The following is a 141,233-nucleotide window of genomic DNA, read 5'->3' as shown; positions in this document are numbered from 1 at the left end:
CTGTCCCCAGCTGCCCGAGGCCGGCAGGATCGGAACTGGAGCCATTGACTCGTGAGCAGAAGGAAATACTGTTTTAAGCCTTGGGGGGTGGGGGCAGTTTGTTAGGCAGCGAGAGCTGAAGGACACGGGGTCGGCCACCCAGACCGCACAGACCGGGTGGGGGAGGGAGCTTCCTCTGCCAAGGGGGTGGGTGAACCGCAGGCTCCATGGCTGTGTGACCATCAATCCCTGTTTTGCAAGTAGAGAGAAAGGAATCTGCATCAACTGCACCTAGAGTATGAGGCCAGCAAAAAATATTAGGGCGTGGATCTTAATTCAACGACGCAGACACCTATGTTACTCTGCACCTGAGATGGCTTTGGCTGAGTTTCCTGGCGGCTAGGGTGAAAAAGGAAATGTGTTGAGCTGCACCAACCTCTGTACTTGATACTAAAGGATAAAAAAGGATCAGGAGGTGGCCGGTGCTGTGGCATAGTGGGATAAGCTGTTCTCTGCAGCGCCAGTCTCCCATATGGGCATCGGTTCAAGTCCTGGCTGTTCCACTTCCCATCCAGCTCCCTGCTAATGCGCCCAAGTGCTTGGGCCCCTGCACCCACGTGGGAGACCTGGCACAAACTCCTGGCTCCGGGCTTCAGCCTGGCCCAGCCCTGGCTGTTGTGGCCATTTGGAGAGTGAACCAGAGGCTGGAAGACTCTCTTTCTCCCTCTCTCTCTCTGTAATGCTGCCTTTGAAATAAATAAATCTTAAAAAAAGAAAAAAAGAAGAGAAAATATAAACAGTTTTTCTGGAGACAAATGTTTTTCTGACCTCAGGGACGGCAGTGACATCGCCTCCTAGAAGGAATCTAACAAAGAATTGGCTGTGGAGGGTCAGTGCTGTGGCGTAGTGGGTGAGGCCGCCAATTGCGACACCAGCATCCCACGTGGTCCCTGGTTCGAGTCCCGGCAGCTCCACTTCCCATCCAGCTCTGTGCTAATGGCCCGGGAAAGCAGTGGAGGATGGCTCAAGTGCTTGGGCCCTGCACCCACGTGGGAGACCCGGATGAAAGTCCTGGCTCCAGCATTGGCCTTTGTAGCCATCTGGGTAGTGAACCAGCAGATGGAAAACCTCTCTCTCTCTCCCTCTCTCTCTCTCTCTTCCTGCAACTCTTTCAAAAGTAATAAAATAAATCTTTAAAAAAACGAAAGAAAGAGACGGTTGTTGAGACGGGGCTCCTCGATTCACTCCCCATAAACACCGAAGGCAGCTATGGACTCACGAGTGTTTCTGGGAGGCGCTCAGATGATGAGGGCTGCTTCTTTTCCTTTCTTTGCTCCTCTGCCTGCTCTTCTCCTTTTTAAAGGACACGGAAGTTCACTGCGATCTAGACACCCAGTCCCAGGCTGGAGCGATGGCTCAGTCATCCCAAACATGCAGCCTCAGTCTCGGGGCACAAGGCAGCTGCTGCAGCTCCTGCCTCCAGATATGCCTCCCAGAAAGGAAAAAACAAATGAGAAAGAGCAAAAGTTTGCATTCGAGGGATCCTGCCTCGTTCCTGCAGGACGAGGGCTGACAGAGGCCACGGAACAGAGTGCATCACGATGGTGAGGCTGACAGTGGGAAGGCAGGCAGGACCCAAACCCTGGCACGGCCGATTTCTCGCTGTGTTACTTCCTGTGCGGCGGTCACAACTTGCCACACGCTGAGTGGCTTCAAACAACAGAAAGCCACTCTCTCGTAATTCTGCAGGGCAGCGTCAGTGTCACTGGGCTCACTCCCCACCTCCTGGGGGCTGCCAGCATTCCTTAGGCTGCAGCTGCATCCCCGTAGTCTGCGCCGGGTCCCCACCTGGCCTTGTCTCTGGGCCTCCCTCTGCCTGCCCTCCCTCTCCCGCGGATACCAATACACTGTTGCCGCTGACAGCCCAGCTCCCTAGACGGGCATGGTCTCCTGCTTTCAAAGCTCTGGGTCTGATGGCATCCATGGAGACTTTCCCTGTAGGTGACTCCCAGGCTGCAGGGTCAGGAGCGGCTATCTCGGAGGCCACCAGGCGGCCCACGCCACCAGCCGCGCTGCCCTGGGCAAGTACCTTAACCCCACGTCCTTCCTTCTCTGTGTGGCGACGTAATAACCTCAAGGAGTTGTTGCGAAGATTACATAAATGAATTGCAGGAAGCACCCAGAATAGAGGCGCCTGGGGAGTGGGAGCCTCTCATAGGATCCAGAGTCGAGTCTGTGCCTCGTTGGGCTGTTTGTCCCTGTCTTCCCGCACCTGGCACGGGGACTTGCACACAGTAGGTGCTCAGCCGTAACTGAACGCACGCCGCGGCGCGGCTGTGTGGCTCCAAGCAAGCTGCCGCTCCTCTCTGGTCCTCCGCGTCCCGCTCCCTTCCTGGGGAGCTGCAGGAGGGGGCGTCCATCCCTCCCTCCGCACGAGTGTGTCCCTGGCGGGGTCGAGGGCTGCAGGATCAGGAGCGAGGCGGCTGCTTGGCCTCTGAGTCACAGATTTCCCGACTTCAGGCGAAGCTCTAAATGGCATGAGTGAGCCAGCTGGAGATAAGGTGGGGACGCTGATTGGCCAAGGCGACGCAGCCGCAGCTCGGGGTGGACTCGGGACGTCTCAGCAGCATGAGCTGGCCCTCAGCACCTGCCAGGAACACAGGCTGCTGACCCGAGTCCAGATGGGGCCGTCTGCGGGCCGTCCGCTCCGCCCGGCTTGGACAGCTGCAGCCTGCTCCGGCCGTCCCTGTCCACCGAGCCGGCCCCTACTCAAATCCTCCTGGTTCAGGTGGAGAAGCTGAGGCCCAGGGTAGAGCGTATGTCCAAGGTCACATGGGAGACCACTGTCCAGGGAGGCTGACCCCTGAGGCCAGGCTTCCAGGCCAGCACCTGTGGGTGCCAGCCAGGCCAGAGAAAGGGAAGACATGTTGGGTGCCATAGGCGGGGAGTACGGCACGTGCAAATGCCCGGGGGTGAGAGAGACTGCGCATGCTCAATACCTAGAGTGTGTGAGAGAAAGCGGCTGTGAGCCAGGACTCCAGAGTCAAATCCAAGGGGAACAGGGACCCTCGGGTGGTTTGGGAGAGGAACAAAGGCTCTGACACTGTTCCTGGACCATCAGCATCAGAGTGGCTACGGTGGGGGCCACCATTCCAACAGCCCCACTCCGAGGGCTTCTGTGCCACACCCGCTGTTTTAGGGACCCCAGAGAGGCTGCTAACATTCCACTTACAGGGTCCGGGCTCCGCCACACCTGCTTTCAACCCCCGGCGTGCCACTTCCTTGCCATGGGCCTGGAAGTCCGTTCCCCTGCCTCTCTCCGCCTCATTCCCCCTCCCAAGAACGTAGACCATCTTGGTGTTCTAGGCATTATGCAAAAGGATGCACAGGTCACATCCACAAAGCCCCAGGCCCTGCTCGTGCGGGGGAGGAGCAAGAACAGAGGCAGGGAGGCCCCCAGGGCCCACTGGCGGTGGGGGCGGGGCGATGGGCACGCACAGGGGCCGCTGCACAAGACCATGTGTCCTGGCCTGGGCAGCAGAGGAGTGGGCAGGGTCCGTGGGAAGAGGCGCTGGGTCGGCGTCTGCCTGGCTGAGTGGCTCTGCCTGCCCGGCTCTGGGCCTGGGTCGGCTGCCTGGCCAGCAGCAGCCCGCGGTGAGGGTGTCGCTCTGTCCCCAGGTGTCTCACCTTCCACACGACGGCGACTTGTGCTGCAGAGTTCTTCCCTGTGCGCGTGCCCTGCGGCATCCCCGGCCTGCCCCTCTGTGTCCCCTTCCGGCCGTGACAGCCATTCTATAGGGGAGGGGTGGCGGCCCAGAGAGCCGGAGCGCCTTGCCCACCGTCACCGGCTGAGGAGCGGCAGGACTGGGGCTCAGGTCCGACTCAGAGCCCTGGATGTGACCCTACGCGGCACGGGCAAACCTATCCACCGCCAGCACCAAGCCTCCTCCAGGGCCACCGCCTGCTGCCCTGGATGGTGGAGCCAAGCAGGGACACGGGATTCTCAACTATGTTGTAAATGTGTTTATTTTCAAGGCAGAGACAGTGTGGGGGAGACAGGGATCCTCCACCTGCTGGTTCACCCCCCAAATGTCCAAAACAGCCAAGGCTTGGCCAGGCCGAAGTCAGGGGCCCAGAACTCAATCCGGGTCTCCCGTTTGGGTGGAAGGAACCCAGGCATTGATCCACCAGTGTCGCCTCACGGGGAGCGTATTAGGAGGAACTGGAGTCGGAGGCAGAGCTGGGACTTGAACCCGGGCACGCGGATACTTGACACTGGAGTCCGAGCAATAGCCCAACCCCTGGGCCAGATGGCCCCGGGCACAGGGACTCCTGCGGGCAGGGCGGGATGACCAAGATGGCGCCGTGGGGAGAAGCCGCGTGAGGTCAGCCGGGCCCGGATCCCGAGCCAGGAGCTTCTGCAGAACACTCCGCGAGCCCGCAGGCTAAATATTTACGCTGCGAGCGCTCTCCCTCCTGCGAGGCCAGATGGAGGCTCAGAGAGGGATCCAAGAATCCGGGAAATTAAATGCAAGGACAGGGAGAGGCGAGGCCAGGGGTCAGGGGCCAGGGGCCAGTTCTTGGGGGCCAGAAATAAACCTCCGTGCCCTCCGCTCGCCAGCAAGGCCTTCCAGGGTGGGGCTTAAGGCCCTCAGCCCCTTCAGGGAGGCATGGAATCCGAAGTGTGTTTTGTTTTCCTAAGACACAGGCCAAATAAAATGACATGTGTCTGTTGCCCAGTCTTGATCACTTTAAGCAGGGGAGCTGGAGGTGAGTGGACAATTGAGTCAAAAGGCCTCGCCCAGAGACGGAACCAGTATTCTGGACCCCAGAATACTTTGTTTATACAAATGGTTGCTGTGAAAGGCCTGACTCTGAGCTGAGAGCAAACGAGGGTTGATGAGGGAGGGGTCAAAATTGAGGTTCCCCAGGCTGCGTGGCAGTGGTGTGCACCGCCCTGCAGGGGGCGCCCGTCCCAGTGAGAGGGGCCTCACTTAGCTCTCGGCCAGGATGATGGCCCCCGCGCTTGCCAGTCCCGGTGCGGGGACCGCAGGGAATGCTGGGCTTGTCTGGGGAGGGAGTGACGCTGGTGAGAGCGGGACGCGCCTGGGAGCTGTCCGCTGGCGACTTCACCCTGCTGTGTGTGCCTGGGCGCCTGCTCACCTACCAACGCGTGTGTCCCGTCTCCTTCCCGTCCCTGTGCCGGAAGGGGCCCAGAGGCGGAATCAGCAGGGGCCGGCACTGGGCTCGCTCCCCGCCTGTGGGCTGAGCACGCACCTCGGGGTGATTCCAGCCTGAAGCTGCTGCTGCTTCGCAGTCCTCCAGGCGCGAGGCTCTCGCTGAGAGCGGGCTGCACGCGGCAGGTCGGCCAGCTTCTCTGCACACTCCCTCCCAGCACTGCTGGCCCGGGGACCACGAGACCACGGCTCGCCTTGTCCAGGACACAGGGCCTCTTCTCCCCCTGCACCCCGCCCACCTCGCCTCCTGCCCTGAGCGCACTCTGGGAGCCAGAACAGAGGGGAAGTGGCATTCATGGGCCTGGACGACTCTGAGATCAGCATCACAGGGCCCAGTAAGGGTCCTCCAAGCTCAGCACTCTCAGGCTTAAACTCTAACCATGAATCTACCATCCACCAATCCATCCATCCCTCCATCCACCCACCCCCCCCTCCACCCACCCACCCACCTACCCACCCACCTATCCATCCACCCCCCCACCTACCCACCCACCTATCCATCCACCCCCCCCCATCCACCCACCCACCCATCCATCTGGTGTGGGCCTGTGGTGCACCTGCTCCCGGGGCGGGGAGGGCCCGAGTGGGGACTAGACAGGCCTCGCTCAGCCGTCGCCCTCCCTCATCCTTCTCCTGACCCGGGAGCTCCACGGCGAGGGGCAGTGCCAGGCAGCGGTGAGGGATGGAAGAGTCGGGGCCTCCGTGACTGCTCTCGGCTGTGGCCGTGGCTCCTCCCACGTGGAAAAAGTGAAAAGCTGTGGTTTCCCTCCCAGGACTGCGGCCAGGGCGCCTGCGGCTGGGGCTGGGCTCCTGGAGCCTTAAGAAGCAGTTGCTGGGGAAACATTGCCTCCGAGCGCGCGTGCCAGGGAGGCGTGGGGGCGCAGGGCGTGGGCGTCTCTGTCAGGCACACAGAGAACTCCAGCCGCTTGTCAGAGACCGAGGAAGCTTGCTCAGATCCGGCCAGGAAGCCCTGCTCCTCCCGGGCTCGGCGGCTCCAGGCCCTGCTGTCCTGCCTCCCCGCTCCTTCCCTTCGTCCTGGAGCACTCGCCTGGGACCCCTCGGCCCGCTGGGTTCAGCCAGGGGCCAGAGGGCCCACACCGGCCCCAGTCTCCTCGTTCCAAGAGTCGGCCCGGGCTCCTCTGCGGAGGTGGAAAATCCCCACAGGCAGAGTCAGTTGTGAGTTCAAAACCCACTCCGGGTTGGTCCCGCGTCTCCCCTCTGCTGGTCTTCTGACCCGGCCCCTGGGGAACGGACGCTCCGTGGGCCACGCCGCCACGCTGCTCCTCCCGTCGGCAGAGTTCCCCTCTGATCCCAGCACCGATGGGCGCTCCCGCGTGTCTCGGCGGACTCACTCTGCCTCCTGATTCTCTTCCGCCCACCACCAGGGCCCCCATGTGCTGGACTCGCATGTGGAAGCTGACTCAGGGCTGTCCAAGGTCACGCGTGGGTGGCTCCCCGCATGTGACCGCCTCCTGCGCGGAGAATCAGCCACAAGAATTGGGTCCCCCTCCCCGTCCCTGCTGGCCCTGCTGCAGCCTCCGCCCCGCAGTGGGGGCCCTCACTTGGCCTGGCTCTGGGACTGCACCAGCCCCCTGAGCAGGACCTTGTCAGTGTGGTCAGAGGCCACAGCCAGCCCTGGCCACAGGGGATTCAGTGACTTGGTTTCTTTTTCAAAAACTTATTTGAGAGGCAGAGAGAGAGAGAGAGAGAGCACGCTCCCATCTCTTCCTCTCCCTTCCTCCAGATGCGGAGCCTAGGCTGGGCAGGAGCCAGAGCCAGGAGTCAGGAACTCAGTCCAGGGCTCCCATATGGATGGCAGGACCTCAACCACTTCAGTCATCACCACTGCCTCCCAGAATCTGTTTTGGTAGAAAGATGGAGTCAGAGCAGGCGCTGGAAGTTGAACCCAGGCACTGCCATGTGGGACACATCTGACATATGAGGCTCGCCGCAGGACATTTTCATCCAGGAACTTTTGGATGGAGTGTCAGTCATTGCAGCTCAGGTGCAACCCCCACCACTGGCTTTGAGACCCTGGCCCGGCCCGGCCCGGCCCTGAGCCCCTCTTCCAACATCCGTGCAATGGGCGTCGCCCGCTTATCTCCCAGGTCCTATGTGTGTCACACACACGAGGGATTTCTGCCACGGACAGGCGTGGCCACATGACATCAGCTGGAAGCTTGCGAGCTCACGCAGCCCAGAGCCAGGCGGGAGTTGGGAACGACCCCGTGGGCCGGGTGGGGTCTGCGGCGGCTGCCCACTCTCAGCGTGGTCACCAGCATGGCCCTATCTCCCAGTTTCCCAACGAGAGCTGGAAGTCTGGCGTCCTACCAGAGCTTTCTCCATTTCCGGGCTTTGGCAGCGAATTTAAAACATTCCATCGCGCCTGTGGGCAGGATGCGGCTGCAGGCTGTCTGACACCCTGCTTGTTCTAACCACTTGGGACACAGGTGGGGAGGCTGAGGCCCGGAGAGGCTGAGCCACCAGCCCTGGGTGACAGGGCACAGGAAGTGGGAAGGAGACGTCCAGCTCTGGGCAGATCTGGGTCTGCCGGATGCTCCCAGCCCGGCAGCTCTGGGGTGGGCCTGGACCAGGCCGTATCAGGCACTGGGATCACCAGGCTGATGCCAAGCCCCGGGCGGGCCTCGGGCGTGGGGCACAGCACCTCCTCCCCAGGCAGAGCTGGGAAAGTGCCTGTTCCAGGCCTGCTCCCCCGAGGCTGGGACCACCGCCCCAGCAGGCCCACCTCACTGGAGCTCATCCAAGGAGCTTAGACCAAGCTGAAGAGTGGGCGGACACTGCAGACGCCACCCAGCCCCCAGGGGGAAGTCACAGCCCCAGCCCCATCTCCCTCCAGGCGTCACACCAGCCCTGCTCCCACCTTTCGTCAGGCTCTTCCTTCTGCCAGGTTTTACTCCCCCTGGTGACGCACAAGCCTCGTACCCTCCCTCGCTGGGGCCTGTGCTCAAATGTCACCTCCTCCCTGAGGTCCGCCCTGCTTGCTCACCCTGTTACAAATCCCAGGCACCCCCACCCCGCACCACTCCTGTGCCCCGCAGCACGCACCACGCAGGGTGTCACGCTGGCCGGGCAGCTTCCTGTGGGGGCTGCAGCACGCAGTGCGGACGGATCGGCTTTCGTTTCTGGAGGGCAGAAGTCCAAAGTGGGGATCCCGGCGCTCACGTCTGGGGAGGGTGGGGCTGTGCTCCTTCCTGCAGCCTGCGAGGGAGAACCTGCTTTCTTGCCTTTGTAGGTCTAGAAGCTTCCAGCTTGCTCTCCGGCGCGTGACTCCTGTCCCGTCGGCAGAGGCAGCCGTGGCGAGTGGAGTCTCTCACGCCTGGCTCTGACTTCCTGTTCCCTGTCCGTGCTGGTAAGGACCCAGGCCGTGACCTTGGGTCCCTCCAGGGTGGTCCAGGGGCTCAGCAACCTGAATTCCACCTGCAGCCTCGGAGGCGGCCCGCCGGCTTCACGGGTGTCACGGACTGGGGGACCCTGAGTGGGGGCGCTAGTCTGCCCCGCCCTGGATCCAGACTGTCCCAGGAGGGCACTGCTTCCTGCTTGGGGCCTGGCGCCTGGTGCACTGGGGGCTCGGTGTGCAGTGGCTGCCGGGGCCGCACTGCCTGACGGGAGGCAGGGTCAGTGACTCGCACTCCCACCAGGCCCCCACGCCCCCCGTCATCCTGAGGGCAAGACAGGGGCTCAGAGAGACCACCCCCCTTCCCTCCACTGTGCCCACCGCCGCCCACTTCCTGCTGGTCACCATGCACCCGCACGCAGACGGTGGCCGGGGCACGCCGCTCAGTGCATCCCTGCAAGGCACCAAGCTTCTCACATCTCCCACAGGCCCCGGGCTGTGTCATAGAGACCCAGAGAACAGGCCCGCGGTCAGGGCCTTCAGAGGGGGTCATCCTGGTCCCCCGCCTCTCTCTGAGCACCCCCAGGCCACAGACAGCTGCCCAGGCCAGGCCCACCTTGGCAGGGGCTGCACAGGCAGGCAGGCAGGCGCGCCAGCAGGGCGGGCATTCGTCATGGAGCAGCTGTGCCGTCTCCCTCCAGCCCTCGCGGCTCCCCCTCCAAGGCAGACAGGCTCAGCGGCCAGGCTTTCTCACGGCTGAAGAATGTCCTCCCCCAAAATATAGGAGCCAGTGACGGCCGCCGAGGAGCCAAAAACGAACGCCCTCCGGTGTGGGAAGGAGGCCCGGCCGAGCCCAGCAGCTCACAGAGGTCTTGGGAGCGGGAGATCAGGGGAACAGAGCGAGAGCTGGCTGTCACTGAGAACAGCCATGCAGCCAGTAGCGCCGTGTGTTTGCCGGGATGCGTGCACCCCCAGGGACCCACGGCGGAGGAGAAAATAAAACAAAATGTGCGGGTGGGAGAGCATCTGGTCAGGACACTGCTCGGGACGCCTGCATCCCAGGTCAGAACGCCTCGTTCAAGTCCCACCTCGGCCTCGGACCCCAGCTTCCTGCTAATGCGCACCCTGGGAGGCAGCCGTGGTGATCAAGTACTTGGGTCCCTGCCAGCCACAGGGGAGACCTTGACGGAGCTCCTGGCTCCTGGCTTCAGCCTGGCCCAACTCAGCTCTCGTGGGCATCTGAGGAGGGAACCAGCAGACACAGGATCTCTCTGTCTTTGTCTTTCAAGAATTAGAGTTTTTAAAAGGTTTTATTTATTTATTTATTTATTTGAGAGGTAGAGTTACAGACAGTGAGAGGCAGACAGAGAGACGGGTTTCTTTTTTGTTTGTTTGTTTATTTATTTGAAAGAGTTACATGGAGAGGAGAGGCAGAGAAAGAGCGAGAGACAGAGAGAGGTCTCCCATCCACCAGCCCACCCCCTAATTGGCCACAACGGCCAGAGCTGCACCAATCCGAAGCCAGGAACCAGGAGCTTCTTCCAGGTCTCCCAGCGGGTGCAGGGGCCCAAGGTCGTGGCCCATCTTCCACTGCTTTCCCAGGCCATAGCAGAGAGCTGGATCAGAAGTGGAACAGCCGGGACTCGAACTGGCGCCCATGTGGGATGTCAGCACTGCAGGCGGTGACTTTACCTGCTACACCACAGTGCCAGCCCTTTGACTTCTTCTAAAACATTATGTCTAACTTTAAAAACCTGCTGTTATGTATTTGAAGGGTGGAGCAACAGAGATAGACGGGGGCTTGGCCAGATCAAAACTGAGACATGGGAACTCAGTCCGGGTCTCCCAGGTGGGTGCAGGGACCCAAGGACTTGAGCCCTCATCCTCTGCCTCGTAGGGTGCGCATTAACAGGAAGCTGGACTCAGGAGCGGAGCCAGGACCTGAACCCAGGCCCTCCCATAGCGACATGAGCGCCCCAAACAGCATCTCAACAGCGGCACTGAACACTTGTCCCGCAACAAGTTTTGCGTGGAAATAACCGTGTCGTTTCATTCCGTTTCCCATGAGCTTTAGGAAGTTCTCTCGAATGAGGCTGCTTGGACGGCGTCCTGGCCGGGGGCGGGGTGGGGAGGGGTGGGGGTCCCGGGCCTCGCGGTTGCCCCTGACTGCTGTATGCCCAGCCCCTGCCCAGACTCGGGGCTGGGCCACACTTGCCCAGTGCCCACACGGCTGGGGGTTAAAGGCCGGGTTCTGCTCTTGATCTCCACTCACCCCCACGGAAGGATCACGTCCACCCTCCAGGCCCCGCCTCCTTCCTCCACGTGCGGATATTCCTTCTTGTTTGTTTTTTTTTTTTTTAAAGCAACCTTTTATTATTATATTAAGAAATAAAACGGGAACAGAAATAAATGCACAAATAAATGTCTTAATGACTTTATTCTAAGGCAGCTAACCAGCCTGGGACACCCCCAGGTCAGGCAACCCCACTTTGCCCTCTGTCCCCCACTAGTCCCACGGGAGTCCTCTCATCTCACAGCCCCTCCCTCCTTCCAGAACTTACCACGACTTCGCCCCTGTGAGCTTCATCCCTGTTCCTCGTTGCTCCGTCCCCGCTGTATTTTGTCTTTGCCCACTTTTCAAAAACGTGATAGCTTTGGAGCCACCTTTGACATTTCTATTTGTGCTCCATCTCTTTCTACTTTTAAGAATGTAAAAAATTTATTTATTTGAGAGGGAGAGGGAGAGGGAGAGGGAGAGAGAGAGAGAGAGAGAGAGAGCACATCCATCTGCTGTTCATTTGCCAGACAGCTGCGATGGCCATGGCTGGGTCTGGGCTGGGCCAGGCCAAATCCAGGAGCCAAGAGTGTAGTCTGGGTCTCCCGCGTGGGAGGCAGGGGCGCAGTCGCTTGAGCCATCACTGCTGCCTTCCGGGGTCTGCACCTGCGGGAAGTTGGAGTTAGGAGCTCCGCAGAGCAGGAAACCGAGACCCCGGCCTCTAACCCCAACCCTAACCCCAACCCTAACCCTAACCTTAACCCCAACCCTAACCCTAACCCTAACCTTAACCCTAACCCTAACCCCAACCCTAACCCTAACCTTAACCCTAACCTTAACCCCAACCCTAACCTTAACCCTAACCCTAACCCCAACCCTAACCCCAACCCTAACCCTAACCTTAACCCTAACCCCAACCCTAACCCTAACCTTAACCCCAACCCTAACCCTAACCCTAACCCTAGCATGTGCAGACTCTCCTGGGGCCTGGGTGCGCCGAGTGGAGCGAGAGGTGGCATTGGTCCGCCCACTCTGTTCTTGGGATTGGATCCAGCAGGGGGCAGCTGGATCCAGAGGCCCCATCAGGCTGCTCTGAGCGCCCATCCTCACGGCTGCAGTGAGACAGGCTGGGCGAGGAGTGTTTGACCCTGGCGTGGGGGCAGCCCCCGCCCAACAGCCCAGCCTGTGGGCTGCTGCTGCCCACGTGGCCCAGCCATGCCGGCTCAGGGAGGCCTAGAGGGACACCGATCCATCCCTCCCGTCTCCTCTCCACCACTCAGACCCCACACCCAGGCTCCGGAAAGCGCCCGGGCCACAGCGGCTTGTCCCGGTGGGAGCTGGCAGCAGAATGGCCTGTAATTTTAGCTGCGCCTGTGCCCTAAAATTATTTCCCATCTGGAAACGGTTTCCAAACCCTGCCCAGGAAAGAGTTGGTGGCGCAGGGAACATTCTGCTACTAAAAACAAAACTAAACAGAACTCCAAAAAATAGAAGCAACCACCAAACGCTGAATTTCTGCACCCCAGCCTCTGGAGGTCTGAATGAGCGCCAACTGTATACCCTGCCTGGGACAAGCAGAAGGTGATATGGACCAGTCGGGCCTCTGTTCCCGGCATCCTCTACGCCACACAGTACATGGCCGAGGGGTCTGGATGCAGGCCCCGGGAGGGGCTGGCCAGGTGGGAAGCAGTGGACGGCCTGGCACGCAGGCACCTGCTCAGCCACTGGCGGGCGGGGACCGGGGTGGCGGAGGTGGTGCACGTGTCGCATTGCGGAGGGAGGGCCTTCCTCCGGGGCCCTGTTGCAGCTGCTCTGAGCGTCAGGGACAGACACTCCCTTGCTGCCTGCACCTGCCAGCTGTCACTCATCTCCCCTGGGGCGAGCCTCTGCCTTGGCAGGCCGTTCAGTGTGTTTATTTTCCTAATTGTCTGTGATAACAGATATCGATTTTCCATGCTGGCTTATGATGCAACGTTTCCTCAAGTCAGAAACAGATTTAGTTTAAGGAAGAAAAAAAATAAATAAATAAAGATGGCCGAGACAAGTCTGCCCGCAAAATCCACACACTCCGGAAGCTCAGAGCCCGCCGGAGCTGTGCAGCCCCAGGTGCGGGCCTGAGGGCCCAGCTTGAACTCTGAATCTGCCCCGCGTGGGCTGTGTGGTTTGGGCGAGTAGCTTGCCCTCTCTGAGCGTTCCCTCTCGCTCCGTAAAACAACAGCAAATGCATCACAGCAGCGCCCTCCTAGCCTGTCTCGGGGGTCACTCCGACACCCCAGGAAAGCACGCAGCCCAGAGGACTCCCCGGCCTCACACACCCGGCCGGGGTCCCGGACGTCTTCCCGACAGGCAGACAACACAGTGGGTGCCCAGGGTGCGCATCAAGACCAGCCCAGCCTCACTGGCTGTCGCACAAGTCCTTGGCGTCTCCGCCAGTGAAGGGGGACGCTGACCACCCTCGGAAGTCCCCACAACAGGGGGCATCTCCTGGGACCCCACGGCGCCCGTGTGGCCTGGTCATCCCCCTGCCGTCTCTCTGGCCCGTCCTGCCTTCCCCACCCCCTGCCCGTCACTTTAGCCACACTCAGCTATGGGGTTCCTTCCCCAGGGAATGCCCTCCTGCTTCCCCTGGGCCAGCTGGGGGCAGGCCTTGCACAGCGGGGAGACGCCCACCTCCCTCAGCAGCGTGCATGGCGGCAAGGTTGGGGGGGGGGGACTCCAGCTCTGCCTCCCACCCCAGCTTCCTGCTAATGTACTTGGAGGTGGCAGGTGATGGCTCAAGTCCTGGGGTCCCTGCCCCTGGAGCCTCTGGTGCCCGACTTCCACCTGGCCCAGCCCTGGCTGTTGGGTGCACGTGGGGAGTGAACCAGCGATGGAAGATTTTCTCTTTCTCTCCCTCTCTCCCTCTCTCCCTCTCTCCCTCTCTCTCCCTCTCTCTCTTTCTCTCTCTCCCTCTCTCCCTCTCTCCCTCCCTCTCTCCCAACTCCCTCTCTCCCAACTCCCTCTCTCCCTCCCTCTCTCTCTCTCTCCCTCCCCCCCCCTTTCAAATACCTTTTTCAGAAAAGGAAAAACTGGGTGGATTCGCTGCTCCCCGCTCCAGCAGGCGAGCCGAGGCTGAGCGCGGGTGTCCTCTCCAGCACCCCAGCTCCCCGATTCTTGGACATTCTCTGGTTGTCACCCTCGGGGAGCCGTGAGTGTCGTAACGTAAACAGGGCCAGATGGCCATGGACTTCCGCTTCCCTGTCTTTGGCCCGCAGCTGCACCCAGCGTTCCCGGGATGATGAGACACACACACTCCCCTGGACCCTGTGCCTGGCGCCCTCCCAGCACACAACCCCGAAGGCGTGAGCTCCACCTGCCCAGCCCCCGAAGGTGGGCAGCGCTGCCTTTGGCTCATGATTGCACCTGTCCAGCCTCAGTTATCACTTCTGAGTAATGGGGGCAACCACGGGCCTGCCCGTTTCTTACGGTGGAAGAACCACGCGAGCTAACACAAGCAGGAAGCCGGGGCTGTCGTAAGCACTCGAGGTGAGGCAGGAGCAAGGTGCTGTGGGTCCGACGGGCCCTCCACGTCAGGCCTGGACTCCCGCGAGACAAGCTGGACTCTGAAGGTGCAAACTCTGAGAGCCACAGAGACCCAGGCTCCGCTCGCCCCCTGCTGGTCACCCTGCAGGATGACAGCCGAGAGGGCTGGGGCTCTGAGGACGCCTCTGCCCGTCTGGGCTCCTGGGTTTCCTCGCCTGTGAACCGGCCCGGAGTGAACGCCCTTCGGTCTGCAGAGCACACAGGAGGTGCCCTCAGCGGCCGCCCCTCAATGCCACCACTTACTGAGCACCTACGCGTGCAATGGACTGAAGATGACCGAGAACTGAGCCTTGGCTTCAGGGGTTCGGGGGCAGAGAGTGGAGGGGGAGGCTGGGATGGCAATGGGGTTAGATATTCTCTCTCTCGGGCACTTGTCGTCTGTCCCCAGAGCAGTCAGAACCACTGCCTGTGCTCCGTCGCGTTCACTTCTGCGTCCCACAGTGCGGGGCCTGGGCTGAGCTTCGGGTCCCGTGAGCGATGCGTCCCACCTGTCAGAACACGAGGAGTGCACTGTTTCTGCTCCTGTTAGGACACTGAGGCCCAGAGAGGTTGACCAGCTTGTAGGTGGGGAGGTGGGCCTGGAACCCACCGAGTTCTAGTGTGAGGCTGGGTTTGTCCTCTCGAAGCATTGAGCTGCCGCTGTGCCTGCCATCCATCCACATATCCATCCACCATCCATCCATCCATCCGACCATGCATCTATCTGTCCATCCATCCATGCGTTCACCAGTCTCTCTGTCCACCCATCTGTCCACCCATCTATCCGTCTGTCCATCCACGTATCCACCTACTATCTGTCCACCTATGTGTCCGTCTGTCCATCCATCCATCTATGCATGCATGCATCCATCTAACAAGCATTTGTTGGGCACCTACTGTGTGCCGGGTGCAGGGCTGGGTGGGAAGATATCAGTGCCTGGCAGACTCAGCCCCACCCCCACCCCCACACCAGGAGCTGTTCACACAGAGGAGATGGGCGCTAAGCTGGGTAAGTAAAGCATCGGTCCTGGGTTCTTGCTGTGTATAGAAACAGAGCCCAGATGGGGGCTGGAGTGTGTTTCAGTGCTGAGCAGTGGGCCATTTAGGGACCTCCCCTGCAGATGAGGTAGGAGCCATGAGGGTTCTGAGCTGAGCAGGGACAAGCCTGACTCGGATTCTCTTGGATGCCGCGGGCGCCATGAGGGAGGCAGCCTGTTAGGGACAGGTGGGGGCTGGGAGCCCAGGGAGGAGGTGGCCAAGGCGGTGGGGATGGTGGGGCCTGGTGGGACGATGGGGCCTGATCCTCGATGTATCCTGAAGGTGGAAGGTTCGCTGGAGGGGGACACGGGGTGACAGGGCAAGGAGGTAGGGGCGACTCCTGGGGCATGGGGTGGGTGGAACTGCCGGGAGCCGGGGAAGCAGGTATCTGGACGCTGTGACTGACCACACGGGTGTCACCTCTACACCACCCACTGACTGACTGCAGGTTCACTGCTACAACACCCTGTGAACACACAGGAGTCTCTGCTACAACACCCTATGATGGTGAAACACAGGAGTCACCATTACAACACCCTGTGATGGTGAAACACAGGAGTCACTGCTACAGCACCCTGTGATGGTGAACACACAGGAGTCTGCTACAACACCCTGTGAACACACAGGAGTCACCACTACAACACCCTGTGAACACACAGGAGTCACCACTACAACACCCTGTGACTGTGAACACACGGGAGTCACTGCTACAATACCCTATGATGGTGAACACATAGGAGTCTCTGCTACAACACCCTGTGATGGTGAACACACAGGAGTCACCACTACAACACCCTATGATGGTGAACACGCAGGAGTCACTGCTACAACACCCTATGATGGTGAACACACAGGAGTCACTGCTACAACACCCTGTGACAGTGAACACACAGGTGTCACTGCTACAACACCCTGTGATGGTGAACACGCAGGAGTCACTGCTACAACACCCTGTATGAACACAGGTGTCACCACTACAACACCCTGTGACTGTGAACACACAGGTGTCACCGCTACAACACCCTGTGACTGTGAACACACAGGTGTCACCACTACAACACCCTGTGACTGTGAACACACAGGTGTCACTGCTACAACACCCTATGATGGTGAACACACAGGAGTCACAGCTACAACACCCTATGATGGTGAACACACAGGAGTCACTGCTACAACACGCGGCGACTGTGAACACACAGGTGTCACTGCTACAACACCTGGCGACTGTGACCATCACCACTACAACCATGCTGGAGGGATCATCTAACTCTCGGCTCCCCTGAGGGCTGCTGCCATGTTTTGTGCAGCCACAAGGTGGCGCCAGCTCACACCAGCAGCCCTCCTCTCCAGCACTCAGGACAGGGTCCTTCCTGGTGGCTGGACCGCGCCGGGCAGACACCTGGTACTGGCAGCAGCCCTGACCACCCCTCTCCTTATGTCAGTAGCAGCCTTCAACATTGCCAAGTACCCCCATGGGAGCCACGTGCGTTTCCTGAGCACCCATGAATGGGGCCATGGCTGCCCCGGGGGACTCCCTCCACGAGAGCCACAGGGACCACTCGCCAGGCAAGGCTGGCTCCAGGTGGCCGCCAGCAGCCCTCGGAGCAGCAGGTCACCAAGAGTCCAGCCCATCTGCCCGAGGGGGAGGGCCCAGTTCTGCCTTCTGTTAGCCAAGCACAGTGCTCGTGGGCAGGTGGCCGTGGCTCCCGGGTCCCGGGTCTCCCATGTTAGAGTGAAGAAGGGGTCTGGGATCTGTGACCACGAGGCCACTGACCCCTCCAGCCGCTCACAGGCCTGCACCAGTGACATCGGCAGCGAGGACGCTGTGAGAGCCGTGTGCACCTGAGCCCCAGAACTCCCTCCGCCTCCCATCCGCAGTCCCCACGCCAGCATCCCAACAGCCACGCCCATTTTCCTGGCTGCCTCTCAAGAACATGGCCTGCCTGAGGCCGACACTCCTGGCCAAATCCCCAGGGCCAGGACCAAGCCTGGCACACAGGGCGAATCTGTTCCCTGCTTCTGTCATCGCCACCAGACAGTCAGTGCTCCCCAGGCAGCCCAGGGGCCCCGTGGGAACCGTCAGCAGAGCAGGTCCCTAGGCACTCTCCCCACAGCCTGCTCCCTTCTCTCCTGACCTCTCCCCCACACCCTCTTCAGCAGACATGCCCAGCTCCCCACAGAGCCTCGCACATGGGGCATACGCCTGCCACAGGCCCTTTGCACTTGCTGAAGCTGGAACTCTCCCCCAGATCTCTGCATGGTTCCTTGCTGTCGCCCTGGTCACTGGTTAAATGTCACCAGCTCACAGCAGCCCCACTCAATCCATCCCCTGATTCTCTTCCTAGCCCACATCACCAGGAGTCAGAATCTTGTCGAGTGTCAGCTTTTTTATCGTTGGTCTCTCCCAAACGGCAAATAGTTGCCCTCTTCTAATAAAAAATTATTTATTTGAAAGGCAGAGTGACAGAGAGGGAGAAGGAGAGAGGGAGAGAGGGAGAGAGAGAGAATCTTCCATCTGCTGGTTCACTCCCCAAATGCCTAGAATGGTCGGGGCTGGGCCAGGCCAAAGCCAGGAGCCTGGAGCTTCATGCAGGTCTCCCATGGGGGTGGCAGGGGCCCAACACTCGGGCCGTCCTCTGCTGCTCCCCCAGGCGCATTAGCAGGGAGCTGGCTCGGGAGCAGAGCCCTGGGAACCACACGGAATGCTGGCATCACAGGCAGTGGCTTAGTCCACGGCACCACAACGCTGGCCTCAAGCCTCTGCCCTCTCGCAGCTGACCTGCAAGGCCAGGTGGCTGGGAGGGGCCTCTTTGGGGTGGTGACATCTGAGTGGCAGCTCAAGGGATAGACACTGCTCGTTGTGGGAGAAACTGAGGAGGGGGCTGCCCACTGGGTGCTGGGTTCCCAGCTGCACACAGCTGCTGGCCCAGAGTCCTGGAGCTGTCAGGAAGCCTTGTGGTTTGGCGGGGCTGGGCGAGACAAAGGCCCATTGATGGCCACATGGGAAGGGCCCGAGACAGCCCGAGCACGGGACTCCCTCCTGTCTGTTCCCAGGAAGCGCTGGGTGGGAGCCACAGGAGGGCTGGAGCCTCCCAGGGGACTCAGGTTTCCTGGGTGGGGGAGAGACACGCAGGGCAGCGGGAGAGGCCTCCGAGGCCCCACTGCCCGGTTCTAAATGCAGCCCCTCACGCCCCCTCTCCGACCCTCGGGCCCCTCTTCTCCAAAAAGGGGCAGAAACAAAACCAGTCTCACAGGGGTGCTGGAAGACTGTGTGGACAGCACCACCAGCAGGTGTGCAGTGGCTCAGCAGCTCCAGACTTGAACCCAGAGATCTTGAAAGCCCTAAAACGACGTCTGATTTTCCCAGCGATGTCACCCAGCAACTCAGGCCCGGCCCCCTCTCCAGTGGTCCCTCTGCCCTCGCTTTCCAGCCACACGCCTTTTGCTCCCAGTTCTGCGACAAGCAGGGTTCTTCCTTGCCCCAGGGCCTTTGCACTGGCTGTTTCTTGTATCTGTGACTCCCTGCCCCGCTTATTCCTCAGATAACTGGGTCTCTCTTCTTCATATTTATTTATTTATTTATTTGAAAGGCAGAGTTAAGAGGCAGAGAGAGAGAGAGAGAGAGAGAGAGAGGTCTTCCATCTGCTGGTTCACTCCCTGATTGGCTACCATGGCTGGAGCTGAGCTGATCTGAAGCCAGGAGCTTCTTCCGGGTCTCCCACGTGGGTGTAGGGGCCCAAGGACTTGGGCCAACTTCTACTACTTTCCCAGGCCACAGCAGAGAGCTGGGTCAGAAGTAGAGCAGCCGGGACTTGAACTGGCGCCCATGTGGGATGCTGGAGTCGCAGGATGCTTTACCTGCTACACTACAGCACCAGCAAAGCTGCTGCTTGTCAGCTTGTAAATGTCTTATAAGAACAGGAAGTTGGGCCGGCGCCACGGCTCACTAGGCTAATCCTTCACCTGCGGTGCTGGCACTCCGGGTTCTAGTCCCGGTCAGGGTGCCGGATTCTGTCCCAGTTGCCCCTCTTCCAGGCCAGCTCTCTGCTGTGGCCAGGGAGTGCAGTGGAGGATGGCCCAGGTGCTTGGGCCCTGCACCCGCATGGGAGACCAGGAGAAGCACCTGGCTCCTGGCTCCAGATCGCGCGGTGTGCCAGGCACAGTGCACCGGCCACGGCGGCCATTGGAGGGTGAACCAACGGCAAAGGAAGACCTTTCTCTCTGTCTCTCTCTCTCACTGTCCACTCTGCCTGTCAAAAAAAAAAAGAACAGGAGGTTGGAGAGAGAGGTAAGTGTGCTCTGTGTGGCAGAGGGATGTCCTTTTAGTGGGGTAACTGGAATTTGGGAAAGTTTCAGTATCAAAGTTAATACTAACCAACAACATAATTTATATCTGAATTAGATCCCGTGGACAGTACAAGACCGGTTAGTCCAGGGCTATGCCACAGCGCCGCCTCTCTCTGTTCTGAGCCCCGGCTTAGTCAGCACCTCCTCCTTTTCTAAGCAGGTGAAGGCCGCTGCCCCCTCGGCCTTCCCCACACCACTTCCCAGGAACCTTCGGTGCGCCGGGACTCCTCTGCCTGCTGGTTTGTTTGTGTCTACTCACTGCCCCTCCCCAGGAGGCTGGGTCCACGAAGACGGGCACCTGTGTCTGATTCCCAGCCGCGGAGGAAGTCAGGTCAGGGGCACAGCACGGTGCCTGCCAGAGTAAACACAGGATGGACACTTGCATGGGTGGGGGGTGATGGATGGGGAGGGGTGGGTGGATCAATGGATGGACACTTGCATGGGTGGGTGGATGGCTGGCTGGATGGTGGATGGGTGGGTGGATGGGTGATGGATGGATAGATGGACGGATGGACGGACAGACAGACAGATGGATGGACTGATTGATGGCTGGATGTCCAGCCAGAGAAATGCAGCTTTAACCACACCGTCCTCCTCCTCGAGCCCTGCTTGGAGAATGGACAGTGAGTTTTCTTTGGGTCATTTCCCAGACGTCCTAAACTGAGTGCAGATGGCGCTCAGTGTGCCTGCAGAGGGCTCTGGGAGCAGGAGGAAGTGGCGCCCCCAGCCCAGCCCTGACAGTCTGAGGGCGGGGCCACAGTCACCGCTGGCCGGGAACCCCAGGTGGGGAGGGTGAAGGTGGCCCCGCTGTGACCCAGGAAGCTGGCAGCAGAGGAGCGTCAGAAGCAGGAAGCTTCGCTGGGGAGAGTTGAACTTGGACGACAGCGTAGTTTCAGGTCACTGCCGCTGTCGTAGCGGGAGCTGGGAGGAGCGGATCTGAATGACGACGGTGCAATCCTGCAGTTGTAAGACACTCCCACCAAGGCCACCAAAGCCACCAAGGCCGCCACAGCCCGCCTTGGAGTCCCAGCCCTGCCAGCTCCCAGCTCCTGGCCCTTTCAAACTGTGTTTGCAGATGGGGCGGGAACAGAGCCGTCCTGGGGAGAAGCCCGGGTCACCCCGGCTCTGCCTGCGGCTCCGTGACCTTGGGCGGGTCCGATTCTGAGTCATCGTTTCTGGGATAAGGACCTGTCGCCCGGGGAGAGGCACGTCCTATTTGTACAGCACCTGGGTTGGGTTCTCCGGACAGCGAGCTGTGTGCGCAGAGGAGCACTGGGTGGCGGAGGGGCGCCCAGTGTCTCTGCAGGTCAGGGCTATGCAGGGCGCGAGAGGCCTCCGTGGAGCTCATTGCCACCGGGGCTTGAGGTTCCTGTGTCAGGGGGCCACTGGCCGGGGGCTGCCCCTGCAGAGGGGCCTGGTCCTCGGCGGCGGGGCGGTTCCCAGGGCGGAGGGGTGACTCCCTGGCACTACGGGGAGCCTGAGGCTCCTCCTGGGTGTGTCCGCTGCTACACTTGACCCTCTCCCAACCCAGGGGCCAGCATCCCTCCAGCAGCCTGAAGACAGAGTGGCTCTTGCAGTCCGTGCACGGCCTCCCAGGACAGGCAGTCTCAGAACAAAGTCCCCGCTCTCCACCACAGCCCACAGGCCCTGCGGGGTGAGTCCCGCCTCCATCCACCGCGTCTTCCTCTACCATACAGCAACCTTTTCTTTTCTCGCTCTCTTTTTCTTTTAAGAAAAGTAATTTTATTTGAGGGAGAGGGAGAGCGAGAGATCTCCCAACTGTTAGTTCACCGCAACAGTCGGGGCTGGTCTAGGTAGAAACCAGGAGCCAGGAACTCCACCCTGGTCTCCCGCGTGGGTGGCAAGGACTCAAGCTCCTGGGCCATGCTCTGCTCGACGGGAAATGGAGCAGCCGGGACTCAAACAGACACTCAGATCTGGGACGCGGGTGTCCCAAGCTTCGGCTTCACCGCTGCACCCAGCACCCTCCAGGATTTATCTTCCAGTGTTCCCTTTTCCATTTTATTTGTTATTTCTACTAATTTGTTTTCATTGCACCAATTGCAACATTTTTTTTACCCTTTTTATTTTTACACTATGTTTTCTATTGACTTAAATACTTAATCCATTAAAATGATAAATGTTTTTAAGACTATGAATTTTGGCCTCTGTGGGCAGCATTAGCTGTGTCTCATATGCTTTGGTGTGAACAGTATCTGCTTCCTATTACTCTTTTTTTTTTAAATTTTTTTTTTTGACAGGCAGAGTGGACAGTGAGAGAGAGAGACAGAGAGAAAGGTCTTTCTTTTGCCGTTGGTTCATCCTCCAATGGCCGCCGCGGCCAGCGCGCTGCTGCCGGCGCACCGCGCTGATCCAAAGCCAGGAGCCAGGTGCTTCTCCTGGTCTCCCATGGGGTGCAGGGCCCAAGGACTTGGGCCATCCTCCACTGCACTCCCTGGCCACAGCAGAGAGCTGGCCTGGAAGAGGGGTAACCGGGACAGAATCCGGCGCCCCGACCGGGACTAGAACCCGGTGTGCCGGCGCCGCAAGGCGGAGGATTAGCCTAGTGAGCTGCGGCGCCGGCCTCCTATTACTCTTTAGATAATATGTCATTTCAGTTTGATTTTCCTCTGAGTCAGGGACTATTTGAAAGGCAGAGTTACAGAAAGGCAGAGAGAGAGAGAGAGAGAGAGAGAGAGAGAGAGAGAGAGAGAGAGAAAGTCTTCCATCTGTTGGTTCACTCCCCAAATGGCCTCAATGGTTGAAGCTGTGCCAATCCAAAGTCAGCAGCCAGGAGCTTCTTCCAGGTCTCCCACGTGGGTGCAGGGGCCCAAGGACTTGGGTCATCTTCCACTGCTCTCCCAAGTCAAAGCATAGCTGGATTGGAAGTGGAGCAGCCAGGACTAGAACCGGCACCCATATGGGATGCTGGCACTGCAGGTGGTGGCTTTATCCGCTATGCCACAGCGCCAGCTCCCTCTACCATGAATTTTCACTTCTCCACATAACTGACTCCACTTAGACCAAGTTACTTTGCCTCTTGTGGTCTGTGTCTCACCTGTAAGATGCTTCTGTGTAAGAGGGGTGTGGCCACCTGGTCCGGGGTAGGAGCCCGGGGAACTTGTCTTGATGCCACCTGTTATCTGTGTATCTGGGAGGCTCTGGGTGTATTCAGGTTATGGAGAGGCAGCCAAGGGCCCCTCCCAGAGCTGAGGAAGCACAGCTCAAAGTCCTCAGCTCATCGCCCCAAGGCAAACCTGTCGCACCTGCCCACATCCCCAGTTCTGCCAGACTCGGCCCGACAGACACAGCTGATGCCTAGGACTGGTGGGCAGGGGGGCTCGGGGAAGTAGCCTGTGGGAAAGAAGCCCCCACTCGGAGGGGAGGCTGGGGGTAAGGAATATGTAGAAGGAGCTCGCAAATCTGCCCTGAAGGGCAGGAAGGTGCTCTGTCGCCGGGTTCCATTTCCAAAGCTAAACCTCTGGCCTGGCGACCAAGACGCTGGTGCAGGCGCCCACGCCCCACGTCAGAGCACCTAGATGCAGGCTCGAGCCCTGGCTCCACTCCTGACGCCAGCTTTGCGCTTACGGCACAGCCTGGGAGGCGGCGGCGGTAGCTCTGCCACCCATGTGGGAGACCTGGGCGGAGTTTCTAGCTCCTGACTCAGCCCTGATTGTTGTGGGCATTTGGAGAGTAGACCAGTGATGCAAACTGGTTTTTATGTACGAACACATCACTAGGGGGGATCCTTGACGAGTGGTTGAAAAACCACTAGGGACAGCCACATCCCATCCTAGGGCACCTGCGTTCAAATCTTGGTTCTTTTTTTTTTTTTTTTTTGACAGGCAGAGTGGATAGTGAGAGAGAGAGACAGAGAGAAAGGTCTTCCTTTTGCTGTTGGTTCACCCTCCAATGGCCGCCATGGCTGGCTGGCGCGCTGAACCCATGGCAGGAGCCCGATACTTCTCCTGGTCTCCCATGGGGTGCAGGGCCCAAGCACCTGGGCCATCCTCCACTGCACTCCCGGGCCACAGCAGAGAGCTGGCCTGGAAGAGGGGCAACCGGGACAGAATCCGGTGCCCCAACCGGGACTAGAACCCGGTGTGCCGGTGCCACTAGGTGGAGGATTAGCCTATTGAGCCCCGGCGCTGGCCCAAATCTTGGTTCTGCTTCCAATTCTGGCTTCCTGCTAGTGCACACCCAGGAGACGGCTGCCAGTGGCTCCAAGCGTTGAGTCCCTGACACCCACGTGGGAGACCTGGACTGAACTCTGGGCTCCCAGCTTCGGCCTGGCCCGGTCCTGGCTGTTGTGGGCATTTGGGGAGTGAACCAGTGGGCGGAGACCTTGATCCGTCTGTTTCTGTCCCTGCCTCTCAAGTCAAAAGGAACTCCCGGCTCGGGAAAGCCGCACCACCTCCCTGGGGCCTTGGTTCTTCCTGCGCTCACGTGGGGAACACTCGGCCAAACCAGGCTTCATCTCAGGACAAACTGAGAAGCAAAGAAACCTGGGAAGCACGTTTCATTCATTCATTCATTCATTGAGATTTTTCAGCAGTCTATCAGCTCTGGTTCGCAGGGAGATTCCCACCCCTAAGCAGTTTGTGGTTCCGAGGGAAGACAGGAGCCAGGGGCAAACGGATGAGTGGGCGGGTGCGCCCGGAGGGGAGGGGTGGGAAGATCAGCTACGCAGGGGGGTGGCGGGGCTGGGGGCTGGGGGCTGGCGGAGATGGGGAGATGGCTGGGTGCTTCAGGCTGGCTGTTCCGGAAGCATCGCTCTGAGCTTCTGAAAGCAACGGTGCACTCCCAGCAGAGGGGTGGGCCAGGCACAGTCCCCCAAAGCCAAGGTCCCCAGTGGTGACTCCCTGCCCTACACACAAGCTAATGCCTACGCTTGCGAGTGAGTGTGTCTGGCAAGGAGCCCATGAACGTGGGGGCCTGAGTGTCACACGTGGTCTCTGTTACTGCTCAGCTCCCAGTCCCCAGGCGCAGCCCAAGCGGTCATGGACAACCCGGAAACCGACGGGCAGGGCTGTGTTCCGCCGATGCTGCTTCCCAGATCACAGCTCTGCGACCCCGAGTCCGGCTCAGAATCGAGAGAGGCAGGTGTGGGTTAGGACGGAGGCGGGAGCGAGGCTCCACAGCCGCCCAACACAGAGCGGGCAGGCGTGCCAGGGCATCGTGCCGTCCGGCAGCAGCAGGCTGGCCACGAGGCTGGGAAGGGACCCAGCGGATGGTCACACAGGAACAGGGGGCAGCGAGCTGGCCAGCGAGGGGAGGACACACCCCGGGAGGCCCGTGCTGCACGCATCGGGAGGCGGTCCCCACTCTGCCGCCAGGGACAGAGGCAGCTGGAGACTCAGGGTGATGGGGGACTTCCACTTTGGTGTCTGCCACTCGGTGAGCAGCTGACCCAAACCAGACCTGAAGCAGCTGAAAGGACCCTCCCTGCACGCCGTGAGGCCTGCTCAGGGCCCCTCGTCCTCACCCTGTGCTGTGTCCTCCTGCCCCGCCGCTCACCGCTCGACCCCAGCACCTCGTCCAGGACTGGGCGCCGTGAACTCTCAGTCGGGCAGGCGAAGAACAGATGACGGGTGCAGAAAGGCCCAAAGCCCGCACGGCAGTCGCTCACTTTGACTGTTAGGTGAGAATCCTTGCCACGTGAGGTCATGGGCATGCGTAAACGCCACACTGTGGGAATTACGGGGCCAGGCCGGGGAGGCCCGGGGTCACAGCAGCGTCACTGTATACACATCCAGGGCACTCACTACCAAAGCCACCTTCGGCTTCTCCTTTAAGATTATTTATTTAAAGGCAGAGTTACACAGAGAGAGAATCTTCCATCCACTGGTTCACTCCCCCAAAGGCTGCAGTGGCCCGGGCTGGGCCAGGCAGAAACCAGAGTCTGGAACTCCATCCAAGTGTCCCACACGGGTCAGGGGTCCTAGCACTTGGAGCTGCCAGGGCTCAGCAGGTGCTCCCAGGAGATGCTGGTATCGCAGGTGGCGGCGTGACCTGCTACCATTCTGCCCACAATACTGGGCCCCCAGAGCCTTGTGTTGAAGACCAGCTCCCAAGAAAAGAAACTCAGAGCCACACAGGAGGCCTGCATTGAGTTCTGGGTCTCTGGCTTTGGCCTGGCCCAACCCTGGCTGTTGCAGGCATCTGGCAGGTGAACCAGCGGAGGGAAGCTGTCTTCCAAGTAAAAAATGAAAATAAACACAAATTTTAAAATGCTGTGAGTAGGCAAGATGCGCCCACACCAGCAACCAGCTCCGCTGAACCCCAGGGCGGGCGAGTCACAGATGGGACCGCCGACCTCACCGCAACCCTGGTTCCACGCCTGTCTGCCCAGGAGCAGGCACACCCAGGGCACCTGCTTCCTCCTGTTTTTCTTTTTAAATCTCATCACCTGCTGGGACTTCTGGAATATTCCCTGGTCTCCTGTGCATATTCACGATCTCCCTCTGCTGGGTGCTGAAAACCCAGAGCCTACTTGCGCCTCCCCTGCTTCCTCCAGGCCCCACCTCCCCTCACCCCTACACATAAACTTTGAGATGCCCCTCGCTGAGGCTTTTTGGGCCCATTCTGCAGCGGCTCCCGCCCCACTGGGCAGCAAAACTGTCCTTGCCCCGCGCCCGGCACCATCTCCACTGCTAAGCCGGTGCCTTCCCCACCCCGGTGCCTCCCCCTGCCCTGCCCGGCGAAACTCATCCCTGCCTGGGTCTGCACTCACCTCCCACACCTGGGGCTGTGGGAGAGGACACAGGCACCTGCTTGTCCACCACCTTCACCATGGTCAGCCCGGTCTGATTCCAGCGCCCCCAGCTCACACAGCAGCCAGCGTTGGAGATGGAACTGCCCAGGCCCGGGGTGTGGTCCCCACACGGCCCATCTCTCCTCCAGCCCCGCCCCGCGCTCAGCTGCCCCCTCCCAACTTCTTTTACAAATGCTGTCTGGTCTCTACGGCAGCCCCACCTGCTCCAAGGTCTCCATCCAGTGCTCCACTCAAGACCCACACTTCTCCCCTGGGCCCTCAAGGCCCAGCCCCCTCTTCCAGCCCCTTGGCCCTCAGCCCCATCACCCACCCTGGGTACCTTCCCTCATCCCCCGCTCCGCCTGCCGCCGGTGGGCATCATGAAGCCACCGGCCTGGCTCCCTTGGCCCATCATCTTGTCCCCAGCATCTGGACACTTTGACCAGCAAACAGCGTGCAAGGCAAAAGTTCTGGTCTTGGAGCAAACTGGGAACCTGGCCCCCGCAGAGCCTCCCTGTCCTCTCCCCGCCCCCTCCTCCCCATGCATCATCTACGGGTGAGCGGCGAGCGGCTCTGGACAGCACAGTGGGGTGGGCAGTATTCATGTCCGGGACCCCGGGGGTCAGCCGAGCTACCAGGATCTGGACTCCCAGGAGACAGGGAAGGCCGGGGAAGCCACACTGCCCGAGACAAAGAGAGCCGAGCACCGAGGCTTGGTTCTTGAGTATGTATTTTTTACTGAAAAAATCATTCATAAATTAACATACAAAAATGTACAAACACATGGGTAAATAAATGTAATGACAAAGGACTATTTTTGTGAAAAGTGTTTTTTTTTTAAAACATCTTTAGATTTCAGTGCAAAAATGTACCCCTGGCACCTCTTAAAACGCGAGAGCAAGCTCAGAACAACGCAGCAACGGGAGCGCTCGGCTCGGCTGCTCCCCCCGCCCGACAGAGACCGGCCGGCCTGCGAGGGGGAGCCCCTCCCCGCACACAGCAACCAGACTGACCAGGGCCGCCCAGCGGTAGCCTTGAGGGGCTGCTGCTTTTTCGGGTGAGAAGTGCGGGCTCCGGGCAGCACACAGTGCCTGGCTGCGTGCCCTTCCCTCCCACGACCCACGCAGCATTCAGCGAGGGGACACAGGACTCACGGGGCACACGGAGACACGCCACCCCGGCAAAGCCAACGGGGCCCCGCCTGCCGCCCTCACACCAGCGTGGCTTGTACGCCGTGGGGGCTGTGCTGCCACGGAGCTCCAGACGAGGTCACTCTGGAAGACCCTGCTCTACACACACACACACACACACACATGTGCATATTCACACACGCACACACATACAAGTGCACAATGCATTAATGCATGCATACACTCACACATTCACACACGTGTGCAGAGTGCAGACATGTGTGTGCACATATGCACACGCAGGCACATTTGCAACATGTGCATTGACAAATGCACACACATGTGCACATATGCACACGCGTGCAAGCACACACATACACACGCATGTGCGCACAGCTACAAACACACATATATGCACACACACACAGACACATTCACATTCACACACACAGCAGCCCAGACCAGACTGGGGCTGTGCGGGCTGATCCTTCCCAGTGACCCGGCTGCGAGCGACTCGTGGCCATCAGCGGCCCAAGCGGTGAGTGAGCAGGACAGGGCGCACCAAGGCTGGCACAGGGCGGGGGCGGGGCCTTTACTGCTCTGTGCACCTAAGACAGGAACGGCGACTGGACTTGCGCGTGTCACGTCCCCTTGCCAGGGCTTCAAAGCCTGAAGTGCCTCAGCCGCTGTTCAACGTGGGCTCCGACTTACCAGCGCGCTCAAGGGCAGGCGCCTGCTCTCTCATCCGAGCCGGTAAGAGCGTTACAGAGCAGTTCATTTCCTAAACGCCACTCTACTCTTCACAAGAACGAGAACGTGAGCGAAAACAAAACCAAGGCCTGGCCAATCACTCCCACAGCGTGTGGGGATCATATGTCCACGGTCCCGACACATGCAACGGAGAAAACCCCAACCCACACGCACACACACACACACGCACACGCACAGGAGCCCTGCACACACACCTATGTAAACCATGAAAAGTAAGGAAGTTGAAGGCAAACAAGGCAATTAAAAAAAATAGGCAGTCCTCTTGAGAAACCGCTCCGGATCATAGAATCTACACACGCTTCACGGGGGAGGGAGACTGGCACGTCCCAAAATTCTGCAGTTCCTTGGGGACTACGATTTTAAGGGCTTTGGCTCAGGGCAAAACAGAGGCACAAATTCAAACACAATTTAGAATCCGACTTCCAGAAGCCCGCCCTGGGCGGGGGTGGGGCTGTGGGCTGTGTGTTCTGGGGCTTTGTTGGTCTAATTTAATAGCTTTGATTCGGGCTCACCTGAGTCCCACGTGACCCGCGACACACAGGCGGCACCTGCTCCCTGGACGAATCCTCCTGGGTTCACCTGCTCCGCAGTTAACAATGGGGACAAAGGAACGCCCCCAGAAACCAGTGCGAGAAGAGCAGCTGGTGACCCAGGCACAGCCCCCGGGAGACCCTGGCCAAGTTCCCCACGAGGAAGGGCAGAATCGCAGTCCTGAGCCGGGGCTGTGTGTAGCGAGCCCCTGGGGGAGTGGCAGGTGGGGGGCTGGGGTGAGAGCGTGCGGGGGCAGAGCCAGCCAGGGCCGGGGCCACCCCGCTGCCTCCTGGCCCGGTGTCTGGGAGGTGATATCCTTCAGCTGTGTCTCAGCCGAGTTCCTGCATCTGCCAACCAAAGACGTGACCTCGTGTATAAATCCTCACTTTTTCAATGGGAGCCAGCTATAAAATTAAATTTTAAAAAGGCATTTTACATGGCTTATTTACAATTACACTTCTTCAAGAAGTGATTGTTATATATTTATGTCTATTTATCTTCCCCAGACCCCTCCCCGCCACCCTCAACCCCCACCCAAAGCAGGTAATTTAAAAAAACAAACAAACAGAAAAAACTGAACCCAAAGAGAAGACCAGAGACGTGGAGGCTGCTGTGCGGGTTCCGCCAGCCCCTCCTGACCCGCGCCTGCCCTGTGCGGGGCTGCCCCTTTGCTCCCAAGGCCGAGTGGCTCTGAAGGTCCCTGGAAAGAGACAGGCTGCAGGGCGGGCAGGACCCGGCAGCTCGCCGGTCGTGGTCGTCACGGGCTCTGCAGGCCGTGGCTGAGACAGGACGCAGGGGGAGCCGGTGGGGGCGGGGAGCAGCAGGACACACGCCCATCGTCCATCGGGCGGGGACAGGAAGCCGGTGCCGACGAGGGGTCCCCGTCCCAGCGGGTCAGGACACGGGAGGCGTTTGTGTGTGTGCTCGGTCACGCGCTCTCCTGGACCCCATGAGCCCGCGTGACGCACGGCTTCTGCTCTCTTCCTGGGCAGAGCCCGGAACGTGCCATCAGGCGGCTTCGGCGGTGGCGGTGGGGGCAAACGTGTCGTCTCCTCCTCTCAGTACTCGTTCACCTGAGCCAGCTCGGGTGTCAAGTTGACGGTTATGTTCTTGTACAAGGCGTCGTACGTGACGTTTGCAAAGTAGTTCAGGTTGTTGAGGCCGTCCAGCCCCTGCCGCTCTTTGGACTTCCTCAGCAGCGCGTACCTGGGTGGGTGGAGAACAGGGAGGCGGCTGGCAGCGAGCCGCGGGCGGCCCCCAGGACCGGGCACAGGCAGGTGTCGGGCCGTCCACGGGGCTGCCACGACCAGAGACACCTGCTGCGTGCCAGGCGCTTTGCTTGCTATGCTTTTATTTATTTTTTTTTTTTTGACAGGCAGAGTGGACAGTGAGAGAGACAGAGAGAAAGATCTTCCTTTGCCGTTGGTTCACCCTCCAATGGCCGCCGCGGCCGGCGCGCTGCGGCCGGTGCACCGCGCTGATCCGATGGCAGGAGCCAGGTGCTTCTCCTGGTCTCCCATGGGGTGCAGGGCCCAAGCACTTGGGCCATCCTCCACTGCACTCCCTGGCCACAGCAGAGAGCTGGCCTGGAAGAGGGGCAACCGGGACAGAATCCGGCGCCCCGACTGGGACTAGAACCCAGTGTGCCGGCGCCGCAAGGCAGAAGATTAGCCTAGAGAGCCACGGCACCGGCCTTGCTACGCTCTTTAATGCTCATCCAGCCCCCACGCCAATGAAGGAACCACGGCTTGGGAATGCTGGGTGACTCTCGCCCAGTGTCAGGGGAAGTGGGAGGCGAGACAGGAAAAACCCATCAGAGGAGACAGTCACAGTCTCGGTCAGGGCCTCCAGCTTCCTAAGAAACAGAGCCCAAGCAGTGAGGACTGGCGACCCGGGCACAGTCCTCCCCATGACTCATGGAAGCCAGACATAAAGCCACTCCCGAGCACGCAGACGGCCCTCTGCCCCATGGCGGATTTACTGAGATGAGAGGCTGGGACAGCACCTGCCGGCACAGGCAGAGCTCTGGACGCCTGCCCAGGTCGGCAACTGCAGAGGTGCAGCTCTGCTGGGGCCCTCGGCCTCGCCGGGCGCGGCTTCTCTAACTGCCTGGAGCTGCGGTGGAGGCCGCGAACACTCAGGAAGGGGCCGAGGGATTTCCTGGAAAGATGTGGCTGTGGAAATCCCCAGGGCCGCACCACCACCCCCACAGCTGCCGCCCAGCTCCAGGAGGGGACGCGGGGCAGGAGGCCGAGCAGCAGGACGGGCTCGACCGCACGCACCTTCCCAGAAACTGGACTTCTCCGCGGTGGTGGTGTGGAATGGACTTGTACTTGCCCGTGTCCCCTTCCGGCCGGCTCACGGAGTAGCCTGCGTTCTGTACCCTGTGCAGGAGCAAGAGAGGCAACCGTCACATCCCAGCGGGTCGGTGAGCGTGGCGGGCAGTGGCGGGCACACGCGCCCTGGGGCCGGCTCACTGATTCCCACCACTTGTGCACCCTTCTCTGCTGCAGCCCGTGAGAGAGCGAGTCAGCACGGTCAGGCGGGGTCCCTGACTCGGGCTGGACTCGTGTCTCCGCCCCACCCTGGCCTTGGCGGCGGGGGGCTGACTTACACTGCGCTCCCTGCTCTGCACACACAACCTTTACCAGGCACAAAGTCCCCGTGTAGGAAACGGAAGGGAGAGGAGGGAGAGATGGCCACTGACCCTTCAAGAGATAGGACGGAAGTTTCGACAGGTGCTTTACAGGGTAGTGTGTGTGTGTGTGTGTGTGTGTGTGTGTGTGTGTGCGGCGCGACTCCAAAACACAGCTGATGCAGGAGGGCAGGTGGCATATGCGTGTGAGATTCACGGTCATTTTCTTATCTTAAATCTGTGGGCGGCCGGCCCCCTGATGCCACTCTCAGTTTTGACATAGGACGATGTGTTTTCTCTCAACTCGGACAAAACAGATACGGAACGCCTCCTGTGTGCCCAGAGCCGTGTCTGAGCCGGAGTGCTGACCCAGAGGGCAGGACGAGAGCCAGCCGGGGCCAGTGCAGCTGCACCCAAGGACCAGTCGAACCAGTTCACTTGGTCAGGAAAACAGGATCACTCTCACTGGGTTTCTGCGGAGCCCAAGTGAAAAGGTCGAGATGTCACTGTCACACGTTAGACTGGCCACAGTGTCCAAGGCTGTTCCCCGGTCACACACGGTGTCCAAGGCTGTTCCCCGATCACACACGGTGTCCAAGGCTGTTCCCCGGTCACACACGGTGTCCAAGGCTGTTCCCCGGTCACACAGGTGGGGAAAAAGGGCAGCACCGACGCACTGCTGCTCAGCTGCTTTTGTAGGGGGGAATTTGTCAAAAACAATCTGGATTTTAAAAGTATATACAGTCCTTGACTTTGCTTAAAGATTTGCACATGTGAGCAAAGGATGTTCAAATTACAGGGACCGGTGCTGTGGCGGAGCAGGTAAAGCGGCCACCTGCAGTATTTGCATCCCATATGGGCGTTGGTTCGAGTCCCAGCTGCCCCACTCCTGATCCAGCTCCCTGCTGTGGCCTGGGAAAGCAGTAGAAGATAGTCCAAGTCCTTGGGCCCCTGCGCCTGCGTGGGAGACCTAGAGGAAGTTCCTGGCTCCTGGCTTCAGATCGGTGCAGCTCTGGCCATTGCAGCCAATTGGGGAGTGAACCAGTGGATGGAAGACCTCTCTCTCTGTGTAACTCTTTCAAATAAATAAATAAATCTTTAAAAAAAAAAAAAAGTATTATCAATGTGCTACTAAAACTAGCCTCACCTCTTGTTTCCTTTTAACCTTTCCCAGTGTGGGTGCAGCGGCTTGCGCTGTGCCCCTGGGGTCAGTGCAGGGGGCAGGGGGGATAAGCTGGGGACTGACAGCAGGGGTGGGGGGGTAGGGGTGGGAGTGGGGAGGGGGAGGGGCATCGGGAGAGGGGGTACCTGTTCCAGAGGTCGTCGTCCTCTCCACCCCAGCCCCAGAACGCGTTGGGGAAGCCGTTGATTTTCCGGAACTGGTCCACTGTTAAGCCACTCACTCCGCCAAAAAACTCGGTGTAAGGAAGCCTAACACAAGACAGGGAGCGTGGATCACCCATGCGGGTACGGGCGGCAGTGTTCTGGAACAGGACCTCACCAGCCGTGCTGCCGACTCCCGACACCCAGCGCCGGGTAACTCGCCCATTTCTAATGCACAACCACAATCAACATCAGGACGCTTCTTAGTGCCCCTAAAAGCCCGTCACCACTCCCCCAGCCGGCGCCCCTCCCCCAGCCCCTGGCCCTAAGCAGCCACTGATCTACCCTCTCTCTCTGTAGACACGTCACACATCTGGATCACGTGTGACGGTTCATGCCGGCTTCCTGCTCAGCACACCGGGTTTTCAGGGTCCACGTGGTGTGCTGTGGGACGCGAGTGTCCTTTCTAACTCCGTGGCGCCACGTGGCTCCCACTGTACGGACAGGCTACGTTTTGTGTGTCTCTTCCCCGCCCGTGGACACTGCGTGGCCACTGACCATCACCATCTCTGTACCCTTCATTCTTCCTCTAGAGTTGACCTCTCTCATTAAGGAGAGGAGAGGAGAGGAGAGGGGAGGGGAGGGGAGGGGAGGGGAGGAGAGGAGAGGAGAGGGGAGGGGAGGAGAGGGGAGGGGAGGGGAGGGGAGGGGAGGGGAGGGGAGGGGAGGGGAGGGGAGGACACTCACAGGTACATGTACTTATCCAGTTTGGTCGCAAAGTGCCTCGGCATCTGGCCGCATCCGTAGTAGTTGCGGTCGCTCTCTGGTATGTGATCCACGTCGTGAAAAATCAGACAGTCCCAGTCCATGTCCTTCATTGCTTCTTGAAACCCGACGTTGAAAAGCATGGCTCGGTTAAAGGGCTGGGTGCCAACCTAAAAGAAATACACCTTTATTTATCTGAAAGGCAGAGCTACTGGGCTGGCAGAGGATGGAGTGAGGTGGGGGATCTTCCATCTGCTGGTTCACAAACAGCCGCAATAGCTGGGGCTGGGCCAGGCCAAAGCCAGGAGCTTCATCCGGGTCTTGAACATAGGAGGTAGGGGCCCAACTACTTGGGCCATCCCCTGCTGCCTTCCCAGGCACATTAACAGGAAGCTGGATCAGAAGTGGAGCAGCCTGGACTTGAACTTGGGCCCATATGGGATGCCAGTGTCAGAGGTGGCCACTTAACCTGCTGCGTCACCACCAGAGCCTAGAACTTTATTTTTAAAAGGACTGGAAGCAAAATCTTCAGTGCCTTTGACCTGCCTAAAGAGCCTACCAGAACCTACGGAGATCCCTGGGTTTAACCATGTGACCAGGTACAGCAGCGCTCATCAGGCACAAGGTGACCCGAGCAGTCGCCCGGCCTCTGGCCTTGACTGCTCTAGAACTAAGCATGATCACGCCCAAGCTCCTCTCTCCCAAGGCTCTGAAAGCACAGAGACAACCAAACAGCAGACGAGACCCCGGGCAGGCATTCGGCCTGGTGTTGATGCCCACTCCCCACACCAGTGCCTGGGCTCGACTCCAGGCTCCTGACTCCACGTTCCTGCTAACGCAGACCCTGGGAGGCAGCAGAGATGGCTCACGTAGCTGGGTTCCGGGACTGAGGCATTTGGGGAGTGCGCCAGCAGACGGAAGCACTGTCCCTCTTCTCCATCCTCTCTGCTTCTCAAAAATAAATCAATGTTATGGGGCTGGCGTTGTAGCGCAGTGGGTTAAGCCACCATCTGCAATGCAGGCACCCGCATGGGCACTGGTGTGAGTTCTGGTTGTTCCACTTCCCATCCAGCTCCATGCGAATGCACCTGGGAAAGCAGTGGAAGACGATCCAGGTCCCTGGGCCCCGGCCACGCATGTGGGAGACCCGGATGGGGTTCCAGGCTAGTGGCTTCTGTCTGCCCAGCCCTGGCTGTTGTGGTCATCTGAAGACTGAACCAAGCCGGCGCCGCGGCTCATTAGGCTAATCCTCCGCCTAGCGGCGCCGGCACACCAGGTTCTAGTCCCGGTTGGGGCGCCGGATTCTGTCCCGGTTGCCCCTCTTCCAGGCCAGCTCTCTGCTGTGGCCAGGGAGTGCAGTGGAGGATGGCCCAAGTGCTTGGGCCCTGCACCCCATGGGAGACCAGGAAAAGCACCTGGCTCCTGCCATCGGACCAGCGCGGTGCGCCGGCCGCAGCGCGCCGGCCGCGGCGGCCATTGGAGGGTGAACCAACAGCAAAAGGAAGACCTTTCTCTCTGTCTCTCTCTCACTGTCCACTCTGCCTGTCAAAAAAAAAAAAAAAAAAAAAAAAAAAAGACTGAACCAGAGGATGAAAGATCTCTCTCTCTCTCCCCCTGCTCTGTAACTCTGCCTTTCAGATAAATAAAATAGATCTTTAAAAAATGTAAATTTTGGAAGTAAAAGATAAGCACACCCGGCTCCACCAAGGGACAGGCGGCAGCACCACAGCCATCTGCTTGTCGCCACGCTGCCGAGCCACCAAGCACGCTCTCCCCATCTCCATTCTGTTTCCAAACCAAGTCAAGCAAGGAGAGAGGTTTCTGTTCCCTTTGAAGGAGCAACTAAGACAGGGACGCGTGCCCACCGCCAGGGAGCTGGGCAACCGTGGGGACACCAGCTCCAATCAGTCACAGCCAAGTTAACGTGAATGTTGGCGCCGACACCCTCCCAACCTGGGTCAACCCAGGGAGCCGCTGGCTCTGCTATGTCACCGATCGGAAAGACGTGTTCGCCCACATTTCAGTAAGACAGAAACAGAAGATCCCAGACCCCAGATCCCTCCCCCTTCCCTTCTGAGACAGGGGTGCTGAGCCCTTGCCCTCAGTCCTGCAGAAGGCGAGCCATGCTGTGCCCACAGGGGCGGCTCAGGCAGCGAGTCTCGGGGCTCACAGGCAGGGCTGCTGGCCAGAGTCCTCAAGGCTGAGAACCAATGCACCCAGGGGAATCGGCCACAGGGCCCTGGTTCCAGGATGGGGCACTGAGAGCCAGGCCAACTGCACACTCACGTTCCATCCAAAGGCAAATGAAAAAGTTTTATGCGGAACCAAAAAAAAAGCGACCCTCATGTGGGTTCCATTTCCAACCTGATACTTGTAGGATGAAAACAAAGCCCGACCCCAGGGTTTAACGGAAGCCTGCGAACACCCCAGGCCCAGGGTTAATCAATGGCAGATGAGATGAGATCCCCTGGTGCCAAGGCCATGTCCTCTGGACCTGTTCGTGTCTCCTTGTCTCCAGGGGTATTTCCAGGGTCTGGAGCCTGAAGACACCACCGAGGCGGCCACCAGAGAAACCCGCACGCATCAGTAAACACAGCTCCACTCTGGGCTCAGATCTGCTGTGCTGGGCAAACTCCGGCCCCAGGTGCGCAGAGCTGGGGGATTCCAGCTCTCCTGGCTCCTTGCGCGGAGAACGGGTTTGTTTGCAAGCTCCCAACTGCTGTCTCAGAGGAGAAAGAAGAAGAGAGAAACCAGGGCAGACCACTCACTTGCTCGACCACGTAAAATGCAAACTGCAGGCGCTGGCGTTGAAGCATGGGGATGAGGTGTCGGAGCAGGACGGGGAGGTGCTCGTGGCGGTTCCGGAAGGGGATGAGGATCGCCACCTGCAGCGGCCACAGCAGAAGAAGCCACCGATGGGCTTGGGCCCCGAACTCGCGCTCGACGGCAAAACCCCCTGCAGTCAGGGCCCAACCCCCGGGGACCTGTGGGAGGCTGCTGCCTCTTCTCAACTTCTTCTAAGTAAAGACGGTTGGCAAGTCACCTCTGGGGACCACACGGACCCCACTCAACATGCACTGTGCCTTGTGCCCGGTAGGGCTGCTGCGTGGGTGCAGCCTAGACCACACTCACGGGAGGACACACACGCTACGCTGCGACTACAACTGCAGATAAGCAAACACAAGCTTTCTGTTCTGTGCGCCTGCGTGTAGCATAGTACCACGCAGGTACACTCACACCCACCCACCATCCACACGGCTAACGCTGGTCAGGAAGCCGACCGTCCACGCCTGTGATGGACAGGAAGCCCTGACCTGCCGATCGAGTTGATCACTGCAGAGCCAGCACTTCATTAAACACTTGTTGAGGGAATGGATGGTGTCCTAAGCTTGATGCTGCTGATTGCACTCCTCTCCTGGTTACAGCCATGCAGAAAACCACCAAACCCACCTCTGCCATCAGCCCGACACCTGCGCCTTTTACTGCAGCAGACTGCAGAGAGGAGGCGTGCACTGGCGCTCTGGCCACGGTGTCGCCACAGAGCCCGAGCCCGCCATGCCCCGGCTTTGCTGCTACTCCCGTTAGGCAGAAACTAGGGTCCGGTGCCGTCATCAGAATGCCACGCATTTCTGCGGCTATGACAGAGTCCTTGGGGAAATGCAAATGCCTTCCGAGGGGTGGTGGGGCGACCCTCTGACCGTCACGGGAAGCAGGTCCCGGGGGGCTGCCCCACACGCGGTGGGTGGGGTGGGGGGCGTCAGGCCCTACCTTCCACCGAGGCATGCAGTCAGACGGCTTCCAGTGGCCCCCGAGCTTGATGGCCGGGTCTCTGGAGAAGATCTCGTGGATGGCGTCCATCCCGATTTCACTCATGTTGATGTCTATCGGGCCCTCTGAACAGAGAGGGGAAGGGAATGGATTAAGAGGCCAGAAAACGACCGACCCAGACTTCCTACGTCCGCTTCCGCTCTCTGGGCAGGTCCAGCGCTCTTTCAGCGGACTGTCTGTGATGGCGACGTGCATATCTTCTCTGCTTTCTACTTCCCTGCGTCTAAGTTCGTCACTAGGATTTGGGTAAAGGAGCAAACCAAGGAAGGTTGATTTCAAGGTCTGTTTCAGCCAAGGCTGTAGAAGAAAATTAAGAGTTCAAGTAAAACAGCAGGTGCCAAGTACTTGGAGCCATGTCAGCTCGCTCCTGAAGCCAAGCAGACCCCCACTGTCTCATTCATGAGTGAGTGGGGGGCCCTGGCTGCTCAGAGCCAGAGTCAGAAGTCGGACTTAGGTCAAGAAGCAGATGGGGCCGGCGCTGTGGCTCAGTAGGTTAAGCCGCTGCTTGCAATGCCAGCATCCCACATTGCAGCGCTGGTTCAAGTCTGGGCTGCTCCACTTCTGATCCAATTCCCTGCTAGTGGCCTGGGAAGGAAGCAGATGATGGTCCACATGTTTGGGCCCCTGCCACCCGCATGGAAGACCCGGATGGAGTTCCTGGTTCCTGGCTTCAGCCTGAGCCAGCCCTGACTACTGCAGGCATTAGGAGAGTGAGCCAACGGATGGCAGATCTCTCTCTCTCTCTCTCTCCCTCTTTCTCTGATACTCTGCTTTCAAATAAAGAAACCTCTGAAAAATTAAAAATAAATGACTTCATTAACTAAGTCACCGTTTCAGTGTGAGCAATGAAGGTGATTTTCTTTATAGATTTATTTTGAAAGAGTTACAAAATGGAAGAGACAGAGAAAGCTCTTCAGTCCGCTGGTTTACTCCTCAGATGGCCACAACAGCCAGCACCGGGCCAGGCCGAAGCTAGAAGCTTCTTCCAGGTCTCCCACGTGAGTGCAGGGCCCAAACACTTGGGCCACTCTCCACTGCTTTCCCAGACACATTAGAAGGGAGCTGAATTGGAAAAGGAGCAGCCTGGACACGAACCGGTGCCCTTCTGGGATGCCCGTATTGCAGGTGGCGGCTCTACCCCACTGTGCCATAACACCAGCCCCAGATAATTTTCCTAAAAATATTAAAAAAAACAAAAACAAAAACAAAAAATCAGCAGACCATGAGCAACCAACCAGTAAATGCTGGCCCAAGAATGACTGGACATCAGGGTTAGGTCTGTCAAAGGCCTCGTTCCAATCCACAGTCTTGGCTTTCCCATAAGCTTGAGTGTAGACGCAGGCACACAGATTTAAAGTGACCCGCGTACATGTGGTCAGACATGCAAACCAGACGGCAAGGCTTCCCACACAATCTATGCACCCATAATTAATTATTCATGTATGGGTGAGAGCAGGCTTAGATACTGTGCCTGTATCCAACATGTCCTCTACGCCTCAGTGTAAGTAATGTCTGCAAAGCTAAGGTTTCCCTTTGCTTTAAAAAAAAAAAAAAAAAAAAAAAAAAAAAAGGCAGAACCACCCAGGAAGCCCCAAAGTACAGAGAATCGCATCATTATTTTAACTCACACATGAGATTCTGAAAAGCGAGCCCAGGTTTTTATTTTAAGCTGGACTCTGTTAAGAAAGTTCGTTCCCCAGCATCGAGCTACAGTCAGAGGGAGGTTTATACTAACAAGACCGGCCGCCGACGTGGTCTGGGGGACATTTTAACAGACCCCAAGTTAGAAGGAGGGGTGTGCGTCAAGGGAAAGAGAGCCAAGGTGGGAGGTGACCCCAGCGGCACAGGCCGGCGGGCCGGGGACAGCCCAGCCGGGCTCCCCTCCAGAGGCGGGGCTGTTCCGGCACACGGGGAGGGCGGCTGGGGCTCTACTCACTCATGGAAGGGAGCCTCTCGGGGCAGGTGTGGTTTGCAAAGTAGGTGAAGTCCTCGGGAAGAAACGTGGTGGTTTGCAGGAAGGTTTCGCTGTGGTTCAAGTCCAGAGGATAATCTGGAGGGGAAGGAAGACGGCAGCTGAGACGGGGACACATCCGCAGCCCGGGGCTGGGGGACGCTGGCCTCAGACACCCCTTCTGCATCGTCGTCTGGATGGCGCCAGGGCTCCTGGACCAGCTCTGACCACAGCGAAAACCCTGAGCCCGTGGGGGGGCGCACGTGGGGCTGCGGGGATGCCACTGCTGGGAGCGCCCGCAGCCCGTATCGGAGGGTCTGCATTCGAGTCCTGCCCCTGCTTCTGGTCCAGACGGAGGCTTGAGGACTTGGGCCACCACCACCCACACGGGAGACCAAGATGGGACTCCTGGGTCCTGGCTTCAGCCTGACCCAGTGCAGCTGCTGTGGGCACCTGGGGAGTAAACCAGTGGGTGGACGCCCTCTCTGTCTCTCTCCCCCGCCCCGCCCCCACACCCCAGTGCTCCGCCTTTCAAATAAAAAAAGTTTTAAAAATAACTTTCAAAAATTGAAGATTAAAAAAACCGAACTCATCAATGAAACCGTGACCGATGACGCGGCTGGCACGCAGCCTCAGTCAAGTGCACGGACGTAAGCGAGAGCCCCTCATCCACTAAAGGACTCTTCAGCATCGGCCGCTGTTTCCACCTCAGGTCTGACCTCCCGCCACAGGAAGCCGGGCGGTGGGGGTGGGGGTCGCTGCGCCCCTTCCTCTCCCCTCCCCCAGCACAGCTGTGCAGGCACAGCACAGACTACAGCGGCTCAGGATGCTGCTGCTCCGAGTGTCAGCGCTAGCTGAGACGTGGGAAGTCACAGGCCTGGCAAGTAGCGTTTTCCTGCCGGCTTGGCTGCGCCCACCGCCCGGAAGGGTCGCTGAGGCAACCCCACGCCCTCCCCGCCGCACTTCCTCCCAGACACTAGGTGCTGTCCCCACAGGGTGCTGAGCCCCAGTCCTCCTGAACTCACCCTCCAGCCAGCCCATGAAGGAGGACCAGAAGTACACGACTTCAAAACCTTTAGGTGATATCAGCTTGAAATATTTTTATTTACTTGCTTTCATTTTATTTGAAGGATAGAGGGGCCAGTGCTGTGGCAGAGCAGATAAAGCCTGTGGTGCCGGCAACCCATATGGGCGCCAGTTCGAGTCCCAGCTGCTCCACTTCCGATCCAGCTCTCTGCTATGGCCTGGGAAAGCAGTGGAAGATGGCCCAAGTGCTTGGGCCCCTGCACCCGCATGGGAGACCTGGAAGAAGCTCCTGGCTCCGGATCAGCGCAGTTCCAGCCGTTGAGGCCAACAGGGGAGTGAACCAGTAGATGGCAGACCTCTCTCTCTCTCTCTCTCTGCCTCTCCTTCTCTCTCTGTGTAACTATTTCAAATAAATAAATAAATAAATATTTAAAAAAGAAAACATTAAAAAGATACAGAGCACTTCCATCTGCTGGCTTATTCCACAAAAGGCTGCTACGACCAGGGCTGGGTCAGCCTGAAGCCAGGAGGACCAGGCACTCCATCTGAGTCTTCCAAGAGGGGGCAGGGACTGAGCCCCCGAGACAGAACTGCTGTCTCCCAGAACACACATCGGCAGGAAGCGGGGACAGAAATGGAGCGGGGCTCGGACCAGGCAGTCCAGCAGGGGACGCAGGTGTCACGAGACGCCCCTTAATGACAGGGGACACAGGTGTCACAAGACGTTCCTAATGGCCACGTCAGACACCTGGCTCCAGTCTGGCTTCTGTTCTTCCTCCCTTCAATCTCTGCTGGGGTGGGTGCAGTACAGAATTCTAGGCTGGAAGTGTCTTCCCACGGTCAAGGTGCTGTCCCACTGTCTTCCAGATGACACGTGGCTGCTAAGCCCGAAGCCAGCCTGGTTCTGATCTCTGCAGACCACCCACCAGCAGCCCCTTTCTGGAGGCGGGAGAAACGTAGTTCAGGAAATCTGAAGCTGGCGTTCCTCACCGGAGGTCTATTTTTCCCACTGTGCGGGCCCCTGGGTGGCCTTTAGAGCGACAGGCAGCGTGCTTGGGGACAACGCCTCCTCCCCTGGAGAGCAGAGTGCACGCTGGGCTCCCGGCCCCGTCCCTGCCTCATTTTTGTATCCCGATTCCATCCTGCCATGGGCTCTACTTTCCAAGAGAGTTTCTCAACTTCAGCCAACCCTTCTTTAAATCATTTCTGCTAACATCATTTTTAATTTTGAAGCATTCCTTTTATTTTCTGAATATCCTCTGCTTAGAATATTTAAAGGCAGAGTTACCAAGATAGATAACTAGAGAGAGAGAGAGAGAGAGAGGAGGGGGGGAGAGAGAGATCTTCCAGCTGCTGGTTCACTTATCAAATGACTGCAGTGGTCTGGGGTGGGCCAGGCTGAAGCCAGGAGCTTCTTCCAGGTCTCCCACGTGGGTGCAGGGGCCCGGGCACTTGGGCCATCCTCCGCTGCTTTCCCACGTGCATTAGCAGGGAGTTGGGTCAGAAGTGGAATGGCTGGGTCTTGAACTGGTGCCCGTATGGGATGCTGGCGCTAGAGGTGGCAGCTTTACCCGCTATGCCACAGCGCCGGTCCCGGATGCCAATGCTAAGAGTGGGACACCCAACAGCCCAATGGGAGGCTCTGGACTGAGGCTCTTCACCGCAGGGCGCTCTGCCCAGGGTTTGGTCTGGAGACCCCCAGTGTCACTCTCTGGGGTCTTCCCTCTTGGTCTGCTCAGCCTCCTCAGAGGAATCCACGCTCATCTCCTGCCCAACAGCACAGGCCTGAGAAAGCACCTGGAGCTGAGGAGGAAAGAGCGTGCTCACAGAGGCTGTGTCCTGCCCGGCCTGCCCAGCTGAGGGACCTGTGTTTTGACGCCTCGGGGGTGTTACCAGGCCAGGGAAGGCAGGCTGAGCCTGGGGCTGCGTTTTGCCACCTTCAGCCTGCTCTCCCTGAGCTGCCTGCTTTACTCCTACTTCCCAGGGCACCTGCACTGCTAACTCCCATGCTCCTGGGGACCAGGGACAGCCCTGGGCCAGTCACTGGCCTCCCCGTCTGTTAAGTCCCTATCACAGGCCCATCTGCTTCCAACTTTCCAAATGGCCGGCTGTGGTCAGTTCTCTCCATCCTGCAGGGTTTACGCCCTTGCAAACACAACACCTCTGTGCACCGCTGTGTGGTCATTTCAGGGGGATTTCAAGAGTGTGAACGCAGGGCTGGTGCTGGGGGCGGCAGGTTGAAGCCCGGCCTGCAGCACTGGCGACCACATGAGCGCTGGTTCCAGCCCTGGCTGCTCCGCTCCCGACCCAGCTCCCTGATAACGCACCTGAGAAAGCAGCAGAGGACGGCCCAAATCCTTGGTCCCTGCACCCGTGGGAGACCCAGGAGCAGCTTCTGGCTCTTGGCTTCTGATTGGCTCAGCTCTGGCCATTGCAGCCATTTGGGGAGTGAACCGTGGATGAAAGACATCTCTCTCTCTCTCTCTTTCAAATGAACAAAATAAATATTTTTTTAAGAGTGTGGAGATGCCTATTCCCAGGGGACTGTAGCGGTGGGGCAGGGCGACAGAGGCCCTCTGACCTCGAGGCACTGAAGCGCCAGGTGCGCGAGGTGGCCGGCGTGTGGCGGGGCCCACACGGAGCTCGGGCTGGGGACTGTCCGTTTTGCTGCACTGTTTTTTCATAGAGCATTAAGGTCTCTCTCACCGATTCTTTCACATGGCTGCTGATTCTATGAAAATCAAAACTGCTTGTTTGAATTCACGTTCACCCAAGAATTCTAGAATCTTCAACTCAGCCCCCCCCCCCCCTTTAGTACCATGAGAAGGTTTCCAAGAATCAAATGATTATAATACTCTAGATCCCTTTTCTACTACAGGCACACAGCTGCCTACTCTGTAAGCGCTCAGGGGACAAAATTCAGCCATTGGCCACTTGCAGAGGACGTGAAGTCTCTCTGACAAGGGAGGACGGAGCAGAATAGTTTCTGTACTTCTGGTTGTGGTTTCCTGGAAACACTAAGTCTATTCACAGAGACCAGCGGGGATGGCTTTTCATTCTTTTTTTATCTGACAGGTAGAGTTATAGACAGTGAGAGAGACAGAGACAAAGGTCTTCCTCCCGTTGATTCACTCCCCAAATGGCCGCTACGGCCGGAGCTGCGCCGATCTGAAGCCAGGAGCCAGGTGCCTCCTCCTGGTCTCCCATGCGGGTGCAGGGCCCAAGCACTTGGGCCATCCTCCACTGCCTTCCCGGGCCACAGCAGAGAGCTGGCCTGGAAGAGGAGCAACTGGGACAGAACCCGGCGCCCATATGGGCGGAGGATTAACCAAGTGCGCCACGGCGCCGGCCCGGAGATGGCTTTATAGAAAGACAGAAGCCAAGCCGGCGAGAACTCAGAACCGTCACCCCTGCAGAAAGGAGCGCAGGGCTCTCCGTCCACGCCGCCGAGCTGACCCTTCCTCTGAAAGTACTGAGCTTCGAAGCTCCGTGAAGAAGCTCCAGTGCTAACTGCTGCTCTGGATGAACCCTGCACACAATACACCAAATGATTGTCTTGGCGGAGACAGATTAAAGACCTCACCGGCACGAGCAAACGGGTTCGCGCCTGCGATCTGCCTGTGTGTGGAGAGAGCAGCCGCTCCGCCATGCGCGGCGATCACACGGCCCGCGGCGAGCGGTCGGCATGGCGCTCATGCTTAGCGTCCTCAGCTGCAGACCAACAAAGAGGAGACGGATTCCGGCCGGGAAGGGCCCGAGCCTTAGAGCTGCCACCCAAGTAGGAAACAAGAAGCTTAGAAATTAAAAAGCGAAATGAGAATTGTGGGACAGGACCTTTCCGACCTTCCTGACCTACGCTTGGGGGCTTGTCTGAAGACCAGATAAACTGACTGCTTCCTGCAAATACCGAGATAGCAAGCCCCTGGAGGCCAGGCCAGCGGCAAACCCCACAGCGGCCACTCTGTCCTCCTCTGATTGCAGATAATTAACAACACCTGCAAGGACGCAGCTCTGCGTCCTACAGCCTCACCCTGCACCTCGGAGGGACAGAACCCCCGGTTTCCTCATTTCTAATTTTACTTTCTTTAAATAGCGATTTAGGTTAAATGAAACCTACTTTCTCAGCAGCAGCAGAAACCTTTTATAGAAGTGAAAGAGGCAGAGGACGGCTCCCGTCCCAGCCCTGGTGAAAGCCGGCACGCTGCCTCGGAGCCCAGGTCCTGCCGCTGCTCCTGCCGCCTGGGGATGGCCGGGCCCCGCGTCGCTGTCTCCCGGTCACATCTGCCTATTAGGCGGGGCTGCTGGGAGAGAACCTCACCGACTGTCTAAGGCCACATCGGTCTCAAGTCAGGACCTGTTCCAGCCAGGGACACAGAAGGGCAGAGGTGGCGGCCACCTGCACCCCTGTAGGGGCAAACAGCAGACACCCCGGCCGCAGGGGCTCAGGGCAGCGCCTCTGTCGGCCAGGCCCAGCTACTGCAGGCGTGCAGGGAGGGAATCAGTGGACGGGAATATGCGCTCTCTCTCAAAAGAGAAAAAAAAAAAAAAAAAAGAAAACCAACATTACTTAACTGTCACACTGAGCTTTTTAGGGATACTCGGCCCAGGGAAGGCATCGCCTCTGGACAGAGGTGGACAGGCACCAGGCAGGTGCCCCATGCAGCCGATGCTGTCCCGAGGGACCGGCCGTCCTGTCTCTGAGGGCAGTCTCGGCCTCCTGAGCCCACGACGTCCTCTCTGACTGTGCTCGCCACAGAACTGCTCTGACGCCAGGTGAATGGTGGGTTTTCATTGGCCACGCGTTCAGGGAAATGGTATTTCCTTTTCTAAACAGTCCCCAAGAGGGGGGAGCAGGCACTGCAGCACAGGGGCTGGGCTGCCTCTTGGGACACCCTCATCCACATCACAGTGCCAGTCTGGGTCCCGGTTGCTCTGCTTCTGATCTGGCTCCCTGCTAACACGCCTGGGAAGCAGTGGACGATGGCTCCAAGCGCTTGGGCTCCTGTCACCCGCGTGGAGACTCCTGTGAGCTTCCTGACTCCTGTCTCCAGCCCAGCCCAGCCCAGCCCCATCTATTGCAGCCGTTTGGGGAGTGAACCAGCAGGTGGAGGATCAATCTTTCTCTCTGCCACTGTGCCTTGCAAACGAACAAATAAATCTTAACAAAAGAGAAAAAGAGAGAGAGAGAGAGAGAGGGAGGGAGAGAGGGAGAGAGGGAGAGAGGGAGGGAGGGAGGGAGGGAGGGAGGGAGAGGGAAAGAGGGAGGGAGGGAGGGAGGGAGAGAGAGAAGGAAGGAGGGAGAGAGAGAGAGAGGGAGGGAGAGGGAGGGAGGGAGGAGACGAACGTGCCAGTAAAACAAAATTCAGTCAAGACGACAGCTTCTTCAGCAATGAACACAACACAAAAAAGCGCCACCTTTATAAATCTCATCAAATCACTCAAAACTGACTGACCAAGTGGCTCCTGTGTGACAGGTGGCAGCCACGGCACTAGAGACACAGCAACGGCCGAGGTAGCGATGGTACTGCTGGGGCCCAGAGGACGGGCACTGGGGCCGGGCAGCAAATGCTAACCCCCGGGGCATCAGTTCTGTGTGTGCCTCGGGGCCTCCGTCTGCACAGGGGCACGCGGAGCATCCGTGGGACGATGCAGGCATCCGCGACTCAGCCACGCAGTCCCTGACGGCAAAGATCACCAGTCTGCGATGGCTGGGGGTGCACACGGTAAATGCAAAATAAGTGACGAACTCTTCCCACCAGAGGTACGTGAGGGAGAGGGACCTGGGGATTATTCGATTACTCAGTAATTTGAGAATTCAATTATTCAATGGCTTGAGGATAAAAGGATGCAAAGTCCAATGAAAATGGCACTGGGTGTGCGGCTCTCCAAGCCGGCCCCTCAGGAAGCAGTGAAATCCCGTGCAGCAAGGCCGGCAGTGGTGCGGGGATGGGGTCCTACTCCGTGCCCCCTCCAACTTCCCAGAGAACCGACCGTTTCTCCGCACGCCCAGAGAGCCGTGCTAGCTTCCTCTGACACCTGGCCCAGAGACGCCGGGAGAGCACACGCTCCCTATCCGGCGTGACGCAGGGAAGGAGCCCTGGCATGGAGCTCGAGGGGGCCCGGCTTCACCACTTCTCCAGAAGCAGCTCTGGGGTGGGATGTGGGAGGCGTCACGTGATCAAGCCACTCTACCGTCCCCACCAGGACGACTGGCTGACACAAAACCCTCCCCTCCCGGACAGAGCCAGATCGGCACTGAGCGAGCCCAAGTGTGCGGGTGCCTCGTGCAAAACCTCCCGTGAACGGGGACAGCAAAACGCGCCGGCGGGCTCCTGACTTCAGGAGCTGCCCTTGCCCCAGCTGGGGGAAGAGCTCGGCAGTCTGTTCCGGCACAGGCACAGCACGGCCGAGGCGCTCCAGGCACTCGGGAAGAAATGCCTGGAAAGCGATCCTCAGCTTCTCGTGCCGGGCTTGCTCGTGCCGGGCGGCAGTACGGAGTGCGCAGGCGGGCCGGCGGCTGCACCGAGGGGGCGACATCCTTGAGGGCAATGCTTTCTCTCCGTCTCTCAAGCACCACGACGAATTCTTGTTTGTCACGTTTTATACGCACAGTTTTACAATCCACGATGAACTCTAGACAGAGGACCAGAGGCTTGAACTGGTGGGAAGAAGCTTGCTTGCTTGTTTATAAAAATTTATTATTTGAAAGGCAGAGAAGTGGAGGTGGGGTGAGAGAAAGAGATGAGAAGGTGGGGGGAGGAGAGTCTTCCATCCACTAATTCACTCCCCAAATGCCCACACCAGCTGGGGCTGGGCCAGGCCAAAGCCAGGAACAAAGCCCCATGGGTGGGAGGAACCCAAGAACTTGGGCAGTCGTCCACTGCTCTCAGGTGCCTGAGCAGGAAGCTGGAACTCAATTCTAGGCCCTCCAATGAGGGCCACAGGCCTCCTAAGCAAAGGCTTAACCAGCTGCGTCACAATGTCCACCTTCACATATTTTGTCAAAACTTTTATATTTATTATTTTATTTTATAGAGGCATAAAGACACACACACACACACTGAGAGGAAGAGAAAGCAAGCTCCCATTCTCTGATTCACTTCCCAAAAGCTGGCGATAGCTGGGACCAGGTAGGCTAGGTTGGCCGAGCTGGGTTGGGCTGAAGCCAGGGGCAGGGCCTGGGAACTCAATCCAGATCTTCCACGTGGGGGCCAGGGACCCACCTCCCTGAACCATCACCACTGCCTCCCAGGGTCCACAGCAGCAGGAAGCTGGAGTTGGGAGTCAGGAGACCTGGACCCCAAGCACTCTGACGTTGGACATGGCATTTTAACCGGAGTCTTAACTGCTAGGCCAAAGGCATGTTCCAGTGTACGCATTTTTTATGCTGGGCTTGGATGAAAAGAGGAAGAAGCCACAGAAAAGCCCACTATCCCCAGTTAAAGAAATCAGCAGCCAATCATGAATGCTTAGCAAAATGAAACTTCAGAATCTGTAATTAAAAATAAATCATGCATGGAGTCGAGCAGTCGGACCCCGACTCCCATGTGGAAGACCGGAGTGGAGTGCACAGCCCTGGCTTTGACCTGGCCCAGCCCTGGCTGCTGCGAGCATTTGGGGAGTGAGTGGGAGCCGCCTGTCTGTCTCTCTGTCTCTCTGTCTCTCCCTCTGAAGCACCATCCCTGGTTGGGAGGGAAAAGCCTCACGGCTGTCCCACTGAGCCACATGGAAACATCTGTATTCCAGCAGGAGTGAGAAAGAGGAAAAAGCTTTACCTTGCAGGTGAACTTGTCACCCAAAGTCTTTTCTAAAAAGAGCTGAGGGCAGAGTGATGCAGGAGCAAGCCCTCGGAACACAGTGCGGGGCGGGCGGGCGTCCCCCTCTGTGTTCCTTCTCCTCTTTGCACGGTCAGTGCGGGAGACAAGCAAAGCCACAGGTAAAAGCTGCAAAGATGGAAACGTCTGCTCTCGAGGCGCCATCGCTGGGCCTGGCAGTGCGGCCCGGGAAGCTCTCTCGCCACCGGGCTCAACCCCAGCGCTGGGATTAGGGCACAGGACGGACGCCCCGCTGACCGAGACGGCGAAGCAGGTGACTCTAACCTTTTCCTCCAGAAGTCTCTTCAATAGCTACGATAACTCGGGAACACTGTTCCCAGGTGACATGGAAATCTGTTAAGTTCAACAGAAGCAGGCATTGAGCCTGGAGTTGGGACGCCCGGGCCCCATGGCGGAGAGGCTGGGTTCAGTTCCTGGCTCCAGCCTCCTGCTGATACAGACCCTGGCAGGCAGCTGGGCGGCTCAGTGGTGGCTCCTGCCACCCATGCAGGAGACTCGGATTGAGTTCCCCGTTCCTGGCTTTGGCCTTGGTTGTTGCGGGCATTCAGGGGAATGAAGCAGTGGACGGGAGCTTGCTGTCCATCTGTCTGTCTCTCTGCCTCTAAAATACATTTTTAAAAATATAGGGGCCAGCACTGTGGCATAGTGGGTAGAGCCACTGCCTGCAGTGCCAGCATCCCATATGGGCGCCAGTTCGAGTCCCAGCTGCTCCACTTCTGATCCAGCTCTCTGCTGTGGCCTGGGAAAGCAGTAGCATATGGCCCAAGTGCTTGGGTCTTTGCATCCACGTGGGAGACCTGGAGGAAGCTCCTGGCTTCGGCCTGGCCAGTCTCAGCCATTTGTGGCCATTTGGGGAGTGAACCAGCGGATGGCAGATCTAACTCTGCCTTTCAAATAAATAAATAAATCTTTAAAAAAAGAAAAAAGAAAACTCACAATGGGAAGCCATAACATAAGCAACAAGGAAGTGTGGCCAAGTTCTGCTTCTCCCTGCTGGCAGAGGAATATATTTCTTGAGATTAAATACCAAATTGTTTCCCAAGACACCTCGTGAAGCTCCTGATTTGCCAGTGTCCTAAGCGTGTGCTTAATCTGCTCCTGGTGAGATCCTGGTGGCAGCTGGACCAAAGAGCGGGTCGTCCGGAGTATTTTCAAATACCTTTCGAATTACCTCCCCGAAAAGTATCAGGAGGGAAAGGCAGCTCCCCCGTCACCCCAAACAGGTCACGAGCAAGAGCAAACACAGGGGCGAGTGCTGTGGCACAGCGGGTGAAGCCACCACCTGCTAAGCCACTGGCATCCCACAGGATGACAGTTCAAGTCCCGTTAGCTCCACTTCCGATCCAGCTCCCTGCTGATGCCCCTGGGAAAGCAGCAAAAGACGGCCCAAGTGCGTGAGCCCGGGACATCCCCGAGGGGGACCAGGGCAGAGTTCCAGCCACGGCAGCCACTTGGGGAGTGGACCAGTGGAAGGAGCGCTCTCTCCCATCAGTCTCAAGTGAACGCAGAGGCACTGGCGAGAGCTTCTGCAGACCTCGACCCGTTCGCCCTTCCCCCTCTGGGAACACCCAAGCCAGGCCTCCTCTCAAACGCATACCTGAGTCATTCACGCTGCTGTTCCTCTTGGCGTAGGCGCTGCGGACCACTTGCTCGTACACCTGGGCCCCGATCGTCCTGACGTTGTCTCGCAGCAGGATGCCTTGCGCTTGCATCATGAAGAGGTAGGTGTTCACTGCGGACGACAGCGGGCGGGGCACAGAGGTGAGGCCAGCGGCAGCCCTGAGGGGGCCTCGCCCGTCCTCTGTCCTCACCTTCGAGACCCATTTCAGCTCTAACGCCATGAGAGCCTAGCTCTCCTCCAAACTGCATCCCAACATTCCGTGTTTCCTGGGCAGCTGGCAGGGCTCCAGGAAACATCTGCCAACACTGAGTAGTCTTAGAAAAACCATGAACTTAGGGAAGCACACTCCCCCTTGGCTCTGAACGCCAGCACTGTGGAGAACGCAAAGGCTTCTGACTCAATTAAAACATTTCCTGAAAGCTCGCTGCCCTCTTCCCTTTCACTTCCCGATCCCTCGTGGCCACACAGAGAGACGGGAGAGGCCTGACTGCCAGGGCCACTCGCGGCCGGGTCTGCTCTTGGCAACCACGCGGAAGCGCCAGGCAGAGGCTCCCACCACCGTCCTCGGGGAGATTTGGAGCAAAGGAGATAAGGAAGGAACGTCGGCAGTTCTCATGACCACCCAGCCCCAGCGGCCACAGCAAGGGGGTGGGCGCAGGCGGCTCAGCGCCCCTGGCTGTTAAAAGACACTCTCAACAACACAAGTTTTCAGAACCACCAGGCCACGTCGGTCATCTCGGGGGAGTGGTCCCTGAAGTCCCCACGACACAAGACTAGGGGATCACACCCCGCCGACCAGCCTCACTCATTCCTCTCCCTGCTCAAACACTATGCCACCTGTTTTCATGAACTTGGATGGCTTAACACAGTCCCAGCCAGCTGGTGACCATCCGCCGTGGTGGCGAAGACTCGGCCCTTACAGGGGGGCAGATGCGCTCATCTGAGCTCCGAGCACCTGGCGGTGGAATCAGCGGAACGCCTGGCTGACCCCTGACCTGGCCCCAGGCAGTACAGCTCCACACTCAGGCGGGGCCTCGGGCTGGCCATTCTACAACCACAGTGCCCTGCCCAGGACGGCACCAAGTGGTGACCGCACGGATGGAGTGTGGAAGTCAGTTTACTTTACACCAGGCTGTCATGTCTGGTGCTTCTTCAGATACCAGCACTGGGTGTGGCGCCGGGGACAGACAAGGTCGCCAACCCCAGGTGGTCAGCATTCAACAGGGACACAGAATCTTTCAATCATCTCTGGGGCTTATATCATCACAGGCCACAAACAGATAAGCAAAAGAAGTCAACGTCTGGAATGCTTCCAGAAATGAGACACAGAACAGGTCAGGATGGTTGACCCTGTAGCTAGACAAAGTTGCTAAGGAAAAAAGACAGGTTCCAGTCCCCGGGGAGGTGTCGCTCTGCAAAGCCCGTGAACAGGAGAGTATGTGATCTTCTACTTCCGGCACACGGCGCAGTGCCGGCTCACAGGAGGCAGGCGGGTCAGAAGCACCTGCTGGACGAAGACTCAACCCTCACCTAATCTCAAGTTGCTTGGTTGGCTCCATGGCGTCATTATCCTTGAGGCTATACAACATGTCCCCACTGCCCGGTATTTTCTTTTCTCTCTAGCAGCCCACGGAACCAGCTGTCTTCCATAAACATAAGAACAAAGACGTCCTGGCGCTGTGTGCACAGCTTCCAGTTAATTATGGCAAAGAATCCACCACCCCCTTTCTTCCGCGCTGCGAAGCACACAGCTGCCCCGTCCCCGCTTTAAATAGCTTCCTCTTCCCGTGTGGGAATCTCAGTGGAAGCCCAATCCAGAGGATTCCTGGGCCACGCGTTCTCCCCACCCCGAGGATGAGGACCGTGGTGCTGCCTGCCTGAGGCACAGTGAGGGTGTGGGTCTGCGCCGTAACAACTCACAGGGGACCCCAAGGACCACACTGTGGAAACCACGGATCCAGCCATGCAGTGAGAGTAGTAAGCAACGTTCACTGGTACTAAACTGCGTGATTCTGTATCTCACTTAATCCTCATAATTACCTTCCGATCACACACTATTCTCTAATCCGCAGTGACAGGCAGGTTTCAGGTTCCCCAGCGCCTTCACCGAGGTCTGACCCAGGTAGGTGCCCCCGTGCTCTCTCCCGGGTCGGGGACCCCTGCTCGACACCTCGCTGCCACGCCTCTCCCTCTGTTCCCCAGCACCCACAGGACCTGAATGATCACTCCAAGGAGGCAGCTCTCAGATCTTTCTCTGCCGCACAGAGCTGGCCAGACGCATCGTTCCTAATTACAGATGTAGGCACCCTGCCTCTGCCTTCGTCCCGGGGCGCTACCGGCCTGCAGCGGGTCCCTGCTTCGCCACACTCTCCCCAGGGAGGACCACGCTGGTCTCCCTCCAAGCCCCGTGACTCTCGTTCCTGTCCTGTCTTGGTTTGCCAACACCGTCTGGTGTGTCAGTCCTGTCACTCAACTAACACGTTCACGCAGGCCACATACTCCGAATGCTTTTCTAATCGCCCACAGAGACGAACACAATGCTGGAGACATAACAGAGGGGAGCAAACACTGCCCGACGCAGGGAAAGGTCACAAATGGGCAGACTCAGGACCGCACGGCGTGTGAGAGCGCACTCCAGCACCACCCAGTGCGTCCAGAAACCCTGACCGCCGGAACACAGCCACCCGCAAAGAAAACTACCTTGGTGGGAGGGGTCCAACACGTCCCCTAGTCACTGGGACGCGCTGGTCCTCATTCGGCCCCCTCCCCCCACTCCTGGGCGTGCCTCCCCGCCCCACTCCTCTCTCGCGCGGGGCTCGCTATCTACACTTGCCAGAGCCACACTGGCGCCCAGGCGGACAGAGTGGTGCAGGTGCGAGCTGGGGCGGAGCCCAGACGCAAGCCGTGGCAGCCCTGATCCATCTGTTAACCGAAGAGCTCTAACTCAAGGCCCAGAAAGTTCCAGAATGGAGAGGCTCCGCCATCTAACCCGCCACTTCTCAAGCCAGCGCTCTGTGCTGGCCCCTCCCCCACCCCACCCCATGACCAGTCCATCAACTGGTTCTCTGCAGAAACTCAATCTGGGAAATTATGTTCTGGCCCTTCCAGGAATGGACTTTCAAACTTTTATTACCTGCTTGGGTAATCAACTGATGATTGCTGGCAAACAGCAATAACATCATATTATTCATTCCTATCAAGCTTGCTGGAGGCAGATCTCCTGAATCCTATTCGAGCTGCTGCCACTAAGCCCCCGGCTCTGTGCTCACACAGCTGGTTCTGCAGATCCCGCAGCAAGATCCCAAGTGCCCCGGCTGAAACTCGTCACTGACCGGAGCCCGAGGTTGGGCCGAAACCAGGAAGTGTGTATGTACACACGCTGGGTGGACTGCGTAGGGCACCCACACCCTCCCGAGTGCCTGGATACCAGTCCTGGCCCTGCTTCCAAGTCCAGCTTCCTGCTAACGTGCATCCAGGCAGGCAACAGTGATGGCTCAAGTAGTTGGGTCCCCGTCACCCACGTGGGAGACGCAGACCGAGTTCCCCACTCGTGGCTTCAGCGTGGCCCACCCCCAGCTGTCGCTCCCCCTCTTCGTGGAGGAACGACACAGGACCCTGCGCTGTTCTTTTGTCTGCTCGGCCCTCCCCGGGTTTGCTGCTGGTTCTTCCTGGGTTGGCTACCGACGCTTCCACCTCCGTGGAAGGACGGCTCCCCCTGCCACTTTCCCCACTTCCGCGGGGGAGCGGCACACCGCCGGCCGGCTCTCTCGGGGGCTGCACAGGTGTTCCCTTTAGATGTTCCTGGTGCATGTTGTCTCTCTCCTCCTTTATAGTCCTCTTCCACCAATCCCAACTCTGCTACCCACACGTCGAGTACGCTGCTCTCCTCCAATCAGGAGCAAGATCAGCTCCTGCAGCTCAATCAAATTGGCGAGAGGCAGCTGTGTAAAAGCTGTTTACTCCCTTCTCAGCACCATATTGTGGGAGAGCAGATGCATAGAATAAGTCTTAATTCCAGTAACTTAGTCTAGTCCGAGTTGCTCCCCACAATTCCCCCTTTCTTTTTATTTTTGGCGTTGATACGCGCCTGTCTTCGGTGCCCCGCAGCACACACTCTGCTCTGCTTGCTGGAGTTGCCCACAGGTGCTTACAAGCCCTACCAATCAGGCAAACCGAATCCGGGTCCTCTCTTCGCCTTGTTGTGAGGAGGTTTTTAGGCGCTGATGCGTGCCTGTGTTCGGTGCCCTGCAGCGCATGCTCTGCTCTGCTAGAACTGCCTGCAGGTGCTTACAAGCCCTACCAATCAGGCAAACCGAATCCGAGCCTTCTCATTGCCGTATTGTGGGGAGACTTATTGATGTTGATTCGTGCCTATCTTCGGTGACCTGCAGCTCATACTCTGGTCGAGCTGCCTGCTGGTGCTTATCACCTAATCAGGCAGACCGAATCCAAGCTCTCTCATTGCCATGTTGTGGGGAGGCCTTATTTTTCTCTATTTCTCTATCTCCAGGCATTCCTATCTCTCCTGTTTTACTTCTATCTGCCAGCATTCCTATTTCTCTCATTTTACTTCTATACTTCTGTTTCTCTTATCCCCGCAGCTTCTCGGCGCCTCGCCCCGTGGCAGCTTCCCAGCTCTGAGCCGCTTCAGCCCGCGCTTCTCTCATCTGCGTGGCTTCCCGGCTTCGCGCACACTCCGCGGTCTCAGCGCCCTTCGCGCCCGCACCACGGCCCCGCGCCAGCCCCGCACTTCCTATCTACTCACACCCCGCGCGCTCTCTGCGCGCGGCGGCTTCCACGAATCACACAGCCTAGCTCACGTTTCCGCTTCTTGGTTTTCAGTCTAAGTTCCCCGGGCTAACCTGGCGAAATCCAACCTAGCCTACATCTCCGCCTTACGGTTTGGCTTCCCGTCTTTTGCTCCCCGGGCTAATCTGACGGATTCCAACCTGGCTTACGTCTCCGCCTCTGGTTTTAGATTTTCGCCTTTTGTTCCCTAGGCTGACTTGACGAATCCCAACATAGCTTACGTCTCCGCCTCAGCCTGCCCCCGCGGCTTCATTTTCCCTAACATTTTTCTCTACCTGGTATGTTTCCTAACTTTTCTTCCAACAATATTCCCCTGTCATTTCTCCTGGCTTCTCCCCACAGTCCGTATCCGAGTCTAAGTTTCTTCTAGATTTCACTTTCGCTTTTAATCTCCTAGCTTCCCCGCCATAGTCCGCATCCGAGTCTATGTTTCCTCCAGCTTTCACTTTCGCTTTCAATCCTAACTTCTTCCGGCACTTCTTCCATCCGGCTTTTCCCTAGGCTCTTTGCTAGTCTCTCTCTCCGGTATTTTCCCACTTCTTCCCGCCTAGGTTTCCTATCCGAGTCACGGCACCATTATGTCGCTCCCCCTCTTCGTGGAGGAACGACACAGGACCCTGCGCTGTTCTTTTGTCTGCTCGGCCCTCCCTGGGTTTGCTGCTGGTTCTTCCTGGGTTGGCTACCGACCCTTCCACCTCCGTGGAAGGACGGCTCCCCCTGCCACTTTCCCCACTTCTGCGGGGGAGCGGCACACCGCCGGCCGGCTCTCTCGGGGGCTGCACAGGTGTTCCTCTTAGATGTTCCTGGTGCATGTTGTCTCTCTCCTCCTTTATAGTCCTTTTCCACCAATCCCAACTCTGCTACCCACACGCCGAGTACGCTGCTCTCCTCCAATCAGGAGCAAGATCAGCTCCTGCAGCTTAGTCAATCAAATTGGCGAGAGGCAGCTGTGTAGAAGCTGTTTACTCCCTTCTCAGCACCATATTGTGGGAGAGCAGATGCATAGAATAAGTCTTAATTCCAGTAACAGTCTAGTCCGAGTTGCTCCCCACCCCCAGCTCCTACAGGCATTCGAGAAGTAAACTAGAGGATGGAAGTTTTCTGTCCTTAAAGTCAATGACACAATTTTACAGGCATACACGTGCTCCTTTGATCCGTCTCCTGTCCTGTCTGCCCCCCGTTAAGTGGACGCCAACTTTCTACGGGACTTAAGGAGGTCAGGGAGTCTGCCCAGGTCAAACCTGGGAGTGAAGGAGCGGGGTGTCCACAGCATGCTGGTGAGCCCCATCCTAAAACCTCAGAGAAGCCGTACTTCCCACCACGACCGTCCTGATCGACAGCGGCTGAACTGCACTTTGACAGCGTCCGTTCCAATGTGGCGCACGACTGTTGAAGAATTATTTATTCACTTGAAAGGCAGAGTTACAGAGAGAAGGAGAGACAGAGACAGAGAGAGGTCACCCATCCACTGGTCCACTCCCCAAATGGCCACAACAACTGGCCAGGAGCTTCCTCCGGGGCTCCCACGTGGGTGCAGGTGCCCAGGGACTTGGGCCATCCTCCACTGCTTTCCCAGGCACATTAGCAGGGAGCCGGGCTGGAAGTGGAGCAGCTGTGACTGGATCCAGCACCCGCAGGGGATGCCGGTGCTGCAGGTGCCGGCCCCGGCCACTGTGTCAACACAGGTCTGTTTAACGCCCACTTCGCGGCGTGCAGCCCAGGCCGGGGATGTGTAAGACAACACAGAGTGCGGCAGACACACGACTACACAGGAGTTCACGGTGTAGCGCGAGACACGCTGAGCATCACCCAGCCCGAATCCAGGCCGAGGACTTTTCTCACTCCGTGAGACCTTGTGATGGTTATGCAGCCCAGTTCCTCGGCCCAGGGACCTGTGGTGGCCGTAACTCCTTTGAGGAAAACCAGCCTCGTGTAGATTCACAGCTTCGGAAATTTCCACCCGGACCCAGCGTGGGTAGCCCAGGGCCGTGGCTTTCACTGAGGGTCCCTGCTCAGCGGTTTCTTCCTCTCTGTCCCCCACTCCAGCAGGGCCAGGCTGTCCTCCCTCCAAGGGAATTCTGTTCAGCCCCCGTGTCCCCGTGAGTAGGTGACCAGGTTCTCTCATTAATAATGATCGTGGCCATAAAAACTCCCCACAGGGCACTGAAGTCCGACTTCCCAGAGGAGGAGCGAGAGATTCTGATGCGATGAACCCCAGGGGGGGGAAGGGCGCCCGCTTCCACCTGCTGGGGAAGGGCTCAGGACTCTCTGCCATGGGGCCTGGGAAGCCGAGGAGACACAAGCAGGAGAGAGCCGGTCCCCTCCAGGGTCCCCTCCCGGCCACTCCTGACCGACTGCCCATACACGCACAGATCCGCCCTGCCCTGCCTCACTGCTGTATTCAACAGACAGCATATTTCCAAATTTCTCTCGTCGTCCCCACCCCACCCCACCCCCCGCACTAGAACATGAGCTCTGCAAGGGCAGGGACGGGGGTCTGCTTCCTTCAGTGCCCACCCCCGGCGGCTGGGACAGCGTGTCAGGGACACAGAAGAGGGACAAAACCCACCTGCAGAACCGAGCGCAAGGAGGCGTGGAGGCGGGCTCTCACATGCCCACATGCCTCTGCATTTGCCTGCTCCTTCCTCTCAGGGCCCCGAGATGCTGCCAGTCACCCGCATTCACCTGTCCCCCAGCAGCGCCCTCTCACCCGGGACAGAGCTGCCCGGTACACGGGCCTTCTCCCAGACTGTGCAGGGTGCTCTCCTTCCTCACAACGCCTGTTTTTGTTTTGCTTTGTTTTTAAGATTTATTTACTTGAAAGGCTGAGTCAGAGGGAGAGAATCTTCCTTCTACTGATTCACTCCCCAGATGCCTGCCAACAGCCAAGGCTGAGTCAGGGCCAAAGCCAGGAGCCAAGAACTCCGCCCTGATCTCGAAGCAGGTGCCAGGGGCCCAGTACGTGGGCCATCACCTGCTGCCCCCCAGGGTGCTCTCACTCTCAGATAATGCACACTGAAGTACTGAGGGGCGAGGCATCATGATGCTGACAGACTTGCTCTCAATGGGTCCAAAACACGTGTGTGAGAGCACAGGCGTGTGCACACGTGTCTGTGAGCACGCGTGTGTGTGAGCACGCACACGTGCATGCTGAGTTAAGGGAATGTGCCACAACGCCAGCAGTCAGAGCAGAGCTCAGCGCTCACGCACGCTCCTTGTTCTGTTTCCAACGCCGCACACGTGTGCAATTCCTTTCCAAAAAAAAAAAAAAAAAAGAGATTTGGGGTCAGCGTTGTGGTGTAGCGGGTAAAGCCTGCAGCGCCGGCTACTCTACTTCCAATGCAGCCCTCTGCTGTGGCCTGGGAAAGCAGTAGAAGATGGCCCATGTCCTTGGGCCCCTGCACCCACATGGGAGATCTGGGAGAAGCTCCTGGCTCCTGGCTTCAGATCGGCTCAGTTCTGGCCATTGTGGCCATTTGGGGAGTGAACCAACAGATGGAAGACAACTCTCCTCCCTTCTGTCCCCTCCCCTCCCTTCTTCTCTCTCTTTCCCTCCCTCCTTTCCTCCCTCCCTCCTTCTCCTTTCTGTGTAGCTGTGACTTTCAAATAAATAAATAAATCTTTTTAAAAAAAGAAAAAGAGCTGTGAATGAAATGTGTTGTAATGACCAGGCTAAACAGGTCACCTGCCTGCTGGCTGGACTTTCAGAGCTTTCTCCCAGAGGGAAGGATGTGGAAAGCAAAGTTTCCCAAACTCTCCTAAGGACTCTTTACACTCAGTCTCTCTCTCACACGCATGCACACACGCACGGATACAGAACGCCAGCCACAGAGGCACGCACTCGCTCACCATTCATTAAATTCGCATTCCATGCAAGGACTGCTTTCGGCCCGGGAACAGGAGATACAAAGAAGACACAGTTCCTGCCATCACCCAGTCACGTGTGTCCGGGGGGCTCGGGAGAGGAGTGACACCGGGAAACACTCAGAGGGGGGCCCTGGAGCGCAGGCCCGGGAGGAGGAAGGGCGGCTGAGGTTGAGCAAGATCAGGATGAAGGGACACGGAGGGGAAACACACTTGAAGAACTGACGGCGGCTGGGAAAGGCTGGAATGGTGAGTGTGGACGGCGAGACGTGGCAGGGGAGGCCAGAAAGACACAGGGCGAGATCACGAAGGGCCTGATGTGTCACGCACATGGGGGCCGAGCTCCACTCTGAAAGCCACGGCGCCAAGACTCCAGCCACGGCACCCAGACTTCCAGCCACGGCACCCAGACTTCCAGCCACGCGCTGAGACCTCCAGCCACGGCACCCAGACTTCCAGCCACGGCACTAGATTTCCCAAGGTTCCAGAGGGCAGGAAGCAATCAAAGTGAGTGACGTCACTGCACTCAAAGCCCAGGGCTCAGCTGAAGACCGGACTTCCGGCACGTAGGTGTCTGTTCTCGGCCAACCTGAGAAGGTTCTGCAGGTGAAGCCCCTGTGGGGACCATGCGCTGGGTGCCCACGTGTTCCCAGAGATGGTACTTTCTGTCCACGCAAAGCGACAAGAGGAACCCACGTCTCCTGATTCCTGGGGAAGGGAACAGCTGGGGTGCGGGGAGTTCTGGCCCCGCCAGTGAAAACCACGGGGGTGTGGGACTCCATGCTGGCTAAGGCCCCGCCTGGTGGCCAGGGTGGGCCTGGAGACCAGGTGTTCTCTCCCGGGATTTGCCCAAGGCATCTATCTGTGTCCTCAACACACCCTACAGACTACAACGTGTGGGGCTTAGGGGAGAGTCAGGTAGATCCCAGGAAAACCCTGGACCAGATCTGGGAGCGAGGGTTTTACCTCCCACCTGTGTAGGGAGAGGAGAGAAACAGGACCGAGGCAGAAGAGGAATAAATAGAAGAAAACGGGACGATGGCTTGCTCTGTCCCTCCTGCGGTATAGGACAGAATGAGAGTGAAGGGAATCTGAGAACAGTACGCGTCAAAGGACCAGGTTTGCCGTGCTATGATCTGCAGGACCTGCACTGCCTATCTTGACCAATCCTGAGACAAAAACAGAGCCTGCAAAATAACTGAACCTCACCCCCATCTCAGATCATCACCGCCCTGGTCTGCACGACAGGTGTTCTGTAACCAACCAGCCTGCTCGTTCTGCTTAGAAAGACAGAATGCAATTAGGAGTGCGTGCACCCTACCGTCTTTCCAAACACTTTTGTGCACACTGCACCCCCCGATAACTGAGAGGTAGCTCAGTCATTACCCTCGGTCCATAGACAAGGGGACTGAAGTCCGACAGAGAGCTGACCACGTGGAGCCAAGATTTCACGAGAGGCCTTTGTCCCTACAGCCAGCGTTCTTAACAAACGTGCTCTCTCCTCCCGGGAGCTCAGCACTCTGCATGCACAGTTAGCATCCTTGACTGCGCCGACGGATTGCTTCTGCCTGGTTCATCACTGTCAGTATTCAGTGTAACTGGCTGCCGAGTTGGCAGCAGCAGGTGCCAACATCCATGACACAGCTAGGATTCTGTGTTTTACACAGCGTTGGCCCGACAGCTGGGATGCCAGCACCCACACTGGAGCGCCAGGCTTTCAGTCCCAGCTCCGCTCCCGATTCCTGCAGCTTCCTGCGAACGCACACCTTGGGAGGCAGCAGGCGATGACGGCTCAGTAACTGGGTCCCTGTGCCACAAGGGGAGGCCTGGACTGAGTTCTTGGCCACTGTGGGCATTTGGGGAGTGGGAGCTCTCAGTCCGTCTGCCTCTTTAATAAACCTTCTACAATGTTGCTAAGTTTCATGATCCAGTGTGAATCATGAATGCCTGCATTTCAAATCTACTTAAAGTAATGGCGGATACTCACACTATCCAATGTTCTTAAGTCATACGGAAAGTTCTGGTGAACAAAATTTATATCCATTGCACATCTACTTAAATGTTTGGAGCACCTGTGTGACAACCTTCACACAAAAAGTGTTTAAGGGAAACTGGAGGGAAGGAACAGAAACATACCCACACTAACACAACACAGAAGTCCCAGAATTATTTTGGGCAAAAACCTCAATTTGACGAATCTTTTGCTTTTCTAGTCCTTCCTATGTGAGGCAGAAAACCACCCAGCTGACCACAGGTGATGTGTTCCACCCTCTCAGCTCCTAAAAAAAATCTTAAGTGGTAAAAATTAACAACTCTGAAGTATGCTGCAAACATTTGCCCTGACTTGCTAGTATGTTATCTGTTAAATTATTAAACTGTACATGAGATTAGACATGAAAATGTTATCTTAACATATATTAACCAGCTGCGTGGACTGTGGCAATCACTTAGCTGATAAAGACTCCAGCTTTCATCACCTATACAGACAACATATAAATTCTTATTCATAATAAAAGCTTACTGTAAAACTTAAAAAAATATTTATTTATTCGAAAGACAGAATTATAGGCAGAGAGGGAGAGACAGAGTGAAAGATCTTCCATCCACTGGTTCACTCCCCAAGTGGCTGCAATGGCCAGGGCTGGGTCAGACAGAAGCCAGGAGCCTGGAACTCCATCCGGGTCTTCCCACATGGGTGGCAGGGGTCCACGCACTTTGACCATCAGCCACTTCCTTCCCAGGCACAGAAGCAGGAAGTAGGACAGGAAGTGGAGCAGCCGGGAGTCAAACTGGCGCTCGTGTGGGATGCTGGTATTGCAGGTGGCAGCTTAGCCCACCGTGCCGCAGCGCCAGCCACTATAAAACTCCTAACAGCACAATCAACAGCAGACATCCAGACACACTCAGACGAGGGGCTCAGCGAGGACGGCACCCAAACTGTGGTGGAACCCTGCTTCAGAGAAGTACCTGCTCCCCACGGGGGTAAGGTCAAGGTTTGAAGACAGTGACATCAGCACGGCTCTCTGGAGCTAACACTAGGACGTGGGCTCTGCTGCCGCGTGGGCAAGGTCGCACCCTGACCTGGAAGGGGTCCCGGGCGCTGGCCCCGATCTGGCTCCTGCTGCTGCTGACACCGCTCTGGGGGAAAGTGCGCTGACGCTGCCCACACTGAACTCTCGTGCCACTTAGCACTTCCTGGTACCATCCCTCCTGTGCTAGCACCGTCCGGTCCCGTCTTTGGGCTGGCTGATGCCTATCCTCCCACCCAGCTCGCTCTCCCTCCACTGGCTGCGAGTTCCTTGAGCAGAGACCGTGGCACAGTGAGCCAAGCAGCCGCCTGCGACATGGGCACCAGTTCACGTCCTGGCTGCTCCACTTCCGATCCAGCTCCCTGCTAATGCACCTGGGAAAGCAGCAGAAGACGGCCCACGTGCTTGGGCCTCTGCAGCCATGTGGGAGACCTGGATGAAGCTCCTGGCTCCTGGCTCCTGGCTTTGGCCTGATCCAGGCCTGGCCATTGCAGCCATTTGGGGAGTGAACCAGTGGATGGAAGATATCCGTCTCTCTCTGTCTCTCCTTCTATGTAATTAAAATAAATAAATAAATATTTTTTTTTAAAAAAGCAGCAAATTTACCAATAAGCTTAGATGCTGGGTGTCACAATGATGTGAGCTGATTTTTTCCTTCTTTCTTCTGTGGCTAACAACTTTTACTGTAACAGTTTATTGTTTTTAAATAGGTAATGGGGAGACCACTATATTCCTAAAAGCTGTACATATGAAATATGGAGTCATTAAATTAAAAACTCCTAAAAAATACACAAATAGGTAATGGAGGGGGGGATGAAGGACTATCCTGGCCAAACTGGATTTATTGAATGCGATGATCGATATTAATGAGACACTCAGCACTGCACTCTTGTCTGGCGCACTGGGGGCGAGAGCAAGGTGAGCGCATCAGGTGTGCAGCTGCCGCCCTGAGTCAGCTCCACAACGTTCCATTCTGGAAGCGTCGCCAGTAACGGCCGCAGCGTCTCAGTCCTCCTGTCCACAAGGCCTGGGCAGAGCCACAGCCTCTCAGAACCAGAACTGCAGGACAGACCCATGGACAAAGGGCTCTAGGATTCCGGCCCTTGGGAATGGCCCACAGCAACAAAGCATTTCAAGCAATCTATGGAAAAACTGAATTAAAAGATGTGTATTTTTGGTACAAAATTTTTCTCAAAGATTTTATTTATTTATTTGAAAGGTAGAGTTACAGACAGAGAGAGGGAGAGGCAGAGAGAAAGGTCTTCCATCTGCTGGTTCACTCCTCAAATGGCTGCAATGGCCACAGCTGGGCTGATCTGAAGCCAGGAGCCAGGAGCGTCTAGGTCTCTCGTGTGGGTGCAGGGGCCCAAGCACTTGGGCCATCTTCTACTGCTTTCTCAGGCCATAGCAGAGAGCTGGATCAGAAGTGGAGCAGCCAGGACTCGAACCGGTGCCCACACGGGATGCCGGCACTGCAGGCAGAGGCTTAGTCTACTATACCACACTGTCAGCCCCCCAGATTTTTGTTGTTGTTGTTGTTGAAAAGACAGAACAAGAGACAGAGAAAACAGCGAGGAAGGGGAGGGGGGAGACAGAGAGATCTCACCCATCACTGGTTCATTGCCCCAAATGCCCACAGCTAGGAATGGGCCAGAAGGAATCCAGGTCTCCCATGTGGGTAGCAAGCGCCCAACAACTTGAGCCATCGCCTGCTGCTTGCCAGAGTGCACGTTAGCAAGCAGCTGGAATTGGGAACGGAGCCAGAACCTGCACCAGGCCCTCTGACACGGGACGCAGGCACCCTATCTGCTGGGCCAAAACCTCCACAAAGGAAAAAAAATGCCTGAAATATAGGCATAGTTTCCTCCATAGTAGGCGTGTTCTACTCTTAAAGACCCCTCACATGCTACATGATAGTCATGACGGAAAGAGAGAGAATTCCTAGATGCAGGAGGCCAAGGGCCCTGGCCTGAGTCCTGTTGACCTCTGGACCAGGTTCCAGCCTGCACTGCGCCAGCGCTGACTGCTCAGAGGTTCCTTAACCTTTCAGCCAAGCCCTGACCCCACCACTGACAGCACAGGAGGCCTGTGGATACCAACCTACCTCACCTGTTGCATCACGAAAATGCTTCCTAAGTAAAAATGCTATCAGTACACATTCACAAGGAATGCTTCCCAAACGTAAGACCACATCATATCGGACGGGCTTCTATGAATTCCACACACCCCTCGGAATTCAGTCTTCTCCCTTTTCCCTGGGAACTTGAGGATCACTCGACGACCAAGCCTCTTGCAGCTCAAAAGCTCACAATGAGAAACTTGGTTTTCGCCTCTCTTCATTTTGGAAAAACTGGTCTACATGCACCCCAGGTTTGCCATGCCCTGCGTCCTCCCTCTGTACGCCAGGTCTCCCTGTCATTTGCTGCCAGCTCTCCATCCGGGGCCACTGACACAGGGGAGTGGAGCCTGAACTAGACGGACAAACACAGGCTGGGAGCCACCGCCTTCCCCTCGCACCCTGGCACGTGAGGCGTGCTGGAGCTATGCAGGGTGACCTTGAGTCACACGAGTGCAGCGAATCCTCTGTTGTCTTCCCCTCCTCTCTCACCATGCCAAGAACCTGCATTTCACGGTTTGCCCTCTCCCCCAAAAACTCCTGGTGGAGTTTAAGCCCCACTGTGAGTGCCCAGAGGGAGGGTGGATGTTTAACGTGACCGTGACTCTGACCATGGTGCTTAGCGGTGGGGTGTTGGCAGTGATTAGGGTTAGGGAAAGTCATATCAGGGTGGAGGCCCCGGCACTGGACGCTGGTGGCTTTATAAGGAGAGGGAGAGGGACAAGAACACTCGCCTCACATACGCAGGAAGCCCGGCGAGGCCTCAGCACTCCGCCAGCCAGAAGTCCTCGCCAGCGCAGGCCCTCTTCCTTGGAGCAGGACCGTGAGCCAAAATAAACCTTCTTTGTAAGTTACCCAGCCTGTGCCACCCTGTTATTAGCAACCAAAACGGACCACGGCAGCAGCTCTGGTCTCCTGGTAGCTTCCTCTTCATCAGGGAGCTTGTAGATTCTCCAGCTCGGAGACGCCGCCTGTGTACGGCTCGATCCCTTCTGACGCTCTGCAAATAGGTAACAGAAAATTCCAGAAGGCAGCCAGAAGCCGCTTGTCTATAAATGATTCAAATGACTGGTGGGGACAGGTGTTACACTTTGTTGACGGGGAGGTAAATAAGTATAGCTTTTGGAGGGTGATTCATACTCTGCCCCAGGGGTGGGGAGCGTCTGGCCCGTGGCCGTCTAAGGCCCCCAGAATCCTTTGGTCTGGCCCTGGCAAGGCAACCGCAGGCGGGACTCAAAATTCAACAAATCGACAGCAGGCTAATTTGATCCTTTGTGTGGCCGTGAATGATGTTATTTATATTATATTATTTATATTATGTCCAAATGGCCCTAGGCAGAAAAAAGGCACCCCACCCCGATCTAACCCAACAGCTCCTACGTGCAGGTGTCCGGGAACGGGGTGCGTTCACGGATGTTTATCTCAGCGCTACCTAGGAGAGCAGAACCATAACGGCGACTGATCCAAATGTGCAGAGTCATGCTGTGGCAAACCAGCGATCGTTTAGGTTACTGCTTTAGAAGTGCTGGCCTTTGGTCTGATTTAAAAAATTGTAACGCATGGCAACGTATGCATCGTGCCGTGTTAAGGAAAAAGAGGAACAGTTCTGGACACACCCCGAGATGTTCGGAGACTGTACCCTGCGTGGCATGACAGCTGCCTGTGCGCTCCATTCTGTTACAATGCAGCGCGTCCATCATCACAGAGCCCTCGTATGAGGAGGAGGGGCCGAATCTGTCCGAGCTGACCCCAAACTTCAGTCTCCAGCATTACTGGGAATGCCTTTGTGCACAGCATCTACGCGCACACTTCATGAATGACGCCTTAGCACACGGTTTTTCTTTCATATTTTAAAACAATGATCAGGGGCCGGCGCTGTGGCGTAGTGGGGAAAGCCGCTGCCTGCAGTTCCGTCGTCCCATATGGGCGCCGGTTCCAGTCCCGGCTGCTCTACTTCTGACCAGCTCTCTGCTGTGGCCTGGGAAAGCAGATGGCCCAAGCTCCTGGCTCCTGGCTCCTGGCTTCAGATCAACACAGCTCCGGCCATTGTGGCCAATAGGAGAGTGAACCAGCGGATGGAAGACCTTTCTCTCTCTCTCTCTCTCTCTCTCTGTTTGTGTGTAACTAACTGACTTTCAAATAAATAAAACATACACTTTCACATGGGGGGGGGGGGCGTACAAAAACCTAGCCAAGCTTTCTGCACTAAGTCACTGCTCCGGCGCCAAGTCAGCCCCCTGGTCCCGTCCCTTCCCCTAGCGCCACCCAGGGACCCATCAGCATCCTGGCGCGTCCAGCTTCAGCTCTGCCCAGCCAGTCCCCGCAGTCCGGCCTCCAGAGAGCTCAGATATGCTGCTGCGGACCGTCCGCCGTCTCCCTCCTGATCCTCTTTGGGAAAGGAGATTATTCTTCGTGCTGCGTGGGGATAATATATTATAATCACATTATTGGTAGCCTGGAAGATTGTAACACACTAATGAGGTTCCCTGCTTGTCGAGAATTTAAGTATTTCCAAGAAGGCATCGTTCCAGCCGATATTAATACCCAAACTGCCAAACACATACAATCAGAACCGTGCTTTCCAGAGGTGCAGGTGAGACCCTGGAGAAAGCACGTGAAGTTGTCCAGGCTGGGAGGCGAAACCTCAGCAGGCCTTCTGCTGACCTCTGGGTGCAGGCCCCGCCCCCAGCGGGATTCTCTGAGCCAGACAGAATGCCGGGCTGTTCTTCTGTCATCTACTCGCACAGTCTCTGCTCAATACGGAAAGATCAGATGTTAGCTTTCCGTCCTGTAGCTGAGTGATGATGTTAAACGTGTTAAAGCAAGCTAGGACCCACCAAGTCCCAGAAACAGAAGGGCCAATCCACTCTAGGAGGGAGACCCACACCCATGATGCCTCACGGCGCCCAGGACAGCACACCCTGCAATAGCAAAGACAAGTTCTTCCCACAGGTTACTTTTTTTTTTTTTTTAAGATTTATTTATTTATTTGAAGGTCAGAGTTACAGAGAGAGGGAGAGAGAGGTCTTCCATCCTCTGGTTCACTTCCCAGATGGCCATAATGGCTGGGGCTAGGTCAGGCCAAAGCCAGGAGCCAGGAGCCAGGAGCTTCTTCCAGATCTCCCATGTGGGTAGCAGGAGCCCAAGCTCTTGGGCCATCTTCCACTGCTTTTCTCAGGCCATTAGCAGAGAGCTGGATCAGAGTGGAGCAGCCGGGACTCGAACCGGGGCTAATAAGGGATGCTGGCATGGAAGATAGTAACCTTACCCACCTAGGCCACAAATCTGGCCCCTCCCACAGGGAGAGGAAACATATGCATTCATAATGGAGAGATCAGATAGGTACTATTTAACCAAGGGAAGCAAGATGAATGTCACTCGCTGACATTGACAAGTTAATACCGCCTTCACAGTACTAGTGCCCGGAAATTTTAAAAAAATCTAACACAGCTTACAGAACTATCTTATAGTTTATTACACAACTATATAAACTATACATATAAGTTATATATAGTTTATAAACCATATAAGCTATATATAGTGTACTATTTAACTACTGTATGATATAAAAATACAGGAGATTAAGAACATTAAAGTGACAGCGGGCAATCCCAGGATGTAGCGGTCAACACGCACGAAGCAAGCAGCCTGGCCTCTCCAGGAAGTTACTACTGCGGCCGTAGGCGGGAGGGAAGGGGCCAGAGAGACAGACCAGATGCCAGCTGAGATCCGGGGGGAGTGGCAGCTGTATAGCATCCTGGCCCCACTGTGGAATCCAGACACGGACGTGGGACGTACAGCTGACTTTCTGAACTGCGGTAACAGAATTTACGCTGCACAGGAGACACGCGCACTGCCGTGTAAGGGGTTAGCGGTCTCATCTGTCAGTAATTTAGCTTCACGCGGCTTGGGAGAGAAGTGGAGCCGCAGTGACAGCAATGAACGGTGGCGACGCCGGATTGAGATGGGAAGTGGCACGCTCACCGCGCCATCCTTTAACTCCACCTGTGTGTCTGGATTTGCTCGTGATAAAAAGTTGGGGAAGTTTGATTTTGGATGACCTAAATCGCCAACCAAACCTGAATCCCGGCAGACTGAGAACCCTAAGAGCTGTAACATATGGAATAAAAACCGTGGGAACGCACACATAGGAAGTTAAAGCACTCAATGGCTATTTTATGGTTGAAAAAAAATTCAGTGTTTGATTTCCACAGCCAAGAATGACATTTACTCCTTACCTGTAAGTTCACCGGGGAACAAAAGGAAATTACAAATAAACCCTCCCTTTGCTCCCTCACTAAAAGCCCTTGATCAGCTTTCCAAAGACTTCAAGGTGAAGTCCAAATTCCCCATGTTTAGCGTGACGTGGAAGCGCTCTTCAAGCCTGCGCCCTGCCCCACCCCAGCCGTCAGGGACTACTAGTTGCTCTCAGAACCAGCCAACGTCTCAGACTGCTCAATCGTGAAGACACAAAACTCAACATTTCCAAAGGAAAACCGTGGGTGGCTGTTGTGGTTCAGCCGCAGATTAAGCTGCCACATGGGACCTGGTACAGAGTGCCTGCTTCGGGTCCAGGCTACTCCCCTTCCAATGCCGCTTCCTGCTACCGTGCCTAGGAGGCAGCAGGTGATGGTTCGAGAATTTGAGTCCCTGCTCCCCACACCTGGGAGACCCTGGCAGCCATTCCAGGCTCCTGCCTTCAGCCTGGCGCAGCACGGGTTGTGGTGGGCATTTGGAGAATGACCCAGCAGATGGAAGATCTGTCTCTGTCTCTCTGCCTTTCAAATATTTTTTTTTCCCCTATAAAAAAGAGGGAAAAAGCCGGCGCCGTGGCTCAATAGGCTAATCCTCCACCTTGCGGCGCCGGCACACCGGGTTCTAGTCCCGGTTGGGGCGCCGGATTCTGTCCCGGTTGCCCCTCTTCCAGGCCAGCTCTCTGCTATGGCCAGGGGGTGCAGTGGAGGATGGCCCAGGTGCTTGGGCCCTGCACCCCATGGGAGACCAGGAAAAGCACCTGGCTCCTGGCTCCTGCCAGGATCAGCGCGGTGCGCCGGCTGCAGCGGCGGCCATTGGAGGGTGAACCAGCGGCAAAGGAAGACCTTTCTCTCTCTGTCTCTCTCTCTCACTGTCCACTCTGCCTGTCAAAAAAAAAAAAAAAAAAAAAAAAAAAAAAAAAAAAGAGGGAAAAAATAGTCTATCATAGCAAATGCACGAGCTCAGGAGTAAGAGACAGGGGAGGGAGGAGGGCCCGTCTAATGAAGACACAGCCCGGTGGGCCTCTCTTCACAGCTGGTCTCTGCACGGCAGCTGCCAGGGCTCTCCGCACTCACGCCGCAGGCTCACCAAGCACAAGGGGCTGACTCCTGAGGCTGCTGCCCCTCGGGTCCCGGCCCCTCGTACCCCACAGTGAGAAACAGAAAAACACGGGAGAGACTGAGAGTTCAGACTCTCGGGGCTGCAAGACTTTCGGGCAGGATGCTGTACTGCAACTATGTCCCTCTGAAATGCAACAATTAAATTAGAGTGTTCTGTAATAGACTTAGTGCTTTATTTTTAAATATTAACAGGATTGCCACAGGGAGTAAGAATCCTAACTGTACCGCCCCAGTTCACTCGGAGGCCAATTAACATTCCCGCCACGCCCAACAGTCAGACTCTCAGGTGAACAGACTCTGCAGACTTATCAGCGGATGCCTCTGCCCCAGAGAGCTCAATGCCCAGGGGTTCGAGTGTGCAGGAGCCACTGGGGCAGCTCCACACTCCGCGGGTTGTTTTGCTGTTTCCACCTAACGTGGCTATTTGATTTTCAGTCTCTCTTCTTACCTTGGTTTTCCCTTCTCGTGGTTATTTTTAAAACCAGCAAATGCCTAATATTTGAAAACTGTCAGTAGCCATCTGTGCTTTTTCACAATTAGATCACGGTTAAAAAGGAGCCCTGTTTTCAGTTCTAGACTTTCCTTCAACAATCTGGCGAGTCATTAAGGGGCTGTGTGACTTCATGGCTAGAGCAGGGGGTGCTGCTCCTCCATGAGGCCATCCTAAAACACGTCTCACGTGGGGTTGAGACACAGGGTCCTCCCTGGTGTGCAGGTGACGGTTTCTATTACCATCTCTTCCCCAGTCCGGACTCCAAACACCCAGACACGGCCTGGCCTCTTCTAGATCCTTACCCATAAAATGACTCAGTCCCCTGATGCAGTAACCAGGAAACACTTACAGGATTAAAACTCCTTCAGGTAAAGAGAGACCTTCAAAGCATAGGTTCACATTGTTACAGGAATGCTTTTAGTGTGCTAATCATAAAAGAAGAGACGAGCAAAGCCGATCAGCGTGCAGCCTTCCACCCTAACTGTCCCTCACACGAAGCCCCAGAGCAGGCTTCCTGAAGATCTCTCCTGCTCGTCTGTGGTTACATACAACACACTCCAGAAAATGACGCTCACAGCAGGACACTAGTGCCAAGTAATTGTATGAGATTGTGTCTGCATTCGTGCTGAATAATTTATGCTGGGTGCAGTAATAAAAGCAGAGATGAACTTAAGCTATCAATGGAAGACCCAAATAACCCCGCGTGGAGGGGGCCTGAGCACCGCCAAGACCCTGCTCTCATGCACCTGCCAAGGGGGCACGTCCTTCTCACCAAGCCCTGCGGCTCTTGGCTGGGGCGGGGGTTGGGGGTGAGGGCCTGTCCCAGCGGAGAGCAGGTGAAGCCCGGCTTCTGCCTGAGGTGAGCTGTCCTTGCGTGCTGGGTGGTGTGGACACAGAGGCTCTGGCCCTCCGTGGTCCCCTGAAGCCCGGCCCAGGGACGCCGGTGAGCTGCCCGTGTGCCCCACTGGGGGAAGGCGGCGTAGACAGCAGAAGCGGACATTCAGCCTGTGTTGACCATCCAGTACCCGCCGCTTTCTGTTAGGCAATGAAGGGGAGTCGAACTGGAAAGCAGACGACCGCTTCTGTATTCCCCTGCAGACACAATCAGCCCCAGGTTGGGACATTCCGAATCCACCCGCGGCCGAGTGTGCTGGTACCTGTGTGTGTGTGTGTGTGTGTGTGTGTGTGAGTGCGTGTGTGCTTCTCTTGTTAATGGCATCATGCTCCTGCTGCCTTCTCTGCTCCTGTGCGTATTTTCGACAGCCTTCTTAAAAAACCTTAACTGTAAGACTCTTTAGTCAGACAGCGCTTCACCTTTCTGACGGTATCTGGTGAGCACGGGCTGGAAAGGGGACCACGGAGGGCCAGGGCCTCTGTGTCCACACCACCCGGCACACAAGGACAGCTCACCTGCAGGCAGAAGCACACAGGCTTGTGTATCATCCCCCACCCAGAGCCAGCCCTAACACACACCACGTGCACTCAGCCCGAGAAGGTGCTTGGAACTCCTGCTACCCACCCCGTGCAGCAGCAGGTCCCCCGGGCCCCACCCTGCCGGCTCCCTCCTAGCAGCACTGCCACTACTCCTTAACCCACCGACGACGCTGGCCTCGCCAAGGCGTACCACTCTATGGTTTTCTATCCACTTTCGCACAGTGTAGACTGCAAACACGCCAACCTCTGAGCCCAAGTGCTAGGTGCAAACATTTGTGGGTGACTGTGTTAAACAAAGACTTCTTAAGAACAAGCCTGGGATTTCATTTGGTCTGTTTCTGAAGTGTGATTCTCTGCACGTGGAAGGGGCAGAAACCGCTTCTTCCTATGCAGCTGAATAGACAAGAATTATATTTAATCCGACTGCAATATAACATCTGGTCAACAGCTCCACTTTCCCAGAGCAGAGGAGACCAGGAAGGGGGCTACATGTCAACCCCCACTCCCGATATGCCAATCAGACACAGCATACGGGTCAAGGGCTAAGTGCAAAGATGAATGTCAACTTCATTACTAAGCCCCACGAGACAGTCCAGTGACGTCAGAACAGAAAAGCAAAACTGACCCCAGAAACCCAGACTCATGGCATTATTTGTGGCTGAGACAGGAGAATAGTAATTTGGCTGGACAAGAGCTTAGGTCTTCCCCTGAGTTTCCTCACCACCTACTGCACTGAGAACGGGCATGCCTGCCCGTGGGAGCCCCAGGACAGGGCCCGGGCACTGGGCTGGGTGTTGCCTTGAAGGGCAGGCCCCCTAATCAGTAGGCACGAGCTCCTAAGGCGAGCCAAGCTGAGCTGAGCCAGGCAGGGCACGGCCGATAAGACACAGTCCCCGCGCCCTGGGCTCACGGGGGCTCCCGAAGGACAAAGTGAGGCCCACGATAAGAACGCGCTTGTCTCAATCTTCCCTGTGCACACGCCTCAACCGAGAAGAAAACGAAGATTCAGAGGTCTCATTAATGCTGACAAAGGAGGTGTTGTTATCATTCCCATTTTGTAGAAAAACACGCAGCGACTCAGTCATGGCTGTGATGCGGCTCCAGAGCTCACCACGAGGACGGTGCAGAACCCTGGCCTCCAACCACTGCTACTGCTACGGGCCAGGCTTCCTGGAGCCCAGGGCAAGGCCTCTCTGACCTCCTGCATACATTAAGTTAATTCTTTGCCCACTCGATGATCACATGAAGGGGGCGGGGTAAGGCTGACACCCAAAGCTAACCACACACAAAAGGGGAGAACAACGGACACGTCCATCTTCCTCCTCAGCTCTCTTCACCGCTGTGGTCAGAACTGCTGGGATGGCCCGAAGCACCCTGGGAACTGGCTTGCAAGTCCACTGCGGCTCCACCTTAAAGGCAACTCTGGCCTCTGAGTTTCTCCTCCCAGCTGTCTTTGACCATTGCTAGCCCTGAAGTGAAGGTAAAACGTTGATTCCGTCCTTGGCCGCTCTCCGCCGCCGCGGAGCCCTGCCTGTGACACTGACAGTGACTGTGCAAGCGGTGCCTGCTCACGTCAGCCCGGCACGCAGTGGACTTGAGTCCTGAACCACAAAGGAGGGCAGGTTTACAACACCTGTCACTGGCATAAACACTGCCGCTATCGGGCAAAGGAGGAACAGGTGATGGGGGAGACCAAGCCGATGCACTTTTCCACTGCATCAGCCTTGAAGTGGCAGGGAGTCATTAGCTAACTTGCCCCCAGCTCAGCACTCTGTCAGGTGCACAAGCGGTAAACCCGCATTCTCCAAGACACTTACGCTCACGACGTGGATGTCTCCCATTTCCGGAGGAAGTGTGATGGCCGCCTTGAAGCGGTCACTCCGGAAGGCTTTCTGTGTAAAATGAGACCAGCTTATCCCTTGACTAAAAACACCGTGTAGTTCACATTAAATCTGCCCGATTGTGTGGGCCAGAAACTAAGCCACAGTTGTGAGTACACTGGTGGCAGCAGCAGGTGAGAGGGCCACTTGAACAAACTCACGGTTTCCTGCCATGCCTATCCGGGAACACAGGCTGAATTAAAGAGAAAAAAGACTCAATACATGGAGATCTTCAAAGGAGTTTTTTTTTTTTAAAAAAACACATTTTATTTATTTGAAAGGCAGAGTTACAGAGACAGAGAGAGAGGGAAATCGTCCATCCCCTGGTTCACTCCCCAAATGGCTGTAACAGCCAAGGCTGGGCCAGGCTAAAGCCAGGAGCCAAGAGTTTCTTCTGGGTCTCCCATGCGGGTGCAGGGACCCAAGCATTTGGACCATCTTCTGCTGCTTTCCCAGGCCACAGCAGAGAGCTGGATTGGAAGTGGAGCAGCCGGGACTTGAATCGGCACCCATATGGGATGCCAGCGCCACAGGCAGAGGCTTAACCCACTATGCCACATGCCAGCCCCCAAAGGAGTTCTTAAAATAGTAAAAGTGGGGGCCAGTGCTGTGGCCTGCAGTGCCGGCATCCCATATGGGTGGTGGTTCAAGTCCTGCCTGCTCCACTTCCAATCCAGCTCTCTGCCGTGGCCTGGGAAAGCAGCAGAAGATGGCCCAGGTGCTTGGGCCCCTGCACCCACATGGGACACCCAGAAGAAGCTCCTGGCTCCTGGCTTAAGATCAGCCCAGCTCTTGCTGTTACAGCCATTTGAGGAGTGAACCCATGAATGGAAGACCTCTCTCTCTCTCTCTCTCTCTCTGCCTCTCTGCAACCCTGCCTTTCAAATAAATAAATCATTTTTAAAAATAATAGAAGTGCTGAGACATGCTGTAACGTAGACTAACCTTGGAAACCTCTCTGTGAAGCCAGTGCCCGCACTGTGTGATCCCAGCGGAACTGCAGGCGGTGGCTGGCACAGTCAGGACGGACTGCAGAGCGAGGGGCGCTGGGGATCACTGCCCGCTGGAGGCGGAGTTCAGGTGAGGATGCTGATGTCGCGTTCCGGACACGGACAGTGGTGAGAGCTGCGCTATCTGAATACACCAACGCCACCGACACACGCTCGACTGGTCACGAAGGCAAACCTGACGCTGTGTGCATTCTATCAGTTTTCTTAAAGACTTACTTTCAAAAGGCAGAGTTAGAGGTCTTCCATCTGCTGGGTCCCTCCCCAGACGGCTGCAACGGTCAGAGCATACACGTCTGTATGGCCACAGATGCTTTAGCATCGCTGGGGCAGACACTGTAAAACCCAGAACATTTACATTTCGCTGTTTACAGAGCCAAGTCTGTCTACGCCAGCCTTTCAAGGATGGGTGGTTCCCTGCCCCCACCCTGTCTCTTACCTCTGCCTCACTCGCCCTACCCCAGCCACAATAGACCCCTGTTGTCCTGCAGACCCCCATGCGAGCCCTCAGGCCACTGTCTACCCTGTTTCCTGGCCAGGCTGCTCTCTCTCCCCCAAGACACCTGCTGGACCTGCCACACACCTCCCCAAGGTCCTCCTTCAATTGTCACTTCATTGAGACCCTCCCTAACCACACACTATTTAGAATTGCAAACTGTCTTCCTGCCCCCACCAAAAGCCACACTGCTCCCCTTCTCTTACGTTTATCCACGGCATTAACCACCTAATATGATACACAGTATTTTATTTTTATTATTTTATAAAATCCATGACAATGGGGAGCCTGCATCGGAGCCAGGGCTCGATTCCTGGCTGCCAACACAGACCCTAGGAGGCAGCAGGTGGTGGCCCAGGTAACTGAGCCCCTGCCACGCCCGTGAGAGTCCCGGACTGCATCCCTATCTCCTGGCTCTGGGCCCTGTCCAGCCCCAGAAGCTGCAGGCATTTGAAGGAGGTAATGAGCTCTCTCTCTCTCTGCCCCTCCAATAAGAATGAATTTTTCAGCAATGCATGATAACAATGAATAGTCCTTCTAGGAAAGTCCTGATTTAAGTGCCTGAAACACTTGAAACACACTCCCCTCCGTCAGGTGAGGTAACTGAACAATTCTGTGTCGACGCATCATAGCCTAGAGGCAGACGGCAGTAAAAGGCTACGACGCTCACTGCAGACCTAGGAACCCGACTCTTGTCACCACCTCCAAAAGGAACTTCAGCAGGTGTGGGGGGTACCTCAACACAGACCACAAAGGCCCCCCAAGCCCACCAGGGCCCCCACCGGCAGTATTCTTACCATGAGGAGACAGAAACCTCTGCGGCACAGACCTGCACTGGAAGGCAGCGGGGGGGGGGGGGGGGGCAGCCGCTGGGCGCTGGGCAGCCGTCCAGGAGGCTGCAGGCCCCAGGCCTGTGTCCCAGTGCTCACTGGACAAGTTCTTGCGTTCCCTCACCTATGTCTCCTACAGACGTCCGTCACAAGAGCAATGTGAAAATGTCGCTTTTAAAATTTTACAAAATAGAAACCAGGGACTTGGAAGAGACAATGTCCAGATGATGGCTGGAAGGGGGCCGGTGCTGCGGCATAGCAGGTAAAAAAAAGCCACCGCCTGCAGTGCCAGCATCCCACATGGGCGCCGGGTCAAGTCCCGGCAGCTCCACTTCCGATCCAGCTCTCTGCTATGGCCTGGGAAAACAGCAGAGGATGGCCCAAGTCCTTGGGCCCCTGCACCCACATGGGAGACCTGGAAGAAGCTCCTGGCTCCTGGCTTTGGATCAGCACAGCTCTGGCCATTGCGGCCAACTGGGGAGTGAACCAGCAGATGGGAGATCTCTCTGTCTCTCTGCCTCTTTCTGTAACTCTGACTTTCAAGTAAATAAATAAATCTTAAAAAAAAAAAAAAAAAAAAAAGTGGGCCAGCACCATGGCTCACTAGGCTAATCCTCTGCCTGTGGTGCTGGCACACTGGGTTCTAGTCCTGGTCGGGGTGCCAGTTCTGTCCCGGTTGCTCCTCCTCCTGTCCAGCTCTCTGCTGTGGCCCGGGAGTGCAGTGGAGGATGGGCCAAGTCTTTGGGCTCTGCACCCGCATGGAGACCAGGAGAAGCACCTGGCTCCTGGCTTCAGATCAGCGCAGTGCACCAGCTACAGCGCGCCGGCCGCAGTGGCCATTGGGGGGTGAACCAACGGAAAAGGAAGACCTTTCTCCCTGTCTCTCTCTCTCACTGTCCACTCTGCCTGTCAAAAAATAAAATAAAATAAAATAAAAAATAAAAAAAGTGAGAAAGTGCAGCCGCAGTCCCAGAAATCGGGCGCAGGGTCAGGCCCAGTTTGCAGAGTCGCCCGAGCCTCTGCTGCGCGATGGGCTTGTTCTTCAAAGTGCGAGGAAAAGGCACGCTCTGAGTGGAAGCCCTGTAGCACCTCAGGAGCAGAGCCGGCCACGAGGCAAACGTGCAGGAAGCGTGGCGGGGCCTGAGCTCTGAGAGGCTGCCTGTTCCCACAGCCTCCTGACTCAGCACCAGGACAGGACCAAGGAGGACCAGAAAAGGCCAGGCGTGAATAAGAGCTCCGGCACCAGAGCAGAGTGCCTGGGAAAGCCGGCACCAGAGCAGAGTGCCTGGGAAAGCCGGCACACGCCTGCAGCAAAGGAGAAGGAGCGGCTCACAGCTCGGCCCGCTTGGCAGTGCCTTCCTGCTCAATGACGTCCACGACGTCCACACTTCGGCGCTCCTCCAAGCCCCTTCTGTTGTAACCCTGGCTGTCAGCCCATACTCTGATCTGGGTCCTTCCTCCCCTAAATTCCAAATGGTCACTGGCATCTCTGAGTGGACTTCTGCGTTGATCCACTCCTGTGTTAGGTGACAGTCCAGGCAGACTGCAACCCCCACTCGCAGAATCCCAGGAAAGGCCACACACTGGCTGTGACAGTCACTGTCACTGTGAAATCACCAGACTAGGGAAGACCTCAACCCTGGAGTAAGAGAGCAAGTGACCTACGCCCCCACTCCACAGAAAAGCACCATCAAATTCCCAGGCAAGAATGAAGCTTTGGGGCTGGCGCTGTGGCTCAGCAGGTTAATGCCCTGGCCTGAAGCACCGGCATCCCATATGGGCGCCGGTTCGAGTCCCGGCTGCTCCACTTCCCATCCAGCTTTCTGCTCTGGCCTGGGAAAGCAGTAGAAGATGGCCCAAGTCCTTGGGCCCCTGCACCCACATGGGAGACCTGGAAGAAGCCCCTGGCTCCTGGCTTTGGATCAGCCCAGCTCCAGCCATTGAGGCCAATTGGGGAGTAAACCAACGGATGGAAGACTCTTTCTCTGCCTCTGTAACTCTGCCTTTCAAATAAATAAATAAATCCTTTTTTTAAAAAAAAAAAAAGGCAGCAGCAGCAGCAGCTGCTTGAAGCTGGATCAGGGGCTGATGCTGTGGGGCACGGGGTTAAGCCAGGGCCTGCAACGGCAGCTTTCCGCACTAGAGTAGCAGCTGGAGATCCGGCTGTTCTCCTCCAACCCCGCCTCCTGCCAATGCACCTGTGAAGTCAGCAGACGTGGCCCAGCACTTGGGCCCTTCCACTTCAGAGGTCAGCATGGGGCTCCTGGCTCCTGGCTCCAGCCAGATCAGGCTGTTGCAGCCAGTCGGGAAGTGAACCAGCAGATGGAAGACAGATCAGTATCACCCTTGCCTCCCGTCTCTGACACTCGGCCTTTCAAATAAATAAATATATCGTTTAAAAAATAGAATGAAGCTATTATAATCCAGTGGTCAAAGACAATGACTTGAGCAACTCCAAATTCAATACCAGTTCTCCAGAAACACAGTTCCATGCGGCTTAATGACAGGGACACAGCAGATGGTGGTCCCAGTGCTTGGGCCCTTGCTATCTACATGGGAGACTGGGATGGAGTCCCTGGCTCCTGGCTTCAACCTGGCTCGGACATGGCTGTTGCTGGCATTTGGGGAGTGAACCAGTGGATGGAAGATCCATCGATCAATCCGTCTATCTCTCTCTCTCCCTCCCAGCCCCCAACCCCATCACTACTACCTTTCAAATAATGAGAAATGTGTCATTAGGTGATTTTGTGTGTTATGAGCCTCACGGTGCACCCACACATACGAAGACAGCTATGGCGCTGCTTAGCAATATCCTCTTATGGGGCCAGAGTTGTAGACGTGGGCCACTGCTGGCCGAAATCCTGCATGCAGCACGTGACCGTGTATCGGATGAGGACCAGCAGGGCTCAACCAAAGTGGGTTTGCTCCCTGGGGACGGTGCCGCTTGTCACAGCCAGGGGAGGGGCATCCAGAGGGCACGGCTCAGGGGTGCCGCTCCACATCCTACAACATCCAGGGTGGTGCAGCAACAAGGACCCATCAGCCCCTGACGCTAACAGTGTTTGAGCGAGCAACCCTGCCTCACACCCCTCATTCGATGTCCTTGTGCCGACGCTGACACTGTTAGATAAGAAGTACAGCAGTGATGCGTGAAGTTTACATTAGCTGTCTCACCTTGATAGTAATAAACACCACACTTCAATTATCTGTGATTTTCACAAACATAACCTTTTCTGCAGAATATGGAAACACAGTTACAAGATCTGTGCAAGATTTGCATGGGCTGGCGCCACGGCTCAGTAGGCTAATCCTTCGCCTTGCGGCGCCAGCACACCGGGTTCTAGTCCTGGTCGGGGCGCCGGATTCTGTCCCAGCTGTCCCTCTTCCAGGCCAGCTCTCTGCTGTGGCCAGGGAGTACAGTGGAGGATGGCCCAAGTGCTTGGGCCCTGCACCCGCATGGGAGACCAGGAGAAGCACCTGGCTCCTGCCATCGGATCAGCATGGTACACCAGTCGTGGTGTCGCAGTGCGCCGGCCGCGGCGGCCATTGGAGGGTGAACCAACGGCAAAGGAAGACCTCTCTCTCTGTCTCTCTCTCTCACTGTCCACTCTGCCTGTCAAAAAAAAAAAAAAAGATTTGCATGAAGTGGTTTCAGTTTGGGGCTATGATGGAGGACAGCTGGTGGCAGACCAGAGATCCTCCTGGGAACAGCTAGAAAAGATGGATTTAAAAAATAATAATAAAACCTGGAAGACTCTGCAGAGCTGCTGAGCCAGCCACGACCTGAGAAGACGGAGTTCTGGACAGGGGTGAACCTCTTAGGGATGTGCCAACGCACTGCAGCCACTCTGGTCCCGCACCTGCCAGTCCTGGGCTCCAGGAAGGCGGCTGGAGGAGTAGATAAGGATCAGGGCCACGACTGTCGCCTGTCGGGCAGAGAAAGCAGCAGAGGCTATGGCAGGGCCCCAGGTCTGAAGAAACCAGAAACAGGGGTGGAGGCGGCGCCTTCAGGTACCTGCGGAATCTCAAGGCTGCCTGGGCCAGGAGGCTCGGAAACCAACCAGAAACCTGAGGAACACAGCAGAGTTTCCAGTCTCACGCGCTGGGGAGACCAGAGTTCCAGACACACCAGGGGGGAAGGGCCCCCGGAATGCCAGGCCCGAGGGTGGAGTTCCTGCAGGGTCCTGAGTAACAGCACAGGCAAACCAGGAGCAGGTGGAGCCCTGGCTGTGCTCAGCTTGGCGGCCAGGAGGAGAACCGGGCTCAGTCCCCATCTTGTCTCTCTAGCGAATGGCGTGAGCCCTCTCCAGAGGAAGGCGGAGTCACCACGGGCTGCCGCATCTTCTTTCCGCCGAAGTGGCCACCCGTGCCAAGAGACAAGAGGCTGAACACGAGAAACAAAACTTCCACAGGGACCCAGCGCCCGGGGAGACAGCAGCCATGGTCTCAAAGACAATTACGCTCAAGAAAACAGAGAGAGGAAGCAGTGAAAGAGAAGACGGGAAAAGAGAATTTCACCAGAAACTTGGGATCTATTTTAAAAAGCATCAAATAGAAATTCCAGAACAGAAACGCAGTGAGGAAGAACTGAAGAGGTGGGCTTGATACGGGATCAGATAGCAGAGGGAGGGAGGCAGAGGGAGAGAGGCAGAGGGAGGGAGGACTCAGGGAGCCAGACACCAACAGAACACATCCAGACTGGAGTCTGGGGTTGCTGGGGTGGGCAGGCTGCAGATCTGTAGCCGGTGCTGGCCTGGGGAAAGTGTGCTTACGGATCCCTCGGCTTGGATGTGCAGAAATGAACACAGGTGCTGTCTCCTTGACAATCACACAGGGCTGCTGTCACTTCCCCATTTCCAGGACAGTAGAGTAATCAGAAGAATGACCTTTCAACCCAGTAAGAAAGAGACTGAGAGATCCCGGACTCGGTGAAGATGCAGAACCTGACACGTTTTAGCTCCTGCTCTGTCAGTCTCAAAGTTAAAATAGCAGTGTCAGGTTCAAGTGTGTCCACTTCTGTCCTCCAGTCACTGCAACCTCAACATACACACAACATTCTAAACAGAATGTTACCATGAAACTTCTCTAACATAAAGCTGAAAAAATTTTACAGTGAACTATCATATACCCACCATCTTGATACTAGTTGCTCCCTTATCACAAATATATATTTTTGTAAGTAAAGATTTAGTTATTTATTTGAAAGGCAGAGTTACAGAGGCGGGGGGGGGGGGGGGGGTCTTCCATCCACTGGTCATTCCCCAAATGGCTGCTATAGCCAGAGCTGAACTGATCCAAAGCCAGGAGTCAGGCGCTTCTTCCAGGTCTCCCACACAGGTACAAGGGCCCAAGGACTTGGGCCATCTACTGCTTTCCCAGGCCATAGCAGAGAGCTGGATTGGAAGTGGAGCAGCCGGGACTTGAACAGGCACCCAAATAAGATGCCAGCGCTGCAGGCCAGGGCTTTAAACCACTGTGCCACAGCACCAGCCCCCTTAATTGCTATTTTTTTGAATTTGTGGAGGCACAAAATATTCTACGGAAGAATCACAGCCCTGAGATTTCAATTTATCAATGATTTATACTCCTTGAATACTTGGTTTTCCCTCTGCAGCCACATTGAATCCTTCCTTGGCAAACCCGGACTGCTGTCTCCGCGTGCACTGTAGGCATCGGGCTGTATCCGGCACCCAGTTCATTAAATAGATATTAGTGGATCAGCTCTGTGCTCCACTCCCAGGATATTATTTACACTCAGGAGATAAAAGCTAAAAATTATCAGCATATTGTTTGTTGGAGAAGGCAAAACTTCCTTGAGGATTATGTAACTTCTTACAATTTCAATTTCTGAGACTGCCTGTGGACGGGTCGGGATGAATCACTGTGCAACAATGAGAGTGTGGCCGGTCGGCGAGCTTCAGACACTGCCGCGTCACACAACACGTATCAGAGCACGCTCCACGGGGCGTGGGAGAGTCCGCGTTTCCTTCTAACACGGAAAACCAGAGCCGCTGCTTCTGTGTTATGCTTGTAACACTTTTAGTTAGCATAGGATACTAAAGCCATTGCATTTTCGAAAACTTACACAAGGGGCAGGGGGAGCAGGAAGAAATAGTACCAAACAGTAACAGTGTATTTGGGGTTCTGAGATTTATACATATTTATATATATATATACACACACACACACATTCATTTATTTATTTGAAAGTCTGAGTTACAGACAGAGAAGAGACAGAGACAGAGAGAGATCTTTCATTTGCTGGTTCACTCCCCAAATGGCTGCAACAGCCAGGGCTGGGCCAGGAGCCAGAAGCTTCTTCCAGGTTTCCCCGATGGGTGCAGGGTCCCCAGCACTTGGACCATCTTCCGCTGCTCTCCCAGGTGCCCCATGAGGGAGCTGGACTGAAAGAGCAGCTGGTACTCAAACTGGTGCCCACATGGGATGCTGGTGTCGCAGGCAGAGGCTTTACCTGCTATGCCACAGCGCCGGACCCCTGCATGTATTATTATTTTTTTATTTTTTTACAGGCAGAGTGGACAGTGAGAGAGAGAGACAGAGAGAAAGGTCTTCCTTTTGCCGTTGGTTCACCCTCCAATGGCCGCCACGCTGTGGCTGGTGCACCACGCTGATGCGATGGCAGGAGCCAGGTGCTTCTCCTGGTCTCCCATGGGGTGCAGGGCCCAAGCACCTGGGCCATCCTCCACTGCACTCCCTGGCCACAGCAGAGAGCTGGCCTGGAAGAGGGGCAACCGGGACAGAATCCGGCGCCCCGGGACTAGAACCCGGTGTGCTGGCGCCGCAAGGCGGAGGATTAGCCTAGTGAGCAGCGGCGCCGGCCCTGAATGTATTATTTTTATAATGTAAAATAAATAAACGATATTGGGGAAGAAACAAAACCCTCGCCAGGAGCTGACCTGTAATGAGCCCCGAATGACTACGTTTATGGCACTGACTGCACGTTTATTGCACTGATTACGCAGTGCCCTTGGTACCTGCTTCATCCCCGCGGCCACTCCAAAGCTGCATCACCCGGCGCTCCCGGCAGCCAAGCCCCTTGCCATTCCATAGCAACTCGTCCGTCATCAAACTGTCCCAACCACACGCCTTCTCACTCTCCGCCGTGCATTCTCACCTGGCAAGCTTTTTATTTATTTATTTTTTATTTATTTATTTGACAGATAGAGTTAGAGAGAGAGAGACAGAGAGAAAGGTCTTCCTTCTGTTGGTTCACCCCCCAAAATGGCCGCTACGGCCAGAGCTACGCGGATCCGAAGCCAGGAGCCAGGTGCTTCCTCCTGGTCTCCCATGGGGTGCAGGGCCCAAGCACCTGGGCCATCCTCCACTGCACTCCCTGGCCACAGCAGAGAGCTGGCCTGGAAGAGGGGCAACCGGGACAGAATCCAGCGCCCACATGGGATGCCAGCACCGCAGGCGGAGGATTAACCAAGTGAGCCACGGCGCCGCCCCCCCCCCTTTTTTTTTAACTTACTCATTGTAGCCTGCAATATAAAAACAATACATCTGTTGAGTGTGCCGCTTCATTTCATATATAAGCCTCTCTCCGCCTCATGCCCACCCACACCCACACCCACAGACACACACAGAATCCTGGTATCACCATCTCATCACCAAAATCAATGCCAAGTGCATGAAGATCTCTGCCCCAAGTGGGGAAAATCCTCAGGGCGCCAGCTGGACCGGGGCTGAGCTGCAGCTCGGTGCTCCCGGGAGGCTGAGGGAACCTTCACTGACTCTGCGACTCCCCGGCCACAGCTGAGGACACAGGGCCGGGCTCGGTAATCCTCCACGCCCCCTCCGCCCGTCAGGCCGCACGCGTGCGGACGTGTCCTGAGCTCACACCTGAGCCTGCAACCCCGCAACAGGCAGAACACCGGTCAGCTGCCATCCGCGGGCACGCCTGCCGCTGCGGGGGCCTCGCTACCCCCCCATCAGCTGGAAACAGTGAGGCAGAATCGGCGTGGCTCAGTGACTCGCCCGCATCACAGAACAGCACCTGGGCCCCGCGCCCCGCAGCTCGCTGTGGCCGCTGTCTCCGGGCGGGGCAGGGCCTTCGTCCCGGGAGGGCACAGCTGCTACGAGCCTGTGAGCCCGACGATGCTGCCTGCAGATCTGGGCTCCGAGCACGTCCTCCTACTCCCCGGCCTGGACACTCAAGAAGCAGGCTTGCTTGCCTCATCACTTCTTAAGCCGGCACTCAGGCTCGGGTCTGATGAGCTGGCTCCCCGGCTACAGGCTGCAAAGGAGGTCGAGATGCCCGTCTGACAGCACGGCACGCCCGCAGCTGTGCGTAGCAACAACCATCTGCTGCAGGCACAGGCCCTGGGCACGCTCCCTAATCCCGAAAACCGTCTGCTGCAGGAACAGGTCCTGGGGCTCCCTAATCCCAGCCGCGAGGGAGACAGGGAGATGGAGCACGGAACTGTTCCTCGCTGCACCTGGAAAACAACTCAAAACCTTCCGTGGGCACTCCACTCGCAACACAGCCACACAACTCACACACACACACACACACTCCACTCACAACACAGCCACCCAACTCACACACACACTCCACTCGCAACAACAGCCACCCAACTCACACACACACACACACACTCCACTCACAACACAGCCACCCAACTCACACACACACACACACACACACTCCACTCACAACACAGCCACCCAACTCACACACACACACACACTCCACTCGCAACAACAGCCACCCAACTCACACACACACACACACTCCACTCGCAACACAGTCACCCAACTCACACACACACACACACACTCCATTCACAACACAGCCACCCAACTCACACACACACACACTCCACTCACAACACAGCCACCCAACTCACACACACACACACACACTCCACTCACAACACAGCCACCCAACTCACACACACACACACACACACTCCACTCACAACACAGCCACCCAACTCACACACACACACACACTCCACTCACAACACAGCCACCCAACTCACACACACACTCCACTCGCAACACAGCCACCCAACTCACACACACACACACACTCCACTCACAACACAGCCACCCAACTCACACACACACACACACACACACTCCACTCGCAACACAGCCACCCAACTCACACACACACACACACACTCCACTCACAACACAGCCACCCAACTCACACACACACACACACACTCCACTTGCAACACAGCCACCCAACTCACACACACACACACACTCCACTCGCAACAGCCACCCAACTCACACACACACACACTCCACTCGCAACAGGCATACCACTCACACACACACACTCCAATCACAAAAACAGCCACACCACTCACACACACACACACTCCATTTGCAACAGCCACACCACGCAAGCACACACACACACACACACACTCCACTTGCAACAGCCACACCACTCACACACACACACACACACACACACAGTGACTGAGATGACTACCACTTACAAGGCAGGGGACTTCCAACAAACTCCTTGGCCTCTACAAGCCTGGGTCAGCTCATCTGTAAAACGACATCTCAAAGGGCTCAGGTCACTGACAGGAAGGGCCCACAAAGGGCGCTGCACCTGCTGCCACTGCCCCACTGGGAGACGAGGAAGACCAGCTGGGGGAGGGATAGAAATGCAAACTGTTGGCGAGAATGCCCAGCAGTGGGGTCTCTCCGACCGCGGTCCCATCTCTGTCACAGGGAAGACTGAAGGGGAGGGGTGACTCGTGGCAATCCTGTGGGCTCCGGGTCTCACGCTGCCACTCTCTGTGGGAGGAAATCGGGGCTACGCTGGCAGTCAGGAGACACAGAAAGGACTCTCCGGAGTCTCTCAAACAGGTGTGGTGACTACAACGTTTTCAGGATGCAAAACCAGGTGACAGGGCCAAGGCCAATTTCTTTTCCCTGAAACGTAAACGTGTTTATCCAGAAGTATTACACACCTCTCCCCCTTTTCTTCTGAGATAACCTAGTCCTACAGTCTGTGAGGCAGGGAGCGGGCACCAAGCCGGCCGGGGAGGTGTCCATGTCAGGGGACGTGAGGGGGACATGAGGGGGGAGTCTGGCACGGAGGGGAGTGCCTGAGTGCGGTGTGCGAGCCCAGTGGGTGAGGAGGGCGCTCGTGCTGCCGAGCGCTCTGGTGCGAGTGGTGGACACAGCAGGGTGAGGTGGGAGCAGCGCCTAGCAGAGAAGAGGAGGCCAGGAGCTGGGATTCCTACTGGCAGACAACGGATGCAAATGCAGAACCGGAGGAACCTGCGATACACATGAACACCAGACACGGTGGTGTGGATTCGTGCCTTTCAATACACAGGGAAATAAATTCAGAAGTGTGTGTGTGTGTGTGTGTGTGTGCACATGCATATATTCCACACTCCACACAGTGAAAAAGGCCAAGAGGCCAAACCACCCTAATAGGGACGAGCACACCCAGCACTCAAATCCTGGCTTCTAAATACCCATTCTCAAGAGCCCCTCGGAGAAACAGCCACCTCCAAGTGTGGGTGAAGGGAAGCATGAAATGTGCCCAGAACACTCTGCTATGCAGAAAGTAGAGCAGCCAAGGATGGGGAGGTGGCAACAGGATAGCAGCCGGGTCAAGGAGGTTCCCATTGGCCCAACCAAGACACTGGGCATGCAAATGACTGGAGACCGATTAACACTGCAAGTTTGTGCTCATAAACATAGATGGGGCCAGCTCTGTGGTAGCAGGTTAAGCCTCCACCTGCAGAGCCAGCATCCCATGTGGGCACCAGTTCGAGTCCTGGCTGCTCCATTTCTGATCCAGCTCCCTGCCAATGCTCCTGGGAAGGCAGCAGAAAATGTCCCAAGTCCTTGGGCCTCTGCACCTGTGTGGGAGACCTGGAAGAAGCTCCTGGCTTCGGATCAGCCCAGCTCTGGCCATTGCAGCCATTTGGGGAGTGAGCCAGGGGATGGAAGATCTCTCTCTCTCTAATTCTGCCTCTCAAATAAATAAATCTTTAAAACAAATAAATAATGAAGACTGATAAAAATGAAAAACTGTAAGTTCATACTTGATAGGAAAAACACTACAAATTTTAAAAATTACTGAGAGGGGAAAAACTAAACAGAAGCCTCTGTACTCAGGTGAGCAAAGCGAGCATCATCAGCAATGGAGCAAATCAGAGTCCTGTGTCCCTGGGCACCAAGAATGACACATCACACCTGGGACAACGGCAGGTGCACCCAGAGGGAGGGACGTGCGCGGAATCAGATGGCCCCCGACCCTCGAAAGTCAAAGACTGACTGAGGAACTTCTCAAATTTCCAGGAGACCAAAGAAATGGGACGCCTTTTTGATCTAAAAGGACACTACCCGGGCATCTGGCAGGACTTCAGCAGGATGCAAGGCTGGAAGGCAGTGAAGTATTCATGTTCACTTTGTTTAAAAACAAATGTTGGTGTTTGTTTGATGTGCAGAGCCTCCAGGAGAGAAAGGAGAGACAGAGATTTTCCATCTACTGGTTCACTCCCCAAATGGCTCCAATGGCCACCAAGAGCCTGGAACTCCACCCACGTCTCCCACTAACCAACCCCTCAGACCATGCTCCACCACCTTACCAGGCGCATTAGCAGGGAGCTGGATTGGAAGTGGAGCAGCTGGGACTTGAACCGGCACTCGCATGGGATGCCGGCATCTTGGGTGGCGAGTTAACCTGGTGCACCTCAAAACTGGTCCCTCTGTTACTTTGACGGTAATGGCTGCTTGTCTTGAAGGTCTTGTTTGTTGGGGAAACACACTGTAGTGTTTGGGGAAGAGGGCGGTGCAAGGAGAGGCTGCTGGACTGTACTCACAGCTTTGTACGTGGGAGTTCGAGATTTCCATGCTATCAAGCATTTTGTAAATTTTCACACCTGTATTCAAATTAGATCACATTTTGTCATACACAGCCTCCCTAAAATACTTGTTTTGAAGCTACACATTTGTTCCAATATGATTGAAATATCTGAGAGTGACACAGGCATAACTCAAATTTCGTGTCTGCTTAGGTAGTGTTTCATCCACCACGGGACACTTAAGACTACGCCCAGGCCGGCGCCGAGGCTCACTTGGCTAATCCTCCGCCTGTGGCGCCGGCACCCCAGGTTCTAGTCCCGGTTGGGGTGCCAGGTACTAGTCCCAGCTGCTCCTCTTCCAATCCAGCTCTCTGCTGTGGCCCGGGAAGGCAGTGGAGGATAGCCCAAGTGCTTGGGCCCTGCACCTGCATGGGAGACCGGGAGGAAGCACCTGGCTCCTGGCCATAGTGGCCATTAGGGGAGTGAACCAATGGAAGGAAGACCTTTCTCTCTGTCTCTCTCTGTCTATAACTCTCTGTCTCTCTCACTGTCTAATTCTGCCTGGCAAAGAAATAAAAAAATAAAAATAAAAAAGACTACACCCAGCTGGGCACACACAAGCATGTGCATGTACACGCACATACCAAACACCAGCTACTCAGCTCTGCGGGGGGGGGGGATACCACCCACCCCAACGTGCACTTTCCCATGACCCTTGTGCCACCACCTCACAGTCACTCACGGGCTGCAGCTGTCTGACATCCACAGGCAAACTCCGGGTCCTTCGCAAAGGAACATGCCATATTTACAGTATTTTTGACGCATTTAACATGTGGAAAACTGTACTACTGGTCCATTTGGTCATTTAGTTCCCCTTTGCAAGATAAATAAATAAAGTGTCCCTGACGAGGTGTCTGAGTGCTACGTGTCTGACTGCTGTCTTTCAGAATTCTCTGGATGTTACTGCACGACTGCACGGCACGGCGATGCCTGGGAATGCGGATGCCGCACGAGGGCAGAACTGGCGGCGCTGAGCGCAGTCACCTTTATGGAAAAGAAGGACGTGCACGCCAGCGCCGCCGCCCTGTCCCGTACGCAGGGAGGGCGCCGAAACCTGCAGCTCCAACCTGACCACTCCCACCGCTCCGAGGCTAGGAACTGCCCCGGTTTTTGTCGGATACGACCAGGTGGGCTCCTCCCAAGAGCTGGAGGATCCAGGTCTCCCTATAGGAGGTCACGTGGGTTATCTTCAACGATACATCTGCCTCCTCTGATGACAGGCTGAAAGGCCCGGCCATGTCACCAGCGATGCAGGACGAGACCCAGGAACGGGGCAGGACTGTGCACGTCCACGCGGCCCTGCAGGCCAGTCCTTGGGCTTCTGCTCCAGAGGAACGGAAGCCGGCGGGTGACCTGACTCATCTCAGCCACTTCCTGAGCGTTCAGAGCTCTCCTTACTAGAGGAGCAGCACAGTCTGGAGGAGACAACTGTGGAATCTGCACAGATTTCCAAGGCTCCATCTCCGCTCTGTCTACTGCAATCAACGGGAGAAACTGACTATTCCACGTCCCACTCCATCAGCCACAGTGATACAGCACTTACTGAAACCTGAAATTCTATTTAATTTTATCAATACTATTTAGGAATCAGATATAGGAGACTGGACACCAAAGGGGCCAGACTTTCCCATCAAGTTTTTCACAGGTCAGCAAACAGCCAAGTATGTTTCCTTTACAGCCTCTCTTTCAAGAATCTCACCAGAAATTGTCTCACATCAAGACACTATGTTGGGCCGGTGCCACGGCTCACTAGGCTAATCCTCCACCTTGCGGCGCCGGCACACCAGGTTCTAGTCCCTCTTCCAGGCCAGCTCTCTGCTGTGGCCAGGGAGTGCAGTGGAGGATGGCCCAAGTGCTTGGGCCCTGCACCCCATGGGGGACCAGGATAAGTACCTGGCTCCTGCCATTGGATCAGCGCGGTGCGCCGGCCGCAGTGCGCCGGCCGCAGCGGCCATTGGAGGGTGAACCAACGGCAAAGGAAGACCTTTCTCTCTGTCTCTCTCTCACTGTCCACTCTGCCTGTCAAAAAAAAAAAAAAAAAAAACAACACTATGTTGGGGCCAGCACTGTGGCACAGCAGGTTAATGCCCTGGCCTGAAGTGCCAGCATCCCACATGAGCACCGGTTCTAGTCCCAGCTGCTCCTCTTCTGATCCAGCTCTCTGCTGTGGCCTGGGAAAGCAGTAGAAGATGCCCAAGTGCTTGGGTCCCTGCACCCACGTGGGAGACCCAGAAGAAGCTCTTGACTCTTGGCTTCGGATCGGTGCAGCTCCGGCCGTTGAGGCCAACTGGGGAGTGAACCATCAGATGGAAGACTTCTCTCTCTCTCTCTGCCTCTCTTCTTTTTGTGTAGTTCTCTGACTTTCGAATAAATAAATAAAATCTTGAAAAAAAGAAAGAAAGAAAGAAAGAGAGAGAGAGAGGGAGGGAGGGAGGGAGGGAGACTATGTTGATGGGCCGGCACTGTGGCATAGAGGATAAAGCCTCTGTCTTCGGTGCAGGCATCCCATATGGGCACCGGTTCAAGTGCTGTCTGCTCCACTTCCGATCCAGCTCTCTGCTGTGGCCTGGGAAAGCCCACGTCCTTGGACCCCTGTAACCCATGTGCGAGACCTAGAAGAAGCTCCTGGCCCCTGGCTCCTGATCAGCCCAGCTCCAGCCATTGCGACCACTTGGGGAATGAAACAGTAGATGGAAGTCTGAGTCTGTCTCTGTCTCTGCCTCTCCATAACTCTGCCTTTCAAATAAATAAATAAATCTTAAAAAAAAAAAAAAAACTACTATATTGAGTTACAGTGGGGAAAAACAGAACTATCCAGGAAAAGATTCTGTAGCAGAGCGACTGTAAAAGTCATGCCAGCATAAACGCGGTGCAGACTAACTGCTCCCATCCTTTTTCTCCAGCAAGTCCTAAGGTGCGAATGTTTCAAATGTCTAAGTGCAAAGATGAGACAGAAACAAAGACGTGAAAGTGCTGTGGTAAGAGATGATTATGAGTAAGTTATTGTCACTTCTCTTTATCAGCCTTCACGTTGATTTAGTAGTTTAACAATGTTGTTCAACAGAACAAGGTGGGTAACATTTGTTAGATCCTAATTAAATATGATTCACTGGGGAATGTTTCTAAGGACACAGCTTACATAAACAACTGACCAGTAAGCCTTTAAAATTCAGAAGGAAGCCGGGTCTATTTGTCACACAGACAATATAACCTGAGACTGCACCTGCAATCTTTTTTTTTTTTTTTTTAAGATTATTTTATTTATTTTTAAGACAGAGTTACAGAGAGAGGCAGAGACAGAAAGAGAAAGAGAGAGAGAGGTCTTCCATCCACTGGTTCACTCCCCAGATGGCCACCAACGACCGGAGCTGCGCCGATCCAAAGCCAGGAGCTTCTTCTGGGTCTCCCACATGGGTGCAGGGGCCCAAGAAGTTGGGCCATCTTCTACTGCTTTCCCAGGCCACAGCAGAGAGCTGGATCGGAAGAGGAGCAGCCGGGACTTGAACCGGAGCCCATGTGGGATGCCGGCGCTTCAGGCCAGGGCGTTAACCCATGCAGCCGCAATCTTTGCACTCTGTTTTTGGTCTTTTAATTACAGAAATAATACATTAATAAAACCGATAACTCAGACTGGTGGTGGTGTTTAATTCATGGCCACTGGAGAATGTTACTAAACACAAACCACAAAATCCATGCCAACACAAGTCCTAAAAAGACATTTTTTCCTTTTTTTTCCCATGCAAGCTCTGTACTTAGCTTTGGTCAAAGCAGACATAAACAGCTACAGAATTAGGGACAAGATTCTCAGAGTGGAAACACCAAGGGAGTGAGGAGGACACAGGTGCTACACACGAGCGGGAGTCGGCTGCTCCCACGGCGCCTCAGATTCTAATGGCAGCAGCCGCTGCACCTGCTCCCGCAGCACCTCCCAGGCAGCACGAGGGCGGGCGTGGGGAGGCTTGCCCTCCTCAATCCGCTGACTCTGGGGCTGCCAACTCCACATCAAGGGGGCTCAAGTGGAGGACGGGGTAACGGAAAAAATGAAATGCTCTGGAAGATTCCCTAGAATCAACGGCTTTGACCCCCCCCCCGCCCCCCCAACCACCACCATGTACCAGTTCCTTGGGCCAAGTTTCCTTCTTCGCACGCCTGTCTCTATTCCAAGTGGACAGTGTGACTCCGGGATGAGCAAGGGGACAGAGACAGTCGTCTGTGGATACCAAACTGCTACAAGAAGTCTTGCAAACACGTGACAAATCCTCTCTCCTTTCCTCCTCACAGCGATCTGTGAGTCTATTTACTACTGCCTTCCATAAATATAGCATCTGAACAAAAATGAAACCCAATTATCCAAAGCTGTAATAATCCAGGTTAGAAATGAGCCCAACCCTGTGCTTATATTCTGTTTGGAGTTGGGAAGGGGACACACTCTCTCGCCTTCCTAACTTTCACATTAAATCCTTGGTCATGTCAAAACACTTCTGTTCACGGGGTCCACTACACATTCGCTTTACTTTTGTGTGAAGTTTTCTGTAATAAAAGAATTGTTATGGAAAACATTACCTTAAACATAAAGTCAACCCAAACGGTAGCTATTAACACAGAGTGAAATGAAATTTGGATACATCCGATGCTTCTAATTCATACGAACCTTGCGATTTTTAATACTTTAACCCAGAAGGAAAAGCCAGATACACCAAGTCAGGAAGGGAACAGGAAACCAACCCAACGCCATGGCTAGAACGTCTCAAGTCCCCCTTCTCGCATTCACATACACAAGGCACCTGCACGGGGAGGGCCGGTCACCCCTTCCAGACAAGGCCGCCGCTGGGCGCTGGCCTCGCTTTTATTAAAAGATGTCAGCCACAGACACAGAGCTATTTCCTCTTTCCATTCAGCGCTGCAGATCGCAAGAAGTCAGCTTACTGAGAGTAACAGACCACTGCCTATGTCACCCACACGGACTTCGGACTCTCTCCCTGCATCACCCACACAGACTTCCCGCTGCACGGAGGGTTCCTCGTCAGCCCCCGTCAGTGGGAGTAAACGATGAGCCAATTTCTCATATCCCAAGTCTCAGTGAAGACCGGCAAGCAGAGTTAGACATACAGAGCTGTGAGGCTGCTGTTCTGCATAGCAGGGTAAACCACCGCCTGTATTGCCAGCATCCCAGATGGGCACAGGTTCGTGTCCCGCCTGCTCCACTTCCAACCCAGCTCCCTGCTAATGTTTTTAGGAAAGCAGTGGAGGATGGTCCAAGTGCTTGGGCCCCTGCCACCCACTTGGGAGACCAGAATGAAGCTTCTGGCTTTGGCCTGGCCTAGCCCCAGCCGTTGTAGCCATTTGGGGAGTGAACCAGCAGATGGAAGATTCTCTATCACTTTGCCTTTTAAATAAATAAATCTTCAAAAAAATTAAAAATTACAAAAAATGTTCATAGCAATACGTAAGAATTACTGTATCAGCCCTATCATGAATCACTGCTGATTGTTAGGTTTATCAATTTATTTTCTCATCTAGGTTTCAAGTTTAGGGACAAGACAAACAATTAATACATTGATTTATGATTTGTAATTTCATTATCATATATATACCTCATAGGATACTATGAATTTTTATTGTGACTTAAAAGTAAGGTTAAGATCCATCTTCTTGGGGCCAGTGCTGTGGCGCAGGAGGTTAAAGCCCTGGCCTGAAGCACCGACATCCCATATGGGCGCCGGTTCTAGTCCCAGCTGCTCCTCTTCCGAACCAGCTCTCCGCTGTGGCCTGGGAAAGCAGTAGAAGATGCCCAAGTCTTTGGGCCCCTGCATCCATGTGGGAGACCCAGAAGAAGCTCCTGGCTTCAGATCGGCACAGCTCCGGCCGTGTGGCCATCTGGGGAGTGAACCAGCAGGTGGAAGACCTCTCTCTCTGTCTCTACCTCTCTCTGTAACTCTATATTTCAAATAAATCTTTAAAAAAAAATCCATTTTCTGGCCGGCGCCGCAACTCACTAGGCTAATCCTCCGCCTTGCGGCGCCGGCACACCGGGTTCTAGTCCCGGTCGGGGCACCGAATTCTTTCCCGGTTGCCCCTCTTCCAGGCCAGCTCTCTGCTGTGGCCAGGGAGTGCAGTGGAGGATGGCCCACGTACTTGGGCCCTGCACCCCATGGGAGACCAGGATAAGTACCTGGCTCCTGCCATCGGATCAGCATGGTACGCCGGCCGCAGCGCGCCGGCCGCGGCGGCCATTGGAGGGTGAACCAACGGCAAAAGGAAGACCTTTCTCTCTGTCTCTCTCTCTCTCTCACTGTCCACTCTGCCTGTTAAAAAAAAAAAAAATCCATTTTCTTAAGTCCCTCCTAAATGGGCAGAAAAACCTCCCTCTTGTCATCTACCCACAAACCCAGTTCCCACCTAACCATCAAGCATCTGACATCAGCAGACACGATTAATCCGAAATCATGCTGGGAATCACACTTCCAACTACAATCCATAGTCTTTATTTGATTGCTTGAATTCGTTGCCTTGAAGCCACACTCACACAGAGACTCTCGACGTTGGCACACCAGCCGGAAACAGCAGGACTCTCTGTGTGTTTCAGGCCTCAAACCTGTCCGCCCCCACTTTCCTTCACTCACTCAGCGACTAAGAATCTACTGAGCGCCCAGCGCTGGGGGCACGAGGATGACCACAAGGCGCACGCCTCTGAGACGGAACCAGCTCTATTCCGGGGAGCAGGTGGAGGCCTTTGTGGCTGGAGAGCAGGGCGGGGCCTGACCCTAACAGGCCTTGTAAGCTACAGGAAGAAGCCTGCCTGTGATCCTAAGAGGGCTTGGAGACCGATTCGTCCTGTCTGCCAAACGCCCACGGAGCACCTACTAAGCCCCCGACTTCTGCTCTGCCGCTCTTCAGGGCAGAAGGGAGAGGCCTCGGTGCACAGAGACCGGGGTCCAGAGAGCGCACAGGTCACTGCGTACGGCCATAGTACGGACCTGCACAGAGACCGAACACAGAGGTGCTTCCAGTGCACACGAACACCACCACCGGCAGACACAGCCAACACGCCCCACGGGGTAAGAAATTCAGAGTCTTTGAGAAGAATTTCTTTAAAATCCTTTTGCCATCTTATGACGTTTCCGACTAAAGTAAACTCACCGGTGGTATTCCTGGCAATTAAGGAACACGGATTCCCACCGAACACCAGCGGATCTGACCCTCAATTAAACACAACCGTACAGATGAGAATAATCACTAAGAACTCTGAAAGCTTACTCGAGCCATGCGGCTGGGCGAGCGATGCGGCGTCAGCTCTGCTCATCACTACACCCCACGCCCAGCACCCAGAGAGGTGAAGTTCATGAACTTAGCTGAAAGAAAACAGCCGAATAGGCCAAGCTGACATTTTTTTCTTTTATCATAGGTCACAACAGAGAACTCTTCTAAGTACCTGTGTGCCTACAATCACTACTGCTTTCACGCCCACAGATACACACTTCTGCAGCTCTACCGCTCCCACGGAAGAAGCCACCAAAGTGGCACGTTGCACCGTCCGTTCACGGAGGGAGTGCAGCGGGTTCTGCGTGTCGGATCTGTTCTTTGCCCTCATTCTTCAGCGCCCTCTTCATTTTCTGACGATGCTATGAAGGAACCGGTGGGGGGAAAGCCCTGTGCTCACATCCCAAGCCCTCCAGCCACCCGGGGCCACCATGGCAGGCTGCGTGTCATCCCCACTGCTGCCCTGTGCCCCTGTCGTGGACTAGGGAGGCGTGGGGGAACAGAAGGTTCTTGTAAATGAAGAATTAGCAAATTCCAAAGAAACGGAAGGTGGGAAACCACATTTAATTCCAAAATCAGACCTCAGGGTCTTTACTATGACCAACCACTGACTATTAAATAGCAAAATATAGGAGGTGCCAGTTCATGAAGATCTGAGGCCAACAAAACACCAAGAATAACTTCTCCCTGTCTTCAAAACCATCAGGTCCTTTCCTGGCGCATGGGGCAAGGGGAGCCAGGCTTTCACCCACTGTGCCCCCCAAGCTCCACTCCCCAAATCCCTCTCCTCTATCAACTGCTTAATCAGCAGACTGAACTGTCCTTCACAACAAAAAGCTGGTGTCCCGACATCTGACCTTGTCTTACGTTTTTAGAAAACCGCAATTAGAAACTGAAAGCATAAAAGCCTAACTTCTGGGCTGGTGCTGTGGCGCAGCAGGCAAAGCTGCCGCCTGCAGTGCCGGCATCCCCCATGGGTGCTGGCTGCAGTCCCGGCTGCTCCACTTTTTTTTTTTTTTTTTTTTTTTTTTTTTTTATGACAGGCAGAGTGGACAGTGAGAGAGAGAGACAGAGAGAAAGGTCTTCCTTTTGCCGTTGGTTCACCCTCCAATGGCCGCCGCGGCTGGCGCGCTGCGGCCGGCGCACCGCGCTGATCCGATGGCAGGAGCCAGGAGCCAGGTGCTTTTCCTGGTCTCCCATGGGGTGCAGGGCCCAAGCACCTGGGCCATCCTCCACTGCACTCCCTGGCCACAGCAGAGGGCTGGCCTGGAAGAGGGGCAACCGGGACAGAATCCGGCACCCCGACCGGGACTAGAACCCGGTGTGCCGGCGCCGCTAGGCGGAGGATTAGCCTAGTGAGCCGCGGCGCCGGCCCCGGCTGCTCCACTTTTGATCCAGCTTCCTGCTACTGCACCTGGGAAAGCAGCGGAAGTCTCTGAGCCCCTGCACCCACGTGGGAGACAGATGAAGCTCCTAGCTCCTGGCTTCAGTCTGGCCCAGCCCTGGCCATTATGGCCATTGGGGGATTGAATCAGTGGATGGAAGATCTCTTTTCTCTCTGTATCTCTTCCTCTCTAACTCTGCTTTTCAAATAAAATAAAATAAATCTTTAAAAAAAAAAAAACCACTTAGGTTATGGGGCCACCGTTATGGCAAAGCAGGTTAGACCCCCAGCTGCAACATGCATCCCACATCAGAGCAGAGTTCGGTTCCTGACTGCTCCACTTCAGATCCAGCTCCCTGCTAATGTGCCTGGAAAGGCAGCAGAAGACAGCCCAAATGCTTGGGGCCCTGCTACCCACGTGGGAGACCAGAACAAAGTTCCTGGTTCCTGGCTTCAGCCTGGCTCAGCCCTGGCTTTTGCGGCCATTTAGGGACTGAACCAAGCAGCTGGGAGATCTCTCCCCATTCCTCCATTCATCTGTCCCTCTCCCCCACCCCCGTCACTCTGCCTTTCAAATAAAGAAATAAATCTTTAAAAAAGTTAATTTCTATCCTATATTTCACTCCTATTAAACAGATCCAAAAAATGACATAAAATACAGATGGACAGGCCCTCTCTCTCCCCTGCACCTGCAGAGTGTTTGAAGTCTGACAAATACAGTAATGGTTTTAAAGCAGAAATCAGAAACAAAACCAGTGTCAAAAGTTAAGTTGGTGCATCAAACTTAAACCAGCACCAAGTTAGGGCAGGAGAAACAAAGCAAAACTCCTGCTTTCTCAAAAATCAGAATAGGAACTCCCCAGGCCTGCATGGGCAGGAAAGAGGGTGGGCGTGCTGCAGGCGGAGACACCGAGCGACGGAGCTCCTGCAGCAGTGCACAAAGGCACAACTAAAGACAACACAGACACTCTGTGCATCAGAGGACGCTGCTAAGAAAGGGAGGGTAAGCTGCCCGTGGGATGCTCACGTCCCTTTCCAGAGCGCCTGGGCTCGAGCCCCACTCTGCTCCCTGTGGGCACGCGGCCTTACCAGCGGTGGGTGATGGCCCCGGCTCTGCTCCCTGTGGGCACGCGGCCTTACCAGCGGTGGGTGATGGCCCCGGCTCCGCTCCCTGTGGGCACGCGGCCTTACCAGCGGTGGGTGATGGCCCCGGCTCTGCTCCTTGTGGGCACGCGGCCTTACCAGCGGTGGGTGATGGCCCCGGTTCTGCTCCCTGTGGGCACGCGGCCTCACTGGTGGGGGGCGACGGCCCCAGCAGCAGGGGAGACCTGGGTTGAGTCCCCCTGGTTTCCAGGCCTTTGTGGGGTGAACCAATGAATGGGAGCCATTTCTCAAGTAAATGAAATAAATAAATAAAAATTTTTAAAAGTACTAAGGAAAAAATTATCTTACCCCTCAAAAAAAATTAGAGTGAAAAGACAACACAGAGAATGGAGACAACCCTATGTGATAAGGATTTATTATTCAGCATATGGAAAGAACTCCGGACAACTCAGTAACAAAAAGACAATCAACTCACTTTAAAAATGGGCAAAGAACCCAATCAGGTTTTCTCCAAACTCGCTATACGACTGGCCAGCAAGTACAGAAACGATGCTCGGGGAAAGGGGACCTCACACACAGTGCAATACCAGCTCAGGTCTACCAGATGTCTGCAATCAGGAGAAAGTAATTACCAGTGCGAGGAGTTGCTGTTTAGTGGGAACAAAGTTTCTGTGTGCAGCAGGAAGAACTGTGAAACAGAAACATTGAAAAACAGAGTGAAGAAGAAAACACCCTAAAAAAAAACAGAGAAATTTTGGAACTAGTGAGAGGACGGGGTAACACTGTGGATGGTCATTAACGCCGCTAACCTGGTCACTGAAATGACCAAGGCTCCGTGGCAAGCGCTACCTTGTTTTTTAACCACTAAAATAAATACATAATGAAAGAGAAAAAAATACAAAGTAGACTTGCACAAAATGAACTCAGTCATTTCAAAAATCAGGACTAGTTCATTCTTCCCTCCAGGGTAATGGCAACGCAGCAGTGGAGAGCCCGGTCTACCCAGAGGGCAGCCTTCACTCGTTCACTAACACGTGAGTGCGTCCCACGTGCTGGCACAAGAAAACGTCTCGGTCATTATTCAAACAGCTTACGATTCTACAGATAAAAGGAGTTTTTCTGAAAAAATTAAAACATCAATAAATGCTTTTATTTAAAATACACAGTTCCAAAATATCCATCCCATGAATCCTAAAGCCAGTCTACCATATTTTTGGGCCGTCAGGTTTGACTTCCTTAGGGAAGCAATTTTCTGATTTGCCTGAACAGGAGCATAGGCTGTTTCCCTTTGTTTACTTACACGAACATGGCCACGATACAGTATGGAAAAGGCTACTTTCTGAACGTCACAGTAATGGTCTACCCATCGGCATGCATGTGCATACACACACATCTCCATATATGACATACTACATGGATACATGTCTCCCAATGATGGATGCAACTTAGACTTGAAAACTAAAAGTAGAGCTCCTCAAAATGAGACAATCAGCAGGTCTGTGAGGAAAAAAAAAACTCCTGTTTTCTCCTCCTTCTAAGTTTATGGTAAATGTTAAAAGTTCACAAATCTATTATTCATACTTTGAGGACAACGCACAAGGTGGAAAAAAGTTCTCTCTTCCTGACATTTGGCTCCTCAAAAGCCCACGGGAAACCCCGGACTGACTTCGGTGTTGGCACAGAGTGGCGTGCTTCCTCACAAGACACACGCCCGTGCCTGCCCCCCCCCCCCGCCCCAGCCCATTTCTCATCGTCATCGGGAGGTCACCCCCGGCCTGCAACAGCGGTCCGTAACTGGACCCTCCGAAGCAATGGCCTGGCTCCTCCGGTGGCCGCACGGCGCCCGGGTATCTGTGTCACCTGGAGAGGAGGAGGAACACGACCCAGGGCCTGGTCACCACGGCCTTGGACCAACAAAAGCACGGGGAAAGCAGGGAATGTGAGAAGACGGCGCCCTAAATTATTCAGTGTGAATCCCATGCTCGGGAAGACAGAAGACACGGCAGGAGGCTGGAGGAACCGCAGCTCACTCAGAACCCCGGCTCGCGTTCAGTCAGCATCCAGCTGCCCAGAGGAGGCAGGCAGTGAGCCCAGGGCTCCTACAAGTTGAAGCCAGGCTGGAGGAAGGGCCTGAGTTGGCAGATTCCACCTTACAGGGATCACCCTGAGGACAAAACAGCCCAAACACAGAGGAGGGAAAGAGAAAATGATCTTCACATCCCGAAGATATTCCCATAAAATGCTTTTGGTCCTGCCTTCGACCAAGACAACCCAAATTTCTTCTGCTTCCTTTTCTTTGTCACAATGTTTTCAAAGAGGCTTCAGTGTAGAAATCACAGGTTTTCAGTTCCCAGGCAGATGACCCAACACGTGGGCATTGCATAGGGGGCACCGCTCCCTGCACCGCAGAGAGTGGCCTGTGACATCTGGGGACAGTGTCTGGGGCTCGGGACTTCATTAAAGCGAGGAGGAGCCAATGGGAAGCCCCAGCTTCAGAAACCACAGCGTCCCAGTGACCAGCGGTTAGGATGCGCTTGGAGCCCACATCCCACGTGACAGCTTCTGGGCTCGAGCCCCTGCTCTGCTTCCTGCCCAGTGTCCTGCTCGAGCGCACCCTGGAACGCGGCAGGTGATGGCTCCTGCCACCCCCACGGGAGACCCTGATGCAGTTCTGGCTCCCACCTTCAGCCCTGCCCAGCCCCAGTACTGTGGGCATTTGGGAGTGAACCAGTGGAAGACTTGTCTCTTGTCTCTGTCTCTCTCTGCCTTTCAAACAGTTTTTTTTTTTTTTTTTTTTTTTTTGACAGGCAGAGTGGACAGTGAGAGAGAGAGACAGAGAGAGAAAGGTCTTCCTTTGCCGTTGGTTCACCCTCCAATGGCTGCCGCTGCAGCCGGCGCACCGCGCTGATCCGATGGCAGGAGCCAGGATCCAGGTGCTTTTCCTGGTCTCCCATGGGGTGCAGGGCCCAAGCACCTGGGCCATCCTCCACTGCACTCCCTGGCCATAGCAGAGAGCTGGCCTGGAAGAGGGGCAACCGGGACAGAATCCGGCGCCCCGACCGGGACTAGAACCCGGTGTGCCGGCGCCGCAAGGTGGAGGATTAGCCTATTGAGCCACGGCGCCGGCCTCAAACAGTTTTTAAAAATAATAATAATAAGCTCTTTTAATAACTGGAGTGTCTACTTGACAAAAGTCACTGTTCCTTCTGTGTTAAGGCTCAACTCACATCTGCTGTACCTGTGGATCTGAAAGAGGCCCTGGAAGCCGCACTAGGCACAGTTGGCTCAGTCCCCAGACACACAACCTGCAGGGACAGTCCCCTACCCTAGTGCTGGTGCGGCTGGACGGGAGCCCACCTCTAACCCTCAGCTCAACACTCGCATTACACCAAGAGGAGAGCTCTGTCCACGTGGAAATTTCTATCGAGCTCTGTGCTGTAAGCCCTTCTATCTGTACATTCTACTGAACTCCACCAAGCCCAAGAAAGGCAGTGTTTTCTATCTGATGCGTAAGAACACTGAAAACAGTGCCCACTCAGCCAGGGCTGGTTTCAACCAAGGTCTTGCAGACTTCCAACCCAAGTGTCCCAGGGCCTGCTGGGAACTCCTTTGCCTGACCCCTCCTCACCTTCCGGAACTCCTCTCCCACCACTTCCCTCACTCACAAAAACCCAGCCCATGCTCACCCTTTCACAAGTGCTGAGCAGCCCCCACCTGTGATTGACAGGCCCTTGAGCCAAATAGTCTCTCTCCAATGGGGCTTTTCCCAACCAGCCAAACTCTAACAGGTGCACCACCTGGAATCCTCTTGCACGTGGATGTCTTGCCATGGAATAAAAGCCTCCCCACCACAATGGCAGAACGGATGTGCCCTAGTCACCTGTAGATTACCCAAAACCCAACAGTGAGCTGACCAAGTCTCCCCAAGAGACACTTGCTGAACAAATACACATTCCTCTCCCGGATCTAAAACCCTCCCACGAAGGGTCCGTATCACACAATTCAGCGAGCGGCCACACACTTTCACTTTTCTCAAACTGCATCTTGTGACCAAACTCGTCTTTGTAGGGATGCGCTACGTGCCTGAGGGTGTCCTAATTTTTCAACTTCAGATGAGTCAATGACTCAATCTGGGCTGATAGGATCACACACAATGAAAGAATTCATCGAAAGCTTGGAATTCAAAGATCTCACAAGGGCGGTAGCATGACAGTCCTGCAGAACGTGAATCCCTCCAATCTCCAGTTCTACAAGAGCACACGCCACGGGCGCAGGCGTGAGGACCGTTATTCGGCTCATTCCAGGGCCTGAAGAGCCGTGTGATCACTGGCGGGACACGCAGACCTGCCTCTGCGGCCCAAGCCCACACACAACCCGATGGCTGGCTTCTGCTTCCCCTCTACCTGGAGCGGGGTCAACCTCCACTTGTCCCTATTTCCTTGACAGGTCTCACCAGCGTGACATCCCTCACTCCTTGCTTGCTGCATGTACCCAATGTACTGTCCTTGACCTAAAAACCTGCAGAACTGAGCAAGTCGGGCTCCCACTGCTCTGCAACTCCTGCTGTCTACGAGCTGAAGAGTCCCGGCCCACCAGGCTCCCACTGGCCTGCCCAGCTCAGGGGCGGAATGTCAGGATCGGAGCAGAGCCACCCCTGGCTAGGGCATCCGTGTCCGAGCACAGTAACTGATACTGCTGGAACAGCTGCTTCCAGAAATGGTCCAGGTCCAGCATATTTTCACAACGAAAACATAAAGTTCAACTCCAAACCCAAGACTCTGCGTCCAGTACAGCAAAACCTCTGCCGAGAGAGGACATAAACCACCGGCGAGGTCTGTCACACGCGGTGCTGTCCGGCTCTAAATCCTCAACCTGCTGCTCTCCAAATAAGGATTCGTTCTAAGGAGAATGCACAAAGCTCGAGGAAATACGGGAGAGAGAATGTGGGTGGGCGGGGAGAGAAAGAAGGTATCTTTAACAGGAGTCTTTTTCATTTTCTAAAATGAAATAACCCACATCTTCCCATGTAAGCTCAGATGCGGGGCCAGCACTGGGCACCGTGGCTTAAGCCGCCTCCTGCAACTCCAGCAGCATCCCACATGAGCACCAGTTCCAGCCCTGGCTGCTCCACTTCTGACCCAGCTCCCTGGCAGCACACTCAGGAAAGCAGCGGAATATGGGACCCTGACACTCGCGTGGGAGCTGCAGAGTTGGGCCCCAACTGTTGTGGCCATTTGGGAAGTGAACCAGAGGATGGAAGCTCTCCCTCTCTGACTCTGCCTTTCAAATACATAAATCTAAGAAGAGCTCAGACACTAAGTGTGCAGAAGACACGCCCATGAAAGAACCACACAGCGGCCGTGGCTGCCTTCATACTTTTTTTTTTTTTTTTTTTTGAAAGAGAGAGGCAGAGACAGAGGGAGGGAGATCTTCCACCCGCTGGTTCACTCCCCAGAGGCCACAATAGCTGGGCCCAGGTGCATTAGCAGGGAGTTGATAGTAAGTGGATCAGCTGGGACTTGAACCAGCGCCCAAATGGAATGCAGCCGTGGCAGGAGGGAACTTAACCCACTGTGCCACAATGCTGGCCCCCTTCATACTGTTCCTGATGGGAGGACATCTGAAAATCACTTGTGGTGATTATATAAAATGTGCACCTCCTCTAAAACCCTAGGTCCAATATTTGTAAAGAACGCGCCTTCCCACATACCTCGCGAGCTTTACTGAGGTATAACCAATTTTTTAAAAACTCACTACAAGTTTAAGATGCAGTTCCACTTTGTTCAAACAGCTTTGTCTTCTGAAAGTCTCAGAACAGAAAAGGCAGGGGACTTGTCAAGGTCGTTTGGCCAAATCAGGCGGGATTAGAATTCATTGGCTCCAGCCTTCCAAGAGGCAACCATGAATCACTTCTCTTGCATCTAAGCAGGCCAAAATGGAAAAATCACTCCTCATTTCCTTCTTTCAGTAAACAGTGGGCAAGAGGAATTAATTTAAATGGTAGGGCAGAACTTCACTAAGAAGTCACGAATGCATCAACTATCGCCATAACTGCACACAGACACCTGTCTCAAAACTGGCAGCTGTTTTTAACAATTGGCCAAGGTCAGCCGCTGCTATACAACCTTGCCATATGATAGCACCATAAAGTTACGATGTTTCAAATCAGCACTTCATGTGCACATAAGCATTTATAAATAGCTCACCTGTTATCTTTTAAAATACCTGATCAGACTGAAATATCGTAAGTAGTCTGAGCTCTCAGATTTCTTTTAAGTTAAAGGGTCATAAAGAAGGTCAAAGTTCTTTCAGAGCCCTTCGTAGGGACACCCCAGGTCAAAGTGACTCGGTGAGTCACACGGGCGGGGCCAGAGGGCAGCCAGAGCTTCACCCACCGTCACCACCCTCTTCCTTTTCCAAACCCACCACCCCATCCTCTTCATCCCTTTTAAATTGCTGATTAAACACTACTTCTGAATTAATGACTAAAACATAACACCCAATGCAGCCATACTTTTATTTTCTTTTATTTATTGGAGAGACAGACAGACATCCACTGGTTCATTCCCCCAAATGTCTGCCACAGCCTGGGCTGGGCCGGACAGAAGCCAGGAACAAGGACTCAGTCCGGGTCTCCCACAGGAGACAGCGACCCCACGACTTGAGTCATTGCCACTACCTCTCAGGGTGCACATTCGCAGGCAGCTGGGATGGGAGCAGTGTGGGACTGAAACCAGGGCACTCCGATGTGGGATTCAGGCACCACAAGCGGCAACTCTACTCCTAGGGCAGACACCTGTCCCCAGCCGTATCTAAAACAGTAAGTGTGGGGATGGCGAGATCCCAGCAGCAAAGTGCATCCTGTGTTCATTGCAAACACAACACACTCTCCTAGGTCAGGCGGTGCCGTGATCCCCACCTCACAGATGAGCCTCGGGTCCAGGAGCAGTTCCCTCGGATGACAGGCCACCACCATGAAGATCCAGCATTAGCTCTCAAGATACGAGGTCAATGGCTAAGCTCAACATGTGCCGTGTTTATACAAGCCTACTTCAACAGTTCAAGGAAAAACAGAATGAAAAGATAAGTTGCTTTGGGAGCCTAAAGACAAAGGCTTACTAATTTGATGGGGGAGGCTACCTTGAGCACCCCTGAACGCAGATTTGTGGGGTTATCTAGGTAGAAATCTCCCGTGTGTTATGGGCAGCATAACCAAATGGGTATCCAATCACGATTTTTCTCTTATTTCGAATGCCAGTCTACCTATTTCTGAATACAGCTGTAATACACTCTAGGAGCGATGATTTCTCTTAGCTCCTGAAAACAACGTGGCCACAGGACATACAAAGCAATCAAAAGCCAGGCGTGGAAAATATTAAACCTGGAAGGAAACACGAGCCCAACACTTCCCACCGTGCCGGGAGCACACCTGTCACTATTTGGAGATGGCAGACTGAACCCTAGGAAAGCCTCCATGTACAACCGCTTCTGACCTACGATAGCGGAAATTTCATACGGTTCACCTGCTACTGTTTTCTCAACTCATTTCAAGGTCTTCACACGCCAAGCCACGGAGAACCTCACTCGTCTTGAGATGGCTCTAGTCTTTGGGGAAGACCAGTCCAAAGCCAGACACTTGAAAAATTAAACTGGCTAAGTCAACTGCCCCAGAGCTCAACGCAACCCTAGCTGTGGGATCCCTGAGATGGTTCCACATCTTTTTGAAGGCTCCCCGTTGCCAGAACAGAATTCGAATCCCAAGCAGGTGTGCCCTTTAGAAGGCTTCCACCCAGCGAGATGCTAACGAAAATGAAACCACACAGCGTGTGTCTCAGCTCTCAGTGATACAGGGAAGTAAAACCCCGCCTTCCACGAGGGGCTCCCCCGACCTGCAAACCTACCAGAGAAATGTGGGGTGACAGCTCCAGGCAGCAGGGAGGTCCAACCCATCCTTCCACACCCAGTCTAATATCTGTTATGTTAATGGACTCTTCTCAATTAATTCCACTAATTAGCAATCTATTCTTGGTCTGCCACAATTGCTAACCTTCCAGCACCTACTCACCAAAGCCAGCAGGCCACGCCCCAGGGCTTTCCCCTGGGACACTGGAAACTTCGGGCAGCCCGAGGCTGCCTGCTCCACCTCCCGCGACCCCGGCACAGCACCCAACGTCCGCGTCAACCATCAGGGAAATGTGCTTACAGAAACGTCCGGCTGTCCGGAAACTTCTCCGTTCAGCTAGTTCAGTGTTGACGGGCAACAGAAACCCGGTGATTACCACGGTACCAAACCACCCAGAGCGGCCAGGGCAGCATCCCCCTCCCTGCCCGCCCGCGAGGCTTCCTCTGTGGGCCCCCTGGTGATGTCAGACCCGTCGTGGATTCCCTTCTCCCCCCGCGCCTAACAGCTGTCACTTCCTGAAAACTCTATGCATCAGGTATCAGCGCCAGTGGGCATCACTCTCCCTCCATCCTCACAACCTGAGGCTGGGAGTCGCACGCCCATTTTGCAGAGAGGGAAAGCTGAGGCTTGGTAACCTGTCCAAGGTCATAGAGGGCACCACCTGGAATTCAAGTCTGACCTAGACGTCCTCTGCCTTCAGCCCTCGGCCTGTCACTTCTTCCCATCTCTCCGCGTCCCAAATGCCTGCTTCGTGGTCTCAGGACCTCAAACAGGGGGAGACTGGGTGGAGCATTCGGGTGCTCCCGCGGCCGCCTTTCCAGCGAAGCCCTGGGGAGGAACCAGTTCCCTTCCCAAGGCCCGGGTCACGGTCCCTCCTCCGGGGCCAAACTTCCCCTCCGTCCCCGGAGCCGCCGCTACCCAGGGCCGAGCTGCCACCCCCTACCCTCGGGCCCGGCAAGAGGAGGAGGAAGGAAGGGTCCCCCACCGGGAGGAAGCCGCGGCTGCGCCCGGGGGGCTGGGAGGCAGGGGCGGGGCGGACCAGGGGTGCCCTTGAGGGGCGGCGGGGGCGCGGGGCGTCGGAGAGCGGGTGAGGGGGCCTCCGTCACGGGAAAGGGGTGCCACCCGGCCACCTGCCGGCGAGAAGCTGGAGTGGACGCGCGCGGGCAGCGGGGGACGGGGGGGGGGGGGGGCTCGGGCTGCAGGGGAAGGGGAGGGGGACCGCGCGCAGGGGCTCGGCGGGGGCGGGGAACGCGGGAGACCCCGGGGGAGGAGACGCGGGAGTTCTCCGCCGAGGAGCGGGAAGAGCGGGAAACGGGGGGGGGGGGGCGGCTCCCGGAGGGTCCGGGCTGCGGGGGTCCGGGTGCCCTCGGGGTGCAGGGGGCGGGAACGTCTGGCGGCCGCGCGGGGGCTGCCCGCAGCCTCCCACGGGCCACGCTCGGCGGCCTCCGGGCTGGGGGGGGGGGGGTATCTCCGCAGGGCCGGGGCCGCCCAGGGCGGGGCGGGGGGCTCCCGCTGGGGTCCCGGGCCCCCGTCCCTACCTATGCCGGGCGCCACATAGACGAAGTAGAGCAGCGAGGACGACAGCGAGAAGAAGAAGAGCGCGGCGAGCAGCGAGCGGCGCGGCAGCCGCAGCAGCCCCCGGCGGGCGCGCATGCTGCGGCCGGGCAGCCGCTCCAGGGCCGGGCCGGGCCTGCTCCCGCCGCCTCCCGGGCCTCGCGGGCCGCCGCTCGCCGCCGCCTCGCCGCTCCCAGCCGCCGGCCGCCGCGGGCCGGGCCACATGAAGCGGGCGGGGGCCGGAGCGGCCCCGAGCGGGCGCAGCGGCGGGGGCGGGGCGGGCAGGGGCGCGCGGGGCGGGGCCCGGCGGGGGCGGGGCCTGCGCCGCCGGGCACCGTCGCAAAAGACCCGCGTCCGCGCGCTGCGCGCCGACCCCCGCGGGCGCGGCGGGGCGGAGCGCGGGGAGTGCCGCCAAATGGCGACGCCCCCTGTGCCTGCGCGCGGCCACCGCCCCGGCTCCCGGGGAGCGTCTCTCAAGTGCCGGTCGGCGCGGCGCTCCGGCGTGCCCCTCGCGGGGGCCCAGGGGCCGTCTGCAAAGTCTGAGCCGCGTCTGCTCACTGCGGCAGAAGAACGGAAACGGCGGGGCTGGGGGCTCGGCCTGGTGTGCGCGCCCGCCCATCCCCTGCGCCGTGGGCGGACTCAACGCCGGGCAGGGTTGCTGGAGCTGGGGATGCGCTAGGAGACAAAGCCTCTGCCCTCTTGGCGCTCGCGTTCGCGGGGAAGGAGCGAGCAAGAACCCAGTCGGTTAATTGTGTCAGGTGCTAGTCGCGGCCAGGAGCGTGGCCAGAGCGGCCAAGCAGGGCCCCGCCGCTGGACGGCTTCGGTGAGCTGAGACTCCGAAGGCCGAGGAAGGGCCCGCGGCTCCCGGGGCGGCCGGGTCCCTCCCACTCCCGAGGGGAACGGCAGGTGCAGAAGCCCGGAGGTGGGAAGAGGTCTGAGCTGTCCCCAGGTTGTGCGCAAGGCCGGGGCGGATGCAGTCGGTGCAGCAGGCAGAGGTGGGGGTGAGCTGCAGCCCCAGGCAGGGTGCACCTCCCACCCAACAGTCCCTGACACCCGTGTGGAAATCTGTGCCGAGCGACCCCAGGCTGCCCTGAGCCCTGGGTGCCCACCCTTGCTGTGGTGAGATTCGGCAGGGAGCAGCGGTTCCCGCCGGCCTGGCAGTAGGGGCCGCGGCGGGAGCTGGCCTCCTGTCTGGTATTCCCCATTCCTTCCTGCAGGCCAGCTGGTGTTCCCCACCCCCCTAGACCACCCCGGGCCATATCCAAAGCAGTGCTTGGAGAGCAGCCGCGGTCTGTGGGGCCCCCGAGGCCGTGAACCCTGACTTCCAGGGCAGCAGCTGGAGGAGCCAGCAGCCAGCTAAGCTGGGGAGGCAGGGCCCCCCTCGCAGACACACCTAGAACCCGTGCGCTGTCTTGGAATTACAGCGTGGTGTGGAGGGGAGAGGACGTTGCAGGGGTTCCAGGGCCCTGCTTTGTGTCCCTCAAGCGATTTGTACTTTTTTTTTTACGGTGCTTCTTTGACCAGGAGGCCCTAGAGCCCGACTGCCCAGGCTCTCCAACTCCCAACTCTTGCTTTCTTAGCTGTGTGACCTCAGGCAAGTTACCTAACCTCTCTGTTCCTCAGCACCACTAACGACTGTATCAGGCATTGTGAGGATCCGGGTGACACACGGTGAATGCCCGTGGCTCTCACGGACCCAACACCCCTGGAAATGGGGTGTGGAAGAGAAGAGGCTAGAGCAACACATCAAGCGAGACGGGCTTTGACACAGGTGGTTGTGGGTTCAAACCTCGGCGTGGTATCCCCCGGCTGTGCCACCTCAGGTAGATCACTCACCTGTCCTCACCTGTGAAATGGGCCCAATGCTGCCTCTCCACAGGGGTGTGGTGCAGCGGACCGGGTGAGAGTGCAGGGAGGCCCTGACCAGAAACCCCAAAGCAGCTGGAATCATCAGCCTCGCAAATACCTTTTGTCAAGCTCACATAGCGGCCTCTCCCAGCCCATGTTTAGGAGGCATTTTCTGTCATACAGAGAAGTTGCAAGAACACTGCAAAAGTTATGGCCGGCTAGGTTAAGCCACCAGTAGCAAGGCCAACATCTCATGTGCAGTGCTAGTTCGAGTCCTGGCTGCTCCACTTCCAATCCAGCTCTCTGCTGTGGCCTGGGAAAGCAGTAGAAGATGGCTTGGGCCCCTGCACCCGTGTGGGAGACCCGGATGGAGTTCCAGGCTCCCACCTCCACATGGCCCAGCCCTGGAGGATGCTGGGAGTCCCTATCTCCAAGTCCTCCCTCCCTATTCCTTTTGCATCTCCACGTTAAGTCTCGAACTCTCTCAAGCATTCATCCGTCCATTGGCCTTTCAGGTCCCCAGCTCACCACGCCCACCACGTTCTGCGCCTCCAATGTCATTTCCTCCGCGGCAGCTCCCCTCCCGCCCCAGCACCCCCCCCCTCCCCCACCCAGCTCTGTTTTCCTCCATTGCTCCTCCGTCTCCCGGATCCTGGGCACAGGCCCGTGTTCGTGTGTCCATTTTTGTCCCATGTGTCAGAAGATTTGTCTCACAAGGGCAGAGACGTAGCTTCCTTCCCTGCCGCGTCCTCGTAGGTGGCACAGCAACAGGAGGTGCTCAATAATTGCAGCAGGAGTGTGGACAGAATAGCAGGTGCGCAGTGAACAGGTGCTGGGCAAGGCTGGGGCAGAGGTGACTAAATGGGCAGGAAGGTGAGTAACCGGGGGACAGCGTGAGCAGGCTGCCTGTGGGAAAGCCCTCTGGGAAATTCTAGATGGTTCTGTAGAGATTCTGAGACACTTGTCTACGGCCACACCACCCTGAACGTGCCCAGTCTCGTCTGATCTCGGAAGCTAAGCAGGTCTGGCCTGGTTAGGACTTGGATGGGAGACGCCTCTGCTCAAGGGGCAGTGCGTGGAGGCCTGACTGGCTGGAGCCGCGGGTCCCTGCAAAGAAAAAGAAGAGGTGAGGGTGACACTGGAGGGGCTGACGTGGTGGCTCTGCGGCAGCCTGGAGTCAGACAGAGCTGGTGGCCACTAGACCTGCACCTCCGTGCCCTGCCCCGTCGTCTGCACCTGTCCCTTCACCCCTCTGACCTCTGCTTGCACATCTGGGAAGTGGAGATCAGATAGGGCCTCCTTCCTGGGCCGCCGCCAGGATTCCAGATCGTGTCTGTGTAGCATACGGGGCCCTTGGCGGTTTTAGTGCAGGGGCAGCGGGGCCTGAAGAAAGGGAGGCGCCTGGACAGATGTCAGGGGCTGGGCCAGATCAAACACGGAATGCGCAGCCTGAAGTTAAAAATCCCTGTAACACCCGAGCCTGGCTCACCCCTCAACCTCTGCTGGAGGAAGCTGTTGTGCGATCCATAAACAGTAATCATCAGTGGCAAGATAGCATCGCAGAGCAGCGCCGGCCCCAGCCGAAACGCCCAGAGGCAAGTGTGTGACTGCCTGCCAGGTCCCAGGAGCCGTGGCATCGAGTGCTTCCAGGGCCAGCACATCCTGTTGACTGAACCTTGACCATGAGGTTCACCTTGGTGGTCCCCAGCTGAGCTGGGTTTAATCAACATCTTTCAGGCCTAACTGAGGCTGGGAGCAGAAGCTACAGGCATCGCCTCCTGCCAGCAGCTTTTTTTTTTTTTTTTTTTAAATTTATTTATTTATTTGAAGGCAGAGTTAGAGGCAGAGAGAGAGAGAGAGAGATCTTCCACCCACTGGCTCACTCTCCCAGATGGCCACAATGGCTGGAGCTGCGCTGATCCAAAGCCAGGAGCTTCTTCCGGGTCTCCCATGTGGATGCAGGGGCCCAAGCACTTGGGCCATCTTCCACTGCCTTCCCAGGCCACAGCAGAGAGCTGGATCGGAAGTGCAGCAGTCGGCACTTGAACCGGCGCCCATATGGGGTGCCAGCACTGGAGGCGGCAGCTTTACCTGCTACGCCACAGCGCTGGCCCCATCAGCAGCTTTAAGAGCTCGCATCCTTCAGCCCTCTTTTCCCTCCACCAAGGAACCATCAATGTTGGGCAGAGCAGCTGCCACACCAGCTCAAGGACCCAACTACACCTGCTGCCTCCTCAGGCACACACGAGCCAGCAGCTGGAAGCAGGAGCGGAGTCAGGACACAAACTCAGTTCCAGAACGAGGAGGAAACTTCTCCAGCCTCACGGACTGGTGATGAACACGTAGCGTGAACAAGAAAGAAAACTTCGCTCCAAGCCGCTGAGACACAGCGGGTATCCCTTCTTACAGCACAACCTGGCCTGTCCCGGCTGATCAGAAACGTCTTGCAACTTACTTTCCCTCCTTAATCTCAGGCGGCACTCCCTCCCGTGATCGCCACTTGCTTTCTCTTCGCGTTGCTTCTTTGTTTCCGTAATGATCCACACCGCTCCTGTGTATGCATTTTTGCTGCTGTCTAGTGTTTCATCAGATAACTAGTCCATACTTTTAAAAATCCCTTTTCCTGATGTCTACATTGTTTTCAGTTTTTTATTCTTACTGGCCCATAGATCCTTAGCCACAATGCAAAATCCAGAAAACCTAAAAACCAACAGCTTTTTAAAATAATTTATTTTGCAGCAAGACCTGACCTGACAGGAACTTATTTAGTAGCAAAACCTGAAGAGATGGAAAGTTATTTATAACTTCTGTTCTCTTGAAGGCAGATATTCGTATGTTCCACTGAGGAAATATACATGGCAAGCCAGTCCTCTCAAGGGCTGTTGTAGAATATTCAGTGAATGCAACATATGACCTCCCAAAAGTCTAAGAGTTTCTAAATTCTGAAACACACGGAGTTAGGGTGACAGCTGGGAACCAGCTCAGACAGCCGCAGTGAGCATCTGGGGCAGGACACACTTTTCTTTCCTTTTTAGGAAAATGTTTTTTATTTGGGAAACAGAGACTGACAGACAGTGAGATCGCCCATCTGCTGGTTCACTCCCCAAATGCCTGAAACAGCCAGCAATGGACCAGGCAGAAGCTGCAAGCCCGACGCTCAATCCGGGTCTCCCACACGGGTGGCGAGGCCCCCAACCACTCGAGCCAGTCCCTGCTGCCTCCCAGGGTACACAGCAGCGGACTCCAGGACGCGAATCTGGGCGCTTGGACTCGGCACAGACACCCTAGGCAGCGCCTTCACTACTGCCCACACGCTAGTCCCAGAATGTGTTTTCTACAATGTTTCTCCTCTCCAGGCTCTTCTAGAGCTTTTTCTAATTCCCCACCCGTTTAATCTCGGTGGGGCTGTGAATCGCTATGACCGGTAAGAAGCGGGGGTGACACTGTGCAGCCCCTGAGATACTGCAGAGCACGTGACGGGGTGCTCACCTTTGGGGCTGGGGCCACCAGGCAGTGAGGAAGTTTGGACGGCGTGGAGAGGCGCGTGTGCTCTGAGCAACTGCGGTCCCAGCCGACAGCCAACATGAAGCCGGAGGCGAGAGGACAAACCTTGAGATGTTCCAGCCGCCCGCAGTCAGTCTTCCTTCCCTGCTGAAGGCCCGGGCCGTCCCACTTCGCCCCTCCCACCCTGTGAGCTTAGCTGAAATGGCTGTCACCTGACTGCACCAAGCACGGGGCTCTGGGAGGTAGCAGCAGCGGTCACAGGGACAGCATCCTTGTGCCCAGAGGCCAGGGTCTCTTCAAGCACGGACACACAAGAGGCGACTTACTGAGCAGCAGAGAGAGGTGCATCCACTGTGCAGCGATTTCCAAAGTGTTCTCCAGGAGAGTTTCCCCCGTTTAGGCTCCCAGCAGTGGGGCCACTTCCTGCTGCACCCACAGTTGCCGGTGGCAGCCCCCCTGAAGCCGGAGTAAGACACGAGGAACTGCGGTGGCAGGGTTAGCGAAAGTCCATGTCTTGGCGTGGAAGAGACTGACTCGGAGGTGTTGTCTGCGTTCTGCCCACTGCCCTCCCCTTCCTGGATGGCAAGGCCCACGCAGGACAGGACTGCTCCCAGAGACTGCAGCCTGATGGGCACAAGCCCCTTGGGGGAGGCACTGTGGTACAGCAGGTGAGGCCGCCTCGCGGGAAGCCCGCACCCTGTACTTCCGTTCCAGCTCCCTGCTAATGTACCAGAAGCCACCGATGATGTCCCTGCGATCCATGTGCGACACCTGGGTGAGTTCCAGGCTCCCGGCTCCAGCTGTTGCAGGCATCTGGTGAACAAACCAATGGATGGAAGATCTCTCTCTCGCTCTCTCTCGCTCTCGCTCTCACTTTTTCTGTTTCTCTGTGCGTGTGTGTCTCCCTTTCTCTGAGTCACTCTACCTGGCAAATAAATAAATATTTAAAAAATAAAATGAAGAAGTGATTCATTCGACGAATACTCATAAAGAACCAAACTAGGCATGGGCACTGTTCCTAGGTGCTCAAGGGCCTACGGTGAAGATGTTGCCTGGGAACCAGGTCTTTCTAGAACGTTTTTGCTGCCCAGTTGGTCTCCATTCACCTGATTTCTGCCACAGCCCCAGTTTTTCTTTCTCCTCTTCCTCCCAATCTGTGTGGCCCGAGAGGTTGCCGACTCCGGTTCTGCCTGCAGCCTTGCCATAGGAACCAACCTGGCCAGTGAGAACACCGTACTCTGGTGACAGTGACAGTTCCAGGATGGGCCGACCAGCCAGAGGCAGTGATGCCGACAAATCCGGGCGCCCCCGACCTGCCATGCGCCCTCTCTACTCTGGAAGTGCTCATGCTTGTCCTCTGTGATAGGCGAGGGCGCTGGGGTCCCCAGGGTAAAGGAACTTGTCCAGAGTCACACACAGGGACTTCCTTATCAACCATGGGAAGCTGGGACCAGGGCTCATGTGTCCTCGATGGCCAGAACTGTCTGACTTCTGGTCTTGCACCATCTGTGTCCAAATAAGCGCCTGGCCTATGGCAGGTGTTCAGTAGATGTTGGTTGAATGAGTGAATGAATGAAATATTTACGAATCCAACTGTGAGAAAACAAACAAACAAAAAACCCCAAATCCAAACATTAAATAAGATGTTTCTATATTTTTGGTACTGTAACATGGATAAGCAAACCTCTTTGATAAAGGGACAGAATTTGGGGTTTCGCAGCCATGCAGCACCTGTTGCAACCACTTAATTCTGCCGTTGTAGACGAGAAGCAGCCACGGGCAATATGGAAAGAAGTGTATGTTTCTCCAGTCCAGCAAAGCTCCGACTGTGAAGCCGGGAGCTCGGCCAGACATGGCCCCGGGTTTGTGGGTCACTGGTTCCGGTTCTAGAAGGTGAATCTTCGTCTTGTCAGTTTCACCAGGAGTAACTGCCCTCTGCAAGCTCGATCTTTTGCTTTGTTTGGAGAAAGAAAAGTTTTTAAAGATTTATTTTATTTATTTGAAAGTCAGATTACAGAGAGAGAGATCGATCTTCTGTCTGCTGGTTCACTCCCTAAATGGCCACAACAGTCAGGGCTGGGCCAGGCTGAAGCCAGGAGCTTCTTCCGGGTCTCCCAAGTGGTTCTGCGAACCACACGAAGTTCAGGCCACAAGAAGGGGATCTGGAAACATTCCATGATTCCACGTAAGCAAGGACGCTCTTCCAGAAGAGTCACGACCCCACGCACCAGCAGGAAGAGTTGTTCTAGCAACACAAAGTTCTGTGCACGGGAAGCGCCCTGTCAGCATCTTGCCACTTCTTACTGCCATGGTTTGAGTGGGTTTGTCTCCCCAAAGGTTCCTGTGCCAGGAGCCTGGTCCCCAGGGGAAGGGGGATGGCCTTTGAGAGGTTGGGCCCAGTGGGAGAGCCCCAGGTCGGTGGGGGAGGGGACGCCCTCAGAAGGGACTAAAGTATTTCCTCCGGAACCTCGGAGACTTGCTGCAAGAGCGGGTCGTTACAAAAGCCTGATCCTGGCCCACCAAGACCCTGTTTCCTACCTTGTCACTGACCACTGCCTCCTACACAGACTCCCGCCATCTGCCAGGCACCACGCTGTTTGGACCTTCGGCCTCCAAAGCTGTGGGTGAAATAAGCTGCCTGCCCCAGGCATTTTGTTATGGTAACAAAAAGTGGACTAACCCACATGTCGCTGAGGGGGCCTTCTAAGGATTGCATAATTCTACAGACAGAAATGGGCCGAGCAGACCTGCCTTGATTTTTACCATGGCCTTGGCACACAGTGAGTGATTCCTTCACTGGAGACAGCGATTCTCCACCCAGAAGGGGTGCTCTGCTCTGTACATTCCACCATGAATGCCGGGAGTTCCGCCTGCAGCTAGTGACCCCACGGACAGGAGAGGGTTCTCTAAGTAGTTCTTTTTTTTTTTTTTAAAGTATTCCCTTCCTTCCTTCCTTCCTTCCTTCCTTCCTTCCTTCCTTCCTTCCTTCCTTCCTTCCTTCCTTCCTTCCTTCCTACCTTTTTGACAGGCAGAGTGGACAGTGAGAGAGAGAGAGAGACAGAGAGAAAGGTCTTCCTTTTTCCATTGGTTCACCCTCTAATGGCCGGCGCATTGCTCTGATCCAATGGCAGGAGCCAGGTGCTTATCCTGGTCTCCCATGGGGTGCAGGGCCCAAGCACCTGGGCCATCCTCCACTGCACTCCCGGGCCACAGCAGGGAGCTGGCCTGGAAGAGGGGCAACCGGGACAGAATCCGGCGCCCCGACCGGAACTAGAACCTGGTGTGCCGGCGCCGCAAGGCGGAGGATTAGCCTAGTGAGCCGCGGCGCCGGCCCCTAAGTAGTTCTTGATTGCACGCTGGCCACGACGGGATGCACAAGATGTGAATGCTGCAAATGCTCCAGGATCTTAGTTGTACTTTGGGGGCTCTGATTGCACCCCAAGATTTCACACAAAGGCAGGAACCCAGAGAGCATTTTCCAATTCCGCATGAGGACAAAGAGCCTCTGCAAATATCCCCGGGTGCTGCGGGAGATTGGAAGCAGTTCCTCAAGACAGGAAGGTGCTTAGCAAGCGCTTAGGAGTCTAGGCGCTCAAGAGGGCTGGGGAAATCTGGTCTGCCGAAGGGAAGCCGGGGCCTGGCCAGGTTTAGCGGTGGACACTGCAGGCCAGAGCCCAGAGCCCCCAAATGTGTCAAGTGCACCCAAAGATGTTTGAGACCTAGAAACCAGTATCGACTCCAAAATATAAGAGGCAATTTCCAAACTGAGATAGGTGGATGTTTAATTAAAATGCCTACCAAACCTAATCTTGGGCCAACTGGTCAACCGCCTCTAGACTTAGATGAGCCCATCTCACAGGGTGTAGTGGGCCACCAGGAGTGATGTGGAAAAGGCCTTCAATGTAATGACGTCAGGGACCCAGGAGGATCCTAAAATGGCCAGACCTAGAGGAAGTGTCTGGAAAGTTCCTATGGGAAGGTCTGAGGACCCCTGTGTCCCGGACGCCTGCGGTCCCTGCTCCAGCTCAGCCCCGAGCAGACTACCGACGCTCCAAGGCTGAGCTTAGCTTCTTCGCTTCTGGGTGAGAAAATCTGACCCTCAAGGGATGCGCAGGACTGCAAATATCACCCCAACGAGAGGAGAAGCCATCCCTGTCGGCCACAGGGGAGGCCAATTAGCCCGGACATGATGTGGTGGCAGGCGTCTGATGGAATCAGATATAGTCACAGGCTCAGGAAGGAACAACAGCTGTTTCTACTCCTCCCCCTCCCTCCGTCCCCCACCCCACCCCAGGCATCCTCCAGGTCCCAGGGGAGGGCTTTGAGCCAGCCAGAGGGAGGAGCCCAGGCTACAGCTGAGCCCCAGGGTCACAGGCAGGGGTGAGGGATGCTGATCAAAGGCAGGGAGGGAAAGCCCGAGTCTGGGATCTTGTACTCGAGCCACAATCAATCACCCCCACATGACAGCAAATATTCTGGCCTTGGCCGAGAGCCTGGAGGGGAAGGAAAAAAAAAAAAAAACACCTCTTCCTCCCCACACCTCAGGTTCTTCAGCTGGGGCTCTGTGAATTCGACCTGCCAAAGATGGGTTGACAGAAGAAAAGCAAGCGGAAGTTTATGACATGTGCATTGTGCAAGCCTTTTACAAATGAAAAATTTCACTTTGAACATGAATTGAGAACATTTCTCCTGGCTCTCAACAGACTTTAGCTCAAACACTCTACATGTCAAAGAGGCACATTTGAGGGCAGCATGTTGAGAGAGAGAGAAAGAGAGAGGGAGGGAGGGAGACAGAGAGAGGGAGGGAGAGAGATTGATCTTCCATCCACTGGTTCACTCCCTAAATGGTCCAAAAACGGTTGGGGTTGGGCCAAGCAGAAGCCAGGAGCCAGGAGCTTCCTCCAGGTCTCCCATGTGGACTCAGGGGCCAAGTACTTGGGTCACCTTCTACTGCTTTCCCAGGTGCATTAGCAGAGAGCTGGATCAGAAGAGAAGCAGCCGGGACTTGAGCCGGTGCCCATATGGGATGCCAGCACTGCAGGTGAAGGCTTACCCTGTGCCATAGAGCCATCTCCTCTCAATTTTTTAAAATTCAAATCCCCCTTCAAGGAGCAGAAGAGCCTCTCACAGTCTTCTTTGGCATTATTTTAGATTAAAATTTTTTTCCTGAAAACTCTCAGATGATTAAAAGAAAGAAAATACGGAAGAGTATCTGTACGATGTCAGAGAGGAGGGAATTTCTTACACCAGGCACAAAAGCACAAACTTAAAAGGAAAGGATTAATATATTGACTAGACAGAATTTTTAAAATTCATTTTTCTGTCTTTTATTTATTTATTTATTTTTATTTGAAAGGCAGATTTACACAGAGAGAGGAGAGGCAGAGAGAAAGAGAGAGAGAGAGAGAGAGATCTTCCATCTGCTGGTTCACTCCCCAGTTGGCCACAATGGCCAGAGCTGTGCCAATCCAAAGCCAGGAGCCAGGAGTTTCTGTGAGTGCAGGGGCTCAAGGACTTGGGGCATCTTCTACTGCTTTCCCAGGCCACAGCAGAGAGCTGGGTCAGAAGTGGAGCAGCCAGGACTTGAACCGGCGCCCATATGGGATGCCAGCACTGCAGGCGGCGGCTTTACCCACTACACCACAGCGCCAGCCCCCCACCCCTCATTTTTATTTCTTTATTTTTTATTTATTTGAAAGGCAAAGGTGGAGGGAGATGACCCATCTGAAGGTTCACTCCCCAAATGTCCAGGCCAAAGCCACGAGACCAGAGCCCAGTCAGGGTCTCCCTCATGGGTGGCAGGGACCCCACTACCTGAGCCATCACCGCTGCCTCCCAGAATCAACTTAGCAGGAAGCTGGAGTCAGGAGTGGAGCTCAGTATCGACCCAGGTTCTGGGACGCAGGATGTGGGCATCTTCACTGCTGGGCAAACACCTGCTTCCCACAGGGAGAGATTAGCACCGCCAGGCGCTGCTTGGAGATGTAAGAAAAATGGACAAAGGTTGCAAACAGGCAGCTTAGAGAAAAGGAAGTGCAGATGCTGTAAACCTAGCCTCTCTCAGCCTACGAAATGCAAATGCAAAGATGGGACAGCCAGGTTCCATCTGCCACACTGGCAGGGATCAAGCACCCCGGCGGGGGGGCGGGGGGGTGCAGGGGATCAGCACCTTCAGGATTCCTGGGGGCGGGGGAGGCCATTGGCCCCACCTCACTGCAGGGCCTTTGGCAAACTCTCAAAACGACAAGTGCATGTACGCTCTCAACCCAGCAACTCTGCATCTGGGAATTCATCCTACAGTAAGCCTGTATATACGTTAAGATGATATTGGTAAAAATTATGTATTGAAAGGGTGGTTTGCAGGAAGAAGTACCTGGCTCCTGGCTTCAGATTGGCGTAGCTCCGGCCGTGGCAGCCATTTGGGGGGTGAACCAATGGAAGGAAGATCTCTCTCTCTCTCTCTCTCTCTATCACTGTCTAACTCTGTCAAATAAATTTAAAAAAAAGTGTAGTTTGTAATAAACAGTAAAAGATAAAAAATGGAAAACAATGCCATCATCCATTAGAGGCAGTAGATACTACGCAGCAGCTTATAAAAAAAAAAAGCGTTGACTCTCTTGAAGCAGAGAAAGCCTCTAAGATACACTGCTAGGTTCAAAAGCAAGTGCGATAGCACCTGCCGTCCGTGCAAAACAGCAGGAAACAAGACTCAGTGTCTGCGTTTGCTGATGATGCTTAGAGATTCTTAAGGATCAGAAACTAGAACAGAAGTTGCCCATCGCAGAGGGAGGGGCCCACGAATTATCACCCACTTACGGATTCAGTACGAAAGCAGTGAGAACACACGCGTGCACTCGCACACGCAGATTCTGCTCTGAAGGCTTCCACTGAGGTCACAACAAAGCTCCACACCCCACGGAGGCCTGCACGGCCCCACGTGGTCGCTCACTGGCCATCCTCGTCAATCCCACCCCTTCCCACTACCTCCTCCTATCTTGGCCTTTTTCTGGAGGTCTGTATGCCAATACAGCCAGGTAGCTGAATCACAAAACACAAAACGTACTAAAGGTGGCCTGGAATGGGACCCCTCAGGCACTGTTCATGCGAAATAGGAAACTGTGCAGCCACTTTGGAAAAAAACTCTTAGCAATGCTCAACAGGTAATAAACTCGAAGAATCACCATCCCGCTCCTTGTAGATGCTCAAGAGAGATGGAAATTCATGGCCACAGAAGGCTCCACACCAGCGCTCACAGCAAGAGGTGGAAACAATCCCAAACAGTGCAAATTCCCGGCGAGGATGGACACACGGGGAGCGGGGGGCAGCGATCCACACACAGGGAGTGGGGGGCAGGGATCCGCGCAATGGATATAAAAAGATGGATGAAAAAAGACGATGTATTGACAACTGCGTGAATCCTGAAAACGTGAAACTCCATGGAAGAAGCAGACACTTTCGTGTTGTAGGAGTCTGTGTGCATAGGATTCACTGTGTGAATAGACTAAAGACTCCTGAGTTGCACATTTAAGTCATATGGTATGTGACTTACCATTCAATAAGGCCATTTTTATTTATTTATTTGAAAGGCAAAATGACAGGGAGACAGAGAGGGGTGAGGGAGAGACAAGAGAAGGAGCGGGAAAAGGAGGGAGAGAAAGAGATCTTCCATACACTGGTTCACTCCCCAGATGGTTGCAACAGGCAGGCAGGGCTGGGCCAGGCTGAGGCCAGGAGCCAGGAACTCTATCCGGGACTCCCACGGGGGTAGCAAGAACCCAAGTGCTTAGCCATCTTCTGCTGCCTCCCAGGCGCCTTAGCACAGAGCCGGATTGGAAGCAGAGGTGAAACTCAATCTCAGGCACTCCAAAACAGGTTGTAGGTGTCCCAACCCACTACATCCCAACGGCCATCCCCTCCTCCCACTCCTATTCTTTGTTAAACCAGACCCCATCACTACATACCACCCCATGAACACACACACACACACACACACACACACAGCTCACTGTCATGGTTAGTTTCTTGTGTTTTTCCAGTCTTTACGCTTTTAAAAGTAAATACGCAGATTCTTCCCCCACTCTTGCACAAGAACCATGTGCCCTACTCCTGCCCTCTCTTCCCTTCCCACCTACACACGTGTCACTGCGTCCACACTCGCCGTGGTGTGTCAGTGCGTCCACACTCACCAGGGTGTGTTGTGGTGGAATGAGAAGGCCATGTCAAGATGGCCATTGGCAACAGAAACTGCCTGGCAACAGTCTGTGACTGGATGGCTTCGGAAACCACATGACAATGGAGCCTGACTGACAACAGTCTGTGATTGGATGGCTTCAGAAACTTCCTGGCAACAGGCTGTGATTGGTTAGGGCATAGACTGTCCCTAGACTGGATTGGCTGCCTTGGCTATATAAGCTGCTGTACCAACTGAAATAAACGAGTCTGCAGGCTGCTTGCCTCAGGCCTGCTTTCACCCGGCTCCCAGGGTCTATGTGGTGACTCCGCCCCTCTTGCCCCCACCACGCTCCTCCTCTCGGAACAGATCAACCTCAACAGTGTGTCAGTGCATTCCACTCGCTGTGGTGTGTCAGTGCGTCAACACCCGATTCTTCCTTAATAGCCACATGCCCTTCAGTTTTATGACTAAACCATAATTAGTATAACTGGTCCACTGATAGCAATTCAGCCTGTTTCGAATCTTTCTCCTGTAACAAACAGTGCCACAATGGGTTCCCATTTGTCTGCACATGAGCAGCTTGCTGGAGGGGATAAATGACCAGAAGTCACCCTGTGATGCTGCCCAAGGCTGCCAGTGTGGCCTGGGGCCTTGTGCCAGTTTCCATGCCCAGCAGCAACGTATAACGGCGCTGGGCCTCTGCCAGGCCGGCAGAGCGGACGCTTGTCTGTGTTGTTCAACTCCCATTCCTCCCCTGTGAGATTCCAAGCATCTTTGAATATATTTAAGAGCCATGTGTTTCGTGGCCGCTGAAGCTCCTTCTCTCCTGCTGCCTGGACCTGCACCTCCACCCCCGGCCCGCAGCCCCTCCCCGCTGTCTTGTCTATAGTTGAGCGACTTGTGAATGATAGAACTTGACTTCTGCAAGTTCTGGAATTTTGGAAGTCCAAGATCACCGTGCCGGCAGGTGTCTGGTGAAAGCTCAGCTTCTGGTTCATGGGCGGTGTCTTCTGCTGTGCCCCACGTGGTGAGAGAGGACAAGGAAGCTTTCTGGGACCTCTTAATCCCAGCCACGTGGGCTCTGTCCCTGTGACCCAGTCACCTTCCAAGCCCCCCGCCTCCTAATGCCACCACCTCTGTCACTAGGTTTTGTTGGGGGCTCAGAAAACAGCACACCAAACCCCGAAGTACGACAGCTTTGATCTAAAGGAGCCAGCTCAAGGGCCCTGAGTCTCCCCCACCATCCTCACCGCTGCCCTGTCTTGAATCCTTTCTGCCACAGGGTGTAGACAGGGGCTCCCTCTGCAGCGCCCTGCCCAGTAGCGATGCAATAGTTATGAAATATCCGTAACTGGGAATAATGAACCAGAGAGTAACATGAACCAGTCTCTGGACAGCTTTTCATTTCTCTTCTGGAAAAGTCAGAGTCAGCTCTACCCACAGGCCGGACTCCCCTCGCCCCTGCACGGCTTGGATCCGGCTATGGAGCCTCCGGGAGACTCCAGGCTCTTTCTCTCCATAGCTCGGGAAGTTGCTTAAGCCTCAGCCACCTGGTGCTTCAGGGTGGACCCCCACGCGGTGGTCCCCCAGGCGCGTTAACAAATGTGCCTGTCTGCTCTCCTATTGCATCTGTTGTCAGTTCTTTCCCAGGGCGGAGGGGGGGCTCCCTTCATCTCTGACTGGGACTGGACGGGGCACAAACTTTCCTAACTTCCCCTCCAAACTTGATTTCTCAACAATGTTGCAGTGGATTCGTTTCTGAGAGGAGCAGAGTGGTAGGGGCAAGAGGCGCGGAGTCACCACACAGACCCCGGGAATCCGGTGAAAGCGGGACTGAGGCAAGCAGCCCGCAGACTCGTTTATTTCAGTTAGTACAACAGCTTATATAGCCAAGACCAGCCAATCCGGTCAAGGGGCGGTCTATGCTCCAACCAATCACAGCCCGTTGCCAGGCAGTTTCCAAAGCCATCCAATCACAGCCTGTTGCCAGGCAGGCTCCGTTTGCCATGTGGGTTTCAAAGCCATTCCTGAGTAACTAACGCTTGCTTGCCAGCGGCCATCTTGGCATGGCCTTCTCATTCCACCACACTTGTGTCCTAAAAGTTCTAACTCATTCCTCCACGAACTTAAGGGCAAGTCCAAGGTCTCGTCCAAATGCCGTCCAGGTCAGCTGCGGGTGAGCCCCAAGGCGTGACTCATGCAGAGGCAAATGGCTCTCCAGAGGCCAGTCTGGGTGGTCAGGATGATCACCGGCTCCTAGGAGGCAGTGGCGGGGTGGGACAGGGCCAGCTGCTCCCATTCCAACAGGGAGACAGAGGAAAGAAGGAAGGGGCCATCCACAGTCGCAAAGCTTGGGAACAACTCTACTCAAGGCTCTGTCTCCTGCACCCAATGCGACGCAAGACCTGACCCCCCAGTTTAGCCAGGAGCAGTTTGGCCCCCAAAGGTCCCTGCAGCCCCAGTTCAGGGCTTTTGTGGGGTGCAGCCTGTGCCACCGTTCTCACAGGTTGGAGTCATGAGCCTGGGACTCCCGGAGGCTGGAATCATGGTTCTGGGGGCTCTGATGGCCTGGGCTCTCAGCAAAGGTAGCCCGCGGCTCTGTGGCACGTGTACACAGTGGGGCTCCCCGCAGCGGCTGTGCCCCCGTGATGGGTCTCCGCGTGGGCTCTTCAGCTTTTAGGCACCCTTTGACACCCACATCGAGCTTTTCACACTCCCACAGCTTTGCAGGGTGCAGGACACCCCAGCCTGGGGCCTCCAGACACTGCGTCTGGGGAGCCCGCGGAAGCAGAGCAGGGCCTGAGGCCACGCTGGCAGTCACGTCCAGGTGCGCCCACTGCCCCTTCTTTGGAGTTGTTCTGTCCCTCCGGGCACTGGCCCTCGGAGCCCGGGACTTCTGGGATGTCCACCCCCTTGGACGGCAGACCCTGGCTTCTTTGAGATGGCCAATCCACGCCGCCCGCCCCATTGGGTGGACACTTCACTCCACCATCGTTCTCTCCAGAACTAACTCTCTCCTCTCTCTCTCTCTCTCTCTCTCTCTCCAGTTTGCACCGGCTGTGAATTTTCCATATGTTAAAACTCGGCTCCCCTTTCAATGAACAATTCTGCCTTTACGTCATTCCTGCCTTCCTCTGTTTTACCACAAGCACTCAAGAGAAACCAAGCCACGCCTTCAACACTTTGCTAGCAGTTGGTTCAGCTCGATATTCTGTTTCATCACTCACAGCTCCTGCCGTCCCCACAACAAACAGGATTCCGCCTCTTGGTGACAAAGATCGCCTTTCTGCCAGCTTCCAATGGTGTGTTTCTCGTTTTCATGGGGACCTGACTAAATTCCCGCCAGCGTGCCGCTCCCTGCCATGCACCTGTTCTCTAAGACGAGTGAGGCTCTCTCAGAGCTTGGCTCCTCTCTCTGAGCTCCCCCAGAATCTCCCTTGAACCTAACCTCTGTTCACGGCAGGGTAGACCTTCCTAGCCGGTTACTCGAAACTCTTGCAGCCGTTACCTTTGCCTACTTCCAAAGCTTCTATTTTTGAAAATTGACTTGAAGAGGGGCTGATGCTGTGGAGTAGCAGCTTAAAACCCCAGCCTGTAGCACCAGCATCCCATATGGGAGCTGGTTCAAGTCCCGGCAGGTCCACTTCCAATCCAACTCCCTGTTAATGCGCCTCAGAGAGCAGCAGAAGATGGCCCAACTGCTTGGGCCCCTATACCCATGAGGAAGACTCGGAAGAAGCTCCTAGCTCCTGGCTTTGAATTGGCTTAGCTGTGGCTGTTGAGGCCATTTGGGGAATGAACCAGCAGATGGAAGATCTCTCTCTCTCTCTCTCTCTACCTCTCTCTGTCACTCTGTATTTCAAATAAAGAAAACAAATCTTTAAAAAAATTTATTTGAAAGAGTGACAGAGAAAGGGATACACACACACACGAGAGAGAGAGAGAGAGAGAGAGAAATCGTCCATCTGCAGGTCCACTCCCAAATGTCCCCAATAGAGCTGGGCCAGGCTGACACCAGGGGGCCAGCAACTCCGTCCAGGTCTCCCACGTGGGTGTCAGCGACTTAACCACCACATTCTGCTGCCTCCCCGGACGCGTTGGCAGAGGCTGGATCAGAAGGTGGAACCATGCTGCCAGGCATTCAGATATGGGCAGCAGCTCAGCCCCACGCCGCGGGCCCCCTTCCCACATTTTAGAGATCTGTTTCAGTGGCGCCCCCACCTCTGGGTGCCAGTTTTCAGTCTTAGACCCTGTGGACTGCTAAGGTGGCTCATCAAGGCAGAAACGCACCCAGGCTCAAAGCAGCAGCTCGGGCTCCACTAACCCCCAGGCTCTGCCCTGAAGGATGGGCGAGCTTCCCGCCCCTGGACTTTGGGCAGCAGGAGCAGCTCTGAGGACAGCACGTGTTCGCTGAGCACCTACTGGGCGCCAGACGCACCAGCCAATGCTGCACACATTCATCTCCTAATCCGCCCAACAGCCCCGTTCACAGGCGACGTTTTTTAAATCCCCATTTTGCAGAAATAAGGGCTGCAGGCCAGGTTCACCGAAGCCACACAGCCAGTGATTGGCAGCCTGGGGCCGTTGTGGGGAGACTGGGCAGTGTGCATGGAGGAGGCTCACGGGAGTGACTGGAGGAAGGCCAGGGAGCAGCCTGGGGTGGGCCTAGGACGTCCCCCAGGAGCTGCCCTGGGGAGCCAGGCTGGAGCAGAGGCGGGCAGGCACCTGTCTCCCAGCCACGCCACCTTCAGGAAGAAAGATCAGCCACGGCAGGGCTGCCCAAACCCCCGCTCTTCACCGCTTACGCTCTCACAATCCTTCCTGTATGATTCAGAATAAAGTCCAGCTGCGCCTCCGTGCCCTTCCAGCCCCAGGAGCAGCTCTGCGGCCTCTCCTCTTCTCCGTCACGTCCTCCCTGCTCCACCTGCTCCAGCTCCACCGGCCTCCCTGCTGTTGCTTGCACACTGCAAATTTTCTACCACCCCTGGACCTTTGCACATGCTGCTCTCTGCCCGGTGCTCCCGCCCACACCACGCAGCCTGCAGCTTCTCATCTTGTAGGTATCAGAGCAAATGTCACGTCCTCAGGGAGGCCCCCGCGGGTCCCTGGGCTGGCACCCTCCTTGCCTGCTCCCCACATGGCCCTGACTGCTCAAGTCTGCCATTACCTCTGTGCTTTGTCTCAAGGGTTGGTTGGCAAATGGCCACAAAGAGGCAGCTCTGGGAGACATGGGACGTACCCAGCACACTTAGGCTGTGCCCCGCTGTTCAGGTGGGCACTGGAGCCTAGGAGGTGAGACCAGGAGTAACCTAGAAGCAGTCAGATGTCAAGGCCGGGGCCGCGGCTGTGGGGGAGAAAGCTAAGCCCCCGCCTGCAGCACTGGCATCCCATATGGGCGCCGGTTTGGGTCCCGGCTGCTCCTCTTCTGATCCAGCTTCCTGATAGTGCACCTGGGAAAGCAGTAGAAGATGGCCCAGGTCCTTAGGCCCCTGCATCTGCATGGGAGACCTGGGAGCAGCTCCTGGCTTCAGCCTGGCTCAGCCCTGGCCATTGTTGCTATTTGGGGAGAGAACCAGCGATGGAGAATCTCTCTCTCTCTCTCTCTCTCTCTCTCTCTCTCCCTCCCCTCTGTGTGTGTGTGTGTGTGTGTGTGTGTATCTCCCACCCTCTGTAACTCTGCTTTTCAAATAAAATAAGCAAAGCTTGAGGGGGAAAAAGACAAAAGAAAGAAAAGACAGAGGGCCCAGAGCGGGGAAGCCACCGGGCCCTGACACAGGCTGAGTTGGCCTGACACAGGCTGAGTCAGTGGCGGCATCGGCACTGGGTAGGAACTCGGGTTTCCTCTCTCCAAGGGTGGGCGCTCGTGTCTTCTTTGACACGCTGTAATCACGGGCAAGAAGGTCCCCTCATCTGAAGAAGCAGCCGAGGTGCGTGAGGAAGAAGTAGCTGGCGGGTAGGCCGGAGCCGTCTCCCACCTCCACCCACGCCCTCGCGCCGGCCATCGCCAAGGGCTTGCTTCCTCTGCCACGGCTCCCAAGCACAGGGGCTCTCTGTACACCGCTGTCTCCAGTGCTGAAGTCAGTCCCTGGCCTGGGCTGGGCACTGTGGGTCAGGCTGCTGCCTGTGACCAGCCCCGGCCGTAGCAGCCATTGGGGGTGAATCAGAGGATGGAAGATTCTCTCTCTCTCTCTCTCTCTCTCTCTTTCTCTCTGTGTATGTGTGTGCAACTCTGCATTTCAAGTAAATAAATCAATCTTAAATAAGAAATAAGAAAGGGCAGGTACTCCACGAACACGTGTTAAAAGTAGAAAGGGACCGTCGTTTGAGCCGGCGCCGCGGCTCACTAGGCTAATCCTCCGCCTTGCGGCGCCGGCACACCGGGTTCTAGTCCCGGTCGGGGCGCCGGATTCTGTCCCGGTTGCCCCTCTTCCAGGCCAGCTCTCTGCTGTGGCCAGGGAGTGCAGTGGAGGATGGCCCAGGTGCTTGGGCCCTGCACCCCATGGGAGACCAGGAAAAGCACCTGGCTCCTGGCTCCTGGCTCCTGCCACCGGATCAGTGCGGTGCACCGGCCGCAGCGTGCCGGCCGCGGCGGCCATTGGAGGGTGAACCAACGGCAAAAGGAAGACATTTCTCTCTGTCTCTCTCTCTCACCGTCCACTCTGCCTGTAAAAAAAAAAAAAAAAAAGAAAAAAAAAGAAAGGGACCGTCGTTTGGCCCAACAATTGGGACACCTGTTGGGACACTGGCATCCGGTGTGGGGGTGCCTGGGCTTGAGCCCAGCTCTGCTTCCAATCCCAGCTTCCTGCAGACGTGGACCTGGGAGGAGCAGGCAACGGTCAAGTCCTGAGGTCCCTGCCACCCACGTGGGAGACCAGAGGGCGTTTCCAGCTCCTGGCTTCAGACAGCTGGGGAGCGGACGTGGAGGGGAGACCTCAGTCTGTCTCTGTACCTCTCTCTGTCTCTCTGTCTCTCTCTCTGCCTTTGAAATTAGAATAAATAAAGTCCTGTGAGCCTTCTCTCCCCATACCAAGGCCGCTGCTGGTCACAACCTGACTTTTTCACCCTCCTGGAACAGTCGCATCCGACAGAGTGCTGTGCCCTGGTGGACCCGCCCGCCACTGCCTGCGCGGCCAGGACGGCTGATGCCATGGAGGAAATGAGCTTCAAATTGTGTTTCATTTTAATTACTTTGCATTTAAATGTAAATGGCCGCATGCTGGTGACAGCCACATCAGATGGCGCAGGTGCCCCGTCTGGATTTTCTTCGTGCGTTTACATATGTGTGTACACTCAGGGACTGCTTTGCGTTTCTGCGCTTTACATAAAGTTTCGTGCTCAGTGTATGCTTCTGGAACTTGGTTTTTGTCACTGAACACTGTATTTGGAAGATCTTATAGATCTGCCTCTTTTTTCTTTTTTTAATAGCTGCACAGAACGCCAGGGCGTGGGTGTGGGCTAGTTTGTTTAGCTGTTTCTGTTGAGAGATGTTTAGGTGGTTTCTCAGGTGCCTCTATTAGGTAGAGCTGCAATGAATATTGCTGTGTATACCTCCTTAGGACATGCATGGCACTTAAAAGAAAAGATTTATGGGGCCAGTGCTGTGGCGCAACAGGTAAAGCCGCCGCCTGCAGTGCTGGCATCCCATGTGGGCGCCGGTTCAAGCCCCGGCTGCTCCACTTCCAATCCAGCTCTCTGCTGTGGCCTGGGAAAGCAGTGGAAGATGGCCCAACTCCTTGGGCCCCTGCACCCATGTGGGAGACCCGGAAGAAGCTCCTGGCTCCTGGCTTCGGATTGGCGCAGCTCCAGCCATTGCGGCCATCTGGGGAGTGAACCAGCAGATGGAAGACCTCTCTGGCTCTCTGCCTCTGCTTCTCTGTAACTGACTTTCAAGTAAAATAAATAAATATTTAAAAAAAGAGATTTGTTTGTTTATCTATTTGAAAGGTAGTGAGAGAGAGAGAGAGAGAGTGAGAGAGAGAGCCCCTTCTATTTGCTGGTTCATTCCCCAAATGGCCACAATGGCTAGGTCTGGGCCAGGCTAAAGCCAGGAACTGGGAACTTCACTGGGGTCTCCCACATGGGTGTCAGGGGTCCACGTCCTTGCGCCATCCCCCCCTGCCTCCCTAGGCACAGCAGCAGGGAACTGGATTGGAAGCAGAGCAGCCAGGGTCTGAGCCAGCGCTTCGATGCAGGATGCTGCTGTTGCCAACGGTGGCTTAGTCCACGGCGCCACACTGCCACCCTTTGCATGCCGGTTTTGATCTGGTGAATGCTGAACAGTAGTAGCTATTGTTTTAATAATAATAATAATTGCTTGCATTTGCTGAGCCTTCATTATGTTCCAGGCATTTCTCCAAGCCCTTAGCCAGCATCAAACGATTTGTTCTTATTACGGTCAAATCGGAGAGGTTTCACTGTTATTATCTTCAGAGTACAGACGTGGAACCCAGGCTCTGTTTCAGAAATTTGCCCAAAATTACTCAGCCAGCAAACGATGGAGCCAGGATTTGAATCCAGACATTTGCCTCTGTTTTCCCGGCTCCGGCCAAACTGATCTGCAGTGGGGCTGTGCCAGTGTCACCCAGAGAGCTGCTGCCACCCCAGGGGTCGGAGCCTGGGCTCCTGGTCTGGGTAAGTCCTGCATGGTGGAAGCCATGGCGCTGGGCAGAGCTGTGGCCTGGGCCCCTCCCAGAGGTGCTGAACCCTGTGGATGGGCCCTGGGTCTCTCCCGGGCCCCAGCAGCTCCCACCTCCTCCTCGCTGGTGAGCAGAGCGGGCAGCCTGTGCAGACGATGCAGGCAGATTTGCAGATTGGAAACAAACAGAAGAGGGGTCAGGCGGAGCTTCCTGGAATCCAGGTCTGGGACTTGCCAGAGACAGGGCCCCCTCTCTCAGGAACAATTGAATGTCACTGGGGTAACCGAACACTGCTGGCCCGAGAGGCCGCCTGCCCGCGGCCGCACAGAGCAGCCTGTGTGAGCCAGGCCAGGCTCCGGAGGAGAAAGGGCCTGGCGGGGCGCCCTGCGGGGCCATCTGAGGAGACTCTGCTGGCCCCTGGCTGCGGGCGGGCGGGGGGCTTCTCAGCGCACAGCCAGCGAGAGGGGCTCAGGCCCGGTGCCTAAGCCCCAGACTCCGAAGCCAGGATGCCCAAATCCCCACCCCAGCCTTTCCTGCTGGGTGACCCTGGCCTTGGCAGAACCTCTCTGACCCGGCTGCTCGGTGGAAGAAAGGAATAATGGGATAAGAATGGAATGAGACGGGGCTGGCGAGCCCTCAGCCACATAGTAAATATTTTACTCTTTATGGGCCGCAGCTATGCAACCCGCTGTGCAGAGCGAAGAAAGCAACCAGCGTGATTGTCAGCCAATAAAGCTTGATTTCTGAACTCTGAAACTTGAATTTCTTGTGTCACAAAATGTCATTCTTCTGATTTGTTAAACTACTTACAAATGGAGACACATCCTCGGCTGTAGGGCTGTACACAAAGCAATGACAGGGGCCGGCGCCGTGAGTAGCAGGTGAATCCACCCCCTGCAGTGCCAGTATCCCATACGGGCACCGGTTCGAGTCCCAGCTGCTCCACTTCCATTCCGGCTCTCTGCTGGTGGCCTGGGAAAGTAGTAGAAGATGGCCCAAGTCCTTGGGTCTTTGTGCCCATGTGAGAGACCCAGAAGAAGCTCCTGGCTCCTGGCTTTGGATCGGCTCAGCTCCAGCTGTTGTGGCCATTTGGGGAGTGAACCAGGGGATGGAAGACCTCTCTCTCTCTCTCTGCCTCTGCCTGTCTGTAATTCTGCCTTTCAAATAAATAAAATAAATCTTAAAAACAAAAACAAAAAAACAGGGCTGAGGCTGCTCGCACAGCTGGGGGAGGCACAGACTGGGCCAAGGGAGCCTGAGCCCAGCAGGAGGCCACGGGACGCCTGCCCGAGGCACCAGCATCGCTATAGACACCTTCTCTGAGAGGCGGAGAGACGGACAGAGAGTGCCCACCCACTTGTTCACTCCTGCAGTGCCCACAACAGCTGGGGCTGAGCCTGGACAGGAGCCAGGAGCTCAGTCCAAGTCTCCCATGTTGGTGGCAGGGACCCAGTGACTTGAGCAGCATCCAGAGCTGGGAATTGAACCCAGGCACCCGCACCCCTGGGCTAAGTGCCCACCCTGACACTCTACAAGCCCAGGCTGAACCCTCGCAAAGATGCAGTGAGATGGGTTCTTATTAGCCTCGTTTACCCAGCGTTTATGGAATCAATTAGCATGGACAGATCACAAAGTCGCTCAATGAACAATCGATGATTGCCAGCTTGCTGATCAGACTCAGTGTGCACTGTGTGTTGGAAGAAAAACGGTCCTGGCCTCGTGGAGGCGGCAGCCAGATGTTGGAGGGAAGGAAGGATGAGCAGGCACTCACCTGTCGCAGGGCACAGCTTGTGCAAAGGCCCTGTGGCAGGGAGGGTGATGGCCAGGTAAGCAGAGAGCCAAGTGACTGACATCTGCTGACTCACTGGCCCCTAATGGCTACTGCTGCTAACACCACGGTACAGATGAGGAGACAAGCACAGAGAGGCTGAGTCACTTGCCCAAGGTCACACCCGCCAGCAGCGGTGATGGAGCTGGTGTCAGGACCCAGCCTCTTGGCCTGAGAGCCTAAGCAGCTCAGTCCTTAGGTAAAGGAGGCAGGGGACGTCGTGTGTCGGGGCAGGCGTGCAGTCTGGGGGCTGCACAGCTCTGTTTTCAGGTGCAGCTGCAGCCACGGCTTTGCGGCCCCCATGATGGAGGGGAGGAGAGGGGGCATGGCCTCTCCTGAGCCCAGGTAGGGTCTCCCGGCTCTCGCTGGTGCTCAGCCATGGGAGATGCCGCAGCCACACACCTAGAGGAGCCAGCCCAGGCACAGGTGCGCCCGGACGCACCGATCCCGGAGCGGCTCCCTCAAGTCTCAGAGCAGCAGGCACCTGAACTCGGGGGCAGGTCCAACCTCACTGCAATGCTGGCCCTGGGACGGGCATTGCGGGGCAGTGGGTCTTTTCACAGCTTGGGATGCCCATATCCCACACCAGAGCGCCCGCGGTTGAGTCCCACCTCCACTTCAGATCCAGCGTCCTGCTAATGGGACTGAGAGGTCGCTGGGCCCCTGCTACCCACGTGGGGGATCTGGATCGACCGACCTCCTGGCTCTTGACTTCCGCCTGGCCCAGCCTCAGCTGCTGCAGGCGTTTGGAGAGTGAACCGGCCGACAGGAGCTCTCGCTCCCTCATTGTTTCTCCCGTCCCTGTCACGCTACCTTTCAACTTAAATAAGTAAATAAAAACAAAACAAATGAACAAAAAACACCCCAAAAGCAACCCTGCCGCTCCCTGGCTGTGACCTCAGGCAAGCTGTCTCTGAGCCTCCAGTTCCTTATTCAAGTAGAAAAAACACATCGTGCAAACCGGAGCCTCCCGAGCCTCCCTCCTGGTCTCCCCACCTCCGGGGACATCCACCACTGCTGGTGACAAGCATCATCCTCCAGGTGGATTCTAGAAGGATGCACGGATACAGGTCTATACGTGCGTAACTACCTGTTGTAACTAATGGGACGCTCTTGGCCACAGCACCAGAACAACAATCACCTACAAATGCATGCTTCACTTGTACAGAGTGTGGAGCTGATGGACGCCTGCCTCTTTGTCCGTTTCTAATAGGAATCTCATGTTTACTAAGGTCAAGATCAAGGCCGGTGCCGTGGCTCACTAGGCTAAAACTCCGCCTGTGGCGCTGGAACACCAGGTTCTAGTCCCAGTCAGGGCGCTGGATTCTGTCCCGGTTGCCCCTCTTCCAGGCCAGCTCTCTGCTGTGGCCCGGGAGTGCAGTGGAGGATGGCCCAGGTCCTTGGGCCCTGCGCCTGCATGGGAGACCAGGAGAAGCACCTGGCTCCTGCCTTCGGATCAGCGCGGTGCGCAGCGGCCATTGGAGGGTGAACCAATGGAAAAGGAAGACCTTTCTCTCTGCCTTTCTCTCTCACTGTCCACTCTGCCTGTCAAAAAAAAAAAAAAAAAAAAAGGTCAAGATCGAACTCGTGAGTCCTGGCTTCGCAGACCCACAGCTGCCGTACTCAGCAACCTGGTTGCTGAACCCAAAACCACATTAGAATCACCGTGGATTCTGCCTCCTGCTTACCTCTCACGTACTGAGGCCCAGCTCCCGGCCCTGTCCGGCTTTTCCGGGGGTCCATCGCACAGCCCTGCATGTGCGTTCCCTGAGAACGCGGTGTGTCCACGGCAGGCGGTCAGACGCTGCCTCTCCTAGTCCCACCTGGCGCTGCAGGAGCCATGGCGGAGGTCGGCCACCGGGAAGCCGGCTTGGAGAATCTCCTCTCCTGGGTTGTGGGAATGCGAGCAGGCAGCTCCCCAGCTCTGCCGGGTGTGGTTAAAGCCACTGCTCACTGTCCTGGTACCGGACGGCTTCCGGGACGCTCCCACTGCACATGCTCTGACGTCTCCCGGGTCATGACGCAAAGTCCCCCTGCTAAGGACACCAGAGCAGGAACAGGAAAGAGCCGGGGTCCCTGGTGACGTCCTCGCTCCCTTAAATGAACCCACCTTGAAACGGCTCTGCACCCAGAACTCTTTGCTTAAAAAATTTTCTAAAGATTTATTTATTTATTTGAAAGGCAGAGTTACAGAGAGGCAGAGGCAGAGAGACAGGTCTTCCATCCACTGGTTCACTTCCCAAATGACTGCAATGGCCGCAGCTGTGCTGATCCGAAGCCAGGAGCCAGGAGCTTCTTCCAGGTCTCCCACGCGGGTGCAGGGGCCCAAGGACTTGGGCTGTCTATCATTGCTTTCTGAGGCACATTAGTAGGGAGTTGGATTGGAAGTGGAGCAGCCGGGATTTGAACTGGCGCCCACATGGGATGCTGGCACTGCAGGCAGCGGCTTTACTTGCTACATCACAGCGCCGGCCCTCGCCCAGAACTCTTACAAGGGAGTCGTACATTTGTAGGCCACGTGTGGTTTTGTCCTTGCAGACCAAAGTGTGCCAGCAGCTGCAAACACTGCCTGCACGCCTCCAGCCTGTCCAGGCGCCGGCGTTCGGCCCAGGTCCCGTCACAGTGCTTGTGTTCCAGTCCCCACCTCCACTCCGCTCCAGATTCCAACTTCCTGCTAATGCACACCCTGGGAAGTAGCGGTGACGGCTCGAGTAGTCGGGTCCCTGCCACCAAAGCTGGAGGCCCAGATTCAGTTCCTGGCTCTTAGCGGTGGCCCCAGCCTATCCTTGGCCGTTATAGGTATTTGGAGAGTGACCCAGCAGACGGATCTCTCTCAAATGAATTTTAAAGAGAGAGAGAGAGAGAGAGAGTGAGAGAGAGAGAGCGCTGGAGGGAGCACTACAAGGCTGGTAACATCGAATGCCACTGCGGCGGGAGACAGGAGGCAGTGGGAGGGGGCTGGGAGACTTAATTTTTCTAGGTAATTTTACCATGCTTCAATTTGCTTTATCTTGGGCCAGCTTTCATCATTTCATAAACTAGCTAATAGAACTTCAAAATTCCGCGGAATAACCAAGCTCTACCGTTCTTTGAAGTGCACGGAAGACACAAATTTACTCTGGCGGGGCCGCCCTTGGCAGTGGCCTCCAGGAGGCTGTTGGGAGAGGGAAGAAAGCAATGTGCATGTCGGCTTCCGTCACTGCAGGCTTGGAATCTTCCGTGGGGGTCGTGGGGCTCCAGGGACGTCCAGAACCCCCCTGCCTGCTTCCCTGCCTCCGAGCGGCTCGCCCAGCCCAGCCCAGGCTTCTAGCGATTTCCAGGATGGGGATCCTGGCGTTGCTGAGCCACTTGAAGTTCTTTTGAACGTCTACTTCAAGGCGTCAGCTTGTCTCCTCTTCTTCCAAAGATGGTAGCAAAAAGGCACCGGGCAGCCAGGGCCCTCAAAGAGGGTTTTGTCCTTTGTTTTCACAAGTCAGGAGGCCACGGCTCTCAGAGGAGCAGGGCTATTTTTCAAGGTCACACAGTGTTATTTGGCAGCAGCGTGGGTGTCACCAAGGACTCTCCACTGGGTCTGGCTCCTTGGTGCTTCTTCTGTCCTGCCCAGGGTCCTCAGCTCCTCCAGGTTGTCCTGCCCAAGCCTTCCTGTTTCTCAAAGTCTCAGCACCGGGAGAGTCCCTAAGAAAAATGACCTTGAAATCCAGTCTGCAAACCCAGACAACGCTGCTTTCTATGGCCCAGCTGGAGATCCAAAGCACCTGCTGGCACACTAAAGGCTCTGAGAAGTCCTGCAACTTCAACCTGTTTTCCTGGTGCGGGCGCTGTGGAGTAGCCGGCAGTCTGTGGCACCAGCACCCCACATAGGCGCTGGTTGAAATCCTGGCTGCTCCACTTTCAATCCAGCTCCCTGCTAATGCACCTGCGAAAGCAGTGGAGGATGGCCCAAATGCTTGGGCCCCTGCATCCACGTGGGAGACCTGGAAGAAGCTCCTGGCTTCGGATCGGCCCAGCTGTGGCCACCTGGTAGAGGCGTCAGATGGGCAGCCCAGGCTGATAATCTCCCTTTCAGAAATCAGTGTTTCAGAATTCAGAAATGTGTAGGTTTTACAAAGATGATGTGGGGTCCATGCCGTATAGTCCATAGCATTTCGTAACCAAACATGTTGACGTGAAACAGCTGCGTCGCACACGGAGTGGGTAACACAAAGGAATGAATAACTGCAGGTCACGTCAGGATTTGCCCCGAAACTGGCGCCAGACTTCTGGGCAACTGTCGGCCTTTGCGGCCTTTTCATTTCAGAAGTGGTGATAAAGGAATGAGAAGTTGTCATCAAAGTGATCGCTGGGCTGGCGCTGTGACTTAGTGGGTTAAGCTGCCACCTGCAGCACCGGCATCCCATACAGGTACCAGTTCCAGTCCCAGCTGGTCCACTTCTAATCCAGCTCCCTGCTAATGGCCTGGGAAAGCAGCGGAGGATGGCCCAAGTGCTTGGGCCCCTGCACCCGCATGGGAGACCTGGATGAGGCTCCTGGACCCTGGCTGTGGCCTGGCCCAGTGCTGGCCATTGCAACCTTCTGGGGAGTGAACCAGCTGATGGAAGATCTCTTTCTCTGTCTCTCCCTCTCTTTCTGTAACTCTGACTTTCAAAGTGAACAAATCTTTTAAAAAGTAATAGCAATAGCTGATATTTGGTATTCACCCAGAGGGCTAATCCATCGGATCCACAGAACAAGCCCATTTAAAAAGGCACTGCTGCGACGCCCACTGGGCAGAGGGGGAAAGCGAGGCACAGAGGGGCCCAGTAAGTTATTTTTTTTCCTTTTTTTTTAAGATTTATTTATTTATTTGAAAGTCAGAGTTACACAGAGAGAGGAGAGGCAGAGAGAGACAGAGAGAGAGAGAGAAAGGTCTTCCATCTGCTGCTTCACTCCCCAGATGGCCACAATGGCTGAAGCTGGGCTGATCTGAAGCCAGGAGCTTCTTCCAGGTCTCCCACGCCAGTGCAGGGGCCCAAGGACCCAGGCCATCCTCCACTGCTTTCCTAGGCCATAGCAGAGAACTGGATCAGTAGTGGAGCAGCTGGGTCCTGAACCGGCGCCCATATGGGATGTCAGCGCTCTAGGCCAGTGTGCTAACCCGCTGCGCCACAGCGCCAGCCCCAGGGCTCAGTAAGTTTGTCAAGCAGCAGAGCTGAGGTTCAGTGAGATGGAGTACAGCGCCCGGGCCGTGACCAGCACTCTATGATGTTGGCTGTGATCATCTTCACTAATATCCGCCCATCAGTGTTGGCTGTCAGCCTCTCTGTACAGTGTAGAATCTCACTGCACCGAAAACGTTCTATGTACAGGGAAAACGTTTCTCCCTACACTGAGACCCTGTTCTGGAATGGAGCCTCCTCTCTGTACTGGCCCCGTGACTCTCTGTGGAGCCCAGTGCTGGCCGGGGCAAGGTGTTTTGCTATCAAAGATGCCGGCATTTCCCATTTGTTTCAGCTGCTAGAAATCAGGCATGCCAGGGGCCAGCATTGTGGTACAGCAAGGGAAGCCATTGCTTGCGACACCAGCATCCCATAGGGGCGCCGGTTCAAGTCCGGACAGCTCCTCTTCTGATCCAGCTCCCTACAAATGCCTGGGAGAAACAGCAGAAGATGGCCCAAATGTTTGGGCCCCTGATACCCAGGTGGGAGACCTAGAAGAAGCTCCTGGCTCCTGGCTTCGGCCTGGCCCAGCCCTGGCCAGAGGAGTGAACCAGTAGATGAAGACCTCTTTGTCTTTTCCTCTCTCTCTGTAACTCTTTCGAATAAATAAATCTTTTTTAAAAAAAGATGAAATTAAGGCTCAAAGAGGGGAGTCGCACGGCCTGGCTCTGCTAGAAGCAACATCAGAGGCCAGGTGGAGACCGTGTTGGCTGAATCGGATCATGAAGAAACATTAGATAAACACAGAGTGAGGAGTGGGCTTGCGGAAAGAGCAGGCTGACAGGTGGGAAACCGTATTCTACAAAAATGTCAGTGTCGGAAAAGAAAGGCTGGCAAACGTCCAAAATGCAGTTTCCTACACCAAACCGGATCCTGCACTGGGGAAGAAAAACACCTTTAGGATATTTCTGCATCCGTTAGCAACCCTGGTACCCGAGCGGTGAGTTAGAAAAAAGGTTGACGCTAGCATTAAAGATGACGTGGCTGATGGCCGTACTGAGGCTACGCAACAGGACGTGCACACTCTCAGCGAACACACAGTGTGAAGCGGACAGAACGTGTGTGACTTACCCTGAAACCGTGTGCGAACGTGTGTCTCTGCGCATGCGCACGCGGGAGTAGGGGGCGCGAGATGAAGAACACGGAGCTTCGGGTGGACAACGGGCGATCTGGGTGAGGGGTACACAGGCATTTTTTGTTCTATTTTGTTTGTGCAACTTTTTTTCTATCAGTTTGAAGCCGTTAGCAAACAAAAGTGTAAAAAACAAAAATGTTAGAGTTCAGACTCCCAGGGCAGCCCATCTTGCAACTGTTGCAAATGCTTACAATGAAGTTGACAAAACTGAATCCAACTGGCAGGGGTCTTATTTTTTAAAAATTATTTATTTGTTTCAAAGGCAGATCGACAGAGAGGGAGAGAGAGAGAGAGAGACAGAGAGGTCTTGCATCTGTTGGTTCTCTCCCCAGTTGGCAGCAATGGCCGGAGCTGCACTGATCTGAAGCCAGAAGCCAGGAGCTTCTTCCGGGTCTCCCACGCAGGTGCAGGGGCCCAAGGACTTGGACCATCTTCCACTGCTTTCCCAGGCCATAGCAGAGAGCTGGATCAGAAGTGGAGCAGCCAGGACTCAAACTGGCACCCATATGGGATGCCGGCACTGCAGGCAGCGGCTTTACCCACTACGCCACAGTGCCGGCCCCTCTTCCTCTTTTTTTTTTTTTTTTTTTTTACAGGCAGAGTTAGACAGTGAGAGAGAGAGAGAGACAGAGAGAAAGGTCTTCCTTTTTCTGTTGGTTCACCCCCCAAGTGGCCGCTATGGCTGGTGTGTTGTGGTCGGCGCGCTGCGCCGATCCGAAGCCAAGAGCCAGGTGCTTCCTCCTGGTCTCCCATGGGGTGCAGGGCCCAAGCACCTGGGCCATCCTCCACTGCACTCCCGGGCCACAGCAGAGAGCTGGACTGCAAGAGGAGCAACCAGGACAGAATCCTGCACCCCAACCGGGACTAGAACCCGGGGTGCCGGCGCCGCAGGCAGAGAATTAGCCAAGTGAGCCACGGTGCCGGCTCCCTCTTCCTCTTTTAACATGGGGGAAAATCTTCCCAGAAGCCTCAGCAAACCTCCCCCTGAACCCTCAGTGGCCAGGACCAGGTCTCATGCTTTCCCCAAGACCAAGACTGAGGGGTGCAAGATTTCCATGGCGGGCTTGGCCCCACGAGAATTCAATAGGGCTTGGCCTGTTGCTCATCACCCCGACAAAACTAGGTTCCATTGGCAAGCGAGGCAGGAAACGAATCAGTCAGCAAGATCTGCTCAGTGGGCTGAGCGATTTTCCTGAGTGTGTACTTTGGGTCTCCTCTGTGATCTGTAGCAAAGCGCAACTTGGACCCACACAGGTGCCAAGAGGCTCAGAGCCCCCAGACGGGAGGGGGAGGTTTGTGGCCTAGGACGGGATTCCGCCCCAGACACAGGTCGTCCTTGTCTGTCCAGCATCTGTCTCCTCCCCCGCCCACCCCGAGTCTACGCCCGGCACCCGGGATGGCTTTGAGGAGTTTTCCCTCCGCTGCCTCCTGTCCCTGCAGGTTGGGGTGGAAGGGAGGGGGCTGTGACTGAGCAGGCCTGGATGACCCAGGCATCGGCGGCCTCAGGTGACAGCGACGGTTCAGGGACCGGCCAGGGCCACAGTCAGTCTGCTCCTCGTGTGTGCAGGGGCCCTGGCTGCGACTGCAGGAAATGACCTGCTCTCCCACCAGACTTGTTCTTGGCACAGTGCGGGCCTGGGCTGCCGCTTGCCATCTCGCTGTCAGGAGGAGACAGAATAGCGCCAAGTTCCTGCAGAAGGAAGCCGGGAGATGGCAAGACACAGCGTCTGCCCGCCTCGTTGGAGCGCCTGAATCCAGCCAGGCCTGACGCCAGAACTCTTCAGTTCCTTAAGCCAATAAATTGCCTTTTTTTTTTTTTTTTTTTGGCAGAAACCCATTTTGAATGGGTTTTCCACATTTACAAGGAAAAGAATCTCACGCTTGTCCGTGATGTGGCGGAGACACAGGTTTGGAAGGCTGAGTCGCAGGTCTCGTCCCCAGAGGCTGAGACGGAGTCACCGGGGTTGGGGGCTGAGACTCCGTCTTTGGATTAAGTTCCTCCGGACCCCCATCAGAGGTGACCCTGCCTGTTATAATCGGACCCTGGGAAAGGATGGCCTGTCAATCACGCTTTGGGTGGGGGTGGGGGGTAAAAGAAGCCCAAGAAACCCGCTTGGCAAACAGTAAAGGAAACAGGATGCATTCTCTCTCCCAGTGACCTGCAGTTGAGAAAATGAAAGGCAGCTGATTTTTCACTCAGGCTCTCCCAGCATCAAGCTTTGCAGATCTCTCCTGGGGCCACGCTGTCGCTGTCGCTGTCGCGAAGGAAGCGGCTCGCAGCACCGAGGTGAGAACAGCTTCCCAGCCAGATCCAGAGACGGCAAACCCGCATGGCTTCAGGCGCCAGGGGAGGAAGGTGAGCCTGTGAGACAGGACACTGGCTCTGCCCATGGGGGACAGCCGGGCTCAGGGCCCAGCCTACAAAAGAGACTAAAAATTGCCTGTGCCCTGTGCTGCGGCGAGGGTGCGCGGACGCCTCGGGAGCTGGCTGCTCCTTCCCCTCTCAGCGCTGCCCACTCTGATTCCGCTTCATCCTAAGAGGATTTATGAGCCCTCAACACCCTCCTGGCCCAGGAGCCCCAGCGGTTCTATTTCAAAAGCAGAAATCCCACACGCAGTGGGTGGCAGCCTGGTTTGGGCTTCTTGGCATCATTGCAGCTAGAGGCCTGGTGGGGTGACAGGCCAGACCCTGGAGGCGGGGGCCAGGGTCAGTCCTACCTGAGCCAGAGACCTCAAGGCCGGGGAATGGGGACGGGAGGAGAAGCTGGGGACCAGGAATGGAGGTGCAGGTGGATCAGTGCGGAGATGGGAGACGATCCCTGGCCGCGCCACTAGGGGACTGAGGGCGTGAGGCGGGGCAGGGACCGAGAGGCAGCCAGCGCAGGAAGGGTCACCGGGTCTGCGACCCCTGGGACAACCAGGGCAAAAGCTGGCCAGGGACCAGAGGACTCTCCTGCTTAGGGCTGAGGGAGCTGAGGTCTTTGCCCACCAACTCTGTCTGAGAGCTGCTCCCAGGAGCGTTAATCAACCAGAACTCCCACTACAGAGCAGAGCGACACCTGCTCACCCGGAAAATCGCAGACACCACGATGATGGCCAGGGCGGCGGGAGGAACCCCGGGGAGCTGTCTCAGAAGAAAGAACTGACACGGGGCAGAGGAGGTGTTCTCCTAAGGAGCTGACCAGGAGCCCCCTCCATCTCCGGGTCCCCCAGCGAGCGGCGGCAGCCCCCCATTCAGCTTGCTTGGCCATGCCTAGCTTTGCAAGTGTGGCCTGGTCCCTTGCCCTCTACTTTCTCATCTGTGAGATGGGAATAATAAATCCCACCTGCCCCAGGGGGTTGTGGAATTAGAAGAGTCAATGATGTGAAGTGTCTGGTATGCAGGAGGAGCTCAGTAAATGGCTATAGCAACTTCTGGTGTGCTCTGCCCAGGAACACCGCTCTCCCGATCCATGTCCTTTCGTTGACTCCAAGTTTAACCGGGCACTTGGCCACCTGGAATAGAGAGTGCATTTCTCAGCCCCCTTGACACTAGCTGTGACCATGTGACTATGGTCTGGCCAGAGGCACTGTAAGTGGAGACACTGGGTGTGGACGTGTGACCCTTCTTCCAACTGTTGACGGGAAAGTAAGTGTTGATGGCAGGGGCTAAAGCAGACATTTTGGGCTACGAGGTAACTACTTCATGCAGACCAGGAGAGAGGAGGGGAAAAGCCTACAGTGGTTTAAATAGTAACAGTGTTTCCATTACTGCCAGGAGTGGGAGTGAGAGGGGAGTCATGAATCCCATGGTTCTCCCATCGGTCTCTTTTTTTTTTTTTTATGAACTTTTTATTTATTTATGTTTTGGACAGGCAGTGTGGACAGTGAGAGAGAGAGAGAGAGAGGTCTTCCTTTACCATTGGTTCACCCTCCAATGGCCGCCACGGCCAGCGCATCGTGCTGATCTGAAGCCAGGAGCCAGGTGCTTCTCCTGGTCTCCCATGGGGTGCAGGGCCCAAGCACTTGGGCCATCCTCCACTGCACTCCCTGGCCACAGCAGAGAGCTGGCCTGGAATAGGGGCAACCGGGACAGAATCCGGCGCCCCGACTGGGACTAGAACCCGGTGTGCCGGTGCCGCAAGGCGGAGGATTAGCCTAGTGAGCCACGGCGCCGGCCTATATCTTGACCTTAGTAAACATGAGATTCCTATTAGAAACGGACAAAGAGGCGGCGTCCATCAACTCCACACTTCTGTACAAAAAAAGCGTGGTGCATTTGTAGGTGATTGTTGTTCGGGTGCTGTGGCCAAGAGCTGCGGCGCCGGCCCAATCGGTCTCTGTACTTGCGCTTCCATGGCGTGAGCCCTGCGTCTGTATTCAGTACCGCCCTGACGTAAGCCGTTCCTCATCAGGAACTCCTTCCTCTTCTCGGATGTATTCCAGGCTGGCGGCGGGGCAGGGCGGTCGGCAGGGTCTTCCACACGGGGAGACACTGTGGATACAAACCCTATCCACTCTCTGAATTTTTAAGGAGCATTGGACGCTCCACACTTTGT

At 56.0% G+C, this 141,233-nt stretch overlaps 1 protein-coding gene and 2 long non-coding RNA genes across 4 annotated transcripts; 2 read left to right on the top strand and 1 right to left on the bottom strand.

Annotated features, from left to right (window-relative positions):
- Window positions 1–27,259: 27,259 nt before the first annotated feature.
- On the bottom strand, window positions 27,260–106,645 carry B4GALT5 (beta-1,4-galactosyltransferase 5). Of its 2 annotated transcripts, none has more exons than XM_070051709.2 (9): window positions 106,361–106,645; window positions 49,939–50,073; window positions 39,466–39,579; window positions 37,470–37,594; window positions 36,470–36,586; window positions 33,684–33,871; window positions 32,922–33,044; window positions 31,261–31,362; window positions 27,260–30,184 (listed from the first exon to the last, which is right to left on the bottom strand). In XM_070051709.2, the coding sequence occupies exons 1-9, from the start codon at window positions 106,599–106,601 to the stop codon at window positions 30,037–30,039; spliced, it is 1,293 nt and encodes a 430-aa protein (XP_069907810.1). In that variant the 5' UTR covers window positions 106,602–106,645; the 3' UTR covers window positions 27,260–30,036. The 2 variants fall into 2 exon arrangements, with proteins under 2 accessions (XP_069907810.1, XP_051700894.1); XM_051844934.2 differs by lacking the exon at window positions 106,361–106,645 and adding an exon at window positions 64,675–64,729.
- A 137-nt stretch (window positions 106,646–106,782) lies between these two features.
- Window positions 106,783–112,685, top strand: LOC149123329 (uncharacterized). The gene is made up of 2 exons (XR_016215788.1): window positions 106,783–107,199; window positions 108,000–112,685. It is a non-coding gene; the product is annotated as an uncharacterized LOC149123329 (long non-coding RNA).
- Window positions 112,686–138,506: 25,821 nt separating this feature from the next.
- LOC149123328 (uncharacterized) lies at window positions 138,507–140,042 on the top strand. The gene is made up of 2 exons (XR_016215787.1): window positions 138,507–139,051; window positions 139,742–140,042. It is a non-coding gene; the product is annotated as an uncharacterized LOC149123328 (long non-coding RNA).
- The last annotated feature ends 1,191 nt before the right edge of the window (window positions 140,043–141,233 follow it).

This window comes from Oryctolagus cuniculus, chromosome 11, assembly GCF_051225735.1.
Source record: "Oryctolagus cuniculus isolate XC-2025 breed Fujian yellow rabbit chromosome 11, ASM5122573v1, whole genome shotgun sequence".
Classification (NCBI taxonomy): Eukaryota; Metazoa; Chordata; class Mammalia; order Lagomorpha; family Leporidae; genus Oryctolagus; species Oryctolagus cuniculus.
The sequence above is the reverse complement of the archived record's forward strand: the minus strand, read 5'-3'. Positions and strand labels throughout refer to the sequence as shown.

Excerpts from the sequence above, each read along its gene's own strand:
- B4GALT5 (XM_070051709.2), bottom strand. The coding sequence starts at position 106,601 with ATGTGGCCCGGCCCGCGGCGGCCGGCGGCTGGGAGCGGCGAGGCGGCG. Across the intron at positions 36,587-37,469 it reads ACTGCATGCCTCGGTGGAAG|GTGGCGATCCTCATCCCCTT; the intron begins GTAGGGCCTGAC and ends TGGCCGCTGCAG. Across the intron at positions 33,045-33,683 it reads CTGGATAAGTACATGTACCT|GCTTCCTTACACCGAGTTTT; the intron begins GTGAGTGTCCTC and ends GTCTTGTGTTAG.